General features: G+C 42.6%; 1 protein-coding gene and 1 pseudogene across 1 annotated transcript; both read left to right on the plus strand.

The window, feature by feature from the left end:
- Positions 1–5,823: 5,823 nt before the first annotated feature.
- Pkp2 (plakophilin 2) lies at positions 5,824–65,382 on the plus strand. Its single transcript, XM_075970730.1, has 13 exons — positions 5,824–6,139; positions 16,443–16,555; positions 16,907–17,478; positions 22,435–22,570; positions 28,438–28,645; positions 33,988–34,165; positions 49,715–49,832; positions 50,836–51,000; positions 52,066–52,239; positions 57,100–57,253; positions 60,703–60,892; positions 62,262–62,349; positions 64,842–65,382. The coding sequence occupies exons 1-13, from the start codon at positions 5,917–5,919 to the stop codon at positions 64,908–64,910; spliced, it is 2,388 nt and encodes a 795-aa protein (XP_075826845.1). The 5' UTR covers positions 5,824–5,916; the 3' UTR covers positions 64,911–65,382.
- A 754-nt stretch (positions 65,383–66,136) lies between these two features.
- On the plus strand, positions 66,137–112,396 carry LOC142845506 (vomeronasal type-2 receptor 116-like; annotated as a pseudogene).
- Positions 112,397–144,179: the final 31,783 nt, after the last annotated feature.

Below are 144,179 nucleotides of genomic sequence, written 5' to 3' on the forward strand. Positions count from 1 at the left end.
AAATTAACAAGCTGCCTTCAGGAGAGAGGTTCCACTGGGTCTACTATTTATGGAACAATACTAGTTATCTCTGTGCTTGTATTACTGGAGTTGCTAAGGTCAGAGCCTGACAGCCCTAACAAAACAGACTCGACTACTCATCCTCAATATGTCAAGTCAAAGAAAGGGGAAGTGGAGAAATTCTATTCACACACTAAGGCCACACTGAGAAGACCCAGTGGCCCCACCTGACATGAGACTGAGTTTCAAACACAAGGCAGGAGAAGAGGCAAAGTAACCAAGCAGTCAGGGCCAAGGGGTGTTCATGCCCATCCCTGAATGAGGCAGGACAAACTTTCAGAACGACGTGAAATCTTTTTCCAGCAGACAAGTGTCTCCTGTGCCCAGCATCAGGTTTTGGCCTTTTCATTCCCAATATAGACTCTTGGTGGGGGTGGGGAATTCCAATTTCTTTGGTCATTATCTTTTTTTTTCTTTAATAATCTGATAGCCAAAGGGAGCCTCACGAGTGCCTTGGAATATATTGACATCTGAAAGCATGGTTGTTAGGTTAGAGAGAACAAACGTAAATCATGATTTCAAACACATTGACTTCTCCATTCAGCTTCTGGTCATCAGGCCAAGGATCTGACACCCTCGCTGCAGTAACTGTGGTCAGCTGTCCAGAAAAAAGTTATTTGAACTCACATATTCTGCTTATACAAGCCTGTGAGTCATGACTGGAGAAACTATTTGAAGTCTAAAAAGATGATAAGTGTATGTCTGCAATCCAGTACTGCGGGAAGCAGAAACAGCGCAATCAACCCCCAGGACTCGCTGACCAGCCGGTCCACTCAGGGGGGTTCCAGGTACAGTGAGAGAGCATGTCCTAAACAATAAAGTGGAATGGATTAAGAAAGACCCCTCATGATGAACTCTGACCTCCACATACACATGCATACAATGAACACTTGCACACACATGTGCACACAGGAACATATATACACATACACACCCACATAAACGATATATTTAGTTTTCAAATAACTTTCTGAATTTTTAAATATACCCTAATTTTCCACAAAAGAATTTGCATATGGTTAACAAAAATAATTATTAATTAATAAAATCTTAAATTTATTAAATAAATAATAAACATCACTTTGAGGAAACCTAACTATATAATTGGAAACAGTGACAGATAAGTACTTCATGTAGATACTGTGTGTGTCAATCATGGGCTTGGAATGTAGTTTAGCTGACAGCCTGTTTAAGGTAGTGGGTTGGTCCTCAGTACCACAGTCCTTCCTGGCTACACAGCTAGTTTAAAATGAACTTGGATTAAACAGCCTGTCTTTTGTTTGTTTGTTTGTTTGTTTTAGAAAAATGAATATAGTAAGTAAATCAGGTGTAAGTCAAATTAAAATGGAAGTGAAAACTCAAGAGTTCCTGGATTCTTATCGCAGGATCACAGCAAAAGGGACTCGTCCTAATTCGGTTTCTATTGCTGCAATAAAAGCAACTTGGGGAGGAAAGGGTTTATTTTATCTCACAGGAAGTCGGGACGTGAACTCAGGCAGGAACCCTGAGGTAGGAACTGGAGCAAAACCTATGGCAGAAAGCTGCTTACTGGCTTGCTCAGCCTGCTTTCTTATCCTACTTAGGAGCAACTGCCCAGGGACAGCACCACCCACAGTGGTCTGGGCCCTCCCACAAGGACTGATCAAGAAAATTGCTTGCAGACAATCTGACAGAGGCATTTCCTCAACTGAGGTTCTCCTTCCTAGGTAACTCTAGCTTGTGTCAAGTTGACAAAAACCAGCACAGGACAGGAATGGACCTGATTATCGGGCTATCCATCACATTTCGCTTTAACATTCTGGGAATTACTTCTTAAAAATTATATCTTGTTGAAAATAAAGAGAAAAAGAGAAATTTTCGAAAGTGAACCTTCACACTAAAAGGTAGCTGATCATAGAACAGCCAGGTACCATAAAGGGTGCCTAGCATTTGGTTTCCATGTTTCAATTTGCTGGGAAGAAGCTGCCTTCAACAGTTATCTCAGCACTTGGTCATAATTTAGGAAGTCAATGGACTTTTTTTTTCCCCAGAAAATAGGGCCAGGCCTGCACTTTGCTAGGATATAGACATATCTACAATACAGTTGGGCTCACTGTGCCCGAGTCTGAAAACTTCCTCTCCCTGTCTTTAAGCTAGTGTTCCTACAGTGGGTTTTCCCTTCTAAAGCTGCTCTCAGAAAGAAGCCTGTGTGCTTGTCTTAATTTCAAGGAGACAGTTTTCCTGAATCCCTGAGTTCTGTGAGCTCAAACTTAAAAACTTTACCTTGATTTACTTTATTTTTTTAGCCTTTAAGAGCTAATGAGTTGCACTGATATTTATGTGACTTTACGTAGCAAGTTACTACAAGAGTTTGAAAACAACCAATGACCTTAACGATTTTGTGTGCTCGATACGTAAAGCACTGCGTGCACTCTTGCTTGACCCATTCGTTCCATGTAGACCTGCTTCTGTGGGTTTTTTTTTTGAACTTGTGTTCTAGTCAGGAAGCAATTAACAAGGAAAACATAAAGGACCTCTGTCTCAGTCACTGTTCTGTTGCTGTGAGGAGACACTGTGAGCAAGGCACCTTGTAAAGAAAGCATTTAATTGGGGGTTTGCTTACAGTTTCAGAAGGTTAGTCCATCATCATCATGGCAGGGGGCATGCCAACAGGTAGGCAGGCATGGCTCTGGAGAAGCGGATCACATCTGATCCACAAGTTGCAGACAGAGAGAGAGAGAGAGAGAGAGAGAGAGAGAGAGAGAGAGAGAGAGAGAGAGCATGGCTCTGGAGAAGCGGATCACATCTGATCCACAAGTTGCAGAGAGAGAGAGAGAGAGAGAGAGAGAGAGAGAGAGAGAGAGAGAGAGAGAGAGCATGGCTCTGGAGAAGCGGATCACATCTGATCCACAAGTTGCAGACAGAGAGAGAGAGAGAGAGAGAGAGAGAGAGAGAGAGAGAGAGAGAGAGCATGGCTCTGGAGAAGCGGATCACATCTGATCCACAAGTTGCAGACAGAGAAAGAGAGAGAGAGAGAGAGAGAGAGAGAGAGAGAGAGAGAGAGAGAGAGAGAGAAAGAGAGAGAGCATGGCTCTGGAGAAGCGGATCACATCTGATCCACAAGTTGCAGACAGAGAAAGAGAGAGAGAGAGAGAGAGAGAGAGAGAGAGAGAGAGAGAGAGAGAGAGAGCATGGCTCTGGAGAAGCGGATCACATCTGATCCACAAGTTGCAGAGAGAGAGAGAGAGAGAGAGAGAGAGAGAGAGAGAGAGAGAGAGAGAGAGCATGGCTCTGGAGAAGCGGATCACATCTGATCCACAAGTTGCAGACAGAGAGAGAGAGAGAGAGAGAGAGAGAGAGAGAGAGAGAGAGAGAGCATGGCTCTGGAGAAGCGGATCACATCTGATCCACAAGTTGCAGACAGAGAAAGAGAGAGAGAGAGAGAGAGAGAGAGAGAGAGAGAGAGAGAGAGAGAGAGAGAAAGAGAGAGAGCATGGCTCTGGAGAAGCGGATCACATCTGATCCACAAGTTGCAGACAGAGAAAGAGAGAGAGAGAGAGAGAGAGAGAGAGAGAGAGAGAGAGAGAGAGAGAGAGCATGGCTCTGGAGAAGCGGATCACATCTGATCCACAAGTTACAGACAGAGAAAGAGAGAGAGAGAGAGAGAGAGAGAGAGAGAGAGAGAGAGAGAGAGAGAGAGATATGGCTAGGTGTAGGCTTTTGAAACCCCAAAGCCCACGCCCAGGGACACATCTCCTTTGTTAAGTCCACATCTCCTAAATCTTCCCAAATAGTTCCACTAACCTGACCAGATAATTGGAGACATTTTGGTTCAAATCACCAGAACACATGATGAAGATAAGAGCTATGGGGAAAATATGCAGAAAAGAGGAATGGTGAATGGTGTGTGTGTGTGTGTGTGTGTGTGTGTGTACGTATGCATGCATGCACACACATACACACACACACACACACACACACACACACGAGTGCATAGTCATGCACATACCGAGGCTCATGCATGAGTGTTTATGAAAGCTGTACACTTAAGTAAGATACTGATCTATGACAGAGCTTTGTAGAAAGTCAGAGAATCCAGAATGAACTTCAAAGGGCCATTGAACATTTCCTCTGTACATTCTTGGTGTAGGGATTTCAGCAACACTATGTGTAGGTACATTTGTCATTCTGGTTTGCAGACAGGAGAACTGAGGTGTGAAAATCTACATACCATGGCTCATGGCACAGCACTTGCAAAGGTTAGGCTAGCATTGAATGCTATATCCTTCACTTACAAACTATCACCTTTCTCTTATCAAGTCATCTGGTTACCAATAAAGATGTCCTCATTTACTGGAGCGTACATAATAGGGGTCCAACAATTACAATAGCACTTTTCAAAAGTGATACAGAAGGAAACAGAAAAGTGAAGTTACATTTCCTAAGATAAATGAGAGAAATGACATGCCAGTCCCCAGCTGAAGAGGGCTCTTCTAAGTCGCACTTCTCCAGGTACAAAAGTCAGGGAATGCGCCCACTGGCCCTGTAGGAGAGTCATCTTTTAAAGCAAAAGACCTGGGACTTTCAGGAGGAGCTAGGAGGAAGGAGCAGAAGAGAGGTGGGTTTAAAAGAGGCAGGCGATGGGATTGACTGCTGTAATTTAACCTTTATAATCTCCAAACTCATTCTTGACTTCTTTGCTTTCGGTAAAATCCAGCATCACGATTGCACATTTGCACCGAACTTTTACAGGAGTCGTTTACCTGAAGACTGGCCTGATTGTTTCCAAGACCCGCTGTCCCCATAGCTCCCACTTCCCCTGTCCCGTGTGCATGACCTTCGACCACGAGGCCTGTGGGAAAAGGGTGACTAGTCCAGGATTCCCTCTTCACTCCCTTGACGTCAAACAGGAAGCCGCATACCTGTACCTGAATCGTAAGGTTAGGAACCCGGGGAGGAGAGCGACTGTGTTCTCTAGCGTTCCAACAAAGATACAAACTCAAGCAACCAAAGGGAAGACCTCGCTCAGTGTCAAACACCCATGGTGTTCTTTTCCTCTCCCAAGCCTAAGTACCAGTATTGGAGGAATGGCGTCGGTTGTTAACAACTTTAAGGTCAAGGACCCTTCTGTTGCGCGTAGCTCTTTAAGTTCTCACTCCTCAACTGCATTTGAAGCATAATTAATAGCATGATAAACTCAAGTTGTGGAAGATTTACTGTCAGAGGCCTCTTCCCTGAGTTCCCCTACAAAGAGCCTGTCATAAAGAGCACTTACTCAACGTTAGAAGGGCTATTAAAAAGCATATTAAAAGTCATCTCCTCGCTGAGCCTCTTATTGGAGTTTCTCTGTGTGGGCATGTTCCTTAGAAAGGAAGTGGGTGGACAAGCGCGCACTGGGTACAATTTGTGTATTTGCAAGAGCGAGCCGAGGCTTTCACTGAGGAAGAACATATGTTTCCGGGACTCCATCTGTGCGAAAAAGCGCGTCGTACTGGAGTTGCACTAAGGATAAAATAAGACTTTTTGACGACTTTTCTTTTATACACCTTTCATCGTCAGTGAGCATTTGGATCCGAGTGACTGAGCCTAATTAACTGGACGTGCTACTAGCGCCACGAGGCGAGGTTCCCAGCTGCACCTGTCCTGAGGGCAGCTCCTCCCACAATCCCTCGCGAGCCGAGCGCTGAGTACGTGGGACCTCGGAGGACGTGCTCGCCCCGGGCTGAGTGCGCCTGCTTTGCCGGAGCCACGCCCCTGTCCCCTGCGGGCCCGGGTCCGGGGCGGGGCGGGGCGGGGCTTGCGGCGGGTCCCCCACGCCTCTGGGGCTCTGGCGGCGGCAGGTCCTGGCAGTCGCTCGCCGGTCACCTCGCCGACGCGATGGCGGTCCCGGGCTCCCTGGCCGAGTGTGGCTACATCCGGACGGTGCTGGGCCAGCAGATCCTGGGACACCTGGACAGCTCCAGCCTGGCCCTGCCCTCCGAGGCCAGGCTGAGGCTGGTGGGCAGCAGCGGCCGCGGCGACACGGCGGCCCGGAGCCAGCGGATCCAGGAGCAGGTGCAGCAGACCCTAGCCCGCCGGGGCAGGAGCTCGGTGGTCAGCGGTGAGTCGAGCCCCACCCGCGACGCGCGCCCCGCGGCTCCCGTCCGCTTGCTCACCTACCTGTTGATCCCCGTCCCTTTCAGGACCCGCCGCGCCTCCTGGCAGGCCGCTCGTCTCCGCGGAAACAAACGCTCTTTCTCCTTCAGGTCTACCGTATTCGTGTGTTAATCACCCCGTTGGCTGTTACTGAATTCAGTCCGTTTCCCCCTTCGCCGCCCGATCCTGATCCGTGCCCCCGGGTTCCGAAAGCACTTGGAAATTGTATGCAGACTTTTGGTGTGCGCGATTGTTCTTCTGTAAGGCAGCTCCTTTTGGCTTTTATTTAGGTGTTTTAGAGTTCACGACTCTTCATAAATATTTTTAGAAAGAAACCTTGAAAGCCCTGCGGCTGCTACATCCCCTAAATTGAGGCTGGGCTACCTCACCCAGGTACTTGAAAGCGCTCCACTTAGTATCTGCCGCGCTTGGTCTGGGACGTGAACAAATTGGGCAAGTCGACTTTGGGCCTGGGAACAACCCCAATTCCCTGCCAGAGGATATGAAGGAGGAAGGAGACTTTGGCCGGGCTAAAGGCAGCCGCGCCTGCCCACCTCACACCCACATACCAGCACGGGCACCAACAGATGCGTGGGCGCGTGGGTACAGGACTGCTCTCACCGGAAAAAAAAAATCAAACTCTAGTGCACAGATTAGTTGACAGAAGTGCGGTTGATCAGAAAGATCATCACAAGCTCTAGAGAATGTGCTTCCTATTAGGAGTAATAATACTCACGCGCCAGCCAGTGGATTTCAGACAGCAGAGTCTGGGAGGCTGTACTCTTTTCAGTTTGTCTAAAGGTTAAGGTGGTTGATGTTTGCATACTTGAAAAGTAAAGAGGTGTTTAATGATTGTAAGTTCATGTAACTGAGTGCCTGTAATGCCCCTAATTAGGCTATGTGGTTTGCATTTTATATTATCTTTTTTAAATGAACTAGTTTTTTTGTTTTGTTTTCGCCTTTCTATTATTATTATTATTATTTTGAGATGCAATCTCAAACTTCCTGACTTTGCCTCCCATTTTAGGATTACAGGCAAGAACTACCTGGGGTTCTTTTTTTTTTTTTTAAATCCAAGTTTGGAGATAAGGAAACTAAGTAAATAAATAACACTCGGATTCCAGATAGAAAGTGGCAGAGCTGGTATTTAAACACCAAAACCTGGAGTTTTAAGCTGATCCTTGGATATGGCATTGTTTTGCTTACTAACATAAAATGAGATTATTCGGATCCCACGCTTCCTTGTGACTCCTTCCCATTTTCTTCTAAATAAAACTGAGGAAGTTCTGAGAGGATGAGAAGGGTCACCTAAGAAAGAACTGCTTTAGTCCCTGGGGAGAAGACCCAAAATTTAGGGTTAGGAGTCTGGCTAGAGATTTTAGGATAGTGAGGCCAGTATTTGGCTAGGTGTATCATTGCATACTGTAGTCTGAATGCCCTCATACCCAATGCTAGACTGGACTAAAGCAGCCTCCTCTGTTCAGGGAACACAGTGCATATTAAAGATCTGTTCTTGTCCTAGAGTAGCAAGGCCAGAAGAGCCAGCAGGCATCAACTAGTCAAAAATGGCGGGGTCCGTGTGGAGCTGAAGGCAGCAGGAGCAGAGTTTGCTAAGCACCTATCATGACAGACTGTTGTCTACAAGCTCATGTATCCGTTTCCTTATATCCTTAGATGGCATTGAGAGGTAAATGAGACAGATATGGCGATTCATGTCAAGTGTGAGGTGTGTGTCCATCAACAGTTGTAGGATGTTTGGTCCAGGCACCACAAACTGCTCTCTCCAAACCATACAGGAGCTGTTTGGTGAATTCAGCCCATGCCACTGAATGTGTTTATTTTTGCAAGGCATTGTTCGGGTGCTGAGTTAAACACACACAGGAATGCAGCTCTGAATCAAAAGCAATAAGCACACCCAGGGACTAGCAAGGGTGTTAACTTCTCCAAGTTGAAGATAATTTTGCAAATCTCTTCGGAGGAATTGTGATATCCTATACCGAAACTGGGATTTTTTGAATCTCAAAAATTCATTACGAGTGTGCATGGGAGGTAGTTGGAGATATGCCACTCTAGAATAGAGGAGCACAAATATTTCATGGAGTTGATATGGTAGAGCAAAAGGCACAGCTTTGGTGCCTCTGCTCCAGTGAGTGGCTCTTCCAACTAAGGAATAAAGCCCTTGAACTATTTTTGATTACAAGGGCAGCTCTTTGGCAGCCTACACAGAAAAGCAGCTTAGGCGCGGGTAAGGGACCCCTGCTTTGAGAAGAAGTCGGCTTCAAGGAGCCAGCATCCATGTGCTGTGGAGCAGCAGTACGAGGGGATTCTCGTGTTTAATGACAGCACTTTGGAAGGGTTTGGGAGTCTGGGTAGCTGCACTGTTTTTATAGTTCCTTCTATTTGCATCCTGACTCTATGCTGAAACACAAGCCATGGCTGAACAGGGCTGATCTGGGAAAAGTGACCCTGTTGCTACTGCTCTTAGCTCCAGTGCTCAGGAGAATTCTGGATTGTTGACATACCAGGAAGGATGAGGCAGCAGATAGTCTGGCGAAAGAGATGAGATAAACGTAGCAGATTTTAGTTAATACCTTGTAAGGCTCTTTAAGCTTCCGTCTCTTTCTTACAAGCGGCTGTTTTTCCACTGTGAACCACTCACCGACTTTTGGCATAATTTCAAACTCCGGGATATTTAGAAGTCAGTTTTATCAGCCTAGGTGGGGCCAGGTTCAAAGGTAGGTGGCTGCATTATAAAATAGCCATATATTGTATCAAATTTTAAAAAGTCAAAATAGAAATATTTAAGATTGGCAAAGAGAAATGTATTACACTGTAAAATACTATTTTAACTTATTACCTTGCTATTCTCTCTCGAGTGCCTAAATAGAAAGACACTTTCATTTTAAATTGTGGTGTGTAATGCTTAGAACACACAGTGAACAGTATTCCAATTCATCTTTTAAAATCCACCATAAAAACGTCCCCCATCGTGTCTGCTTCTATGATTTCCTGGTGCAGCTACTTTGAGTACTGGCGATTAGTGTGGGTTCTGGAGAAAGAAAGACAAATTCATTCTGGATGTCAAACAGTGCAGTTAACAAAAGCTAAGTGTGGGGGCTCATGCTTGTGATCCCAGCACTCAGGAAGTTGAGGCAGGAGGATTTCTGTGAGTTCAACGCCAACCTGGGCTATATAGCATAAAACCGTGTTCCTAAAACAAAGGCAGTAGTGGGAGCTGTCACAAAGAGAGATTATTTCGTAACTGTCATAGATAGCTGCCAATAATAGACTTGCCCTTTCACAGAGGGAAATAAAAGCTCTTAATGATTTTTTAAACTGGAGTCGAAATTCAATTTTAATGTAAAATCAATGGTAAACTGTCTGAAGATAAAATAGCAGAAAGTGTTACACTGTAAGAATCCTTTGCTAGAGGGCATTGCATGAGTGACTCATCGAGAGGGAGGATTGGTCAGTTACTAGGTAGAAGGACGCAGGAATGGGGAAAAGCCCTGGCAGGGCTGTGGTCTTGCTCTTCTGAGTGTTATTCACACCCAGGCTGTAGTGACGTCCATGTTAGCCTCAGGAGCCCATGGGACACTTTTTCATTCACGCCTAGCAGATCTGGTACAGGAAAACATTTTTATGTAAGGGTTTCTGTATTCTTTAGGTTTTTTTGTTTGTTTGTTTGTTTTTACAAACTTGTTATATTCTGTTAAATAAAACAGAATACCAACAACATGGTGGTCATAAAGAATGATTCACCCCTAGAATGGGAAGAACGTATCCTTTCGTAGGTAAAATGCTGAGCTGGAAATTGGTAAAAAATGCTTTAGAACGGGTGGAACTGTAAGAATGGACCGAGTCTGATTATAACAACGCACTGCTCTTTAGAGCAGGAATTACCTTAAAAGAAAGCATTTGCTGCAGTCATAGTCACCCTGGGCCAGCTGCGCTGTAGTCATGGGAACCGAAGGCCAATCAACTGAGTATTCCAGCTATTGGTGACTCGTTGACTCCTCTTACAGTTTCCTTTTGGATATCGTCTTAGTTGGGGTTTCTATTGCTGTGAAGAGACACCATGACTGCGGCAACTCATAAAGAAAAACATTTAATGGGACGTGTTTACAGTTTCAGAGGTTTAGTTCATATCATCGTGCGGGGCATGGAGGCATGTGGGCAGGCATGGTGCTGGAGAAGGAGCTAAGAGTTCTACACCTTGCTCCTCAGGAGCAGAAGCAACTGTGCCACACTGGGTGTAGCTTGAACGCAATGAGACCTCAAAGCACACCTCCACAGTGGCACACTTCCTACAACAAGGCCACACCTACTCCAACAAGGCCACACCTCCTAATAGTGCCATTCCCTGTGGGCCAGGCACTCAAACATAAAAGTCTACGAGGGCAATTCCTATTCAAACTACCCCAGATATCAACTTTAAAACTTTTTTCTCATATATTAAAATATGGCTTATTTTATCTTCAGGTGGTTCAACATTAATATTGATATGGAACTTAATAACAAATCATGGGACTCAAAGCCCAGACTTGACTAATGTGACCTACAGTGAGAGAGTTTGTTTCCAGCTCAGATGATCTTGAAAATAGCCCAATTATTTAATTCTGAGATAAATGCAGAACTCTACTTTGTGTGTGTATCCAAATGTATTTACACATGTCCCATGTTCCTTCTTGGGAAGGAAAAACTAAATAGCATCAGCAAGATTGGATATAGACCACAAATTCAGAGACTTTTTAATCTTTGTATCTGAGTAACCTCTTCCTTTAACTGACTAAATTAAGATTAGGCAGTGTATAAAGTCCTTTTATAATAGAACATAAATCTACTGTATGCCTTTAAATCTACTGTATGGGTATGGGACTAGAAATTACAAATTTAAGTGTTTAAAGATCTGATTGGCAGCTTAGCATGTAGGCCTTAATAGAAATGTTTAGAAACATCTACACATTTAAAACACAGGTCACCATTACTATCAAAGGAAAGCACATACTTACTGCCATACCTTTAAGTATAATAATGTTAGTTGGCCTGAGTAATTATAACCAAATTCTATAATTTTATTATTCTCAGAATTTCAAAGAAAATGCATTGCTCCCTAGAAGCTTACTGATCACTTCCTTGAGTCCTGAATCTCACACGTGTGCATTATATGGAGCTGTGGACTGAGTATCACATTGATTTACTGACTCCTGTAAGATTTTTTTTAAGTTTTTTTTTTTTTAATGTGTATGAACATTTTGCCTGCATGAAAATCTGCACCATGTGGATAGGTGCAGTGCCCGTGGAGGCCAGAAGGGGCCGTCAGGTTCTCTGAGACTGAGGTTAAAGTTGTGAACTACCATGAGGCTGCTGATAACCAAACTTGGGTCCTCAGAAAGGCCAGCCATCTGAGCCATCTCTTCAGCCCCAGATTGCCTTTTTTTTCTAAGATTTTTTAAAAAAACTTTTTAAAAGATTTATTTATTTTTATGTGCTTTGGTGCTTGTCTGCATGTATGTCAGTGTGAGGGTGTCGGATCCCTGGAACTTGACTTGCTGACAGTTGTAAGCTGCCATGCGGATGCTGGGAATTGAACCCAGCTCCTCTGGAAGAGCAACCAATGCTCTTAACTGCTGAGCCATCGCTCCAACCCCCAGGTTACCAGTTTTTAAATAGAAGGATAGAAACTAATAAGTATTTTTCTTGATAGGTAAAATGATTTTATCATAGAGAACCAAAAGACCACAGGTGAATGTACAAGTCATACAAATAAGAATAAATGTATATTACCCAAATATAGAATCAACCTCAACAGGATGTCAGTCAGATTCCTGATCACTCAGCACGAGCCTTGTATGTTTTTGTAGAGAGCAGCTTCCCATCTTCACCACACACCCAGAAATGGAGGAGGAGCGGTGTTGGGCACCTGCCGTCCACCTAGGACAAGGACATGTGTGACCACTGACCTCACAGTTTTGGCTTCACTGTGGTGAAGCATGGGACAGATGTCAGCCTGCAGGAGTGCGTGCTGACCTTGTCTGTGTAGGTAGGCTATTTTGGATGTCTGAGCGGAATAACTCATGAGCATTTAACTTGTCACGGGCTGCTGCGGGCCTGTTAGAAGTGCAGTATGAGATACGATTCTTTATGTCAAGAAGGAAAAGTCCACTTTGAGATAAGGACCCCTGGCTGCTCAAATCTGGCCTCACTATTTCCCAGGCAGCTACCAAGTGTCGGTTGTTTCTTAAATACCTTGGGTCGCACTGCTATCTCCGGGAGAAGAATCTGTGTTCTGCGCGGCATTCCAAGTTCTCTGATGTGGGGCCTGTAACTTCTCACCCTTCATTCCTGTCACCACCACCCCACCCCTCACCAAACACACACACAGTTATCTTTTGACTCCTCCCCTTCCCAGCTCCCTCCTCCCCTTTCTCTTTGCCTGGGTAACTCAGTCCAGTTGTGTCGCTTTGTCTGTGGCCTTCCCCAGTCCTCTCTTCTACCGCACAGAGGAGATGGATATTTTGAGTGCTAGTTAAAGAATTTGATAATTGTGAATCATAGGTTTCAGCAAAGGATACACATAAAAATGCAAATTTTCTGCGGAAATGCATTTGTCATCTAAGGAATATTTTAAGAAGGAAGAGCAGTTAGGCTCAGTAGGGAAAGGCTGTTGGCCCTAACCAATGAAAAGCTAAGAGGTATAATGGCTTGGGATTCCTTATTTAAATCATACTGAGGAATTCTAATTGTTTGTTTTTCCACCTGAAGGTTTCAGTGGACTCTTGCCATTTTGCACAAGCTAGCCTCTAACCCCTGAACTGGAAGAGACACCCTTGCTCACGTCCTGCTTGTCTGGAACTGTTGGGACAGTGGCTACATTGCTACAGGGATGTAGCCAGCTCTGCAATAAAAAAAAGAAATGCTTGTGTGTCTTTGTTTTCAGTCTTTTGTGCTAGCTGACCATGAACTCACTCTGTGTAGACAGACAGGCCTCAAACTCACAGCTCTGCCTGTCTTTGTCTCTGTCACCAAGTACTGTGATTACTGGTTCGAGTCACCATGCCCAATACCTAAGAGAATTCAGGCAGTTCATTAAAGGCCTTCCATCTTCAGACTGATATCTCAACCGTGATTCTTTTTTTTTCGTTTGAAGTGAGATTTTTCTGGATGAGCCAGAATGAGCTATAAATTCTTAACTCAAACAGTCCTCCCAGTTTACCCTGCAGACACATGCCGTCATGCCCAAGTCATACCATCTCTATGTGGAGTCTAAAGAATAATGCAGCTATGATAGACAGCTAAGATCCCAAATGAATCCTCCCAGCTGTGGTTCCAAAAAGCACCAGAGAAAATGACTTCAGATGGTAGGGGTGGCAGATAGAAATGGCGATGCCATTGGCTAACAAATCAATAACTTATTTGTTGTTCTTAGTTCTTTGCTTGAAGATAAAATTAAGTTGCTGTAGTTTTGTCACGTATTTGGGTGGTGTTTTGAGGCAGAGTCTCATATATTGTTCTGACTATCTTAAAGTCATTACTTCAAATGCTCTTCTACCTCAGCCTTCTGAGTAGCAGGGTGCATGTTCTGCCATACCCAGCTCTAAGTTACTTTGTAAACAAAACAAAACAGTAAATCTGGTGTGATTGTTTGAATGAGAATGGCCCCCTTAAGTTAATATTTGAATGCCCTAGTTGTTTGAAGTGTTTGGGGGAAGGGTAGGGAGGTGTAGCCTACTGGAGGAGATGTGTCACTGGGGGTGGACTTTGAGGTTTTCAATATCCCACACCTGGCCAGTCTTCCCCCCTTTCTGCCTCCATCTTACAGTTAAGATGAGAACTCTCAGCTACTGCTCCAGTGCCTGCCTGCCTGCGTCCATGCTTTCCACCATGATGGTCATGGGCTCATTGTCTGAATCTAAGCAAGCCTCCAATTAAATGCCTTTTTCCGTAAGCTGTTTTGGTCATGGTGTCTGTCTCATCATAGCAATAGAATCTGATATCTTCTCCATCAGCTAATTAATAATTATTTGGCCATCACGGCCTCTATAGGAAGTTTCTGTTTGGATATAGGAGGAATATAGGCTTTCTCTATTGTATCTCCCTCAGACCCTTAAGGCTCAAAGCCTTGGTGTTTCCCTGCGTCTGTACTGCTGGTCTCTGATCCTGGGTCAGCAGGCCCTGTCTCCTGGTAGTCTGCAGTGTGGACTGGACCAGGGAATGAGGGGAAAGGCAGGAGTGCAGAGCTAAGGATAATTGTAAGGATAGACCAGGCCCTTGAGAGTTGAGTCCTTAAGCCTCTCCTAACTTGAAGAAATTTCTTTCCTTCATTGTTAGTCCAGATTCTAAAAGCTAAAACTTAAGGAACCTCTGCGTCGTCAGTAAGGGGGCAGAGACACCGCTCCACATGGTCTCCCTCGGCAGCCTGAGAATGGGTTAGGGACCTTGATACCAGGCAAACTAGTGTTTGTGGCTTGAACCTAAAAAAAGAAATTCATGGATACCAGATGTGAAGTAAAGTTAGAGATTTTATTTAAAAAAGAAAAGGTTTCAACCCTGGCCTGGGAATTAGGGCTAAGAGAGAAAGCGAGGTGCTCGGACATAACAGCCGCCTAAGCATAGAGATAGGAAGCGAGCCACACCCAAGCACAGGTCAGGCTCCTCAAGGGACAGTCACAGCTGTGTGGCTGTAGCCATCTGCCATTCCTGTGGCTCTCTGAAGTTATTATCTCAAAAAGTTGCTGAGAAACCTTTTACCCACTCCACCCCACCCTTTTCTCCTTTTCTAATTGACCTGAGTGGCTGGCTCCAGAGATTCCCTGGATAGATCTGATAAGATAAAGCCAGAAGCCAGCAGGACCGCCCGAGAGGCTTAAGCCACATCCTTTCCCTGCTAGTGACGTTTCCAGAGAGGCTTTTTACAAGTGCTGGTTGTGCTGGAGTCCTTGCTCCTTCGCTGGCAAGAGGCTTCAGTGAATCCCTGAGCAAGAAGCTGGTCACCCTGTCCTGTCTTGCTGCATGACCCTCGCCAGGCCTCATGGAAAATGCAGGCTTCCTAGAATCAGGATTTCTGGCTAACCAATACTTCAGCGTCTTGAAAACGATACTTACAAGTCTGCAGATGTCCCCCTCAGGAGAAATGCTTGGCATCAGGAAATAGACGCAAGTGTGTAATTCAAATGGATTCACACTGTTTGGCTTTCTGGTAACCTGTGACTGTATTATTAGTCTCTTGAAAGTGTAACATTTGAACACGTTGTTAGGCAGTGTGGTGATCATTTCCGTCACATAAAAGGGACTGCTGTGTTCTGTTGTCCTCAGCAGCTCCCTGGAGGATCTGAAATCTCAGGACAGTTGAGTGTCTTTCTTCTTCACGTAAAAGAATGCTGTGTGACAAAAATAAAAAATAGAAAAAGACATTACTAAGATTTTAGAAGTCTTTTTTTTCTTTGAGAGATTACAAAACAGCTACCAAGAAAAGGCCAAAGAGACAGAAGAGGGACACAGTACTGTCTTCGCCCCACATTCCTCAGAGATGAGGAAGACACGCATCACTGAGCACAGAGCCTGGCTTGCCCTGAAGTGTCTGTGGGCTACTTGGCTAGTGTCCTGACTCCACAGGCACAGTCATTGCAGAAGAGACTGACTACCTTGCCAACACCTTATCCTGCCCTTAGACTGGTTGGTACGTGTTTGTTCTCTTTGACTACACTGACCCCACCGCCTGTTTACACAGGCTCCCTTATCTAGTAGCGCTTGAATGTATTCATTGCCTGTGCCTTCGGAGCAGCAAAGAATTCCTGAGCTCCTACTCTGGGAGCAGAACTACCGCTGGCCTTTGAAACCCAGCTTTCTAGTACTGAGCTGAGTATCTGAGCCAAACAGCGATTTACAGAAATTGTCCGCATTGCAACAGTGTTGGATTTTCGTGAAACTCTCTGATTTATACTGGTTTGGACTTTCCACGGTTTTCTTGTTTAGTATGGGGTTTTTGTTTGTTTGGTTGGCTTTTATAGTTTGCTTGATTTCATTTCGGCTGTCCCTACTCAGAAAGAGAGAGATCAGGACTTCAGCATTGCAAGCCTGCACTTCCTGGCACTTGGAAACACCCAACAAATGTTTTGATAACCTTTGATCATTTGTCATTTCCAAATGACAACTTTCAACCAGCATTTAGAAACACCTGATATAAACTTAGATGCTTGTCATGCATTCAGTAATTGTCGATTGGTACATTTATATTCTAAATTATCTTCATATCGTCTTCATTTCAGGGAATCTTCACCGAACCAGCAGTGTCCCTGAGTATGTCTACAAACTGCACTTGGTTGAGAATGACTTTGTTGGAAGGCGATCACCTGTCACCAGGGACTATGACATGCTAAAGGTGGGGACACCAGAGGACGTAACTGATTAAGATTGTCAGGAACACCATTTCAGACTTTGTGGGCTTGTTTTTTTTTTGGTCGGGGAGGGTTATTTTCTAAAGTGCTCCATCTCATTTCCCAGATTTTGAGAAAAGTTGTGTTAACATTATGGAAAACTGGGACTTTAAAGTTTAAAAGTTTAGATGATATTAAATCCTAAGTACAAATAAATATGACTCAAGACAACCCAAAGGAACTGACTTATTATTCAAAGGGACTGACTTCCGTCTTATTCAAGAAAATCAACTTGTTAAATTGTAATTCCAAGATCAGTTATTACACTTAACTTAAATTTTATTTCTCTCCTACAGTCTGGAATGAGTGCTACTTATGGAAGTCGCTGGGGGAGAGGAACAGCACAATACAGTTCCCAGAAGTCAGTGGAGGAGAGGTCCTGGAGGCAACCTCTGAGGAGACTTGAGATTTCCCCAAATAGCAGCCCGGAAAGGACTCGCTATGCCCACAGTGAATACCAGTTTGCCTGGCGGAGCCAGGGCCAGGTGCCCGGTGGGCGCCTTACCCTGCCACGCTATGCACGCTCAGAGATCCTGAGCCTTCGCCAGGCGGGCACCGTCCGCAGGCCACCCGTGAGCGGGTCGTTCAGCGATGCTGTCTTCGACAATGGTCCACTCAACCCCACGATGCCTCCCCATCCACCAGGCACCAGCCACAGCGCAGGTAGCCTGCTGGAAGAGACCGTGCGCGTGACCCAGGCTCGGCCTCTGGGCGCACAAAGCAGAGCCGCCCGCTCTTCCTGGCCCCGAAGCTCAGTCCGCAGCACCCTGCAGGACCCAGGGAGGTTGCTGCCTACTGCGGGCCAGGCAGCTGTGGGCAGCGGGGATGCGCACCGGGAGAGGAGCACCTTCACTGATGTCCAGCTCGGGTGAGCCTCCCGAACCCGCCTCACGTTTTACATCGTGTTTATGCATTAACTTGGTACCCCCAGCCTTCAGCTTTCTGCTAACGTCCAGTCCATCCTTCTGTTCTCAGCACCCTGAGGGCAAGGCAGGTCCACAGCAGGCACTGTAAAGACGTGTCGTGAAAGAAGAGTGAGATGTAATAACTAATTTTGCTATTTGGATCTTTGTGGCTAAATTCTACAGTCACTAGCCTTGGCTGTGTCAGGAAATTGTCTTAATGGTCAGTGTAGTGTAGTAAAATATTTAATTATATGTCAAAGGATAATTGCTTCCTGAGATTCTCAAGTTCCGGAGACTGGGAGGTAACTCTGATTTCTGAAGGGAAGTTTTGCTTCCTCTGGGAAGGAGAAGAAGGCATTCCTCTGACTGGGAAGCCAACGATGGCACAGCCCTCCGCTCTGGTGCACTCCTGCTCCATCCAGAGCTCCTGGCTGAGCCCAGAGACACTCGCCCACATCAGCACACGGGTCTTCCACCCTTACGCCATTGTTCCGCATTTCACCCTGGCCAGGCCCTTTCCAGCTCTCCCTTCTTATGCCCGCCAAGTATTTTGAATATGGACATATGTGGGGCATCCTCTGGACTACCTAGAAACAGCTAGAAATCCACACTTGGATGCACAGTACACTTGGATGTACTATGGGTTTGTCTTCCCGGAAGAATGGAAGGGTGCCAGTCAGGTGGTGGCTGGTGCAGCTGGGCAGTCTGGGGCTAGAGGAGGCACTCACCACCTGTCCACGGCAGACTAGTGAGAAAGGTTTTATAAAAATCACCAAGTGAAAAACTCTATGTGGAGTTTTTTAAAAATGGGATTTCTATACTTCTTAGAATTGAATAATTCAGCAAGTGACTCTTAGACACTTCCCATGCACGCTGCACTGCTGTAAAGCCCAGAGAGAGAAAAAACAAACGGCTTGGATGAGTGTTCAGGAGAGGGGCAGAGAAATCAGCAGGGTGTGCTGTAAGCAACAGCTCTGTGCCAAATGTTTCCCAGAATGCAGAGCAGTGCACCCTGGGACCAGGTAAGGGAGACTAGGCAGAGAGTGGATCTCCGGCAAATCACCCGCCAAGTTTGAGAGCAGAGAACAGGTCACGCTGACTGTCCTCCACATCGTGTTTATTCTAATTATTATTTTAACAATAGGAAATCATATGTCCTCATCTTTAACATATAGAGGAGAAGTCTGTAGAAAGGAAGTAGGTCCCAAAGGACCCTGTGTCTTGTACCTTTTTAACCCAAGACAAACTGTGCATAGCAAGAGGAAGAGGCTCTGGGTAGGTAGTGAGCCGAGGAGCAGAGACCAGGAGCTGTCTCAGAAAGCTAGCAGAAGAGAGGTGTCATTTTAATCCTCTGTGTGGCTGTTTCAGCCTGGTCCCTAGTCTCCTGTGCTACGGTGTCTTTCTCCAGGGAAGTTCTGTGGCCTGATTTAAGTGGAACAGGAAGGTCCAAGGCTCCTTCCTTACCTACTGTTTCCAAATGCCCTTCAGCCTGACATAGTAACCGAAAATGCTTACAATAAGGTGACATATTCTGAACTTCAAAGAGTTTGCTGTTCTTATTTATACCTCTATCTCCTTATTTTAATTAATAATTTATGACAAATCATTAGTTGTTCTTTTGTTATGTAATGACAACCAGATTGTTTGCCATCTTCCTTGTCCCTACTTTTATTTCCGTTGAGCACGCCATGCAGACAGACAGCAGTTAGGGCTGCTGAGGATTCACGCCTCCCCATCTCCTTCCCACCTGCTTCTTCCTATTTTACTTCCTGGTTGAAGGCTTGCTTTACTGCTTCAGCTTAGACTATTGCTGTGCTCTCGGAAGTGTCCGTCTCTGACCTTTGCTCTAATAGGAATGAGTCATGTTTCACAGCAGCGTTCTTGCCACACCTTGGGCAGCCGGGTGATTTTTCCCCTTCTTTTGAAAACACTTGCAGCAGCTTGATGCCTTCAGAGATGTAACCGTATGCTATGTCAGGAGAGCCAGACTGGGGCAAACTGGGGCAGGAATGTAAGTTGGACATTCCACACGCAGAAAATGAGCGGGTACTTTCTAAAGTGACTCTTAGTCTGACCAATAGCATTTTATGTTCTTACTGCTGTGTTTGTTATTTTCTATCTGTGTGTTGCCATGGAAGCCATGGAAGCATGCTATCGTCAAGCTCTCACCTCAGCCGATGACACCGAGAGTCATAACTGAAGCTGAAGGACTCACTTTTTGAGTTCCTGGTTTAGAAGACAGGAGCCAGGGAACAGCTGTTCTTTCTGATCTCCCACCTAGCTCCCTACCCATCGATCAGGTCACATTCTGTGGGCCTCCAGAAGTGTCATTTGGTAGCCCAACTGGCCTGGAACTTCTGCTCCTTCTGCCTCTACCTCTCAAGGACTGGGGATTATAGTTTGTGCTATCACACTGGTAATGGGGATTGAACACAGGGCTGTGTGCATGGCAGGCTGAACCCTAGCTCTGGCCTGCCCTCCCCCTTTTCTTAAACTGATTATAATTGTCTCCTGAAGTATATTTTCAAATATGAGGTCATTATATAATTCTCAATATAGAGGCCAGCAGTGTTCTGCTTTTCTTTAAATACCTTTATACTCATGATATACCACTCAGCTAGACATAAACAGCAGCCAGAACTTTATACTTTGAGGTGGCATATTCTGAACTTCTATGTATAAAAATATATTACAGAAAATATATTACATTGCTTCACCTCTGCACACTCACCTCTACACAGACACCACTCGCAGTGGACACCTCGTGACCTGCCCCACACTGCTCACCGTGGTCACTGCCTCATCTCTGCACACCCCCAGCACACAGGGACACTGCTCACCATGGTCACTGCCTCACCTCTGCACACCCCAGCACACAGGGACACTGCTCACTGTGGTCACTGCCTCACCTCTGCACACCGTACCACACAGGGACACTGCTCACCGTGGTCACTGCCTCACCTCTGCACACCCCCAGCACACAGGGACACTGCTCACTGTGGTCACTGCCTCACCTCTGCACACCGTACCACACAGGGACACTGCTCACCGTGGTCACTGCCTCACCTCTGCACACCCCTACCACACAGGGACACTGCTCACCGTGGTCACTGCCTCACCTCTGCACACCCCAGCACACAGGGACACTGCTCACCATGGTCACTGCCTCACCTCTGCACACCCCAGCACACAGGGACACTGCTCACCATGGTCACTGCCTCACCTCTGCACACCCCCAGCACACAGGGACACTGCTCACCATGGTCACTGCCTCACCTCTGCACACCCCTACCACACAGGGACACTGCTCACCGTGGTCACTGCCTCACCTCTGCACACCCCCAGCACACAGGGACACTGCTCACCGTGGTCACTGCCTCACCTCTGCACACCCCAGCACACAGGGACACTGCTCACCATGGTCACTGCCTCACCTCTGCACACCCCAGCACACAGGGACACTGCTCACCATGGTCACTGCCTCACCTCTGCACACCCCTACCACACAGGGACACTGCTCACCGTGGTCACTGCCTCACCTCTGCACACCCCCAGCACACAGGGACACTGCTCACCGTGGTCACTGCCTCACCTCTGCACACCCCAGCACACAGGGACACTGCTCACCATGGTCACTGCCTCACCTCTGCACACCCCCAGCACACAGGGACACTGCTCACCATGGTCACTGCCTCACCTCTGCACACCCCCAGCACACAGGGACACTGCTCACCGTGGTCACTGCCTCACCTCTGCACACCCCCAGCACACAAGGACACTGCTCACCATGGTCACTGCCTCACCTCTGCACACCCCCAGCACACAGGGACACTGCTCACCATGGTCACTGCCTCACCTCTGCACACCCCCAGCACACAGGGACACTGCTCACCATGGTCACTGCCTCACCTCTGCACACCCCTACCACACAGGGACACTGCTCACCGTGGTCACTGCCTCACCTCTGCACATCCCCAGCACACAGGGACACTGCTCACCGTGGTCACTGCCTCACCTCTGCACACCCCTACCACACAGGGACACTGCTCACCGTGGTCACTGCCTCACCTCTGCACACCCCCAGCACACAGGGACACTGCTCACCGTGGTCACTGCCTCACCTCTGAACACCCCCAGCACACAGGGACACTGCTCACCATGGTCACTGCCTCACCTCTGCACACCCCTACCACACAGGGACACTGCTCACCATGGTCACTGCCTCACCTCTGCACACCCCCAGCACACAGGGACACTGCTCACTGTGGTCACTGCCTCACCTCTGCACACCCCTACCACACAGGGACACTGCTCACCGTAGTCACTGCCTCACCTCTGCACTGAACTTATAAACTAGCAGATGTTAGAAAACAACCTCCCGGGATGTCTTTGGTGTTTGTTTTACTTGGAACGAATTAGATGCAGCCATGTCCCTCTTAGCCTGTCTTCCCAGCAGGAATTAAAAGGAGAGCAAAGTGTTGCTCTGTGAGTCAGTCGGGGTTGCTGTTTCAGAAGTCATGTCTTCAATAAAGGAGCCTCTCTCTGCCCAACGACATGACGTCACCTCACATGCCATTAATAAAGGAGAGATTGCACATCAAGCCCCAGATAACTCTGTTATCGTGGCGGAGAGAAGGAGACCAGGACATTTTTTTGTATAACTATCATCCTATTTATCTTAGAGAGTTGCATCTCTTTGTCTCTCTCTTCTGCAACATCCCAGAGACCAGTCTAAGGAGAAGTAGAGAAATTCCGCCACTAGTTCCTGATACCCTCTGCTTTCCAGTGCTGACGTTTCTTAGGCGAAGGAGAAGTTAGAGTGCAGATGTTGCAGCTGTTGCTGATTCTAGTTAAGTCACTTCTGGACACTCAAGAGGGCACGGTTAGCTTTCTCACCAAGTCTGCGGCTCTTTGTTTAGGAATGCAGACGTGGAGATGACCTTGGAGAGAGCTGTGAATATGCTCGACGCAGACCGCGTACCACTGCCCAGGATTTCTGCCGCAGCCACGTTTATACAGCATGAGAGCTTCCAAAAGTCCGAAGCCCGGAAAAGAGTGAGTATCCGCTACGCCCCGTGTCAAATCCAGCAAGCCGTCGGCGGTGTGTTGATCCTGCACACCAAAGCCAGTACTGTGCTTCTAATGCACACGCAGCCCAACACTGCACAAGTCAGGAGTGCTGGCACACACTTTAATCCTAGCACTTAGGGCAAAGACAGGAAGATCAGAAACCAAGCTCATTCTTGCCGACATAGGGAATTTAGGGAGATCGTAAGCTGTACTGATCTATGAGTACAGGAAAATGTCATTAGGACTCAATTTTGTTGCTGTGTTCCTTTAGCAGAATAGTAGTTTTTGATTTTCCCCTAGGTCCCTGGCCTATCTAGTCTCAGGTTCTTGGCCTTAAATCAAATCAGGTCTTGGTTGGTTACCCCCACAAGCTTTGGCCCACTATCATGCCAGCATATAATGTAGATCGCAGGGTTTGTGGCTGGGGTGAAGGCTCTAGGTAGGTACCCTGACATCCCCGTGTTTAGTGAGGTGTGTAGGTGTTGTCCTCAGCGATAGGGCCTCACTGTCAGTTTGTGGAGAGCGGTAAATATGCATTTCCATAGCCTGGGTTGTTAGAGCATTCTCGCGGGATCCCTTTGGCCAGGAACGCTGTGCTGAATAGTTTTATGTCAGTTGACACAGCTACAGTCATTGAGAGGAGGGGACCTCAGTTGAGAAAATGGCTTCATAGGATCAGGTTGTAGGCAAGCCTGTAGGGCATTTTCTTAATTACTGATAGATGTCAGTGGGCCCAGCCTTCTGTGGGTGGTACCATAGTCCTGGGTTATGGTGGTACCATAGGAAAGCAGGCTGAGCAAACTATAGTAAGCAAGTCAGTAAGCAGCACCCCTCCTTGGCCTCTGAATCAGCTCCTGCCTCCAGTTCCTGTCCTGCTTGAGTTCTTGCCCTCCCCAAATTTGATTGTGAACTGTTATATGGAACTGTGGGTGAAATAAGCCCTTTCTTCCCCAACTTGCTTTTGTTTGTGGAGCTTCATCACAGCAATAGTAAACCTTGCTAAGACAAATACAATGAGATGTAACCCACTCTTGGCACTGGAAGCTTCATGTGGTGATGAGCAATGTCCAGTTGGAGCTCTGTCTCCCTGTTATTTGGCAGTTTCATTTAGGATGACTTTATGTCTATATTTTAGGAAGCTTCTACTTGTTAGGTTTTCATACGACCCCTAGAATGGCACTTAGTTTTAGCTTTCCCTCTCCATATTCTCTTTCTCCCCCTCTTCCCTCCCCTATCCTATTTGATCCTCCTGTTCCAGTACCCACCCACACCCATCCTTCCATATCCTATTTCCTACTCCTAGGGAGATCCATCCTGACCCCTAGTCCCTTAATCTATACGTAACCTCTGTGGTTATAGGAATTACAGCCTGCTTATTGAAGAATTAACAGCCAGCACCCACATATAAGTGATATTAATATATATTTGGGAGCTGGCTGGCAGGACAGAGAAAGACTCATTGCAATATATATGTAGTACAAATCTTTTCCCATTTGGTAGCCTGCCATTTGTTCAAATGAGAGTGTCCATTGCTTTACAGAAGCTTTTCTGTGCGTCATGAGTTCCTATTTGTTAATTGTTGTGCTTAGTACCTGTGCTGATGGTGTTCTGTGCAGAAAGTCTTTTCCTGTGCCGTGCGTTCAAGACTATTCCTCAATTTCTCTTCTATCCAATTCAGTGTATGTGGTCTTAAGTTGAGATCTTTGATCCGTTTGGAGTTGAATTGTGTGCAGGGTGATCAGTATTGATCTATGTGGAGCCTTCCGTGTGCAGCCATCCGGTTTGACCAGCACTAGTTTTTGAAGATGGTGTCTTTTTTCCCAGGGTGTATCTATGGCTTCTTTATCAAACATCAGGTGTCCATAGGTATGTGGGCTTATTTTTGGGTCTTCAGTACAATTGAGTGCATCAACATGTCTGTTTCTTTGCCAGTATCATGCTGTTTTTATCACTGTAACTCTGCAGTAAAATTTGAGATTGGGCATGTGATAATTCCAGCAGTTCTTTCATTTTTCAGAATTATTTTAGCCAACCTGGCCTTTTTGTGTTTCCACATGAAGCTGAAAATTGTCCTTTTAAGTTCTATGAAAAAATGCTTTGGAATTATGAGGGGGATTTCAATGAATCTTTACACTGCTTTTGGTAGCATGACCATTTTTACTATATAAAGTCTACTGGTCCATGAGCATGGGAGATCTTTCCATTTTCTGAAGTCTTTTTCAGTTTCTTTCTTCAGTGTCTTAAAATATTTATCATACAAGACTTTTCTCTTGCTTGGTTAGAGTTACCCTCAAGATATTTATATTCTTAAGGTTATTATGGAAGGTGTTTCCTGATTTCTTTCTCATTATGTTTGTTATTGTTATATGGGAGGAGAGCTACTGAATTTTGTGTGTTAATTTTGTATCCAGCTACTTTGCCCAAAGTGTTTATCAGCTGTAGGAGTTTCCCAGTGGAATTTTTAGGGGCACTTCTGTATACTATCATTATCTGAAAATAAAATACTTTAATTTCTTCCTTTCTACTTTATATCACCTTGATCTCCTTCAGTTCTTTTATGGCGCTAGCAATAAAACTAGAACTTCAAGTACTATACTGACAAGGTATGGAGAGAGTGCACAAACTTGTTTTGTTCCTGATTTTAGTGGAAATTCTTCAAGTTTCTCACTACTTACATTGATGATAACTATGGGCTTTTTATAAATTGCCTTTATTATGTTTAGCTATGGCCCTTGTATCCCTAATCTATCCAGGACTTTCATCATGAAGGAGTGTTTCATTTTTTTCTTATGCCTTTTTTGCACCTAATGAGATGGTCATTTTTTTCTTTGTTTATATCGTGGGTTACATTTATCAATTTATGATCTTTTTTATGTGTTCTTAGATTCGGTTTGCAAATATTTTATTGAGAATTTTTGTGCCTGTATTCATAAGGGAAATCGCTCTGTAATTATCTTTTTTTTTTTGAGTCTTTATGTGGTTGAGTAATCAGAGTAACTGTGGACTCATAAAATGAATTGGGCAATGTCCATTCTGTAGAGTTTTGTAGAATTCTTTGTATATTCTTTATATTTTGTAGACTAATTAGAGAAGTATTGGCTTTAATTCTTCCTTGAAAGTTTGGTAGAATTCTTTACTAAAACCATCTGGCCCTGGGATTGTTTGTTTTGTTTGTTTGTTTGTTTGTTTTGGTTGGAAAACTTTTTATTACTGCTTTATTTCACTGGGAGGTATAGAACTGTTAAAATTGCTTATCTGATATTACTGTAACTTTGGTAAGTGATATAAATCAGGAAAACTGTCCATTTCTATTTGATTTTTCTGTTAGGAGTACAGGCCTTTAACGTATGTCCTTGGATCTCTGGTTTCCTCCCTGTCTGTTGTCTCCAACTTTGTTAACTTGGATCTTCTCTCTCTGCCTTTTAGTTAGTTTGGCTAAGGGTTTGTCAATCTCAATTGATTTTCTCAAAAAACCAGTCCTTTGTTTCATTGATCCTCTGTATTTTGTTTGTTTGTTCCTATTTTATTGATTTCAGTCCTCCTGAGTTTATTTCTTGCCCTCCACTCCTTTTGTCTGTTATTTGTAGAGTTTTGCTTACTAATATGAGAACTCTCCATTTTTTTATGTAGGCACTTAGTGCTATGAACTTTCCTCTTAAATTAGAACTGCTTTTATTTTGTCCCATAAGTTTGGGTATGTTTTATATGCATTTTCATGCAATTCTTAAAATGTTTCTAATTTTTTTCTTAATTTCTACCTTGACCTATTTTCTTTCAGTATTGAGGTATTCAGTTTTAATGAGTTTGTATTCTTTCTGTTGTTGTTGATATCCAGCTTAAATCTGTGCTGGTCAGATTTGACGCAGGGTGTTATTTCAACTTTTTTCTTTTTTTTTTCTTTCTTTCTTTCTTTCTTTCTTTCTTTCTTTCTTTCTTTTTTTTTTTTTGTATGTGTACGTGGTCAGTTTTGGAGAAAGTTCCATGAAGTGCTGAGAAGAAGGTATATTTATTCTTTTATGTTTGGGTGAACTGTTCTGTAAATATCTATTAGGTCCATTTGGTTTATAAAGTCAGCTAGCTCCAGCATTTCTGTTTAGGTTTTGTCTGAATGACGTGTGTATTGGCGAGAGTGGGGTATTGAACTCTTCCACTATCAACGTGTGATTAAAACTTTAGTGATGTTTGTTTTACACTTGAGTGCCCTTGTGTTTGAGACAAAGACGCTAAGAAGGACCATGACATCTTGGTGGATTGTTGTGGGAGAACTGGCCGTTCAGGTACCTGTGTGCCTCATATGATAGCAGTACCCAGGGTCAGTCATAAAAGCTGGCTTCCTAAGAGCATCTACATTGGGATGATGCAAATGAGCACGATCTGCACTAAACCCCGTGGCCAATTTGAACATTTAACAGTCAGATGTAAATGGAGGCAGTGATGAGGACACTGTCGGACCACAAGCCGGCCGTCCAGATGACGCGTCTGCCTTTTGATTTCTCTTACAGTATTTGCAGCCTAAAATACCAAATCACTGCTCCAGTTGACATTGTTCACTGTGCAGCTTTTTTCATCTGCCATGACCTACGAATCTAATTCATTTATTTCCATTTTACCTTTATTGTTCTTGGTTTTGTTTTGTTTTGAGACTGGGTCTCATTTTGTAGCTTGCTAGCCTTCTGCTTCCACTAGTGAGGCACAGGTGTTCCAGGTGTGCTGTAGTGCACTAAGGTGTGCACTAGTGAGGCACACGTGTTCCAGGTGTGCTGTAGTGCACTAAGGTGTGCACTAGTGAGGCACACGTGTTCCAGGTGTGCTGTAGTGCACTAAGGTGTGCACTAGTGAGGCACACGTGTTCCAGGTGTGCTGTAGTGCACTAAGGTGTGCACTAGTGAGGCACACGTGTTCCAGGTGTGCTGTAGTGCACTAAGGTGTGCACTAGTGAGGCACACGTGTTCCAGGTGTGCTGTAGTGCACTAAGGTGTGCACTAGTGAGGCACACGTGTTCCAGGTGTGCTGTAGTGCACTAAGGTGTGCACTAGTGAGGCACACGTGTTCCAGGTGTGCTGTAGTGCACTAAGGTGTGCACTAGTGAGGCACAGGTGTTCCAGGTGTGCTGTAGTGCACTAAGGTGTGCACTAGTGAGGCACACGTGTTCCAGGTGTGCTGTAGTGCACTAAGGTGTGCACTAGTGAGGCACACGTGTTCCGGGTACACGCTGTAGTGCACTAAGGTGTGCACTAGCGTACTCAGCTGTGTGGTCTGTTTTGCTCTTCCCTTCCTAGCTGTGGCTCTCTTCTTGGTAGCCAGCATGTTCCTCTTTGCATGTATAGGTAGAAGAAATGTTTTTAAATAACACATTAAAGGTTATAAAATTTTTACTTAAAATTCTCATGTAGCTTATGTCATTCTTTTAATTTCTCTAAGCAGTTGATGGTAACTTAGGTTTGGAGGTAGGTTTTAAGGCTGCTAACATTGCAGTAATAAAAGCATTTTTTCTACTATTGATGGTAATTCCTATTCATTTTCATCAAGTATAAAACTTTATTCAGGAAAAATGTACTCATGTAATTTGTGAAATTTTGCATTCTTTCATCCAACTTTCCTCATCTCCAGATCTGAGGTTATCCTGTGTTTATTGCTTTTCTCTCTACTTAGCCCTTTACCCATCCTTTGTTACTTAACCATTCTTCTTCAAGCTCGCTGACAGATTATCCTATCGGACAGGTACGATACAAGTCTCATATTGGGCTACATATAGTTGTTGACTAATAAGAATTAGAATTAGCGAACATCTGTCCCTAAGATATTGAATGTCGAAATTCCTAAGAGGGATATATCCATTTATTCATCCCTAGGTTAATCAGCTCCGAGGCATCCCTAAGCTGCTGCAGCTGCTCAAAGTCCAGAATGAAGATGTCCAGCGGGCTGTGTGTGGGGCCTTGAGGAACTTGGTTTTTGAAGACAATGACAACAAGTTGGAGGTAGCTGAGCTGAATGGAGTACCTCGCCTACTCCAGGTGCTGAAGCAAACCAGAGACTTGGAGACAAAAAAGCAAATAACAGGTATTTCCTGCTGGCCAGTAAGAGCCCAGAAAGGCAGTGCCCAGCCAGGTGCTTTCTGTCGTGTGTTTTTCTTAGGTTTCCCATAGCACGTGATGAATAGGGTCATTGATCCACGCTACTGTGGCCTATATCCAGAACCAGAGCTCCTTTCTTCTGTATGAAGCTTTTGCTTAATATTTTCATTAGAAACTCTGTACACCTATGACTAAATGTTTTTAAAGCAGTTGACGAGATTGACTGTGTAGAAATTCTACTCAACTTCACTCCTCAGCAGCTCTGGTTTGAGAATGAGTGGGGATGGGATGTTAACCCCAGGTTTCTCAAACTTTCTAAAGGAAAATGAGAAGCATGTCCACCCAGTGTTTATGCAACAATCTGCTTTCTGGATCTGTGAGAGGAGTGCCATGGAGAGGTACAGAAATGTTCACTGTTCTAATTGCTCAAAATGCAAAGAGCCATTTTTCCTGTCTTCCTCTTATCTGCACTCTGCTTACTGCAGCCTTCATAACCCAAGAGATTTTGAAAGGTAGTTATCACCTAGAAGATTTTAGATTTTGAGCTGTTGTGAGGCATTAAACCTCAGTTATTCTGTCAAAGATTCTGTGGCTCAAAGAATGAAGTTATCAAAAGGTTTTAAGAATTAATAATAATAGTTACCAGTGTTCTGGCAAATCCTTCTTTTTATCTTACTATCAGGGCTTGAACCTACACCCTGTTCATGCTTGACAAGTTTGCGGCTAGACAAATCTCTTCATTTTTTTCTATAAAATTTTACCAATATATCCTACTTAAAATTTTCTATTTTTCTATTTTGGTTTTTTTAACTCTGCTGGGCCTTTGTCCACGCTGAGCTAGGGATACCTAGCTCTTACTTTGATTTATTAGCAGTATAGACTGTATGAAGGGTGGCACCAAGCTGCCCTGCAGTCGACATGCAGCGTGTCCCCTACAGGATGCCTCTCACATCCGTCACCTCCATGAAAATATCTGCAGAACGCAGCAGTGATGCTTTTGTTCAGCCCGCATTCAGAGCACACCTTCAATGTTGGGCACTGTGCCTGGAACTGGGGAACTGTTTGATTTCTCCATCTACTCAACTAGAGCAGAGACTCTGTGTGCTAAAAGACCAAACTTTCCTTTCAGAACCCAGCATTTCTTCAGGCAGCAATGAACTTTAGGAAAATCAAGCATATTCTCTTCATGGTCAGAGAAGACTCTTGGGAGGAGGCTGTCTCATTGTGGACCTTTAAAGGGAAGTAAGGGTCTTAGTGGAGTTTTGAAGGAGAATGACAGTTATTCTTGGCAAAGTGGCCGTGACTAGGAAAGGAGGAGGTGGGAGCAGCTCCTGGTCACATAAAGGAAACCTGAAAATCAGTGATTGGGTTAGGAAACATAGTAGCAGGGAAAACTGGACAAGGAAAATAATCCATTAAACCATCCTTTTCTTGTGCAGATGGAAGAAGGCTAAAGTCACAGCGCATTCTGTGATGCTGGTGCTATAGAAACCATCCAGGCATTAGAGGGTACCTGCGCGGCTAATGGTGCAGTGCAGGCCAGACCTCCCTACAGGAGGGCATTTAATTAAGTATTAATTGAACTGCACTTTGGCGTTTGATACAGATTGTTCTAAATTATTTCCTTTGGCTCTAGAACTAAAAAAGTGCTTTCTAGGCCTCAGGAAGAAACTGTTGCTCTAACATAGACACAGCTACATAGTTAAACCTGGATGTGAGTCTTCCCTTTATTGGCCCTGCTCTCATTAGGTCATTGGTTTCCTAGTGACAGAATTTTGGGGGTTTTAAGGATGCATGTTGTTTCTGTAGGTGTGACAGGTAGCCCTGCCTGGGCCTTAAATGTTTGCCTCATTCTTATCAGTGTTAGGATTATAAGCAAGTGCCATCAGATCCAGCAAGAAATGTTCCTTTTTTCCTTCCTTCCTTCCTTCCTTCCTTCCTTCCTTCCTTCCTTCCTTCCTTCCTTCCTTCCTTCCTCCTCCCTTCCTCCCTTCCTCCCTCCCCCCTCCCTTCCTCCCTCCCCCCCCCCTCCCTCCCTCTCTTCCTTTCTTCTTTTTGTTTTTGTTTTGTTTCCCAAGACAAGGTTTCTCTGTGTAGCCCTGGCTGTCCTGGAACTCACTTTATAGACCAGACTGGCCTTGAATCAGAGATTTCCCTGCCTCTGCCTCCAGAGTACTGAAATTAAAGGTGTGCACCACCACAGCCCAGCTAGAAAAATTTTCTTAGTTATCTACACAAAAGAATGGCTCCCTCCCAAAGGAAGCTTTCTCTGACATGTCCTGGGACCCAGATTTATGTTACTCAAATGCTCCAACGTGGTAATGATTTCATGGAACTTTGATAATAACAGAACAATACGCCATATATGAAGCTATTAATTAAATACATTGGTGCAAACATCAGGTCGGTAGGTTAAAGCTAAGTAAAGAAATCTGTGGAAATCTTAGATACTATCTGATGGCATTTTAGTCTTTTGAGTTGGTAGAAGCTGGGGTCTATTTGTATACTCCAGAAGGATTTTAACTAAGCCTCTGGGGTTTTAGGCCATCTGCAATAGTTAATAACAGGCTATTATAGGGACTAAAGATTACTCGAGATAATTTGGCTCCCAACTCACCACCATCATTGAAATCTTAATCATTCTCATAGAATGTTTAATATAGATGTGCGCCCCCAGGAACTTACATTGAGAACATGAATTCCTGTAATCCATTTTGAGATTCTGGTGCAGTAAATCTGGAATGTGGCCCAGATTCAGGTCTGTCCTCTTTACAAACTTCCAGTCTAACAATAACCAAGGGGTAAAAATCCTTCTTAACATTTCAGGAAGAAGTGAGCTAATTTTTTACCGACCCCAGTTCTAAAGCTGGATGTTTTAAGTGGGTCTTTCTGGTTTCTACAGAGTGGTCCCCCAAAATTTCTCTCCTTAAATTTTCAGCTGGTGATTCTGGCTTTGCCTCCTGTACCCACAGAGGGTGTTCATCCATTTAATTCAGCCTTTCTTCAGTGACTGCAGCAAGCATCCCTGTGTATAATGGCCCGAACATCTTTAAGCTTTGTGCTAAGTACTTACCCTGTTTTTAGTTGATTGCTGAGTTTGTGTGAGCATGTCCGGACGGGTATGTGCATAACTGTATCTCCAAAGAACACTTTTCTCTGGTGTCATGTCATCCAGAAATTTGGTGGCCATGACCTAGTGATGCATTATCCTACATTAATTTTTTAATTACACCAAGACTTCCTAAATTATATATGTCTGTAGAAATAATGTAGCATGTCAAGCTAGAAAGAATATATATTGACTGTTAAAGGAAAATTCCGTTCCCTTGTTGAAAGTAATCCTCTTTGGTTTTTATGTAAGATGAGTGCTTTGTGTGGTTCTTTGTAGGAAGAGGAAGCTTCATTGTGTGTGAGATTTTCAAGCCACTGGCAGGCAGAGAAGCTTGTTGATTTGTTTGCTTATTTTGAACTCAAGGAAGTCCGGTTCATCTGCGCTCCCCCGCCACCCCGCCCTTCTCTCTCACTTTCTCTCCTCTTTTCTTTCGTAGCTTAGTAACCAAAACTCAACGTCAGGCCTGCCTTTACGTTGTCTCCAACTACCTTCTGAGTTTTATTCTCTCTGTCCCCCTTCCAGGGCCTCTTAAGATGAAGTGAGAGGGACGGAGCCATTGTATTGCAGCACCCACGGCTGAGACACTGCTCCCGACTAACCCCACATACTAGTTTGATCAGGAAAAGACTTCCTGCAGTCCAGAAATCCTGTTCTCAGCAGACATCAGTCCTACAGTGACCATTTCTAATGGAAGCTATGTGTAGGCTGCGTGAAAATCTGGTTGCTGTTTCAAAGATTAGCTATTTTACACAACCAAAGGAAACTGTTTAAGCCTGAAACCTTAGGCCTAATGTATTTTAATTGATTGGATACATCATATCAAATAATTATAAAGCTTTAACTACATAGACCATTAATTCAGTCATTAAAATCAAAGGAGATGGTACTACCTACCATAAAGTAAATACCCTGTCTATCTGTGCTTTCCGTGCAGTGCATTTAAGAAGTAGGAATTACTGGGAGGATGGAGGAGGATAAGATAGGAAAGGAAGAATCACCCTTCTCTTTTCGGGCCTCCCTGTGCCTTTTCCTGGATGGTAGTGAGTTGGAGCAAACTGTTGGGTAACAAAAGAGCGATACAGTGTTACACATGGGCAGAACCATTGTCACAGCAAACAGTGGAGTTCCCCCACGGAGAAGTATTTGGGTATCAGAGCTACATTTTTTAAAATCTTACTTGTATATGTGATTTTCTGTTGTCTTTCAGCACCAAGTCCCAGTTTCTATGTGTAAATGCGCTGAATAACCTGGTATTTTATTATTTTAATTTTTTTCTGGTTGACTAGCCAACCTTTCCCTTCAGTAATAGCATCGAGGGGAAAGTGAAAATCGCAGTTGACCGTAACCTGTGGAGAGATACGATGCTGTGCTCTTTGTCTCCCACTGCTGAGCTCTAAAAGACGTATAAAGGGCGTTTAGCAAAGGGCACAGATCCCATCCCTGAGAGCAGTCGCAGGCATTACCTGGAGTGTTGATCAGCTACCGCAGTGGAATAGAACATTCTGCAGGTACTCCTTCCCTGAATGGGGCAGAAAATAGTGGGTCAAGTTCACAGATAGAGAGGAGCAGCTGTTAGGAACATTGCTTGACCCCCTCTGTTTCATGGAAAGAAAAAAATTCTTTAAACCATTGATATAGTAGTTACAGGACAGCTGTTTCTCAGCTCCATGTTGTGAACCCAGAGTATGTTATCACAGTGAGGTCAGCTTGGTGGTAGGCTCTGTAAAATAAATAGCAATAAAAGCTTCAGTATGCATTGGTTACTTTTCTTATATGGCAAACAAAAGTAACTTAAGGGAGTTTATTTGGGCTCAGAGCGTCAAGAGGTATAGTCCATCGTGATGGGAATGGAGTCATGGAGCTGCTTCTTCACATGGTGGAAAACACAGAGCAAGGAAGGAGCAAGAGATAATAATCCACTAATGACCTGCCCCAGTGACCTACTTCCTCCAGCCAGCCTCCCGAAATGGGAGGTGAGCTTCAAAACATGATCCTGTGGGGATGTTTCAAATTCACACTATTCCATTAGCACTCCTGGTTAATTTGAACCTGCATGATTTTGCATATTTCACGATAATCATCTTAGGAATCCATTTCTGTTAGCATCCAAACAGGTCAATACCCTGCTCCCTGCATTAAGTACCCATTCATAGTCCTGAAGCTGGCGGCCTGGTCTTGAGTGTTGAGCAATGTTCTCATTGTTGCTGTTTTTCTAGGTCTGCTCTGGAACTTGTCCTCTAACGACAAGCTCAAGCATCTCATGATAACAGAAGCCTTGCTCACCCTGACAGAGAGTGTCGTCATCCCCTTCTCGGGGTGGCCCGAAGGAGACTACCCCAAAGCAAATGGCTTGCTGGATTTTGATATATTCTACAATGTCACTGGATGCCTAAGGTAATACCACCCCCACCCACCCAGGTCGAAGGTATAATCAAATTAGGCACCCAAAGAGAAATAAAAAAATGTATGCTATTTTGGATCCTTTCTGTAATTACATAGTTCTGACAGACTCTGCTTAGGTGGTAACTGGGGAAATTTAGTATGATATTTCTGTCTAGTTAATCACTAATATTTATCTGTCTTAGTCAGGTTACCACTGCTGGGATGAAACACCATGACCAAAAGCAAGATGGGGAGGAAAGGTTTTTTTTTGGCTTACACTTCCACATCATTATTTATCATAGAAGGCAATCAAGGCAGGAACCTGGAGGCGGGAGCTGGTGCAGAGGCTATGGAAGGGCTGCTTACTGGGTTGCTCAACCTGCTTTCTTATAGAACCCAGGACCACCATCCCAGGGATGGCACCACTCACAGTGGACTGGGTCCTCCCCCATCAATCACTAATTAAGAAAATGCCCTCCAGGCTTGTCTACAGCCTGATCCTATGGAGGCATTTTCTCAATTGAGGCTCCCTCAACCAGTGACTCTAGCTTGCTAAGCTGACATAAAACCTGCCAATACAGTATCAAATATTACTTTTATTTAAAGCATTGTGTTCACTACGGGGGATTATACAAAGAATTAATAATAATTTCTCTCAATCTGCTTGAATGAAATAGTAAAATGAGGCACAGTGACAAAGAGTCGTCATAACATTTGAACAGAATGCGTACACAAATGAAATGTGTAGAGGACGGGGCAGTGATGAGTTCTCACAAGAGCCAAGGGCTGGGGCTCAGGGGAGAGTCTCGCTTAGCATGCACAGTCCCTTAGGCTGCAGGAACCCTAGGCGTGTGGAAATCATCAAACAGAGGCTGGGAACATCGTCTAAGGACAGGTTGCAGTCACTGGGAGTGATAGGAAGGAACTAGTTTTTCTTTTCTGTCAGCAAAATTAGCTGGTGTCCCATGTGAAACCCACTGAGTCAGAAATGGATTAAAGATGAAAGATACAGCAGTAGCAGGAAAGTTACATTGAGAAGATGTTACTAGACTAGCAGTGGTGAAATCCAAATCAGCAAAGGGAGACAAACGAGTACTGAGCTAGCAGGTGACTATTGACGTGTCGTTCAACTGAGGGACATTATGCTGTAGTTACAAACCAGCCCCAATAAGAGTGTTCCCATGGAGAAAGTGATAGCTGTACACCCTGCACCCCATGTCTGTAGCTGCTTCACCCTGTACCCCATGTCTGTAGCTGCTGCACCCTGCACCCCATGTCTGTAGCTGCTGTACCCCACACCCCATGTCTGTAGCTGCTGCACCCTGCACCCCATGTCTGTAGCTGCTGTACCCCACACCCCATGTCTGTAGCTGCTGCACCCTGCACCCCATGTCTGTAGCTGCTGTACCCCACACCCCATGTCTGTAGCTGCTGTACCCCACACCCCATGTCTGTAGCTGCTGCAGATGATTACTTGCATACTTGGTTTGTAGAAGTTGGTTATTTAACATCAAAAAATAAATAGGTAGTATGGCCATATTTCTCCTTAAGCATCCTTTTTCAAAAAAGAAACAGATAATTTTTAAAAAGGTATTATGAAACCTCAGTGTTCCTCTCCCTAACTATTTAAAGGAGAAACCCTCTTAAAGCCATGTCCCCTTAAAGCCTTTTAAAATTTTTGATATAATATTTTAATATAAAAATATATATTTTATATAAAATATTTTTATAATTTTTATAATATTTCTACCCTTTCTCTAAATACTCCTCCTTGTCCTTTTTCAAATTAATGGCCTCTTTTTTAATACTTGTCATTGCATATGTATATGCATGTTTCTACCAACCCACTCTGTCTGTATAATGTTACTTTAAGTATGTTTCCAGGGCTTACGGGTGTTGGGTTATCAGTTGGGTATGCTCTTCCCTGGAAGAATGTTTTTCCTGCTCCCAACATGTCTTAGTTGCTTGTAGTTCTTTCTGTGTGGTTAAAGCCTTTGAACTTCCTTGATGGCATGTCTGTTGTTGTCCTTGTTCAGCTCATGTTTAGACAGACACGTTGATGAGAATTTATGGGTGTAGCTTCTGTTATTACTAGAAACACAATCTCAGAACAAACTCCCTGATCCTCTGGCTCTTACAATCTTTCCTCACCCTATTCCACAATGTTCCCTGACCTTTAGATGCTGGAGTGTTTTATTAACACATCCATTGGTACTGAGATCATGACTATATCTCAGTTGGTTGCAGTTTTCTGTAGTGGTCTCCATCTGTTGCAAAGAGAGTTTCCTTCATGAGGAGTGAAGACTACAGCTGTCTGTGGGTGGAAGGACAAATGTTGCTAGATTGTTGTTAAGGACTGTGCTGCTTTAGTAAAGTGGTGGTTGTAGGTTCTTCCCAAGACCCATGACTGCACTAGCCCTGGGTAATGGGCTGGGTTGCCAGTAGCAGGCACGTTTTCCCTCTTGTTGACCAGACTTAAGTCTAGTTAGAGAGCTGTTGGTTAATACCAAGGTGTGTGTGCCTCTACTGCTGCTGTGGGGTTGTTGTGCCATGCTGTCATTGATGTGGTTCATGGGCATCATAGCTGGGTAGGACTTTTGGCTGCCTCCCTCCTTTAGAAGGGTTTATAGTGCTTTCTGGCACCATGAAAGCTAATTGTCAAAGAGCAGGCATGCAGGTAAATTCAAGCTCAGGGGTCTCTGTGCCGTTTCTGAAGGCCATAATGTTTTCAGCATAATGTTTCACAGTGGCAATCAAGGGCCATGGCAGTAGGCCATATGTTTTGGGAGTCTCTTGAACAACCATGACTATCAGCTAAAAGGAGGACTTCTCATGTCTTGTATTAGGAGTTTTATTAGGTGGTATTTTGCTCTAAGAGGGAGCATTGGCAGCCCAGAAGAGAAAGTTCATTAAAATTAATGTGCATACGTAAATATATGTACAGAATTCCATGTATTTTAGGTTTTCCCTTTTTGCTGTTTATTTTTGAGATTGTATTTTAATCATATTTCTGCCTTCCGTTTTATCCCTCCAGACCCTAACATACCCTTTGCCCCCGCTTTCAAATTCATGGCCTCTTTTTTCACCAGTTGTTATTACATGCATATGTGTGTGCATGCATGTGTGTGTATACAAATATATTCCTAAATATAACCTGTTACTTGTATGTATGTTATCATGGATGATCATTAGGCACTGGACAGCCAATTGGTATGCTGTTCCATGGAGGAATGTCACCTCTCCCGCTCCTGGCTTTCCTCAGTTCCCATAGGTCTTTGTGTAGGATTGAGGCCTCACGGGCTTTCTCCCATGCAGTTTGGGTGGCCATGCTGGTAAGATTTTTATGGGTATAGCTATAAATCTGGTATAACTAGAATCTCACACAAAGTCACTGATCCTCTGGTTGTACAACCTTTCTGCCTCCTGTTCTACAGTGTCCCTTGAACCTTAGATGTGGGAGTGTTTTGTAGTGGTAACCATTGGGCTGGACTCCACAACTCACATGTTGGTTGTGGTTTTCTGTAGTCATCTCCATCTGTTACAAGAAGTTTCCCTAACGAGGGGTGAAGACTACACTTACCTGTGAGCATAAGGGCAGATGTTTATGCACTGATAGTAGGCATTGTGCTGGGTTAGTAAATTAGTGGTTGTAGATTCTCCAATAACCACCACTTCACTGGCACTGAGTAGTTAGCTAGGGTTCCAGTTCCAGGCATGGTCTTTCTCTTGTTGAGCGGGTCTTAAGTCCAACTAGAGACCATTGGTTACTGCCAGGGTATGTGTGCCACTACTGCATCCAAAGGGTTTTCTTGTCATGCTGGTCATTGGTGTGGTTCATGGGCATCACAGCTGATTAGGACTTTTTGTAGCCCCTCTCTTCCGAAAGTACATGGTACTTTCTGGTACCATGAAAGCCAGTCCTCAGGGAAGGTTCATTCAGATCATCCAGTTCAGGGGTCTCTGGACCCTGTTTCTAAAGTGCGTGATGTCTTTAGCCATAGATAGGGACTTACCTTCTACCACAACGGGGGTAGTGAAGGGCAACAATAGGCTGTATGCAGGAGCGTCTCTCAGGCAGCCTTGGTCAACTCAAGGGGGATTCTCATGTCTTCTGTTGGAGATTTTGTTAGGTGGTCTTTGATTCTTGAAGAAAAAGTTATCAGCTCAGATGAGAAAAGTTCATTAAAACTTTTTATGTGTATTTATACCCTGAATTACATGTTATAGACCTTTGTTTTACGGTAAGTAGTTAATAGTATGATTCCTGTGTCTCTTTCGGCCATCCATACTGATATTTTACCTCCCTCCTTTCAGACCGATTGTAGCTCACTATTCTCCTTCCCGCTCCCCACTCACCCTCTTTAAAGACCCTCTTTACTGTTTTCCTGTTCATATCGTCCTCCCGCTGGTCTCTCTACTGCATCCTAACACCCCTTCCTGCCCATGGTCCCGTTTTACATTCCCAGTTTCTGCAACTATTCTAGACTATGTACTACATCTGAAAACTGGATCTGGGAGCCCGCAGTGACAGAAAACATGTGAACATTTTCCTTTCTGGGTCTGGGCTACCTCATCTGATCTTCTCTGGTTTCATCTCTTTACCTGCAAAGTTGCAGATCTCATTTCCTTTACATCTGAGTAGTACTCCAGTGTGTATGTGTGCTACCTTTTCAGTGCCCCTTCATAGCCGGAGGACATCTAGGTCATTTCCAGTGCAGTTGCGAATAGCATCACAGTGAGTAAATACTTGTCTGTGGGGTAGGATATCCATATGCCAAGGCGTGTTTATAGCTGCCGCAGTGGTAGGTTCAGCTCTGGGATAACTCCTGCGCTGGTTTCTGTAGTGTCTGCACCAGTCTGTGATCCCACCAGTGCGGAATGAGGGCCCCTTCCCCACATCCCCTGCAGCGTGTGTTATCAGCTGTTTCCTCGTCTTTGCCATCGTCACTGTACGTCTTCTCTGCTCAAATTCGCTGTGAATCCATCTTGCCCTGGACTTCTTCTCTTGTTTTCTTTGGAAGGCTTTTTATTACTGTTTCAATTTCCTCCATTTTTATGTGTCTGTCTGGGTTGTTGACTTCTTGGTTTAATTTTGGTAGATTGGCTGAACCTAGATATTTGTCTTTTTTTGGTGATTGTTTTAATATTTCCCTGTTCATTTCTAACTGTGTTAATTTTGGTCACCTCTCTCTTTCATTAGTTGGGGCCTGTCAATCTTGTCTGTCTTCAAGAACCAGCTCTTACAGTCCTTATTTTTGTGTGTGTTGTTTTCTTTATTTCAACTTCATGAGTTTCTGCACTACTTTTTATTGTTCCTTGCTATTGACTGTGATGGCTCTTCTTCTTAAACTGTTAAAAGACAGAGACAGCAAGAGCGCTTCCACATCACTCCTAAAGAAACCAGTGTCACTGTGATGCCCAAACCAGGAAAAACACAGCAGCAACCAAACAGGAGATTCCAGGACAATGTCCCTGAGGAGCACAGTCTGGAAAAGACTCAACAAAACATTTGTAAAAGGAGTATTCGACATACATACATCAAAACTATTATATATTATAACAAGTTGTCCTGGATATGGTCTGATCTAAAATGTTTTTCCAGCTTTCTGAGTTGTATCATTAAGCCATTTTTTAGCCCTTTCTGAAATTTTTTAAACTTTTATTGAGTCTGTATGAATTTCACATCATGCACCCCAAGCCCACTCATCTCCCTATCCCTCTGTATCCACTCTCTGTCTTTGTCACACCCTCCCAAAAGAAAACAAAAAAATTAAAAGAAAATTTAAAAAAATCTTGCCTTGGAAGCTGTGGTGTGTCATGGTGTGTCACACAGTGTAACCTTTTACCCAAACAGCTTTACTTACAAATGCTCACTGCAATGGCCACTGGATTGGTTCAAGGCCTCTGGCTTCTGCTACACTGTCATACTGGATCTTCACTGGGAATCCTCCCAGATACCTTGTTATTGCTCTGTGTCATGGAGATCATGCAGCTTTGTTCTGCAGGACTGGTCCCTTTCATGTGCAGGTCATAGATGGGGTAGATGTTGGGGTGGACTAATTCAAAACCCTGGATCTGGGCCTGGATGGTAGCTGAGTTGATCAGCCCACCCGCTTTCCTGCACCTGAACCACCAGGGCCAGCTCTCCTGCTTTGCCCTGGTGAGGGACTGGGCCAGTTTATTCAAGTGCTGAAGCCAAAGTATGGGGGAACTGATAAGAGGAAAGAAGCTAACTTGAGAAAGACAGCTTGTCCAGCCTTCTTTGGGCCTCCTTTATTCTTGTTCTTACCTAACTCTGTTTTTATTCTTTGAGTACCGTTTCTAGATAGCTGTTTAGATTTCTGAAATTCCCAAGGGGAGAGGGATCTAGTTTTGTCCAAGAGGATGTGTAGATGAAGTAATAAAGACATTGTATCTGGAAGAAGGTATATGACATCTCTCACTGTAATTAGTTTGTTCAGTATTGCTTTGGGTTATCTCTGTTCTTTCATGCGTTTATATACATTTTTAGATTGTTTTTTCTACATGAATTTTGAGTGGAATTGTATTGAAATTGCAGACTACCATTAATAGGATGGCCATTTTTATGTTATTGATTCTTCCAGTCCTTAAGAATGAAAAGTCTTCCACAGTCCATTCATTTCTTCAGCGTTTAAAGTTTCCATTGTAGGGCTCTTTTGTTCCTTGGGTGGGTTTATCCTGGTTGTCATTTTAGTGGTTACCATGAATGTGATTGTTTTTCTGATTTCTTTGTCTGTATGTTTGTCGTTGGCACATGAGAGAGGTAAAGCTTCTGTGTATTGATTTTTGTACCCTGCCACTTGACTGACAAAGTTTATAATCGCTAAGAATTTTTTGGTTCCGTCTTCAGAGTCTTGCACCATCTACAAGCAAGATTACCTTGTTTTTTTGTTCCTTTTTCTGTCTCTTTATTTTTTTCACATACTGCTCAGGCTGAGACATCAAGCACTGTAATAAATAGAAGTGGAGAGAGGGAATATCCTGTTTCATTCCTGATATTATTGGGAACACTTGTAGTTTTTCTCTATTTAATGTGGAGTTTGCTATAAGTTTATTGTATATATTTATATAATGTTGATGTATGCTCTCGCCATTCCTAGCCTCTCCATGGCTTTTATCGAGAGGGAATGTTTGATTTTTGTCAAAAGCCTTTTCTGTTTCTATTGAAATGATTATGATCATTTTCTTTGAGTCTGTTTATGTGACGATTTCCATTTCTTGATTGATGACAAACCATCTCTGCATCTCTAAAATAAAGCCAACCTGTTCGCGATGAAGGATCTTTAGGATGTGATATCAGATTCAGTTTGCAAGTATTTTGTTGAGAATTTTTGTATCTGTCTTTGTTCATCAGGAGATTGCTGATAATCTGTGTCTGTGCTTTGTGTCTTTATCTGGTTTTGAATGAGGGTAAAATGCTGGGTTTATAAAAAGAGCTCAGGGACCTTCCTTTTCCATTTCATGGATTAATCTATGTTATATATTTAGATCTTATATATTGTACTTTATGTAAGTAGTGATTGTATTAGTTCTCTGAAGTTCCTTAGTTGGGAGACTATTTCTGCTTCAGTCACTTTGCTGGTTGTGGAAATAGTAAGTTATTTATTTCGTCTTGGTTTAATTTTGGCATGTCATATGAATCTAGAAATTCATCCATGTCTTAATTTTCCCAATTTAGTTAGATGAAATTCTTTCATTTTAATTTTATTTTAGTGTCTTAGTGTTTTGTCTGTACATGCTTATGCACCATGTGAGCCCCTGGTGCCACAGAGACCAGAAGAGGACATTAGATCTTTTTTACAGCTAATGTCCACTTACGAGTGAGCACACACCATGTCTGTCTATCACCGTGCCTCCAGGGCCTGTTACAGACCCCGCCCTCAGGGTGCCAAGCAGCAGACCCCTCCCCTGGAGTTGCCTTAGTCCACCGTGAGTGGGCTCTACCGGAAGGACATTGCTCCACCCTGAAAACCCCGTTTATTGTGTATCTCAGTGTCTGTGCTACTGACATTCTATTCAGGAAGTTGTCTCCTATGCTAATGTGTTCAAGGCTACTTCCAGCTTTCTCTTCTTTAAGGTTCAGTGTACCTGGATTTATGTTGAAGTCTTTGATCCATTTGGACTTGAGTTTTGTACAGGGCGATAGATATGGATCTATTTGCATTTCTCTACATGCCAACATCCAGTTATGCCAAATATTTGTTGAAGATACTTTCTTTTTTCCATTGTGTAATTTTAACTTCTTTATCAAAAATCAGGTGTCCATAGGTGTGTGGATTTATTTAGGGGTCTTTGATTTGATTCCATTGGTCCACAAGTCTGTTTTTATGCCAATACCATGCTGGTTTTATTATTATAGCTGTATAATAGAGTTTGAGATCAGGGATAGTGATATCTCCAGAAGTTCCTTTATTATACAAGATTGTTTTTAGCTATTCTGTTTTTTTCCCCCCATATGAAGTTGAATAGTGTTCTCTCAAGGTCTGTAAAGAACTGTGTTTGAATTTTGATGGGGATCGCATTGAATTTGTAGATTGCTTTTGGTAAGACGGCCATTTTTACTATGTTAATCCTACTGATCCATGAGCATGGGAGATCTTTCCATCTTCTGATAGCTTCTCCATTTCTTTCTTCAAAGACTTGAAGTTCTTGTCATACAGGTATTTTACTTTCTTTGTTAGGACTACTTCAAGATGTTTTATATTATTTGTGGCTACTGTAAAGAGTGTTGTTTCCATGATTTCTTTCTCAATCTGTTACTATCTGTGTATAGGAGGGCAACTGATTTTTTTGAGTTAATCTTGTATCCAGCCACTTTGATGAAGGTGCTGTAGAATTTTGGGGGTCACTTATGTATACTATCATATCATCTGCAGGTAGCGAAAGTTTGACTTCTTCCTTTCCCTTGACCTCCTTTTGTTGTCCTATTGCTCTAGCTAGAACTTCTGGTACTATATTGAATAGATATGGAGAGAGTATGGACATGAAATAGATATGGAATAGATATGGACAGCCTTGTCTTTTTCCTGGTTTTCGTAGAATTGCTTTGAGTTTCTCTCCATTTAATTGGACGTTGGTTGTTGGCTAGCAGTTGCTTTTATTATACTTAGGTATGTTCCTTGCATCCCTGGTCTCTCCAAGACTTTTATCATGAAGGGGAGTTGGATTTTGTCAAAGGCTTCTTCAGCAATCTACAGAGATTATCATGTGGTTTCTTTTCTTTCGGTTTGTTTATAAGATGGATTACATTGGCATCTCTGGATGAAGTCCACTTGATCATAGTGAATGATCTTTTTTATGTGTTCTTGGAAATATTTTATTGAGTTTTTTTGCATCAATGTTCATGAAGGAAATTGTTCTGTAATTTTTTTCATTGCTAAGTCTTTGTGTGATTTTGGGTATCAGGGTGACAAGCCTCATAAAAGGAATTTAACAGAATTCTGTCTGTTTCTATTGTGTGGAACAGTTTGAGGAGTTTTGGTATTAGTTGTCTTTTAAAATTCTGGTAGAATTTTGTGTTAAAACCATCTGGCCCTGAGATTTTCCTTCCTTCCTTCCTTCCTTCCTTCCTTCCTTCCTTCCTTCCTTCCTTCCTTCCTTCCTTCCTTCCTTCCTTTTTTAATTAGGGAACTTTTAATGACAGCTTCTATTTCCTTAGGGATTATAGGTCTATTTAAATTGTTTATCTGATCTGATCTTGATTTAATTTTGGTATGTGGTACCTATCAAGAAATCTGCCCATTTCTTGTAGATTTTCCAATATGTTGAGTACAGGTTTTTGAAGTATGACCCAATGATTCTCTGGATTTCCTCAGTGTCTGTTGTTATGTCGTTATGTCCCCTTTTGGTTTTTGATTTTATTAATTTGGATGTTATTCTCTCTCTCTCTCTCTCTCTCTCTCTCTCTCTCTCTCTCTCTCTCTCTCTCTCTCCCTTTTAGTTAGTTTGGATGAGGGTTTGTCTATCTTATTGATTTTCTAAAAAAAAACCCAACTCATTGTTTTATTGATTCTTTGTATCTCTTTGTTGCTAGTTTATTGATTCCAGACCTCAGTTTAATTATTTCCTGTCATCTACTCCTCTTGGGTGTGTTTGCTTCTTTTTGTTCTAGAGCTTTCAGGTGTGCTGTTAAATTGCTAGTGTGAGATTTCTCCAAATTCGTTATGCAGACACATAGTGCTGTGAATGTTCCTATTAGTATTGATTTCGCTGTGTCTCATAAGTTTGGGTATGTTGTACATTCATTTTCATTGAATTGTAGGAAGTCTTTAATTTCTTTGTTCTTCCTTGACCCAGTGGTAATTCAGTTGAGAGTTGCTCAGTTTCCATGAGTTTGTAAACTTTCTGTCATTTGTGTTGTTGTTAAACTCAAACTTTATCTCCTGGTGATTCGATAAGATACAGAGGGTTATTCCATTTTTTTAAATATCTGTTGAGATTTGCTTTGTGACCAAGCATGTGGTCAGTTTTAGAGAATGTTACATGAGGTGCAGAGAAGAAGGTACATGGTCTGTGTTTGCGTGAAATGTTCTGTAAATGGCTGTTAGGTCCATTTGATTATGACATCTGTTAACCCCTTATTTCTCTGTTAAGTTTCTGTCTGGCAGACCTGTCCAGTGGTGAGAGTGGGATATTGAAGTCTCTCACTATTATGTGTGGGGCTCGATCTGTGATTTAAGTTTCTGTAATATTTCTCTTACAAATGTGGGTGCCCTTGTATTTGGGGCATAGATGTTCAGAATTCAGACTTCATCTTGATGGATTTTTCCTTTGATGAGTATGAAATGTTCTCTTCCATCCCTTTCTTTCTCTTACTCCGTCTGTCTGTAAAGACACTACTGTAGTAGGGGTATTTGGCTCAGCTCAGTGAGTAGTAGCCATTTTTGGTGATTTTTATAACTATCATCAAAAGAATTATTTTCTTGTTCTCTGAAGCAAAAGTAATTTTAAAGTTTATGCTACTTCTTTAGGACCGTTTATTTCTATTTTTTTGTTTAATGGAGGGTTGTTTTATTTTACTTCCTTTCATGGCTACAGAGAATTGGACCTAGAACTTCATAGATGCTAGGCAGGTTCCCCACTTAATGTCCCATAGTGGTTTATTGTCTACTTGACATTCTTTTGAAAACTGTTCATATCATTACTTGTTGATTGATTAGCAGCTTTACTTCTTTGGTTTTTAACTTCTGAGGTCCTTTATATGTTCAAGAATTAACCCCTTGTTTGAGGTATAGCTGGACATTTTTTTCCCTCTTTCTGCAGCCTGTTTGTTGTTTCTTTTTCTGTACAGAAACTTTTTAATTTCGTGTAGTTTCATTTGTCAGTTCTTGGGACTGTTTCCTATGCTATTGGAATTCTAGTCCCATTCTTTAGTCTACTGTATGAATGGTGATTCCATCGTGACACCATTAATCCTAACGGAGACATGCCAGTCTTCCTTTTAATTCTAGCAAGGGCCAAGGTACTTTGTGCTCCCTTTTCCTTTGACACTCAGGAATGTGAGAGGTAAACAGTCTTGGAGAGAGTCCAGAACAGCAGATTTGCTCCCAGACAAGGAATCTGAAACATTTGAAAACTCTGAAGTCTGAGACCTCTTCAGAGGTGCATAGAGGTCAGAATCAATCCCCTGACCCCAGTAAAAGCTGTGCGGGGGGAGGGGGAGGGCATGCAGGAGCCTGGGTCATTTCTTTGCTGCGGACACCACGTTGGGCCTAGTGGACTGAGCCTTGCATGAACTCTCTCTTCCTTGCTGTTCACTTGTTACTGGGGGCTGGCTCAGAAGCTCAGTCTTACTTTGCAATAGGATGGTTATTTTAGTATACTTAGTTTGTGCTTCTGCAGTATTTTCCATGTTAAGTCTCCATTGGGGTACATACAGGAAAGAATAATAAGTATTTCTCAGGATTCAGGAGGCATATCGTAAAAGGATATATTCTAATTCTGTTTCTTACAAACTTTAAAGATTAACTGTTGAAAAATGCTTTCAGATAAATGTCATTCTACGTAAATTATTGGTTTTTGTCAGAGCAGTGTAATAGTAAATTACTTTCTGTCTAGTGATTTCTGTCCACAGGTGAAGTGGGATAGTCTCCCCTTGTTTATATTTTTGGATAGCTGAGTGAGATGGGAAATAGTTTTGATATGCAAGGTCAGTTCTGCGCATCAGGGTTCCATACACTTCCTGTCAGCAAAGGTATCAGCTGCCAGAGCCCCTGATAAGGCCTATTTTAAGCCAGCAGTGTCTGGACAATAAAGACTAAAGATAACAGTTACTGCGGTGAGGCTGGCAGCAGCGCCCCCCCCCCCCCCCCCCGCATTACCGTCTGGACCAGAATAAACACTCTGAAGTCACTCAAAGCTAAGTCCTCTTTGCAAGCTACACAGGAGATCCAGCGAGTGAGCAAGGCTGACCTTTGAAGTGTCAGGGTGACTTTAAAGGGTCGTCTCTCTCATCCAGAGGTTGGAAAAGATCAGAAGCTTTGAAACCTAAAGAACATTTTCTTGTGGTTGGGGACATACGATATTTGCTAAACAAAGTGCAGGAAGAGTGGATGTTGGATGAAGTTTTCTCTCTCCTGCACCACTCTGCAGAGAATAAAAAACCAGTTCTATAGGACTGGAGAGATGGCTCAGCAGTTAGCAGCGCTGGATGCTCTTATAGAGGACCCAGGTTCAATTCCCAGCAGCCACACATCTCACAGTCATCTGTATAGCCAGTCTCGGGAGATCTGATTCCCTCTGCTGACCCCCACAGACACTGCACGGATATGGTGTACAGACCCATACATATAGAATAAAACGGAAGGAAACTGTCCTCCTTCCTGACCCCCACAGACACTGCACGGACACCGTGTACAGACCCATACATATAGAATAAAACGGAAGGAAACTGTCCTCCTTCCTGACCCCCACAGACACTGCATGGACACCGTGTACAGACCCATACATACAGAATAAAACGGAAGGGAACTGTCCTCCTTCCTGACCCCCACAGACACTACACGGACACGGTGTACAGACCCATACATATAGAATAAAACGGAAGGGAACTGTCCTCCTTCCTGACCCCCACAGACACTGCATGGACACCGTGTACAGACCCATACATATAGAATAAAACGGAAGGAAACTGTCCTCCTTCCTGACCCCCACAGACACTGCACGGATATGGTGTACAGACCTATACATATAGAATAAAACGGAAGGAAACTGTCCTCCTTCCTGACCCCCACAGACACTGCACGGACACGGTGTACAGACCCATACATATAGAATAAAACGGAAGGGAACTGTCCTCCTTCCTGACCCCCACAGACACTGCACGGACACGGTGTACAGACCCATACATATAGAATAAAACGGAAGGAAACTGTCCTCCTTCCTGACGTTACCACTCATTTGGTGTCAGCAGGAAAAGTAGCTTAAACTCGTTTTGGCTTCTTCATGTGAGAAATTGGGAGGGAGAAAAGAATGTGTTTCACTTCCTGTGGAGCTGATGCATCTTCCCAGGTGTCCACTCCGCACGGAAGAGTCACTGCAGAACTGTCTCATTGCTTCCAAAGCCAGTGTTTGTTCTCAACAGATGGACAGCGGACAAATTAAAAAAGTTAGGCTAAAGGAGACATGGGAATCCACGAGGACCGGGCTCTCTTTTGACCTTAGCAGTGGAAAAGAACAGTGGTTGACTCTGGTGACCTTCCTGGTCTGAAACATGCCGCAGGAGTCGATATGAAGGGTTAAAATGATCAGCGTGCTTCTTAGCAGACTGCAGGCCTGGCGACGGCCAGAGCAGACAGAGACCCATGGTGCCAGTGTAAATGACCATTTAAGAAAATGCTCTCGTCAACGTGATTTTTGTTTCCAGTTAACAAACCCATTAGTTATCTTTTTAAAAATGTCTTCATTACTGGGAGGGATGTGCGTGTGATGGTCAGAGGACAGCTTGGCCACTCAGTTCTCTCTGCCCTGTGTGTACCAGTTATAAACTCAGCTCCCAGGCTTGGAGCAAGCTCCTCTACTTCTAAGCTGTCTTGCCAGCCTTTGTTGTCTTGTCTTGTAATTGACAAAGTAACAACAAAAGTCAAGGTAGTGAAGTGTTTGAAGAATCACAGTCACTGAAGGAATTTTATTAAGACACATTTTTCACTGTGTCAGTTCCACAGCCTTTAAATTGTTAGTGCTGTCTTCTCTCCACTGTGAAGCCGAATTGCAGAAGTAAAGCAGCCAAGCATTGGTTGCACAGAGGCCAGCCTATCGCCGGGACCCCATGGAACTGTAATATGTCCACTCATGTCCTTTAGTTCTTGATGTAATGCTGGGCACATTGGCTCCTTTGAAAGCAGTATTTGGGGTCAGAAAAGTATTCTGAAGTCACTTAATGCAGTTATATTTTTAAATAGAGAAAATAAGACCCCACGAGTTCTTGAACTGTTAGTCTAACAGTGACACTGCCTGAGACATATAAAGAAAAACTCCTGAATATATTTTTGATATTTTACTTGTCCATAAACAGACACGACATAGTTTACAATATTTCTTTTTAATTAAAGTTGGCAAAAGGAATAGGGGACAGTTCTCAAATTCTAAAATCTAACTTTTTTTTTAGTATTCTCTTTATTGTATGTATACGCCTGACTGAGTTTATATGTACCATGTGCATGCAGGAGCTGAACCTGGTGCCATCTTTACAGCCCCTTTCTGAACCTGGCTCCTCCGAGCCATCTCTACAGCCTGTTTTCTTGTTGACAGATGTGTTAACATTTTTCAGGGGAAAATTTTTTTGAGTGGCTAATGATTAAAAGAAAAACTCAATGCAAAGAAATATAGAAGCAATAATGCCAGCATATAAATATGACCTGAATCTGCAAGTACTTTGCTTTACCGTGTTTGATGAGCTGCATTTCTATATAAGGAAGCAGCTTCTATTGTGCTCATGGCTTTAGCAAAATTAGAAAAGATTAAACAGAAAGATGTTCATAGGTCAGGCGTCACAGACCCTGGGAAGTGCACGTTCTCTACAGCTCTTTGCCTTCTGGAGGAGAGGACTGGCATGTTTAGAGTATCAGGCTTAATATTTATCACTAACAGTTTGTATAAAAACCTCCAAGACTCCAGCAACAGAGTCCAGCACACTTTTGCAGATAAGAAATGCGAAGCCAGACAACTTCAGGTTATTTAGAGTGAAGTCGTGGAGCCAGCTGGGACTCGGACACACAACTTCTTGCTGTGTCCAGTGTGCTGTATTCCTTTAATTACAAACATTTGCCTCAAATCTGTTTCTCAGAAATATGGACAAGATTAACATGGGATGAAGCAAGCTCTCACATTTCTGCTTTTTTGCCAGGTTCCAAACACCTAGAAGAAGTCTTAAATGAAGCTTTGAAACTCAGGCCTATTGGGTTCCTAGCACAGGCCTTGTACGGGCCTTTGGGATGCGTAGCACGCATCTCACACAGACTTTGGGGATTCATAGTACATGTCTCACACAGGCCTTCAGGATAGAGAAAATGTATCTTAACAGTTTCTTGTTGTTCTTGAAAGAAACATGAGCTCAGCTGGCCCTGATGGGAGGAAGACAATGAGAAGATGTGATGGGCTCATTGACTCGTTGGTCCATTATGTCAGAGGAACCATTGCAGACTACCAGCCGGACGATAAGGTAACTCGAGAGTTAAACATCCTCACGCCAGACTACCCACTAGGACTTACTAAGATGCTTCAAACTGGTAAAAATTTTTGCTTGATGTAGTTTTGATTTGCTTTCCAAGCCCAAGGCTTTCATTACATGCTTAGATACTTAAATTTCTATCTAGCCTTAGGCTCAGAGTTTTTCCAGACCCAAATTTCCAACACACGTTTTAACATCTCAGTGTGGATGTTCGTCAAATACTACATGTTCAGCAATAAACCCTTAAATTCATTTCTTCCATCACCCAATCTTGCTGTTTTCTTTCTGATAGTCAGCATATCCGGGGCTGGAGATTGTAGGTTAGGGAGAAGCACTGGCTGGACATGTATAGTATCGTCACTGAGTGAGTGACTGGCGAAGAGATGAGTGAGTGAATTCTCATTATCTTTCAAAAGACCTCAGGCTGCTCCTCCCCCCGCCCACCCTCTGTGCACACGCAGTACACCGTCTGTCACTTCTCCAGCGCCCCATCTGCTGCTTTCATTTGCGTGTCCCTACACTAGCTGTAATAGTGTCCTCCTGATAGGTCACTGTAAGCAGCGTCATGACTATCCTCCGTATTAGTGTGGCTACTAATTTATGTACGGGAAGTTTGAATTTGTTCTGGACATATGATGTTTAGACATACTCTAAGGGGCTAGAACTACAGCTCACTGGTAGAGCATTTGACCACTGGAGAAGAGCCCTGGGTTCAGCCTCCAGTTATGTTAAAAAAGGGTTGGGTTGGGGGAGGCTACTCGTTATTTTAAGAAACTTGGATTCTGTATTTTAAAAGTACTCGTGACCATTCGTTCATGGTCTCCCATTAGCCGTCCCAGATGTCCTAGGTACTCCTGCGTACCTATTGTCCAAGCATACTAAACTGCATACAATAAGGCTTTTGAGAGCTGAAGCCTAAATAGCCTTGTGGTAGACAAGGCATCCGAGAGGGGTGTCACTATGACTGTGAGCAGGAGTCACGTTCTTCCCGCAGGCCACAGAGAACTGTGTGTGCATTCTTCATAACCTCTCCTACCAGCTGGAGACAGAGCTCCCAGAGAAGTATTCCCAGAGTATCTATGTGCAGAACCGGAATATCCAGACCAACAGTAACAAGAGTACCGGCTGCTTTGGCACTCGAAGTAGGAAAGTAAAAGAGGTATGTCAGGGATCCTTTGAGAGGCAGCCGGGATGAAGGGAAAATGGGGGTGGGGAGACGCTCACTCCTGGTCCCACGTCAGTCCTCCCTTGAGGCTCTACCAATAAAGAAACTTCGTTAGTTTTCCTGTATTAATTCGGTGACTGGGTAAAGAGGATAAAATTCAGTCCCCACTAATCTGACTCCAGATTTGTGCCGTTAATGATTCAACCTTGCTGTCCTGTGTCCTTTGTGGGCCGTGATACAGTCATTGTTTAAGCATTACCAGAAGTGTTGGGGTTTTCATTGTGCATCCTAAAAATAAACTGTGAACACTTTAAAAGCAAATTTCCTAGAAAAGATAACATATCTCTTTCAGAACTGACATAAAAGTGAAAGAATGTATTCTTAGTGTTAGTGTATTCTTGAATTTGGAAAATGGCTGGTAAATTTAGATCCTTGATACTATTCCAAACAATTCCATAAGCCTTTGAGGGAACCAGACCTGTTCCCTGATCTTCAAAGTGATGGGCTGATGCGAGAGGTACAGATTGTCTTTATTACAACTCAAAAGGACTCAAAGGGAAATACAGATTCACGGATATAGGACAAGATGAAAACACAGTGAGTCCAGCCACAGTGTCCCACTGCTTTGCCCCAGGGAGACGTGAACAACCGTACTAGCTTGCTTATGCTCTGACCTCCCAAGAGAGCGAGAGAGACCTCTCCTCTCCCTAATAAGAGATCATATCGGCACACAAAAGCCACACCCTAAGGCTGGGACCACAAAAGCTATTGATGGAAATGAATTCCCACACCAGTGGTGACCATTTAGAATCTAGGTTAGATGCAGCTGGAGACAGTTTCAGAAGCACCTGTGTTTAATTCCTGTGATGTGAAGTGTAAAGTCAGAGAGTGTGAGAGTCCCTTAGAAAGGCAGAATCACTGTGAGCTAAAAGTTAAGTAACTGAAAATCGTATATCCTCTTTCCTGATTTGCTAGTCTTTCTAGACAGTATTTCTGGTCTGTTGGTGTGGGGCAGGGTCCTAGGCATCACTTGAAGTGCATTTACTCTTGTGTGCTTAGCAATACCAAGACGTGCCAATGCCCGAGGAGAAGAGCAGCCCCCGGGGCATGGAGTGGCTGTGGCATTCCATTGTGATAAGGATGTATTTGTCCTTAATTGCCAAGAGTGCCCGAAATTATACCCAAGAGGCCTCATTAGGAGCGCTCCAGAATCTCACAGCAGGAGGTGGCCCGGTAAGTCTTGTGACAGCTTTTCTACTTTTTAAAATGAGGGCATTGTAGACAGATCTACCTTAGGTGCAGAGGTGAAGCAATCAGGTAGGAGCAAGGTTTCCTCATTCCAGCCAAGATAGTTCTCAGAAACCACCAAGGTTTCAGCCTCAGTTTCTGGAAAGCCGCGTCAGACTGCAGTTACAAAAGCAACGCCTTGGCTTTTATTTTGTTTACTCCTTCTGCCATTATGGTCCTCAGAATTCTGCCTCAAATGAGTTGAAAAAAACACAGAGGGAAAGGAAGGAATTTCTCATATGGAACTCAGATGTCTGGGTGGGTCTGTCTTCTTCCATGATTCGTCTTGACTGCCTGCCTCCACCTCTGGATTCTGTTCCTGTGAGCCGTATGGTAGTGAAGACAGCTGGAAATGACAGCAGGTTTACATTTAACAGCCCGTTGTCCTCACAAATATTGCTATTAAGAACTCAGCGAAGGTGTCTCATTGGCCCATTTGGCCTGGTCTGGGTAAAGTGCCCAGGGTACAGGTTTGTGCTGGCAGGGGTCACTTGCCTTTTGCACTACCTGCAAAGGATGTGTGCCCTCACAGAAAGTCTGTTCACACCAGAAGAAGTGGTGTATTCTTCTTTTTCCCGCAAGAGGGCGCCAGAGCTCAGGACGGATGGCCGTGAACCACTGTGTGGGTGCCAGGAATCGAACTCTGGACCTCAGGAAGGGAGGGAGGGAGGGAGGAAGGGCAATCAGGCCACAAGCGCTCATAACCACTGAGCTATCTCTCCAGACAGTTTGAAGTAATGTATTCTTTGTCGGTAAATCAGTGGTGCCCACACCAGCACGGGATTTGAAACGGCATCTGCACACCTGTGTCTTAGAAGTCCATCCACAGGCAGAGCTCATCCTCTTTCCAGAGACTTACTTTTATCATCAGAGTCAAAGCATATGGCAGAAGGCTATTACCTGTGCCATATATGTGTGCCTGCTATGTTTCTATATTCTATTTTAAATCATTGTTAGAACTAAGTTTATATTTACCTAGATGATGAAGTAATCGCTCCAGAATGGTTCATTACACAGCCGGTCTTTGTGTGTGTGTGTGTGTGTGTGTGTGTGTGTGTGTGTGTGCATTTAGCTACATAGCTGAACACTCTTGGAGGGAACAGAAACATTTGAGAAAATGTATCTGTGTGCAGTATAAGTGTCTTCACATAGAAACCACCTCACCATTACAATGCGGCGAAGAGTACCAACCATTGTTTATTTGATTTGTCAGAAGTATGCTTGTGAACAAAGAGAAAGGAGGAACTCCATTGTTTCCAACAAGAGAAACTAATAGTCATTTTTACTAGCTAACTGGGGACTAGTGGTAAAGGAGAGAAGCCATGTGAGGCGGACAGCATGAGCCACACTAAGGTGTGGGAACGTCATTCTGAAGGCAGCAGATCAGCACTAGCTGCTTACAGCTGATGGGATTTTGGAAGAAACTTTATTCCAGATCTGCCGTTAGTATTTAAAATCAGCAAGATTTTTTTGTTTTGTTTTGTTTTCATGTACATTGATGTTTTTCATGCAATGCTTTTCCTGCATATATGTCTGTATGTCAAGTGTGTCAGATCCCCTGGAACTGGAGTTAGAGACAATTGTGAGCCACCATGTGGGTGCTGGGAATTGAACCTGGGTCCTCTGAAAGAAAAGACAGAGCTATATTCCTCCAGCCCCTTACTTGCATCTCTCTCTCTCTCTCTCTCTCTCTCTCTCTCTCTCTCTCTCTCTCTCTCTCTCTCTCTCAGATTTCTTACATACCCCTGGCTGTTCTGGAACTCACTGTGTAGACCAGGCTGGCCTTGAACTCACAGAAATTTACCTACATCTGTCTCCCAGGCACTGTGCCCAGCTGTGTGCCGCCACCACCCGGCCCAAAATCACCAAGTTTATCAGTACCATTTGAGGCTGAACGAATGAGATCACAGAAATGCTAATCTGAAAATGTACTATTTATTCTAGCAATATTCTAGCAATATAACAAATCTAAAAAAATCAGAAAAGGCAAAAAGCTAAATGGACCGAACAGTAGAGCGCTGGTGGGTGGTGAAGCTGAACTAGGATGCGACGACAGCGTTGTTGGGTGTAGACACGCGTTTATGTGATAGCTGGGCCACTCCAGCGTTAGTTCAGATGCTAGCAGGAGACAATTAGTAATGCGAAGGTTAGGAATTAAGGGTGGGGAAAAGGGACTAATCGTGGAGATAAATGTGATAGAAAATAGAGAACAAGAAAAAAAGGTTTCAGAGCTCCATGGCCACACAGGACAATGTTCTTCTGGTTCCTTGTCACAGCAAGACTAAGTAGTTAATGTATGGAAAGAATTGAAGCTGGAAGCCTAGGAGGTGTGAAGTGGTTAGTTTGCTTAGCAGCATGGATAGGAAGTAGGAGGCTGGCAGCCAGTCTTCGAGGCTGTCAGATAAAATATACATGTAGATGGCATATGGGGAGAGAGGAATGCCCATCTCTTCTCTTCACCCAAGGTCCTGAATTGTACCCAAGAAACAGCTTCCTTTCTGGATATCTCTGGGGAAGAAACCTTCTTAGAGGAGAAGAGTTGATGGAAGATCAGTAGTTGCTACAAAGTATTTGAAGTAGTAATAATTAGCTTCCTTTAGCCATGGAGACTTTGACACTCAAGTAAAGTGATGTACAGTTTCCTGAGGAATATTAAATATAAACACAAAAACAGTTTTAGAGATCCCATATTCCTTTTAGTTCTATATTAAAACCCTCAATTCTAGAAAATAGAATTGAGAAAATGAAGAATGCAGGTGGTGGTAGGAGGCAATTTTTATATGAGACAGAAAAGATAAGCATCCTAAAGAATGGATAAGAATCACAAGAATTGTTGTCATGATAGCCTCATACTAACTTCAAATGGAAGTTTAATATAAAGTCACAGACACAAGCTAAGGCTACAGAACTAGAAAGGGCTAGAAAAAGCCAGGTCAGCATTTAGATCCTGAGTAAGATTTTCCTAGACCTGACCCAGCGGTAGTCTCAGATACACAGACTGAGGTAATCCACGCCAGTGCTCAGGAGGCAGACAGATCTCAGTGAGTTCAGGGGAAGCCTGGTCTTCTTAGCAAGTTCAGTGAAAGCAGATTACATGGTAAGAAAGCATAATCCAGCTAGCAGTGTTTGCCCTTTCAAACACCTAATATCTACCTGACAGTGTACATATGAACTCACAGGGAGTGAGACAGCACACAGAAGACCTGCATAAGCTCAAGCCAGAGAAACCCCAGTGGTGGGGCTGGGGAGACACACGTAGAGTCCCTCCTCTAGCTGAAGAGCTGTGGGGTTTGGTAGCTGCTGAGAAAGAGAACATCAGTTTTCTTTAGTGTGAAGATCCCTGATGAGTCGGCCATACTCCAGGGCAGACCCACACCTAATAGTAGCTGAGCAGCACCAACTGAAGTTGAGTTTCTTTCCTTCTTTTTTCTTTTTCTTTTTAAAGGCAAATAAGAGATAGTTGATTCTGGAGCCATTATGAGTGGCCATGGCCTGGAAACACAGATTTAGGTTACCCCAAATTCCATGTTCCAGCATGGACGCAGGTTCATGAAGGTTTTTAGTTCTACAGAGCAAAGAATTGTAAGCCGAGGCAACTTTAAGTACACTGGTGGGTGCCGCGGAGAGGCCGTACATCCAGATGGGCTCTTAAAAGAAGACAGTTCAAAGTTGCGTGGGGAGGGAGAAGGAGAGGATCAGGAAAGAGTTAGGAGAGAAAGATACATATGGCAAACACATTATATTTTTGAAACCCTCAAAGAACTAATGAAAATGCTTCTTAAAAATCCCACTTCTCTTTTTGTAATGAATTGGTTTTGTAGTTTAGAAATAAATAAGTTTGTTGAAATATGTTAGTTACCAAAGCTTGAACCAGAAGAAACAGGACTGGTAACTAAGCATCAGCTACTAAATGAAGCCAAGTGCTAACAGAGGAGCTGTGTTTTCTCACCTCAGTTAGCAGTCTAGGAAAACAAAGACTCTGGGTCTCTGTATAAGCGGCTAGCAGCCATGTGACCAAATTGACCAAACCCACAAAGATGAGCTTGTATTAGGTGAATAGTTCAAGAAAATAGAAAAAAAGTGCTGTCTAGTTAAGTTTATATTACTCAACCCGTGATTTTAAAAGTTCAGCCCAAGAGGACTGGGAGTTGCACTTCCTTGCAAGCACAGGGATCTCAGTTTGACTGCCCTACACTGACATAAAAAGCCGACATGTCCACCTGGGGGTAATGAAGACATGTGAATCCCAAGAGCTTGCCAGCCAGCCTAGCAGAAACAGCAGAATTCAAGCTCACTGAAACCCTGGCTCAAGGGAAGAAAGTGGAGGACAGTGGAAGGCACGGGATGTCCTCTCCATCCTCCACAACACGTGCAGGGTGTGGCCATACACACGTTAAAACTTTAGGTGTAATACAAAGTAAAGTCAGATCTATGTGCTTATAAACACAGATGTACAAAAATAATGAGTAACCTTTTTGTTGTTGTTGTTTTTTGAGACACGGTTTCTCTGTGTAACAGCCCTGATTGTCCTAGAACTCACTCTGTAGACCAGGCTGGCCTCGAACTTACAGAGATCTGCCTGCGTCTGCCTCCCGAGTGCCAGGATTAAAGGTGTGTGCCACCACTGCCCAGCTGAAAAAAATTTTTACTTAGCAATTATATTGAAAATGTCAAAGAATTTAAAGAAAATATACGTAAAGTCCTTTCACTAGAGTTCTAGCTTTTATGTCCCTCAACCTCTGGAATCTGCAGAGAACTTCTCCGATGGCGAATGTGATAGCATTTACAGGATCTGTCTCACAACAGATGCCCACATCAGTAGCTCGGATGGTTGTCCAGAAGGAAAATGGCCTTCAGCACACCCGGAAGATGTTGCACGTGGGTGATCCCAGTGTGAAAAAGACTGCCGTCTCCCTGCTGAGGAATTTGTCACGGAATCTTTCTCTGCAGAATGAAATTGGTGAGTCGAAGGCCGCGCGTCATAGGTGCTCAGTGAACTTCCAGGTGCAGGGGGCCGGTGATGAGCAGCCCTGCCTTTGCTGCACGGGAGGGCAAGTTCCCTCCTCCCATCCAGCCTTTCCTTCATTGTTTTGGTGACTTGCAGAAGAGAAATCTTGGACCACACTCGATCTGCATGCCACCTCTCACCCACTGGCTGTTCCATTCGGGGGTCTGTCTCATCTGCATGTGTGTCATCAATATAATTACAGTTGCATAATTACAACTTTAAAATTGTAAATTGGTCTAGATTCAACGTGTAATTTATGCAATAGAACCCATCTTGATTCTGAGTTTTAATAGCCAAGAATAAGTAAAAATTCATTTCAATATATGTTGTGTTTTTAAATGAGATTTTTTTTAGCCAGATATTTATTTCATTATTTGTCTGTCTATCTATCTATCTATCTATCTATCTATCTATCTATCTATCTATCTATCTCTATCTATATCGAGAATGAATATATTGTGGATATAGGTTTAGATGCCTTCCCATAGTAGAATTGTAGAATGTATTTTATTGATGCCTGTACTTTCCTAAGACAACTAAATATGATAGACCCCTTTCATTGCTGCTCTTCCTCAGCCTTGACCGTGTGTGTTTCCTTAGCCTGGGTCTATGAAGGGATCTCCTGGTTGGTGATGAAAAGGATGTGGCACCGAGCTCAGCAGGTGGCTGGGGCCTTCCTGTTATTTGGTCAGAATTATTTCCATATTGTCCACATAAGTTGTGAAAGAAATACCCATGTTCCCAAGGTCTTTTAGTCTGGGGTTTAATCTTCTGATAACTTGCCTGTGGCCACAATTAATGGGCATAAACTCCTGGTCTCACCCAGAACAACCTGTGGAGGAAGGTGCTGTTGCTTCCGGTGTTAGAAGTTAGAGACATCTATCAGGGAGGGGCCTACTGTATGCACCCTGCAGTCAGGATGTCTGCAGAGTCTGCTGTGGGTTGTCCAGGTGTCTTAAGTTCCCCTCATTTTAACTAAACCAGAAGCTTGGTATTTTTTTTTTATTGAGAAAAGGAAAAAAAAGTATCAGCCGAAGCTTGATATTTTTAAAGTGTATTTTAGTTAATTAAACATATTTCTATAAGATAGTTAGGCTTTTGTGATTTTTTTCTAACATATATAACTCTATCCAAAATATCTTTGTGGAAATGTTTTTCAACTTTTAAGGTAATGTCTGTATTGCCAGAAACAAAATTTCTGGATTGAAGAGTATGAAATTTTAAAATGCTTGACATTTTTACTCTGTGGAAGAATTTTCAGCACACTGAGTTTTCAGTACACTGAGAGCGGGCACTGGGTTTTCAGTACACTGAGAACGGGCACTGGGTTCAGTACACTGAGAGCGGGCACTGGGTTTTCAGTACACTGAGAGCGGGCACTGGGTTCAGTACACTGAGAGCGGGCACTGGGTTCAGTACACTGAGAGCGGGCATTGGTTTTCAGTACACTGAGAGCGGGCATTGGTTTTCAGTACACTGAGAGCGGGCATTGGTTTTCAGTACACTGAGAGCGGGCATTGGTTTTCAGTACACTGAGAGCGGGCATTGGTTTTCAGTACACTGAGAGCGGGCACTGGGTTTTCAGTACACTGAGAGCGGGCACTGGGTTTTCAGTACACTGAGAGCGGGCACTGGGTTTTCAGTACACTGAGAGCGGGCATTGGTTTTCAGTACACTGAGAGCGGGCATTGGTTTTCAGTACACTGAGAGCGGGCACTGGGTTTTCAGTACACTGAGAGCGGGCACTGGGTTTTCAGTACACTGAGAGCGGGCACTGGGTTTTCAGTACACTGAGAGCGGGCACTGGGTTCAGTACACTGAGAGCGGGCACTGGGTTTTCAGTACACTGAGAGCGGGCACTGAGTTTTCAGTACACTGAGAGCGGGCACTGGGTTTTCAGTACACTGAGAGCGGGCACTGGGTTTTCAGTACACTGAGAGCGGGCACTGAGTTTTCAGTACACTGAGAGCGGGCACTGGGTTCAGTACACTGAGAGCGGGCACTGGGTTTTCAGTACACTGAGAGCGGGCACTGGGTTTTCAGTACACTAGCGGGCACTGGGTTTTCAGTACACTAGCGGGCACTGGGTTTTCAGTACACTGAGAGCGGGCACTGGGTTTTCAGTACACTGAGAGCGGGCACTGGGTTTTCAGTACACTGAGAGCGGGCACTGGGTTTTCAGTACACTGAGAGCGGGCACTGGGTTTTCAGTACACTAGCGGGCACTGGGTTTTCAGTACACTAGCGGGCACTGGGTTTTCAGTACACTGAGAGCGGGCACTGGGTTTTCAGTACACTGAGAGCGGGCACTGGGTTTTCAGTACACTGAGAGCGGGCACTGGGTTTTCAGTACACTGAGAGCGGGCACTGGGTTTTCAGTACACTGAGAGCGGGCACTGGGTTTTCAGTACACTGAGAGCGGGCACTGGGTTTTCAGTACACTGAGAGCGGGCACTGAGTTTTCAGTACACTGAGAGCGGGCACTGAGTTTTCAGTACACTGAGAGCGGGCACTGGGTTTTCAGTACACTGAGAGCGGGCACTGGGTTTTCAGTACACTGAGAGCGGGCACTGAGTTTTCAGTACACTGAGAGCGGGCACTGGGTTTTCAGTACACTGAGAGCGGGCACTGGGTTTTCAGTACACTGAGAGCGGGCACTGGGTTTTCAGTACACTGAGAGCGGGCACTGGGTTCAGTACACTGAGAGCGGGCTTTAGGTTTTCAGTACACTGAGAGCGGGCACTGGGTTTTCAGTACACTGAGAGCGGGCTTTAGGTTTTCAGTACACTGAGAGCGGGCACTGGGTTTTCAGTACACTGAGAGCGGGCTTTAGGTTTTCAGTACACTGAGAGCGGGCACTGGGTTTTCAGTACACTGAGAGCGGGCACTGGGTTTTCAGTACACTGAGAGCGGGCACTGGGTTCAGTACACTGAGAGCGGGCACTGGGTTTTCAGTACACTGAGAGCGGGCACTGGGTTCAGTACACTGAGAGCGGGCACTGGGTTTTCAGTACACTGAGAGCAGGCACTGGGTTTTCAGTACACTGAGAGCGGGCTTTAGGTTTTCAGTACACTCAAAGCAGGGCATTAGGTTTTCAGATTCATATGTCAACCAACGGCCTGTGACTCCAGCACTTGGGGGTGGGAGAGGCAGAGCCTAGGAGTCACTGGCCAGCCAGTGCCCTAAAACCAAACCCTGGTTCAGTCAGCCACCCTGTCTCAAAGTGATAGGCGGAAAGGAAATAAGGAAGACAGCTGACAACCTGCTTGACTTTCATGTACGTGTGCAGGAGGCACACATACCAAACACTCCTGTGTGTGTAACACACACGTTCACACACACACATCCTCCTAAAAGAAAAATCCTTCTAACTAAGCATTGTTTTTCCTTCAATTTGTAGCCAAAGAAACTCTACCAGATTTGGTTTCCATAATTCCCGACACAGTCCCAAGTACTGACCTTCTCATCGAAACTACAGCCTCTGCCTGCTACACACTGAACAATTTAGTGCAGAATAGTTACCAGAATGCACGAGACCTCCTCAACACCGGAGGCCTGCAGAAAATTATGACCATCAGCGCAGGAGAAGGGTAAGTCCCCTAGTTCCTGTCCCCGTTTCCCGCCACCACGACTGTATCAATGCCCTAGCTGCCGTTACCTTTCTGAGTCCTTTGAGCAGCAAGGCCACAGGCAGCATCCAGATCTGGGCCCTCATTCTCTTCTAGAAAATCCAGTCAGACAGGCGCCATCGTTTCTCTTACTTGTGGATTCTGGTGTTTCCTGATGTAATTAGTTAGCTTCCCAGAGCAGTGGCTGTGATTGAAGAATTGTAGACTATAGGCAAAATGGCATTTTACCATATTCTATCTTTAAAAAGAAAAGTGCCAAACAGCGTAAAGATAAATGTTATGAATATAAAAACTCTTTGTCACTAAAGAACTTTATAGAGTTTTGAATGTAAGGGACCTGCAACTTAAATGAATTTACTTCTTCCAAATGACCCTGAATGTCCCTAGGGTACTAAGAACTCCACAGGAGGCTAGTGGGACTCTCCTTCAGGCAAAGCTAGTGTGGAAGAGAAGCTGAGGCGAAGCCCAACATTTGTATACATTGTAGCTTTCTGTTATATATATATATATATATATTAATGTGCTTTAGTATCTTTCCATGAGTGTCGGGTCCTCTGGAACTGGAATTACAGACAGTCAAGAGCCATCATGCAGTTCTAGGAATTGAACCCCGGGCCCTCTGGAAAAGCAGTCAGTGGTCTTAGCTCCTGAGCCATCTCTCCAACCCTGCTATCTGTGTTCTTGATTGCATGTTAATAGACCTTTGTGCCAAGGGAAATAAATCCATATTCTTTGTTTATGAAAGAAAATACAGCTGTATGTTAGTAGGTAATAGATGATAATGAAATCTGAAAGAAAACTGACATCTAGCCAGAAATGGGAAGTTGAGGGCACATTTAGAACTGGAGCATCAGAAGCCAGTGCGGTGTCAAATGTAGTGGGGAACTGGACTGGGACAGTAAGTTCTCTGTCGACCCTGTTCTAAAGACACAATGAACAAGACTGTATTTTATTAACCTGGAAAATTTTGTTTGCCCCCCATTGGGAGGGTCCTTTTGTCTCAGAGGCACGCACACATCTTCGCTTGTTTTTCTGCATTGGACTCTGTAAATATGTACCATAAAAATACAAATGAAAGGTGCTGTAAGTAAACTGAAGGATTTAAAACACGTATAAGCCTCGTGGGGTTTTCTCCATAAATTACTTATTTACCAGCGCTACCCTTATGATTTATAAAAGAGCCTCTTAAGTGAACTCTGGCTTTCGAAGCTCATCCTCTGTGTGTGACAAGTGGCAACTGCTGAAGCCGCACCAATGGCGACTTGAGGAATGAGAAGGGAATGGCCAAACTCCGTTTCTCACTAACCCACACGCATCTCTCTCTTTCCAGCTATGCCCCCAACAAGGCCAGCAAAGCAGCTTCTGTCCTTCTGTACTCTCTGTGGACACATACAGAACTCCATAATGCCTACAAGAAGGTAAGAGCACTGCCCAGTTAAAACGTGACACTCGACCTGGCCCTCAGCCAGGTGATCAGAAATCACCAGACAGCTGCACTTTCTTCTTTGTATTTAAATAGGTTGGCTATTATGGTTGTCATTGTTGTTTTGATTTGTTTTTTGAAAATTTCATACATGGGCACTGCATTGTCCCTCCCAAATTCAGGTTCTCTTCTTTAAGTACCATTGTTACATGTATATACACATATGCATGAGTACATACATAAATACATATGTGTACACATATACATGTAACCTACTGAGTCCACTTAGCTTTGCTTGTATCCAAGGTTGACCTCATGCAATTGGACAACCTATGTAGGAGTTTATCACTGGGAGCGATTGAGTCTCCCTCTCACAGCAGCCTTTAGCCTGTAGCTCTTCATCAGGAGAGGGGTGATGTGGGGTCACCCCTGTCCACACTGATGCGTCAGCTGGTGGCGCCATTTTGCTGGTCTTGTTCAATCATATTATTGAAAGTCCATGGATCCATTTTCCCTGCCATATCTAGGGAATATGATCTATCAGCCGTGTTGTGGGCCTCTGGATCTTAAAATCTTTCCCTTCCATGGTTTTCCCTGAGCCTTAGACCCAGGGCTGCATTCCAGATATATCAGTTGCGGTTAGGTACTGCACAGTCCCACTGTGGATCTCTGTAATAGTCTCTGTATGCTGCAGAATAAAACTTGGACGAGGAGTGGACTCTACACTTACCTGTGGCTCTAAGGAAAAGTCTTTGTAATGCAGCTAGAAATGATATTAGAATCAGGCAGTAGTATGCTGTCCTCTTGGGGAAATGACCTCTCCACAGCCTACAAAACCAGATATGACATCAGTCCTATGGGCGACCCTTAAGTCCAATTAGACAATTATTGATCATTTCCAAAATAAAGTGCCACTCTGGCAGCATTGTGGCTGTCTTGACAGGCCCGTCGTTGTGGCCCACAAACCTCACAGCTGGTTAGAGCTACTGACTGCTCCTCTCTTGGCCACTTCCACAGCACCTTCCCCTCTGTGAGCACCTCCTTAGGAAGGAGGATCCAGTCAGCTCCAGCTCCATTCCTCCAAGTCCTGAGTCCCAAAGTGCATGGCGTCTTCAGCAATAGGGATTTACCTTTACGTTCTGTGGGCAACACAGGAAACGTTAACAACTTATATTGCTGTGGAAGTCTTTTGAACTCCTCTGACCAACAAATCAAGAGGATGCTTCACATGCATGGTACCAGGGGTTTGTTAGGTACTCCACATGGCATAACTTCTTTAAACTATGTATCTATGAATACACATAGATATTACAGATAATTTTAGGAAACATAAAATGAGTTCCTATGTCTTTTCAAACATCTTTAGTGTTATTTATCCTTCCTCCTCCACTTTTTCTCCACATCGCCCTCCCCCTTTCCAGTGAAAGTGCCCCAGTTGTTTCTGTTTTCACCTTTATGTCACCCCTGTCTTGTCATTCCCACTCAAGAGCTTCCCCTCACCCCACCCCACCTTCCCCTTACTCTCTCTGCCCCACCTTCCCCTCTCCCCCCAGCCCCACCTTCCCCTCACCCCCACTCCACCTTCCCCTTACTCTCTCTGCCCCACCTTCCCCTCTCCCCCCAGCCCCACCTTCCCCTCACCCCCACTCCACCGTCCCCTTATTCCCTGGCACTACCTTGGTCTAGTGTTATATTCCTGATTCTGCAGGTTATTTACTTGCATGTGGAGATTAAGGGCTGGGGGCCACAAAGTCAGAGAACATGGGGCTTGTCTTTAGAGGCTGCACGCCTCACTCAGTAGAGTGTTTTAGTTTCTTCTGTTTACCTGCAGATTTTATGACTTTATTTCTGCAGCTGAATAGAGTTCCATTGTGTACATGTACTGCATTTGTATCAGCCATTCATCAGTTGAAGGGCATTTGGGTTGTTTGAAAACATATTCCACCAGCCTTAGCAGTTAGGGAGTGAAAATCAAAACTGCTCTCGGATTTCCCCTTGCCGTAGTCGGAAGGGCTAAGATGGAGCCTTGGCAGTTAGGGAGTGAGAATCAGAACTGCCCTCAGACTTCCCCTTGCTGTAGTCGGAAGGGCTAAGATGGAGCCTTGGCAGTTAGGGAGTGAGAATCAAAACTGCTCTCGGATTTCCCCTTGCCGTAGTCGGAAGGGCTAAGATGGAGAGTACAAATGGGGGGCGGGTGAGGCTGTGGGGAAGGCGGTGCCTCCTTCACGGCTGGGAGTGCAAGCTGTTGCAGCGCTCTGAAACCAGTGTGGAGCATCCTGAAGCTAAACAAATCTACACCACTCCTTGACATACACCAAGGAGTTGACACCCTGCTTCCCAGACATGCTCAGCATGCTCATTGCTGCTTACGTCACAGCTGCCGGGAAATGGAGCCAACCTAAATGTTCTTCCGCTGATGAACGGATGAGACGTTTTCTTATGCGAGGATGTAGTAGCCTTTTACATTTCTGTCTGCTTCTTCCAAAGGCTCAGTTTAAGAAGACAGACTTTGTCAACAGCCGGACCACCAAAGCCTACCACTCCCTTAAAGACTGACAAAGGTGGAAATAAATTTGGAAGTTCCAGCTTCAGGGTTCCCCACTATAACCCCCCCCCCCCCAAAGAAAACACCTATTTTTCTACTAACTGACCCAAGAAACCTCAGAAAGCATGCTTTGTTTATATTCTTTTGTATTTCTATCCCCAAAGTCTAGAAAATGAATAATCACGATATAATTTGTTTAGGCATCCTTAAGACTTCCACAAGGTCTGTTGTGCCCTGTAGAGCTCACGGACAACATCGTCCACACTTACAGTACATGTGAATACATGTGGGTAACAGCCAAGGAGCACCTGAGGAAAGACCTGTGTGGCTAGACTTTAAAGTGTGGTTGACATTTCTGTCCTTTGTCTGGGCTTCCTTCTTGTCCCTCGTCTGCATGTGACTCCATTATTGAACCACAGGCGTGTGTTCACCATACTGAACAGGACAGAGATGACAAGAATAAAGCTTTGGTGACAAGTCGTTTGTGATTGTTTTCCACCCTTTTGGGTAGCTCTGCTTTATCTTTATCTTTCAATTTAAATGGATATAAGAAATGTAGATTCCAGAGCTGCATGGCGCTAAGACAGGGGGGTTGAGACGTGTCATAGCAAGTCTGTGGCTGTAGAGGCTCGCCCACCGGGCGCCACTGCGACGAGCAAGCGTGTGGTGGAGAAATGGGAGAGAAGAGAAACGGAGCGACTCATGTGCTGTGGAGAGAGGTGGGACTGGAGACGCTGTTGTGGTGAGGAACAGGCTGGTGAGAGCGGCCTGCACTGCCACCTGGAGCCAAGTGATGTCTGGACCTCTGTTGCTTCCGAGGTGGCTCCATGGTAGCCAGGGAGCTGTGTTGATGTCTGTGGTCCCTATTACCACCAAAGGCCATGAGGATGCCTGTGGTCTGGACTGCCACCCAAAGCCATGCTGATGTCCAAGGGCCATGCTGAGCTGGCCCTGCCCCTGAGAGAGTTTGTCCTGCCCTCACAGGAGAGTTGGGCCTGCCCCTTCCTGACTGCTGCCTGCAGGGAAGCTGACCCTGCACCTCACCTCGCCTGAGTGGGGGTTCCCAGTGGAGGCCTGGGCTGATCAACTCAGCTACCACCCAGGCCCACCCCAACGTCTCCCCCATCTGTGACTACTGGAGTTCATGAAGGGACTGGTCCTGTAGAGCTATAGCCACAGGGTCTCCATGACCGCAACAGCATGGTATCCAAGAGGAGTCTGGGGGGAGGGGTCCAGTATGGATGGTCTAGCAGAAGCCAGAGGCCTTGAACCAGACCAACAACACGTTGCAGTGAACGTTATACAAGCAAAGCCGTTGGGCACGAGGACCTACTGCACAGCACACCGCGGCTCCCCTTACCACTGCGGCGAATACATTTATGAAGGACAGGTGGGCAAGGAGGAGGGGCAAAGTGCGGCTTTTTTATTATTTTTTTTATTTTTTCCTTTCTTTTTTGGAGGGAAGGCTACAAGGGTGGAGGGTGGACAAGAAAGGACTGAGAAATGAATGGGATCGGGCGCATGATATGAAATTCTCAAAGAATAAAAAGTGATCTTTAAAAAAGTCTGGCCATGTATAAAGCATTGGTTCTGAAATTCCATGTTCTCCCTAAGCATTGTATAAATGGAGTTTTCACTTCAAGAAATCATGTCTGTGTGATGTCACCACTGGGTGTTGATCTCTTGGCCCAGTGTGGTCTGGACTTTGCTGCCCACTGCAAAGGACAAGAATCCTTTGTTCTTTGGCAAGGTTCCTAGGGGAGCCAGCTAAGACAGCTGGTTTGAATGAATCACAGCGTCAACGTTGTCCAGCTTTGACAGTGTGATCCAGGGCCGCTGCAGCTCATGCTTTCTCCCTGATACAAGACAGGAGAGCCCTCGAGAAGGGGCCGGAAGCCATTGTAGCCGAAACTGGGAAGTACCAGTACCAGCCTTCGGCAGCTGAGGGATAGCTAGGGAAGGGCACTTGTGGGAAAGGCAGTTTTAACTAGACGGTAATTAAGCCGTTCCCATTAGTCCTCCACTACAATTCTGCTCTTTATGGATCCTTTGAAGTCTGACATCATTTGCATAAGAAAGAGAAAAAAAATAATCCTTCAGCTACTTTGGTGGGAAAAAAAATGAAGAGAAAGTAAATTCCCATTTTTATTTAAATGTTTGTTTAATTCTGGATTGTTTTGGAACTTAAAAAGTGTTTAACTTTAAAAGTTTTAGTGTAGGTGATTAGCCCAGGTTGAGAGGTTTAATTTTTTTCTTAAAAACTAAATCTTTCACCAAAGGTCTAACAATAAGCATTTAGGGCTCGTGTATTTCTCCAAATAAGTGATAGAAGTTTAAAAGTTTCTGTGGATTTCTGTGTTTGCTTCTGGTGTCTTTATCTTAAGATGTTAATATCCGGTTATATTAAATACAAAAAGAATGGAATCGGCATTGCCTAAAGTTATTTATATTTATTTCCAAATTAAAGTCCTAAACTTTTTACCAAGAATAGTTTCCTATCGTGACCAAAGTATATAAAAATTGGAAGACACACAATTGTGTTCACTATTGTTAGACTTTATGTATATATAATGTGTCTGAGTCTATGAGAACTTAGCTGGCTTGATCCTCCTCTCTCGCTTTGTTCCTCTGTTCACAGACAGCCCCGACTTTACTCTTTGACGGCTCAGCTAGGGAGGCCCTTGTATAGATGAGTATCAGTTTTGACCAATGGTCTGTACCTAAGGCTGTTGTTTCCTGGCTGTGCCTCTCGCCCCACGAGCCCTCCCTCCCTTCGCATCAGTTTGTGCTATGAGGTTTAAAGCCGCTCCACGTCTGGGAATACTGAATGGTTTTCTAGACTGGGAGGTTCCTGGCTTGGGGCTGCATTGCAGGAGCAAGTGACTGGTAATCCCCTGTTTACCTTGAAAAGGTTATCTACAAAATAAACGGGATTAACATGCCAAAGGGAAAAAATAGCCAGGGCAGACAAACTAATACCAGATAAGTCACCCTCTAAGACGTAAGTCCTTAGAAGAAAACAAAAAATTAAAATTATGTGTGTGTATGTATATAAAGCTTTTATATATATTACATATATACAGTAGGTTGTGAGATTTCTGCTTACCAAAGATATAACAAACTTTCACACTGTAGTGAGGATGAGCCTCAGGATTAGGGGACAATTCAGAAGACACCCAATCAAGTTTTTGGAGTATCTTCTTGCATCAAAAAAGACTTGATCCTAATGGCAACAGAAAACATTCATTCAGCTAGTGCCCAGTATAACCCCATCTTAAGACTCATGTGGTATAAAGATCCTTGTTGGGGGAGGACGAACAAAAGGAGGAACCACTTTTCAAAATGCAGTTCTGCTTTAAGGTTAACAATTTAGTTTGCGGTGGTCCTGACATCTCTGATGAAGGCCTGCGTGAGGGAATATCTCCTTAGGATGAGTGTGTTCTGAAGCAAGAAAGAATGCCACCTGTTAGTGTCACACCCAGCAGACTGTGCCTGGGAGACTCTCCTGGAGAATCCAGCTGTTTGAGCTGAGGCAGGTGCCGTTTTCCATTCCCAGCAACCACATGGTGGCTCATAACCATCTGTAGTGAGATCTGGTGTCGTCTTGAGTCGTCCACATCAACTTAGAGCCTGAAACCCAATGTGGACAAGTTCAACAGAACCGCCATGTACGGGCTGCCCACGCATACTTCAGCATTGCCAAGGCATAGATTTCATCTTCGTTCTGCAGAGTAGGCAGCCAGACTTCAGTGCTAGGCTGTGCCAGCGAGACCTGCAGATACTCAGTGGCATCCTTGTCTCCTCAGGCTTTTCTTTAAAAAAATTATGCATGGGAAAATCCGAAGCAGAGATAATCACATTCCTAGAGTCAGAGCAAAGCTGCAGAGGGCCTATCTGAAGCAAAGGGCTTGGCCCCCCTCCAGGATTCTCCCCAGACCAAAGAGAAAGCTCACACGTCTGCATCTGTGCAATGTCAGCTTCTCTCCTTAGGAACCTATGGCTGCAGTCTGACCCGACAGCCAGAGGTCTCATGCCAGCCATCCAACCTGGCCTCACACTGTGTCATTTCTCTGTGGAAAGTTTCTTAATCTCACCGAGGTTCAGATTTCTTTATCTGTATAATGGGTTCTGAGGAAGTGTGTCGGTTAATAAAGCCGGGCCCACGGTGTGTCCTAAAGACTGCAGGGGTAAGTGTGTCAGTTGATAACGCCGGGCCCACGGTGTGTCCTAAAGACTGCAGGGGTAAGTGTGTCAGTTGGTAACGCCGTGCCCACGGTGTGTCCTAAAGACTGCAGGGGTAAGTGTGTCAGTTGGTAACGCCGTGCCCACGGTGTGTCTTACAGGCAAAGCTGCGCAGCTTCCCGCTGCGGAAAGCTCCTCTTTAATCCACCTCTTTAATTCTCAGCCTCCCCTCACACACTCCTGCACACTCGCAATCCTGCGCTCCCCCACACAGCATCCTAAACTCACACAACACACTCCTTCACAACTATGCAATTACACACATGTGCGCTTACTGAAACACACTCTTACACTCTTGAGCTAACTCTCGTGCGCTCACACTCTGGTGTCCTACACATTCCTGTAACTAATTTGTGTCCTGTCTTGTACTCCTGCGCTCACACGTCCTTTCCAGACCAGGCAGGCATGGAGGAACAGATAAGGCTGGCAGGTAGTTTGCAATACGGTGTCTCAGAGCATGAGTCCTGTGTGGTTGCTTGCCGTATAGAAATAGCCTGTACTTATGTTTGGGAAAGGAAGAGTTAGCCAGAGATCAAAAGGTTCTTGGATCAAGTGTGGTGACCCTTTTATCCCAGCGTTCCAAAGGCAGAGGCAGGTGGATTTCTGTAAGTTCAAGTCCAGTTTGGCTACATAGTGACTTCTAATTCAGCCAGGGCTATATCCTTGCCTTAAAAAAAGACAAACCTGCTGTTTCAAGCCTTCTCCAAGCTCCAGTGAAGGCATCATGACATCCCTAAAGAAGCACAGTGTTGTGCATGTGGCAAATCTATGGCTCAGAATCAGTGAGGTCGTGTATAGCTCTTGAGGCTGTCATTTTTTGCACACAGAGCAACACGGGTCTAAGCCTTGGGCAAAAGGACAAAAGATTCAGCCTAGTCTAGTTTATCAGGCTAAAACCTCAGTAGTGAGTCATCCTTGGAGTTCATTCTAAGCAGAAAATTCAAAATTGACAATTATAGTAAACGGAGAACCATTCTCTAAACATTTTCTTCATGTGGAGTAGCAACCTGACGGCAGGTGGATAGCTCAGAAGGCAGGTGGATAGCTCAGAAGGCAGGTGGATAGCTCAGAAGGTAGTTATTAGCCAGGGGAGCATGTGGAGGCAGCAGCAGACATTCCTGCTGCCTGGACAGACTCCCTCGTAAATCTAACATCAATGAGTAGCTCAAGTCTCAGAAGCCTGGGCTCTGCCTGCGAGCTGTTACCACACAGTATACCTGGCAGGAAATGAAAAGCATGTCCAAATATCACAACCCCACACGGATGCTCTCCACAGCCACCGGCAGCAGCCCTGGATGCGCTGGAGGGGCCCTTTAATTCCAGCTTTCAGGGTCGTGGGTTGCACCGAAGGCCTCCTGCAGCTGACCGGTGAGTATACTCTGAGAACATGTCCATAGGCCTTACGAGAAGGACTTCACCATGCTGGTTTCTACAGTGCCCTCTGCTTCACCCAAGAACCAGAAGTTTGCGGCTGTGGCTGTGGAGGTGCAGAGTTCTAGGGCGCATGTGCTGCCTCCAGTGTGACCGGAAGTTACATGGTACGTTCACCAGGCTCCTTAGGAACCGCAGGAAGGAAGTTGGTGGAGAATAAATGAAGTTTAGGGTTGCTGAGGAAGAAATTTTTTAAAAAATATTTATTTATTTATTATGTATACAATATTCTGTCTGTATGTCTGCAGGCCAGAAGAGGGCACCAGAAGTCATTACAGATGGTTGTGAGCCACCATGTGGTTGCCAGGAATTGAACTCAGGGCCTTTGGAAAAGAAGGCAATGCTCTTAACCACTGAGCCATCTCTCCAGCCCGAAGGAAATGTTTTTGCTAGTGTTTGTTTGTGGACAACCCAAACTTACGCTGGTCCTTAGGCCAGTCATCATTGTCAAAGGACTGTAGGAGGCAGCTCCAAGGGTTACAAATGCCTTTAAGTCCTGGTCTGTCAATAATTCTATCAACTGGGCAAGATGACCCTGGGAAACAGCCGTTCAAAAGGAACATTGTGGGTGGCGGCCTTTAATCCCAGCACTCAGAGGCAGGCAAATCTCTGAGTTCAAGGCCAGTCTGATTTCCAGGTCAGCCAAGGTTACACAGAGAAACCCTATCTTAAAACTCCCCCCCACACACACCCCAAAAAAGGAAGGAAAGAAAGAATTCTGCCCAGGTGACCAGACTTGCAGTTTCCTGTCTTTGTTTAAATTCTCAAAGTGTAACCTAGGGGTGGGCCCTAAAAGAGGGGTAGGGTGGTAGCAAATGTGAACATATGATCTTAAGGCTGTACACCTGGTAAAGTTCTGTCTGTTCTGTTTGAGGCTGGATCCCTTTGTGTGTTAGCCAGAATTTGTTGTGTGCTATCACTGCAGAGCCTGTTCGTTATTAATATCTTAGTGTGGGCAGCGAGTTCTCCCTGGGAAGGTATTTTCATTCTATAACAAGTTCACAACTGTAACTTCAGATCCAGGGAAACACACGTGCACAGACAGACATGCAAGTGAAATGCCCACACACAGAAAACACATAGAATTAAAAAATTAAAAACTAAAAAAGCAAAGCAAACCAGCAAAAGTACCAACAAAAAAAAAAAGAGGAGGAAATGGATTATTTTTTACTTTTTTTTTGTTTGTTTTTCCAGATAAGGTTTCTCTGAGTAGCCCTGGCTGTCCTGGAACTCACTTTGTAGCCCAGGCTGGCCTCGAACTCACAGAGATCCGCCTTCCTCTACCTCCTGAGTGCTGGGATTAAAGACATGCACCACCACCACCTGACAGATTTTTTTTTCTTAACAAATTTTCTTTTTTCCTTTAATCTAAGTGGATTTTTGAAGTCCTGATTTTAAAAATAGATAAAATGTATTTTAGTGGCATGCTTTAACAGTTCTTCATAAAATCACTCATGAATGAAGCGACCCCATGGTCATTGCCTTGCGGCCCAGTGTAAAGTAGCCTCTGCCTCCTGCTCTGTCTTTGGCTTCACAGTTCAGCACTGATTTGCATTGGAGTAACAGGTGAAAACTGTGTCAGACTGCCAGGCTAGTTTCAGGCTGGGCTCTTTCACAGCCCCGGAGGTTGTATAGAGTGTGGTGACTCACACCTAGAATCCCAGCGTTCAGGAGATGGAGAAAGGAGGAAAGGGTAGCTGCCAGTTCTAGGCCTGCCCGATCTGCATAGCAAGTTCCAGGTTAACCAGGGTTAACTAGCAAGTTCCGGTCTTAGGAGAAAGTAAAACCCCAGTTCCTGATACAGCTCAGTGGTAGACTGCTTACAGCATGTATAGGACCCTGGCTTCCATCCTCAGCCCACTAAATAAACAAACCCAAGTTCCCCTCTCTTCCTGACAGGCCATCTTCAACTTGCTGTTATTTGTCCTTTGATCTCTTCTTGCTCACAGAACACTAAGCAGTAGCTCCCAGCATCCCGTTTTCAGAGAGCAGTGACAAAGAACTGGCTCGTAAGCACCCTCTCTTCTATCCCACTATTTTAATAAATAAAACTTTCCTAGATACTTCTATCAGGAAGGTTTACCCCCCTACTCTGTGTGTATGTGTGTGTGTGTGTGTGTGTGTGTGTGTGTGTGTCTTGTTTATTACCCAGCGCTACATATCTTTTTTATTATTGTGCTCTAGTGCTTAACATTATGATTTATGATGGCATGGGTGACCCTGGCAGGTTCCATTGTGGGTGGGAGAGGCCGCAGCAGGTGGGAGACAGATACTCCATGTGGAAAGAGCTTAGGTATAGAGTTTATTTAGTATTGGCTGGGTATAAGGTTTAAGGGTAAGGGGGTTATGGAGGGGAGAGAGAGAGAGAGACAGAGAAAGAGAAGAAAGGGGGAGGAGGAGAAGGCAGAGGCTGCCTCTTTAGAAAGAAGAACAGACAGGAAGAAGAGGAAGAGAGGAGGCGGGAGATCAGTTTACCTCAGCGGAAAGGGGGAGATGGGTGGGCGGAGCTTGTCTCTTAAAGGAACAGGGTACCTAGATGACTGGGCAGGACAGTATAATTATAACATTCCCTCAGCGTCTACAAATCAGCAGGAAGTAGTCTCAAGAACTCAACTCCCTTATTCTTTTATTCTGGCATGCCTAACTCCTTGCCTTTTTATTTTAAGAGAAAGATTGGAATGTTATAATTCTGTAAGCTGATCTCGCTCCTCCTCTCTTTCTCTTCCTCTCTCTGCCATTCTTCTAAAGAGGCAGCCTCTGCCTCTCCTCCTCCCCCTTTCCTCTCTGTCATCTCTCCCTCTCTCCCCCCTCCTCCATAGCCCCCTAACCCTTATACTTTATACCATCTAATATTAAATAAACTCTATACCCAAGCTCCCTTGCGTGGCGTTTCTGTCTGTCTCCCACCAGCCACGGCCTCTCCCACCTGCAGTGGGACCTGCCAGGGTCACCTGCACTGCCATAAATCATAACACTTAATAGCAAACCTAGGGCCCTTGACGTGCTGGACAGGCGCTCCTGCACTAAGCATACCCCCAGCTTGCACGTCCACTCTCAAGCCACTTCTTAGCATAAAGAAAGTAAAACCATAATTCCTGTAGGAGCCAGCATGATAAACTAAATAGAAACAGACCACCCAAAGGAAGTTCTTTACTTCCAACCATTTTCACCTGCCAGAGTAGGACTCAGCTATTGACAAGTTTAATGGAGGCCTGAGTCTTAGTAGTTTACCCTGAAGCAATATCTGGTTGCTGGAAGGACCATATACTGAAATTACCCAAGCACTACCCAAGAACTGACCATCCAGAGGAAATGCCTGACGTTCCAAGTTCCAACTGTTGCAGATGTTAAGTATTTTTCCGGACCACCAAACCTCTCCACACAATAAGCCAATCAGACCAAATTGGACCAAATTAGAAGACGCCCATGTTTAATGGACACCAGCGCTCCTGAGTGGCCTCTGTGAAAACACGGAGAGAGGGAAAGGAGAACAGAGTGACCACCGGAGAGGGGAAAGGGGAGACCACATGTTTATTCTGGGGGGGGGGAGATTTAAATAGCCTGTGGGAGTGGTCTTGACGTTCCCCGGGGAGGGGGTCACCGTTTGGCAGGCTTTCTTGGAGGTGGAGTCTGGACTGTGGCCACTCCCAGGGGAGATGGCTTGAAACGGAGTTTTCTGCCCACCATTCCAAAATGGATGCTGAGGGCTGGGGTGAAGGCCCCAACTAAACATTCCAGACTCTGTATAAAGCGGTGTTAGGGAGCTGAAGTGATGCTTCCAACCAAACATTCCAGACTCTTGGGATAAAGGGGCGCCGGCTCAAGTCTGGCTACTTCCTGCGGCCATGGGGTGATGTGGGAGAGGGGAGAGCTGGGAGTTGGTGGGCTCACGCTCAGCAAGAGGTGTGGCTGGAGCGGCATCCGGTATACTGCCATCTTGGAGATGTCAGGCATCTGTTCCTTGCGGGAGATGAAAAGGCAGGTGGCTAGGAGAAAAAATAGTTATTACCCGTCTTGTTTGTACTGACAAAGATGAGTGTGCCAGCACCAGGAGCAGATAGGCACTTTATTGTGGCATCTGGGAGTAGGTGCCCGCTTGAGCCTAGAGAGATGGTACCAGCATGGGTGTCCCAGAAGTTTGGCAGCTGAAGGGGTGGTGAAGATTACTATGTGAGGTCCTGTCCATCAAGGTTCGAGAGACCTAAGAACTAGTTTTTTTGAGGAGTACTCTGTCCCCTGGGGAGAGTGGGACAAGTTCAGGGGCATTTGGGTCCACTGGTGTGGGGGCAGGGAGATAGCTGTCAGCATGTGAAGAGAGAAGGGACCTCAGAAGGGAGAGGTAGAGTAGGTACCCTGCCAGTGGAGGAGTTTGGGCTGGGAGGTGGTGATTAAGGAGGAAGGGCCTGTCATAAAGGAGCTCAGAAGAGCTCAGACCCACAGAAGAATGTGGGGTGGCCCGGAGATGGGTAAGGGCAATGGGGAGAAGCGAGAGCCAAAATAACCTGAGTTCAATGGAGAGCTTGATTAGCTGTTGTTTAATGAGTCCATTGGCCCTCTCCACCTTTCCCGAGGATTGTGGATGGTAGGGGATGTGGAGGTTCCAGGAGATGTTGAGAGCTTCTGACACAAGCTCCATGACCCTGGAAGTGAAGGCTGGCCCATTGCCGATCTGGATGGTTTGTGGGACACCAAACCAAGGAATGATGTGGTCCAGGAGTACCTGAGCCACCACATCTGCTGTTTCCCTTGAGGCCGGAAATGCTTCTATCCACCCTATAAAAGTGTCCACAAGTGTTAGGAGATAATGGAGTCTTTTATAAGTAGGCATATGGGTGAAATCAACCTGCCAATCTTTGCCCGATTGGTGTCCACAAAGCTGGTGTAGAGACTGACGTGTAGAGAGTCCCCTATGGGGGCTTTTAGACAAGAGCTTGGCTATAAGGGGTCCGTTAACCCTGTGGGTTGGCCTGGGCACATGTCTGGCAGGAGGAGTGAACCTGTGAAATATGATCTCGGAGATGGGTGGGGTCAAAGAGGGACTCCAAGAAGTAGAATAAAACTTTGGGGCCTATGTGTAAGGTCTGGTGGATGTCTGAAATGATCAACAATGCCTGGTCTTGAGGAAGGATGAGGCAGTTATTAAATAGAACCATCCATCCTTTGTTTTTGTGTAGCCCCCCTTTTTATGAGCTCATCCCTCTCTTTTGGTTTGTAACAGGGCTGATAGGAGGGAGCTAAGAACAAAATATATTCTATGGAATCAGGGGAGCTTGAGGCCAGCCTCTGGGCCACTGAGTCAGCCTTGGCATTGCCTAAGGCCACTGGGTCCTTGGAGGATTGGTGTCCCTGATAGTGAATTATGGCTACTTCTGCAGGGAGCGAGAGGGCCTTCAAGAGATTGGCTATAAGGGGTTCATTAATTATGGGAGTGCCCTTGGTAGTAAGGAAGCCCCAATCCTTCCAGAGTGCAGAATAGCTTGGAGTGTTGCAGTCTGGTGCAGCCTCGTCTGTCGGGAGGACTCAGCTGTCTCTTCTCAGGCATTAAAAACTTTAAAGGCCGTTTTCACCAATTCCTGTATGGGGGTTTGGGGACCCTCCTCAGCCTTTTTAAAATTTTTTCTAGTATCTGGTCCTGACTGAGAAATGAAATGGGAAGCCAGCCTCCACTGGGGAGGCTGGGTCCAGTCTAGTATATTGAATCATGGTCTCTTGTAATTGGTTTAAAAAAAATGGCCAGGTTTTCATCAGCTAGCTGTGTGATCTCCCAGAGTTTGTCGAAGTTAATAACATTTTCCGTGACCATCTCCATACCCTGAAGGAGGCAGTGAACCATGATGTCCGGTCTCTGTTGGCCATTTTGGCCTGGTTGATAATCCCAGTATGGTTCTGTGGCTGGCATGGCCACTTCCCCCATAGGGACTGCACTGTCCACTAGGTGGGTCTGGTCTGCCTTCTGTCTAGCTGCTGCCTGAATTTCACTTTGCTCTTCAGGAGTGAGAGTAGAGGCCTGGATGACATAGAAATCATGCCAGGTTAAATCGTAGGCCTGGGATAGATAGTGAAACTCTTTAATATAAACAGAAGGATTAGCAGAGAAGGAACCCAACTGCTTTTCTATTTGAGAGAGGTCTGGAAGAGAGAAGGGAACATGGATTTTAATAATGCCATCAGCTCCTGCTACCTCCCAGAGAGGGCAGAGAAGGACAGGGGTGTGGTGAGACCTGGTAAGAGAGGAGACAGGAGAGGATTGGGAGAGGTTAGTCCAATGTGTAGAAGGGGTCCAAGAGGTGTGTTGTGGCGTGGAGGGGTAGTGAGAGGCAATAAGAAGAAGGGGAGGGGAGGAAGGGAAAGGAAGTTGGCCTTCAACCTTTTTTTGTTGTTGTTGAGGGAGGGAGTAGGAGCGGTGGGGAGGGATGGAATGTGGAGAATGTTGCTCCTCAGGAGGAGGCTGGGTGCTGTGGGACAATGGTCTTTTATCCTGTCACCTGTATTATTTTTTTAATAAAATGCTGATTGGCCAGTAACCAGGCAGAAAGTATAGGCAGGTGCCCATGCAGGAAGTAGAGACAAGGCAATGAGAATTCTGGGAAGAGGGAAGTTTCAGTCTGCAGTTGTGACCCAGATGCAGAGGAAGCAAGATGTGAGTGCCTTGCCAGATAAGGTACCAAGCCATGTAGCTAACACAGACAAGAATTATGGGGTAATATAAGAGTTACTAAGAAGCCTGAGATACTAGCCAATCAGTTTATAATTAATGTAGACCTCTGTGTGTTTCTTTGGGACTTAATGACTGTGGGAACCATGCAGGACAGAAACTTCAGTCAACAGTTGGGTAGTCTCAGGCTTCTTCCATAACCCACAAAATAAATACCTACTTTCTCTACATGGCATGCCTATCCATCTTGGTCTCTCACTCATCATGCGGCTCCCTGCCTGGGACCCAGCTGCCTTCATGGTCTGCCATGGTCTTGGGACCCACTGCCCACTGCCACCCCTCGGGGACCTGCAGCAAATGTTTTATTTTTACCATTACAACAATAATAATAATTCTGGCACTATCTTTGCTATGTGACTACCCATCTTCCCAAGTGGCCAGATGTAACTGGGACATGAGGGAGATTTAAGGTTGACAGCGGATATGGAATGTGTAAGTCAAGGCCTATATAAGCAGCAGGTAGTTTTTTGTTCAAGGCTGTTTCCCTTTAGTGCATTAGCTAGATGAGATGCATGTTATTAAAGAGTTCCTTTATTAATCTCTAAGTGTGCACATGCTTTCTCACTGGGAAGACATATTCAATGGCAGCAGAGACAACACTGCTTACTCTATTCTTGGCGTTCACCATGCCTCACCTTAAGCAACAATTACAGGATAGGAAATGAAACTCTAACAAAATGTTCTAAGAGGAAAGTCTGCTCCTGAATTTGGAGTCTGCAGTTTCCTTGCAGAGGCAGCAGGGGATGGGAGCAGGTTCACTGGGTAGGAAGAACTTGGGTTTGCGTTTAGACTCCCCAGAGCTATGTGATATGCTAATTTGGGGTGTTCATTTGACCTCATTGCTTCTGTGGTTGTGGAAAATGAGATGCTTCCAAACAGTGAGCATCTGATGTCTCCTCCCTTTCATGTATCTGGCTGCTATCGAGGGATCCCCAGGATTCACTTTCACAGCCTCACAGCCTCATGTTTCTCTTGGGCCCCTAGGGATCGTCTTAGAGAGGAAGTAATTTCCACAGTAGGAGAACAGGAAATACTAAGAGAAGAGGGCAAAGTTCCCGGATGAACTGGATCCCCTTTAGCCTTTCCTCTGGGCTCCAGATTTCAGGTACTTCTCTGCTCTATTTCTACATCCTAGAGCCGCAGTTCTTTTTTTTCTTTCTTTCTTTTCTTTCTTTCTTTTTCCTTCTGTCCTTCCTTCCTTCTTTCCTTTCGTTGTTTTCTTTTTTTGTGTGTGTGGCCTTGGCTGTCCTGGAACTAACTCTGTAGACCATGCTGACCGTGAACTCAGAGATCTGTCTATCTCTGCCTCCCCAGTGCTGAGATTAAAGGTGTGTACTGCCACCAAAAAGCAGTGGTTCTCAATGTTTCTAATGCTGTGACCCTTTAACACAGTTCCTCATGTTGTGGTGACCCCAACCATAAAGTTATTTCATTACTACTTCATAACTATAATTTTGCTACTGTTATGAACCAGAATGTAATATATTCTTATCTGATAAGTGATCCCTGTGAAAGGGTTGTTTGACCCCCCAGAAGGGTCATGACACACAGGTTGAGAACTACTGCCCTAGGATCTTTCCCCTGCTCCTGCACACACCGAGCCCATCAAAACTCATGGGAACTCAATCTAGGGACTCTTCCAGAGACATAAAGTGATGTTAGGATTACAGCAGGAATCAGTGTAGCTTTGGTATCCCAAGTGGAAACCCTGGATTTATCTTTCTACTAAAAATGAAAACAAAACAAAAAAACAAAACAAAACAAACAAAAAAAAAAAACTGGGGTTGGAGAGATGACTCAGCAGTTAAGAGTACCGGCTGCTCTTGCAGAGGACCTGAGTTTAGATCCCAGCACCTACATAGTTCAAGGTGATCTGCCACCCTCTTCTGGCTTCCATGAGTATTGCATGCACATGGTACACAGACACACATGCAGGCAACATTATATACATAATATAAATGGGGAAAATGCAGAACCAAGACAAATAATGGATTAGTTCTGCCAAGGCACGATGCGGCCACCACTGTCAGCCCCAGCAGGACTGGGCCAATACTATTGAGGACAGGCCTTGACAAAAAAAAATTCTTACCAGGGTAGGGGTATGGGAATTGAAGAAATATAAGTAAAGAATATGAAGGCGCATAAAAATAATAAGAAAGAAAACATAGAAAGTATTGGGAGGGCATTCCAGTGACTGAAATGCTTAAATTTGCTCACATTTATTGTTCCACAGCTTTTATACCCAACATAAAAGGTGCAGGGGGAGAAGGTAACAAAAGACTTTAACATGATACACAGTCAATGGCCTTATCACTCTGAGACATCAAATCCTTAACATTCTGTACTCTAGGGAGCTAAGGTGCTCTAAGTCAGGTACACAGAAGAGTACCCTTCTCTAGGTGAACTCATAGTTACGACAGAAGGAGCAGAAGTCCATTTGTGTACCCGGATCACCTGTCAGGGTGGCGTGGAGCTAATCTTTGTCTTCAGGGATGTAAAGTTTTCATTAGAGAAGTCTTTTGCCTCCCTGGTTAGGAACAAAGAGAAGCCCTCAATGTAAGTGTCCACAGCTACAGCCAACATCAGAAAAAGTGTCAAAATATGTACGGGGAGAAAAAGACAGCATCTTCAACAAATGGTGCTGGGAAAACTGGCTGCCCACATGGAGAAGAATGAAGTTAAACCTATATCTTTCACCTACATAAAAATCAACTCAAAATTTATTAAAGACCTCAATGTGAAACCGGAAGTACTGAAACTGTTAGAGGGAAAGGTGGGCCCTACAAGATGTAAGTTTATGGAGGGATTTTTCTGAACAGGACTCCATTTGCCCAGGAAACCAGATCAACAGTTGAAATGAATTGGGACCTCATAAAAATAAAAAGCAAAAGAAGCAATCAATCAAGTGAGAGGAAGTCATAGAATCCTTGTCAGCTATACATCTGATAGAGTATTAATATATAGAATATATAAAGAACTCAAGAAACAAAGAGTCAAGAAAATAAGCAACCAAATTTAAGGAAATGGGCTATGGATTTGAACAAAGAGCGCTCAAAAGAAGAAATAATAACAGGTATGAAATATCTCAAAACTTTTCAATCTATGGAAATATGGGTTAAAACTACTTTGAGATTTTCTTATACCAGTCAGAATAGCCAAGATAAAGAAAATAACTGCCCACAAATGCCAGCAAGGATATGGGGAAAAGAGACCCTTTATCCATTATTGGTTGATTTGCAAACATATGCATCCTTCATGGAGATCAGTGTGGAGAATTCCTAACAAGCTAAAAGTAGTTTGACTTTGGATTTCTATTGCTGCCGTGAAATACCATGACCAAAAAGGAGGTTGGGGAGGAAAGGGTTCATTTGTCTTCTATTTCTGTGTCATCAAGTTAGGGTTTCTATTGCTGAGATGAGACCACGACCAATTATCAAACTGGGGAAGAAAGGTTTACCTGGCTTATACACTCATCATTGTTCATCCCCGCAGGCACTCAGGGAAGGAACCTGGAGTCAGGAGCTGACCCAGAGGCCATGGAGGGGTGCTGCTTGCTGGCTTGTTTATCACGACTTGCTCAGGCTACTTCTTATGGAACGCAGGACCACCAGAGCCGGGGTATCCCTGCCTGCAGTGGGCTGGGCTGAGCCCTTCCCCATCAAGCACTAATTAAGAAAATGCACTACAGGCTTGCCTGCAGCCCAATCTTATGGAGGCGGTTTCTCAACTGTGGCTCCCTTCTCCGTGATGACTTTAGCTTCTGTCGAATAAAATTATCCAGCGCATAGATCTTCCAGAAGACCTAGCTACCCCACTTCTTGCCATATGCTCAAAAGACTCAGTGTATACTCTACAGACACTCTGCTCGGCCCATTCATTGCTGTTATATTCACAGTAGCTAGGAAACGTCCCTCAAGTGCTGAATGGATGGTAAAAATGCGGTACATATGCACAACAGAGTACTACTCAGCTGCAAAGAAAAGCAAAACCATGAAACCTGCAGGTAAACGTATGGATCTAGAAAACATCCAACAAGGTAACACAGACCCAGAAAGACAAATGATGTGTGTTCTCTCATGGGTGGTTCCTAGCTCTAAACCTTCAGATGTGAGTATATAACCCGGAGAAACCGCAAAAACCAGAAAAGTCAAATGGGACCATGGGGAGTGGGCGGAGAAAGATCTCTAGAGAAGGAATAGAGAACTCAAATGCTATGAAGGGGAAAATGAGAAAAATGAGGGGGTCCTTAGCATGTGAGAGGGAGGAAGGGTTCCCAGGGCCACCCCAAGCTGTTGACAGGTTCCAGAGAGGAGGCAAGGAGTCGGCAAGGGAGGAGTGAGTCAGGCCATGGTGGTTGGGAGAATCCTGCAGGCCAAAGTTGATGCAGTTATAACTCAATTTCCGGCATAATACAATATTTACGATCCAGGCAGTGGTGATGCATGCCTTTAATCCCAGCACTTGGGAGACAGAGGCAGGTGGATATCTGTGAGTTCGAGGCCAGCCTGGTCTACAAGAGCTAGTTCCAGGACAGGCACCAAAGCTACAGAGAAACCTTGTCTTGAAAAAAAAATACAATATTTACATTTTATATCTTTATAGAATTTATTTACATGTCTAATCCTGGCATTCTTTTTTTTTTGTCATTTGATACCACAGTGGTCCCGATACTTCATTCTTTTAACATCTTTCCACACCATTTGTTGAACATCAGCTATGTAGGGCAGAGGTAACTCAAGCCGATCTAACTGTGTCGCTGTATATGCTACATGACTGCCTACAGTAGAAAGAGACTTGTACTTTGTGAGTAAGTAGAGCGGAAGATGTTCAAGAATATCTCAGAGCCTCAGAGATCCCTGGCTTCTTTATGTGTGTCACAACTTCTGATGCATAAGAAAGACCTCCTAATAGGTTAGGATATCTTCCCTAAAGCACAGGAGGTAGTATGCTCAGCAATTTCCTGAGAGAAGGCATAAATGATTCAGAAGAAATTTCCCAATAATCCAATACTTCAAAGTTGTACCAATATTAAAAGCTCTCCCTCCCCCAAACACGCAACATGCAGAGATCAAAACCAAAAGTGAAAAAATTGCCATGGCAGAGATTCTGCAGCTCAGCTTCGTGGGATCTTCGTCAACAAGCTGTGCTGGCTTAGCGGTTTTCCAGTTCCCATCAGATATGGCTGTGTTAGGAGCCACTGTTGTCTTGCAGTTTCCTCCAAACTGAAACATTCTGCCCTGCAGAGGAGCTACTTAAGCCAGAAAGTAAACAACTCAAAACAGCTTTATGAAGCCAAAGTGACCAGATTCACTAGGCTCCTCCCTCCCAAGAGTAAGCAAAAAACAAAACAAAATAAAACAAAAAAACCCAACTGCTAAGAGTGAGCCACTCTAGGCAAGAGAAGCTGCAGAGAAGACTCGGTCCGGACCAGCTGGTCTCTTGGAAGGGACACTGTCCAAACGGTCAAGCTGCTCGCAGGCTATGCAGCCTGGTCCACGTTACCAGCTCTGTGAGCTGTCACTCATGCTGAGATGGTCTTAGGAAGTCTTCGAGTCATTTCTGCTCCTGTAAATAACCCTTCCTCCATATTCCTGCTCCACCGAGTTGGACTTTGGTGGGATCTGTACTCTGTGCAACAGTCATTGGTTCCCTGTCTGGGGTGACGTAGATTCTCCCAGGAGAACTTTGTCACACAAGAGCAGTTCAGAGGGAGATGAAAGGAGAAAGGATAAACAACACTAAGGATGTTTGAAAAAGTCATAGGGAAGCATAGTATTTTATGCTTACCTAAAAGTATATACGTATATTTCTGGGTGGTGGGAGGCAGAGGCAGGCGGATCTTGAGTTCGGGGCCAGCCTGGTCTACAGTGAGTTCCATGACAGCCAGGGCTACACAGAGAAACCCTATCTGGAAAAATGTGTGTGTGTGTGTGTGTGTGTGTGTGTGTGTGTGTGTGTGTGTGTGTACAAATGCAGTTTAAATGAAGCTATACCACACTATAACTTTTGTAGTGATAATGCTCCCCCTAAGAACAATAAACACAGTTAGAGGACTCAGTGTGGAACTACCTGGAAGTTTCCACATTGACAGTTAGTTCTCATAGCACCTGAAGGTGCTTTGTAAGCTTCCAGGGGAGAAAGTCAATAGTCAGTAGTCCAACCAATGCCTATGAATAACAATGATTGGAATGGCAAGATATCCCAAAGGGCGAAATACTGGCACTTAAATCCTGGGGGTAAACAATAGGTGTTTAAATCTGCAGTTTATGTCCCACACTTTGGTCAGGGAGAGACTGTAAGATGCGTCAGGAAGTTCTCTCAGTACCCAGCCTGGGAAGACTCTTTCACTCATAAATCTTGAGTTAATATGACAGATACTCTCCACCTCGGTGGCTTGAGAGGGCATGTTAACATTTTTATATTAGAAAGTCTGACTGTTGCACAAGTTTTCATTGGTCTTAATAATAAAAACCCGGAGTCAGATATCAGGGTAAATGCTAAAATATCAGAGAGATGGAGCAAGCCACAGCCAACTCTTACCTTGCTAACTCCTCAGCCAAAAAAGAAGGACCGAGTGCTGGTCTACTACTGCCTTATATTTCTTTCTTTCTTTCTCGGCCCAGCCATATCACTTCCTGTCTGTAAGTACGGACCTCTAGACCTCTATGGTTAATTAGTGGCTAGCTTTGCCCTCTGGTCTCCAGGCAAGCTGTATTTGTTAGAGTTCAAGTAAAATATCACCACATATGTATGACTTCATATTGTGGCTTACGCACGTCAATGCTGCTCCTCTTCATTCATACGTGCACCTACGTCAGCATTATGTGATGGACCTAGACTTAATGGAGACATTTTCAGATGATGAAAAATTAAAACCTTCTTTCTAGTATTAAAAGTTTATTTTAAAATCTTTTAGGAATAGATCTGACTCTGATCATGGTGATTTACGCCTATAATCCTAGCATTTGAGCAGCTGAGGCAGGAGGACTGATATAAATTTGGGGCCAGACTGTCCTACATAACAAATCGTCCCCATTCCCTGCCATTTCGTCTCTTACACACTGTGTTTCATAGAGGGACAAGAGAGCAGGTGCTACATGAGACACGACAGCGACAGCTGCAGTCTCCTGCTAGGAGATACTTCCTATCTACGGCCCACTATTGAAGTGAATCCTGATGAACTGAGTAATTTGTTCAAAACCTTAGGGAGTTTAAGAACTTAAATAGTCCTAGGAAATTATCAGCTGAAGCTGAGAAAGAATTGGCTTTGGTGGGAAAAAAAAATTATAGAATATGCATGTGGATCATGTGAATCCAAAGCTTAACTGTATTCTGATCATGTTACCTTCAAAGAATTCCCCCAAAGGAATTTGAGTGCAGAGGGAAGATATTACCTTAGAATTGATCTTTTTTTTCAACCACCTAAACAGAGTAAAAAAAAAAAATAACTTATGTGGAAAAGGTCTCTGAATTTATTCTAGAAGGAAAATTGAGACTTTGTCAGTTAAGGGAATAGACCCAGCAGAAATTACAGTACCTTTTGTCAATGATGAAATTGACAAATTATGGATAGAAAGTGAACATTGATAAAGAACATATAGTAATTTTGAGGGAGAAATTAACAACAATCATCCCAAAAGCAAGAGTATTCAATTTATAAAGAAAGCTAGTTGGATCATTCCTCACATTGTAAGGGAAACACCAATATCAGGAACCCATACATTCTATACTGTTGCAAATAAAACAGGGAAGGCAGGTTACAGATCAGAAAATTTAGGCCGATGGTGGTGGTGCACACCTTTTATTTCAGCACTTGGGCAGAAGAAGTAGAAGGATTTCCTTGAGTTTGAGGCCAACATGGTCTGCAAGAGGTAGTTCCAGGATAGGCTCCAAAGCTGCAGAGAAAACCTGTCTGAAAAACAAAACAAAAAAAAAATCAGAAAATTTAAATAGGGTGGATCAAAGACCTTATGATTCTTTCCAAAAGTCAGGAGTATATGATATTCTCAGGATTCTAAGAGATTTTAAAGACCCTCTCACCATAGTTACCAATTCACAATATGCTGAAAGAGTTGTTTTGTGGATTGAAATCATTGAGTTTATACCAGATGATACAGAATTGGCTTTATTAATCATTCAGTTACAAGATATAATCAGGAATAGGAATCATCCCAAATACAAAACACACCCAATCCCGTACAGGTTTGTCAGGTTCTTTAACAAAAGGAAATGGAGAAATAGATCAATTATTGAAAGGAAATACACTGAAATACTCAGAATTTCATAAAAAAACATCATGTCAATAGTAAAGATTTAAAAACACTTTTCCATCATATGCCAACTAATGCGCGAAACAATCCCATACCAGTTAGGATTTAAAGGGGCATTTATTTTGGGGGTAAAACTCACAAAACACCAACCATCAGCATAGTCGCTAGAGCAGGAGCCGGAACCAAGCACTGGAACCAAGAGAGCAAGCCGAGGCTTGCTGCTCTTTTTTAAAGGTAAATAGACCATGCCCCAGTGGGCTGGTATTTGAGCAGCTATTGGCTGAAGGAACGGAAGGGGCTCCCGCAGCACAGTGTGCTCATACTTCAGGGGCTATTGGCTGAAGGAGCCGAAGGTCCTCCCGCAGCAGCCAACAAGGCAAGGAAATATCCTACTTGTTTTTATACAACCAAATACCACTACCTGTAGAAAGTAAACCAAAGGATACTCAAAGGAATGAAATCTGGCAGATGGATGCGTTCCATTTTGTATAATTGTGAAAATTAAAATATGTACACTACATCAGTGATACCTAGTCAGTATTTCAATGGGCAATTGCTCTGAGTTTAGAGAAGGCTGATTCGGGATTCATACACTTTTTAGAAATTATGGCCATAATGGATATACCTGTACAAATTAAGGTGAACAATGCTCCAGAATGTATCTCTAAGAAAATTAAACAGCGTTTTGCTTATGATAATATGAAGCATGTTTCAGATATACCACACAATCTGATACGGCAAGCAGTTATTGAAAGATCAAGTTGAACTCTAAAGGATGTGTTAAATAAACCATAACCGGTAATAAAGACCCCCGGAAATAGATTGCACAATGCTTTATTAACTTTGAATTTTCTAAATGAGAGGAACAACCGCAGAGAGACATTGGATATAGAAAAACCTATGGAATTAAATCAGCCAGGATATTTTAAAGATGTGTTGACCTTAGAATGGAAACCGGGACATGGGGGTTGGTTTTGCTTTTTATTCTATAGGGGATGAAAATTTATGGATACTATCGAAATTGATAACTATTCAAAATGAACAAGAGAGATCTCTTAATTAGAAGAGATGATAATTCATCAAACAGCATGGCCATTTAATCTAAACTAACCTACAAAATTAACATGCGTTTTTTTAATTTGATCAGATGTAACTTGCCAAAAGGGAACCTCTCCAAAGTTAGGGTTGGGATAGGGTTTTCTTTTGTCTTTCCAGGAAAATAAAAACAATTGTTTTTAGGAATTTAAAGACCTTTGTACAAAAAGAAAATCCAAAGTAGAAGGGACTATTAGGAAAAATTACCAAGGAAAGGAATATTCTGACTTAATGCAATCTCTAAAGTCTCCAAAAAGAGGATGGGGTCCCATATCCACAATTCTACGAGGACTATTATAGCATCACTAAGCTGAAAAACACCACCTAAAGATTGACTTTGGACTAAAAACTGCTCAGAACAATGTCAAGGTAGTTAGTAGAGATGATCTAGCCTCACAGACTACTTTAGCTAAGACTGGAGAAAAGCCCTGCACTTTCCATTACACAGAGATTGGATAACAAATGATACAGCGACCTCTCCCAGGACTTGATAATTAACCCAAATTTTTCCTTTCAGGATCCACTAAAGATCCCATCACTCCCAGACAGTAGGAAGTAAATTTAAGAACACAACACCCATATTTCCAAAATGTAGGGTGGATGGATTTTGGTCTTCCATTGAATTATGAATATTGTCATTGTTTAGGCAGATTGGTTACAAGTTATTATTGGTTTATAATAGTCAGGAAAAAAGCTAAACAAAGGATATTAGATTCAGGGTTCTTGTTTTGGAAAAAAGGGAGATACAGATATGGTAGGCTGAAAGGGTAGATTATTGAATCTACTCTAAAATGACTTAAATTGTCCCAGAATTATTTAGCTGTAACAAATATTTCTTCAATATCAATAAATACTCAAGAGAATTCATTTGACTATAATAAATGTGACAAAACTTTCAGTAGGGCTTCATCTGTCATAATCAGAATGTCAGATGACAATTTGTGTTTATTCAAATTGGAAATCATCATAGCTACACCAGATGAGACTGAAAAGGCACAAACGGTAAAATCTGCCATTGTGCTTCAGACTTTACCCAACATCAAAGTATTGGACAGAAAATTTTTGTATGTGTAAATGTTCATATTTAGTTCTAGTCTTTCAGTGTAGATTAAATTAATTAGAAAAAGAGAGGGAGAGGGAGGGAGGGAAGGAAAGAGGGAGGGAGAGATGGAGAGAGAGAGAGAGAGAGAGAGAGAGAGAGAGAGAGAGAGAGAGAGAGAGAGAGGAGGGAAGGAGGGAGGAAGGAAGGAAGGAAGGAAGGAAAGGAAGGAAGGAAAGAAGGAAGGAAGGGAAGGGAAGGTGAAAAATGAACATGAAAGAAAATTATGATTATACATCTGACAAAGTTTATAATCCCAAAGAGTAAGTGTTCAGTGACTTGGCGACATATCCATATTTCCATGGTCTAGGACAGAGAAAAGGGATAGGCAGGAGCAGACAGTGATTACCTGGGACTGTGAGTGATGAGGAATTTTCTAGAAAGCTCCCAGAAAGTAGGATACCAGTATTTTAATGGTATTATAATATAGAGAGGTGACTTTGGGAGTAAAGTATTTGATTCACAACCATGAGAACCTGAGTGTGAATCTCTATCACATGAAATCTGGCCATGACAGGACATATCTTTAACCTCAGTTCTGGTAAAGCAGAGAGTCCCTCATAAGAAAGTCAGGCTAGCCAAAGCAGTGAGCTGCAGGTTCACTTAGAGACCTATGCTCAAAAGAAGGAAAAGTAAAGTGAAGATTGACAAGGTAGTTCCAATATTAGCCTTTTACCTCATGTGTACATGTATACAGATGTGATGAGCAAATTCTTTTTATCACTCTAGCTGATTCTACAAGTCTGTCATGATTTGACCCATGCTTTATAGTTCCTCCTCTTAATTCTGCTTCTACTTCTTTTCATTTTAGCTGACCATTGGGTCTTTTGATCCTAACCTGAATAATCATGATCAGTTTCCCAATCTCTATCAAATGGCCTCCAAGGACACATCTCTGGCCAGTGGCATTGTCTTATTGTTGAGTTATTTCCACTGGAATTGGGTGGGGTTGATTGTATCTGAAGGACAAAAAGGTGTTCAGATAATCTCAGACCTGAGGGCAGAAATGGACAGAAACAGATTATGGTATAGATTTTGTGGAGATGATCCCAGTAAGTGAGGTATCCTTTTTGGCACAGGAACAATTGAATCCTACACGGGTTCTGAAATCATCAGCAAATGTGATCATCACCTATGGGGACAGTGACTTTCTGAGAGGCTTCCTGTCTTATTTAAAGCAGACTTTAGTTACAGGGAAAGTGTGGATCATGAACGCAGAATGGAATGATATCAGCCATTCAAAGCATTTCATTTTGCAGTCATTGCATGGGAGCCTCATTTTCTCACATCACCACAAAGAACTCTCTGGTTTCAGAAATTTTACCCAAACACTTCACCCTTCCAAATACCCAGAAGATTTTTACCTTCAATGGTTCTGGTTCTACTTTTTTAACTGCTCATTTGCTGATGACTGTACTACAGTTGAGAACTGTGTGACTAATGTTTCCTTGCATGACTCACCTAACAACCATTTTGATAAGGTCATGACTGAGTATGCTTACAATACATACAATGCTGTGTATGCTGTGGCCCATGGCCTTCATGAGATGCTTCTTCATCAAGTCGAAGTAAAACCATTAAGAAAGGCAGAAGAATTGATGTTTTCATCCTGGCAGGTAATGTGTTTCCCATTGGGTTGCTCATAACATAAGCAATGTGATTTTTCTAAATGTCTTCATTAGGAGGCCACACTACTTTTCTTAGAATCTCTAAGAATACAAAATAAACTACTAGAAACACTGACAAAGGGGGGGGGTAAGTCAAGATTTATACAGAAATAATTAAAAGGAAGGAAGAAAATGTGTTCTAAATCCACATCAGTATTTTATGTTGCCAGATCAAAGATTTCTATATAAAAATACAGAATATGTGTAATCTTGCGAGTCCCATGGGATTCAGTTGAGGCTGTGGACATTTGCTGAGAGGCCAGAGCTGAGTGTGGAGGGTGGAGTGCCTAGGCACATGGAAGGAATCACAAAATGTGGAGAATGGAATCTGCAGAGAAAAGCTGGAGGAAGGAACCTTCTGAGAGTATTAATTTTAAGTATGTGGCGTCCCATCCATGGAGAAGAAGCTTTAAAAAAGGGAAATGACTGAGTTGACTAAAGAAGGGATACTTCACAGGACTATCACAACACGCAGCAAAGCCTGTGCAGACAGACTGGACAGTGGAGATGAATGAGGGTAGTAGAGTTCCCAGGCGTGTTACTTCACAACACGCCATAAAGTCCACAGAAGAAGGGAAGGGCGTGGCTGTCCCAGGGTAAGGTGCTCTATAAATAGAAGTTTTTATGTCTCGTTCCATCCTGCAGCCACTTTTAAGTAATCACTCAAAGGCTTGTATTATTTATAAACTTTTTGGCCTATAGGTCAGACTTATTACAACCAGCTCTTACATTTAAATTAACACATTTATTTTTTATTTTTATTGAGCTATATATTTTATCCACTCCTCTCCCCTGTCCCCTTCTACTTTCTCATATTATTCACATACTCCCAGTTACTTAGGAGATCTTGTCCTTTCCAACTCCCCCACGTAGATTAGATCCACGTATGTCTCTCTTAGGGTCCTGTTTGCTGTCTAGTTTCTCTGGACTTGTGAATTGTATATTGGATTTTCTTTGCTTTATGTCTAAAAGCCACTTATAAGTGAGAACATATTATATTTGTCTTTCTGGGTCTGGGTTACCACACTCAATATTTCGGTGAAGAATGTGGCTGCTTTTTGCCCTTGTCAAAAGAGTCTCCCTGAGGCTAAAGTGAAAAGTTGTGGATTAATATCCAGGTCTTTGATTAGTTTCCTTTGGTCAACATCTTTGTTTTTGTGCCAGTACCAAGCTGTTTTCATTACTATAGCTCTGTAATAGAGTTTGAAGTTGGGGATGGTAATGCCTCTGGAAATTCTTTTATTGTATGATTGTTTTGGCTATCCTGGGTTTTTTGTTTTTCCATATAAAGTTGATTATTGTTCTCTCAAGGTCTGTGAAGAATTTTGTTGGGATTTTGATAGGGATTGCATTGAATCTATAGATTGCTTTTGGTAGAATTGCCATTTTTACTATGTTAATCCTCCCAATCCAAGAGCATGGGAGATCCTTCCATTTTCTGGTATCCTCTTCAATTTCTTTCTTCAAAGACATAAAGTTCTTGTGAAATAGATCTTTCACTTCCTTGGTTAAAGTTACCCCAAGATACTTTATGCTATTTGTGGCTATTGTGAAAGGTGATGCTTCTCTGATTTCCCTGTCTGCTCCATTGTTCTTTGTGTATAGGAGGGGACTGATTTTTTTTGGAGTTGATCTTGTATTCTGCCACATTACTAAAGATGTTTATAAGCTGTAGGAGTTCTTTGGTAGAGTTTTTGGGGTCATCTATGTACTCTATCATATCATATGCAAATAATGAAAGTTTGACTTCTTCTTTCCAATTCGAATCCCCTTGATCTCCTTATGTTGTCTTATTGCTATTGCTAGAACTTCAAGCACTATATTAAAGAGGTATGGAGAGAGTGGACAGCCTTGTCTTGTTCCTGATTTTAGTGGAATGGCTTTGAGTTTCTCTCCATTTAATTTGATGTTAGCTGTTGACTTGCTGTGTATTGCTTTTATTATATTTAGGAATGAACCTTGTATCCCTAAGTCTTTGAGACCTTTATCATACAGGGTGTTGAATTTTGTCAAATGCTTATTCAGCATCTAATGAAATGATCATATGGTTTTTTTTCTTTCAGTTTATTTATATGATGGATTACATTGATAGATTTTCATATGTTGAACCAGCCCTTCCTCTCTAGGATGAAGCCTACTTGATCATAAAGTATAATATTTTTGATGTGTTCTTGGATTCGGTTTGCCAGTATTTTATTGAGAATTTTTGCATCGCTGTTCATGAGTGAGATTGGTATGTTTTCTCTTTCTTGGTTGAGTCTTTGCATGGTTTTGGTATCAGGGTAACTGTAGCTTCATAAAAGGAGTTTGGCAGTGACTCTTCTGTTTCTATTATATGAAACACATTAAGGAGTATAGGTATTAGCTTTTCTTGGAAGTTCTGGTAGAATTCAACGTTGAAACCATCTGGTTCTGGGCTTTCTTTGGAAGGAGGTTTTTGATAACAGCTTCTAATTCCTCACGACCTACAGGTCTATTTAAATTGTTCACCTGGTCTTGATTTAATTTTGATATATGGTACTTATCTAAAAAAATGTCAGTTTCTTTCACATTTTTCAATTTTGTGGCATACAGGCTTTTGTAGTAAGATCTAATGATTCTTCGAATTCTTCTGTGTCTGTGCTTAGTTCCCCCTTTTCATTTCTAATCTTGTTAATTTGCAGGATCTCTCTCTGCCTTTTGAGTAGTTTGGATAGGGGTTTGTCAATCTTGTTGATTTTCTCCAAGAAACAGCTTTTTGTTTCATTGATTCTTTGGATTGTTTTCTGTGTTTCTAAACTGAATGCTGGGAGAGAGGAGGTGGAGTGAGGAGAAGCTATGGAGCCAACCCTGGAAACAGACATGCTGGGACCTTGCCCATAGGCCATGAGTCTCGTGATTAAAATATAAAATAATGGTGAGTTCCCAAGAGATCAGCCCCAATGTCTCAGTGTGTGGGTGCACCCCTCAGGTCCTGACTTCCTTGCTCGTGTTCTCCCTCCTTCTGCTCCTCATTTGGACCATGGAAGCACAGTCCGGTGCTCCAATGTGGGTCTCTCTCTCTATCTCCTTCGATCACCAGATGAAGATTCTATGATGATATGCAAGATATTCGTCAGTATGACTATAGGGTAGGGCCACTTCAGGCTTCCTCTTCTCAACTGCCCTAGGAACTAGCTGGGGACATCTCCCTGGACACCTGGGAACCCCTCTAGTGTCAAGTCTCTTGCCAACTCTAAAATTGGCTCCCTTAATTAAGATATATACTTCCCTGCTCCCATATCTACCCTTCCTTTATCCCAACCATACCATTCCCCCAAGTTCTTCCCATCCTCCCCTTCTCACTTTTACTCTCCCCATCTCCCCTTTCCCCCATCCCACCCCATCCCCCATTCCCAGTTTTTGGCCAGCTGGACTGGGTCTTAAAAAGCATGGGATAAAACCGGACTCTCTGAACATGGCAGACAATGAGGGCTGCTGAGAAGCCAAGAACTATGGCACTGGGTTTTGATCCTACTGCATATACTGGCTTTGTGGGAGCCTAGGCTGTTTGGGTGCTTACCTTCCTAGACCTGGGGGGAGGGGGGAGGACCTTGGACTTCCCACAAGGCAGGGAACCCTGACTGCTCTTCTTGCTGGAGAGGGAGGGGGAAAAGAGCGGGGCAGGGGGAGAGAAATGGGAGGCAGAGGCGGGGAGGAAGCAGAAATTTTTAATAATAAAAAAAGTGAAAAATAAAAAATATATAAAATAATGGAAATGTGTTAAATTAAGATATAAAAGACATTTTTTCCTATTATGTATATAAAGTGTCCTTTTCCTTATCTTCTGATTGACTTTAGTTTGATAACTATTTTGTTAGATATTTGGATAGCTACACCCACTTACTTCTTAGGTCCATTTGATTGGAAAACCTTTTCCCACCCCTTTATTCTGAAGTAATATCTGTCTTTGAGCCTGAGGTGTATTTCTTGTATGTAGCAGAAGGTTGGATCCTGTTTTTGTATCCATTCTCTTAGGCTATATTTTTTAAAAAAAAATATGTGAATTGAGTCCATTGATATTAAGTGATATTAATGACCAGCAGTTGTTAATTTTGTTTATTTTTTAGGTAGTAGTGTTTGTGTGTATCCATTCTTTCAGTTATGCTGGTAGGAGGTTATCAGTTGCCTGTGTTTTTGTGAGTGCAGTTATCTTTCCTGGGTTGGGGTTCTTCTTTTAGTACTTTCTGTAGGGCTGGGTTTGTGGATACATATTGTTTAAATCTGTTTTTCTTATGGAATATCTTGTTTATTCCATCAATGGTGACTGAAAGATTTTCTGGGTATAGCAGTCTGGGCTTACATCCATGGTCTCTTTGTGTCTGTAGCACTTCTATCCAGGACTTCCTGGCTTTCATGATTTCTATCGAGAAATGAAGTATAATTCTGATAGGTTTACCTTGTTACTTGACCTTTTCCCTTGCAGCTCTTAATTTTTCTTTATACTGTATTTTTGTGTTTTGATTATTATATGGTGAAGGGACTATTTTTTTTAATCCAGTCTATTTGGCATTCTGTAAGCTTCTTGTACATTCATAAGGATGCCATTCTTTAGTTGGGTAAGTTTTTTTCTATGGTTTTGTTCAATATATTTTCTGTACCTTTGAGCTGGATTTCTTCTCTTTCTTCTACCCCTATTATTCTTAGGTTAGGTCTTTTCATGGTGTCCCAGATTTCCTGGATGTTTTGTGTTACAAGTTTGTTGTATTTAACAATTTCTTTGACCAATGAGTCTGTTTTCTTTATATATCTTCAGCACCTGAATTTTTTCTTCTATCTCTTGTATTCTGTTGGTTATACTTGTCTCTGTAGCTCCTGTTTGTTTACCCAGATTTTTGATATCCAGAATTCCCTCAGTTTGTGTGTTCTTTATTATCTCTATTTTTGTCTTCAAGTCTTGAACTGTTTGCTTTACTTGTTTGATTGTTTTTTTTTGGGGGGGGGTTTCTTTGAGGGATTTATTAATTTATTTCAATTTTTGTTTGTCTTTTCTTACATTTCTTTAAGGAGTTCTTTATTCCTCTTTAAAGGTCTCCATCATTTTAAAAAATTATATTTAAAGTCATTTTCTTCTGATTATTCTGGGTTTGGATGATTAAGTCTTCCTGTTGTGTCACTACTGTGTTGTGATGTTGCCATGTTGCTTTTTAGGTTGTTGGAGGAATTCTTGCATTGGCACCTATCCATCTCTTCCTTCAGTTGATGTAAGGAGTGTCTTTGCATCTTGATTGTATCCTTGCAGTGGCTGTCTGAGCATTTGGGAGTTTTTCTTAGTCTGTTTTCTTTTATCAATGTCATCTCAAAGAAGCTCTGAAGTCTCTGTAAGTCTGTTCTTGTGGTCTTCTCTCCTGTTTTACTCTCTTGGTGCTCTCTCTTGGTTCTCTCAGTGTTGTAGCAAGCTCTTGGTCCTCTTAGTATTGAAGCAAACTCTGAGCTCATAGGCAGGGTGTCTCTAGTAGCTTGGTGGGTCTAGTGGATGGGGTTGGGTTTTCAGGGAGTTTACTACAGGAAACTACCTGCTGGCTGGCTTGGAAAGGCTGGGGAGTTGAGGGAGGGGCCTGGAAATTTGTCCCACTGTGAGGTCCTAGGGAGTGGGTTGTCCCACCATGTGGCTGTTCACTAACCTCTCAAGTCCCCTCAGTATTGGAGTAAGCTGTGTTTCAGAGTTCCACTGTGGTTGCAGGAGGATTAGGGGGATTGGGGGCAGGGTAGGGTTAGTAGTTTGTAGGGGCCGCTGGCTGGGTTTCAGTTTTAGGGGTGCCTACCTACAAGAAACTCCATGCTGGCTGGCTAGAAAAGTCTGGGGAGTTGGTGGAGGGCCCAGGTATTTGTTCCACTGTTGAGGTCTTAGAGAGTGGGGTCACCAGCTGCATGGCTGTTGACTGACCTCTTATGATTGGAGCAATCTGTGTTCCTAATCATATTCTGCTATATTCATATATTGATGAATTATACAGTTGTCATCAGAGAGGCTTTCTTCATCTAGCAACTGATGGGAGCATAGGCTTTGATCCACAGCCAAACCCTGAGGAAGACAGGGAGGAAGGATTGTATGAGCCAGAGAGGTGGGAAAAAATCATGAGAACATGGCTTATAAAATAAACCAAGAAGGGCTTATGGGGGCTCACAGAGTCTGAAGTGGCAACCATGGAGCATTCATGAATCTGAGGTAGATCCTTTGCATATTTGTTATGGTTATTAGCTTTGTGCTCTTGTGAAATTCCTAACAGTGAAAGTTAGGGGTGTCTCTGACTCATTTGCCTGCTCTTGGGACCCTTTTCCTCCTACTGGACTATCTCCTCCAGCCCTGATATGAGGTTTTCTTCCTAGTCTTACTGCAATTTGTTAGGTCATATTCAGTGGATATCACAGGGAGGTCAGCTACTTGTTTGTTTGAAGGGAAATGGAGGAGGAGGATATCTGGCAGAAAAGGGAGGTAAGGGGAAGGAATTGGGAGAATTGAAGGCAGGGCAAACTGTGGTAGGGATGTAATGTATGAGAGAAGAATAAAATTTCAAAAATCACAAAAACACCTACCACAAAGAGAGAATTCAAATATGTTTTTATTTTCTCCAAGTATATATACCCTGCGTTATAATTCAGTGGTGATTTAGCTTTTTTTTCATTTATTTTCCCCCAAAGCCAAGGGTGATGATTTCTTAAAATCCTGCCTAATACCTTTACTTACTAAATATGATGGATGATGAATAATAAAAACTTCAATTTTATGTGGTTTCTGTTTCTATTCTATTTTCATCTCAAGGAGTTTATTTTTTCTTAGAAATACACACCAAATGATATTCATTTATATTTTATATCTCATAATTTTTCTTCAGGGATTTATTAAGTTATGTGTTCTCAAGATGCTTTTGTGTTTTTGTTTATTTGTTGTTTTTGTTTTGTTTGCTTTGATGTTTGTTATTATCCCTGGAGAGGTCATTATTTATTTAATGACAAAAAGAACAACTAAACTCAGAGAATTAGGCCCCAACTTGTTCAGAGATACTACTGTTCATTGTATTGAATTAAACTTATACATCCAGCTTGAATTTGATTTTCTTTTCCAAAGTTTTATATTTAATCAAACTAAAAACAGAAATTTTAAAAAGGATATAAAAGCTAGCCAATAGGAAGCTAGATTTAATAGACCAAGCCTTGATTTAATTAATACAGTTTCAGTGTGGTTATTTAGGGAGTCTGGGTGGCCAGGAAATGAACAAGTGGCCTCCTACTACAACTAAATTTTGTTAGACAAACTGACAATTGCCAGGTTTTCTTTCACTTACTTTTTATCTTGGTGCTTGTTATTGAGAGCTACTATCTATTAACAAGATTGTTATTTTCAAAAATATCATAATATATTAGCTATCCATAGGCTGCCATTTGCCCTACATTCTTGATACCTATGTTAAATTTACTTTATGCATCAAGAATTTAAATTATACAAAACTTTCCCAAACACTTCAGTTATTTGTCTTCACTCTGGTACCAACTTCATAAAATAATACATCATTTTTAGCTGCACCCTTTTCTAAAAGACAAGCAGTTTACTAATCATGCTGGAGAACAAGTGAATTTGAATGAGAAAATGAAACTGAATGCAGAGTATGACATTCTCAACTATTGGAACTTTCCAGAAGGTCTAGGACTTAAAGTAAAAGTTGGACAGTTTTCCCCATATGGTCCACTTGGTCAACAATTATCTTTATCTGAGGACATGATAGAATGGGCCACAGGAATTACAGAGGTGAGTTGGGTATAATTATAATACAATTAACTACACATAGTAAAACAAATCTTGATAAGGACCTCCTAACCAAAATCTATTTACAATGGACCTTCTTATAAAGAAAAGAGTAATTTCTTCTAATAAAGTCTCATTTCAGGGAAGAGTCCATTCCCAAGAATCTCAATGTTATTTTTGTAGAACTTTTATGTCATATTTCTTTGTTTGAAAACTTTCTATTTTATTGGTCTTTTGCTTTATGTGTGTTTGTTTCATTGGGGTTTTCTCTTTTCAGTTTTGTTTCCTTGTTTTGTAAACATAGAGAAAGAAAGGGCATAGAGTTGAACAAAGGGTGAGTTAGGGAGATCTAAGAGGAATTGAAGGAAGAAAGATACATGATCACAATATTTTCTGTGAATACGTCTTTTAATGTTTTATACTAAACTATATATATTTTAATCTTTTCTTTTGCCTTGCAGTTTTGTGATTTTATTTATTTATTTATTTATTTATTTATTTATTTATTTATTTATTTATTTATTAAGGATTTCTGCCTCCTCCCCGCAACCGCCTCCCATTTCCCTCCCCCTCCCCCAATCAAGTCACCCTCCCTCATCTGCTCTAAGAGCAATAAGGGTTCCCTGACCTGTGGGAAGCCCAAGGACCGCCCACCTCTATCCAGGTCTCCTAAGGTGAGCATCCAAACTGCCTAGGCTCCCCCAAAGCCAGTACGTGCAGTAGGATCAAAAACCCACTGCGATTGTTCCTGAGTTCTCAGTATTCCTCATTGTCCTCTATGTTCAGCTAGTCCGGATTTGTCCCATGCTTTTTCAGACCCAGGCCAGCTGGCCTTGGTGAGTTCCCGATAGAACATCCCCATTGTCTCAGTGAGTGGGTGCACCCCTCGCGGTCCTGAGTTCCTTGCTCGTGCTCCGTCTCCTTCTGCTCCTGATTTGGACCTTGAGATTTCTGTCCCGTGCTCCTCTGTCTCTGTCTCCTTTCATCGCCTGATGAAGGTTAATATTCATGAGGATGCCTATGTGTTTGTCTTTGGGTTCACCTTCTTACTTAGCTTCTCTAGGAACATGCATTATAAGCCCAATGTCCTTTATTTATGGCTAGAAACCAAATATGAGTGAGTACATCCCATGTTCCTCTTTTTGGGTCTGGCTTACCTCACTCAGGATAGTGTTTTCTATTTCCATCCATTTGTATGCAAAATTCAAGAAGTCCTTGTTTTTTACTGCTGAGTAATACTCTAATATGTATATATTCCATACTTTCTTCATCCATTCTTCCATTGAAGGGCATCTAGGTTGTTTCCAGGTTCTGGCTATTACAAACAATGCTGCCATGAACATAGTTGAGCATATACTTTTGTTGTATGATAGGGCCTCTCTTGGGTATATTCCCAAGAGTGGTATTGCTGGATCCAGGGGTAGGTTGATTCCGAATTTCCTGAGAAACCGAAACACTGCTTTCCAGAGTGGTTGCACAAGTTTGCATTCCCACCAGCAATGGGTGAGTGTCCCCCTTTCTCCACAACCTCTCCAGCAAAGGCTATCATTGGTGTTTTTTATTTTAGCCATTCTGACAGGTGTAAGATGGTATCTTAAAGTTGTCTTGATTTGCATTTCCCTGATCGCTAGGGAAGTTGAGCATGACCTTAAGTGTCTTTTGGCCATTTGAAGTTCTTCTGTTGAGAATTCTCTGTTCAGCTCAGTGCCCCATTTTATAATTGGATTGATTAGCCTTTTACGGTCTAGTTTCTTGATTTCTTTATATATTTTGGAGATCAGACCTTTGTCAGTTGCGGGGTTGGTGAAAATCTTCTCCCAGTAAGTGGGTTGCCTTTTTGTCTTAGTGACAGTGTCCTTTGCTTTACAGAAGCTTCTCAGCCTCAGGAGGTCCCATTTATTCAATGATGCCCTTAGTGTCTGTGCTGCTGGGGTTATACGTAGGAAGTGGTCTCCTGTGCCCATGTGTTGTAGAGTACTTCCCACTTTCTCTTCTATTAGGTTCACTGTGTTCGGACTGATATTGAGGTCTTTAATCCATTTGGACTTGAGTTTTGTGCATGGTGATAGATATGGATCTATTTTCATTCTTTTACAGATTGACATCCAGTTTTGCCAGCACAATTTGTTGAAAATGCTGTCTTTTTTCCATTGTATACTTTTAGCTCCTTTATCGAAAATCAGGTGCTCATAGGTTTGTGGGTTAAAGTCAGGGTCTTCTATTCGATTCCATTGGTCGACTTCTCTGTTTTTATGCCAATACCAGGCTGTTTTCAATACTGTAGCTCTATAATAGAGTTTGAAGTCAGGGATGGTAATGCCTCCAGACAATCCTTTATTGTATAAGATTGTTCTGGCTATCCTGGGTTTTTTGTTCCTCCATATAAAGTTGATTATTGTCTTCTCCAGATCTGTGAAGAATTTTGATGGGATTTTGATGGGGATTGCTTTGAATCTATAGATTGCTTTTGGTAGAATTGCCATTTTTACTATGTTGATCCTCCCAATCCAAGAGCAAGGGAGGTCCTTCCATTTTCTGGTGTCTTCTTCAATTTCTTTCTTCAAAGACTTATAGTTCTTGTCGAATAGGTCTTTCACTTCCTTGGTCAGGGTTACCCCTAGATATTTTATGCTATTTGTGGCAATCGTGAAAGGTGATGCTTCTCTGATTTCCCTCTCTGTTTCCTTATCCTTAGTGTAAAGGAAGGCTACTGATTTTTTGGAGTTGATCTTGTATCCTGCCACATTACTAAAGGTGTTTATCAGCTGTAGGAGTTCTTTGGTAGAATTTTTGGGGTCACTTATGTATACTATCATATCATCTGCAAATAACGAAAGCTTAACTTCTTCCTTTCCAATACAAATCCCCTTGATCTCCTTATGTTGTCTTATTGCTATTGCTAGAACTTCAAGCACTATATTGAAGAGGTATGGAGAGAGTGGACATCCTTGTCGTGTTCCTGATTTTAGTGGGATGGCTTTGAGTTTTTCTCCGTTCAATTTAATGTTAGCTGTTGGCTTGCTGTAAATAGCTTTTATTATATTTAGGTAGGATCCTTGTATCCCTATTCTCTCCAAGACCTTTATCATGAAGGGGTGTTGAACTTTGTCGAATGCTTTTTCAGTATCTAATGAAATGATCATATGATTTTTTTCTTTCAGTTTATTTATATGGTGGATTACATTGATAGATTTTCGTATGTTGAACCAGCCCTGCATCTCTGGGATGAAGCCTACTTGATCATAATGGATAATTTTTCTAATGTGTTCTTGGATTCGGTTTGCCAGTATTTTGTTGAGGATTTTTGCGTCGATGTTCATGAGTGAGATTGGCCTGTAATTCTCCTTCCTGGTTGAGTCTTTGTGTGGTTTTGGTATCAAAGTAACTGTAGCTTCATAGAAGGAGTTTGGTAATGTCCCTTCTGTTTCTATACTGTGGAATACATTAAGGAGTATAGGTATTAGGTCTTCTTGGAAGTTCTGGTAGAATTCTGCATTGAAACCATCTGGTCCTGGGCTTTTTTTGGTGGGGAGGTTTTTGATAACCTCTTCTAATTCTTCGCGACTAACAGGTCTGTTTAGACTGTTCACCTGGTCCTGGTTTAACTTTGGTATATGGTATTTATCTAAAAAAGTGTCCATTTCTTTTACATTTTCCAGTTTTGTGGCATACAGGCTTTTGTAGTAAGATCTAATGATTCTCTGAATTTCCTCTGTGTCTGTGGTTATGTCCCCCTTTTCATTTCTGATCTTATTTATTTGTGTGTTCTCTCTCTGTCGTTTAATTAGTTTGGATAGGGGTTTGTCGATCTTGTTGACTTTCTCCAAGAACCAGCTTTTTGTTTCATTGATTCTTTGGACTGTTTTCTGTGTTTCTATTTTGTTGATTTCAGCCCTCAGTTTTATTATTTCCAATCTTCTACTTCTCCTGGGCGCGTCTGCTTCTTTTTTTTCTAGAGCTTTCAGGTGTGTTGTTAAGTCCCCAATGTATGCATTTTCCGTTTTCTTTAAGTGGGCACTCAGTGCTATGAACTTTCCTCTTATCACTGCTTTCATTGTGTCCCATAGGTTTGAGTATGTTGTCTCTTTATTTTCATTAAATTCAAGGAAGACTTTAATTTCTTTCTTAATTTCTTCCTTGACCTAGGTGTGGTTCAGTAGTTGACAGTTCAGTTTCCATGAGTTTGTCGGCTTTCTGTGGGTAGCATTGTTGTTGCCTTCTAACTTTAATCCGTGGTGATCAGATAGGACACAGGTGGACACTGATATTTTTTTGTATCTGTGGAGGTTTCCTTTGTTACCAAGTATGTGGTCAATTTTTGAGAAGGTTCCATGAGCTGCAGAGAAGAAGGTATATTCTTTCCTATTTGGGTGGAATGTTCTATATATGTCTGTTAAGTCCATTTGCTTCATTACCTCCAATAATTCTCTTAATTCTCTATTAGGTTTCTGTCTGATTGACCTGTCCCTTGTAGAGAGAGGTGTGTTGAAGTCTCCTACTACTAGTGTGTGTGGTTTGATGTCTGCTTTGAGTTCTAATATTTCTTTTACATAAGTAGGTGCTTTTATATTGGGGGCGTAGATATTCAGAATTGAGACGTCATCCTGATGAATTGTTCCTGTTATGAGTATAAAGTGACCATCTCGGTCTCTTCTGATTGATTTTAGTTTGAAGTCAGTTTTGTTAGAAATTAATATGGCCACACCTGCTTTTTTCTTAGGACCATTTGCTTGAAACACCTTTTCCCAACCCTTTACTCTGAGTAGGTGCCTGTCTTTGTGGTTGAGATGTGTTTCTTGCAAACAGCAGAATGTTGGATCCTGTTTTCGTATCCAATCTTTTAGCCTGTGCCTTTTTATAGGTGAATTGAGCCCATTAATATTAAGTGATATTAATGACCAGTGGTTGTTTACTCCGGTTATTCTTATTGCTTTTGGTCGTAGAGATTGTGTGTCTCCCTTCTTTGAGATGTGCTGGTGAAGGGTCACTAGATGCCTGGGTTATTGTAGGCAGTGTTGGCAGTGTTGAATTCCTTGCGTTGTGATTTTCCTTCTATTACTTTCTGTAGGGCTGGATTTGTGGCTACGTATTGTTTAAATTTATTCTTATCCTGGAATGTCTTGATTTCTCCATTTATAGTGAACGAAAGCTTGGCTGGGTATAGTAGTCTGGGCTTGCATCCATGGTCTCTTAGCTTCTGCAGAACATCTATCCAGGACCTTCTGGCTTTCATAGTTTCCATAGAGAAGTCAGGTGTAAGTCTGATCGGTTTACCTTTATAAGTTACTTGCCCTTTTTCCTTTGCAGCTCTTAATATTCTTTCTTTAACCTGTATATTTTGTGTTTTGATTATTATATGGCGAGGAGATGTTTTTCTTTGATCCAGTCTGTTTGGTGTTCTGTATGCTTCTTGAATATTTAAGTGAATATCTTTCTTTAAGCTGGGAAAGTTTTCTTCCATAATTTTGTTGAATATATTTTCTGGGCCTTTGAGCTGTGACTCTTCTCCTTCATCAATACCTATTATTCTTAAGTTTGGTTTTTTTATTGTGTCCCATATTTCCTGAATGTTTTGTGTTGAGAATTTGTTGGTTTTGCTGTTTTCTTTGATCTGTTCGTTTATTTTCTCTATGGTGTCCTCAGCATCTGAGATTCTTTCTTCTATCTCTTGTATTCTATTGATTATGCTTGTTTCTGTAGACTCTGCTCGTTGACCTAGATTTTCCATATCCGGCTGGTCCTCAGTTTGTGTTTTCTTCCTTGCTTCCATTTCAGTTTTCAATTCTTGAACTGTTTCCATTACCTGTTTGATCGTTTTATCTTGGTTTCCCAGGGTATCATGTACATATTTACTCATTTCTTCAAACTTTTTGTTATACTTCTCATCCATTTCTATAAGGGCATTTTTTACATGTTGTTTAAGGGACTCTATTGCGTTCATAAAGTCAATTTTTTCCACTTCTTCTGTGTTAGATTGTTCAAATACTTCTGTTGTAAGATCCTTGGGTTCTGGTGTTTTCATGTTGTTTTTCAGATTATTGGGTGAGTTCTTGCCTTGGCGTCTGCCCATCTCCTCCTATTAATCCTATCTAATGGGTCTTTTAAAAACCGGATCAGGTTTCCCTGCTGGCCCAGGGCTCCGCTTACAAAATGCCCTCGCTCTGTTTCCTGGTTCCTGCCACAGGCCAAGAACCCTCTCACCCCTCCGAAGGGTCTTCCGGACAGGACCAGGCTCCCCGTTTGCCAGTGACCTGGCCAAACAAAGGCCTACCTCTTTGATTTGATTGTAGTAGGGCGATCTGCTCTCCTTATTGCCCGCCTGACCCTGCCGCTTGCGTCTGCTGCCGCGCTGGTTTCCCAAAGCCTCTTCCTGAATGCGGTGTCGCTCCGCCGCCGCGTCTGGGCGCCGCCGCTCCGCCGCGTCTGGGCGCCGCTGCTCCCGTTTTGTGATTTTTTATGTACTGATATTTTTAAGTTTTCTATATAAATTTAAAAAATATTACTGGATATTAAAAATATAAATATATGAAATAGTATATGTTGTTTTTTAGGACCCATATAAAATTAAGGATACTACTATTTCTGTGAAGAATGAAATAGGAATTTTAAATTGGTATTGCATTGATTCTGTAAATAGTTTTTGGTAGAATGGTCATTTCCACAATATTAATTCTATCAATCCTTGAGCATGGGATGTCCTAACATCTTTATGAGGAAATTCAATTACAATAACAAATACAGAGATTTGACAGAAATATTCATGTTAACTTGAAGTAGAAGACACTTTTGTATTTTCTTTTTTTCCTAACATGGTTCAGAGACAGCATCATTAGAGTACTGATTGGAGAAGATATACTTCGCAGATTTTAGAGCTAAGGGTGTCCATCATTCCTTCAATAGTAAATTGAGGAAGGAATTGGAGAAATGGAAATGGAGAGTAAAGTAGGAATAAGAAGCACAGTGCATGGTTTAGGGCCACGAATGATAGTCGAGGAAATATTTCATAGCGGTTCACCAAAGCAGCGGTAGGGGTGATTTCTGCTCGGGCAATGGTTTCCAGGATGCCAGGCAGGAATCTCAGCTTCAAGCTTCTCTGCCTCATTTCAGCTCCCATCTGCTCACCCAGTTTTTCTCCACCCATCAATCCACTATTGGCTTGCAAACGGGGTTATCATGTTCCAGCTGCTGTTTTCTAGTGTCCATGACCAACTGCCCCTCATTGACGGCTACTTTTGTCCTTGACCTGGTGCGAGCAAGATGGTGAAGCAGCACTAGCTTGACTGTTCCTTTGGAAACAAAAGCGTCATGTAGGCTTATTTTATTTTCCTTTAATTCTTTCTCTGCTAAAAGTAGAGTCTATTTGGTTTTAACTGTGACTCTTGTAACTCTTGTCTTTCACTGACTCTCACAGAGGCAGCTTTTAATCCATTATCATACCCAACAATCCCTTGAACCATGTATGTGCTTTTTAAACTCTATACTTCTAATTTAAGGAAGAGAATTTTTTATATACCATATGTAATGAGATCATGTTCATTTACCAATATGCACCTAAATGCTCACACATTTCATATGAAAATATGTACAACCTCTGTTGGGGGTTGTCATTACTGACAGATCTTTAGGTTGAATTTGGTGGTTTCTGGGACTTGTTTAGCTATTACTTTTGACTGATAAGGCACTATGGTGTGCTTTGTGACAGTAGAAGACATTCACCTCATGACAGCAACATTAGAGGTAGGATGAGTCCATTGTCTCAACACACCTTCCAATGGCAAGCCTCCAATCACTAACTTTCTCACCTTTTAAAAAACATTTTGTTTTTATTTTTTTTACTATTTATATGAATGTGAAGGAAGGGACTATCTTATCTGCATGTCAAGTGCAGGTGCCTATGGATGCCAAAAGAGGCTGTTGGATTCCCTGTAGCTGGAGTTACAGGCAATTTTGACCCATGCAATGTGAGTCTGAGAATCAAATTCATGACCTCTGCAAGAGCATCCCATGCTGTTAATACTGAACCATTTCTCCACCCCAATACTTCTCCACTTACAGGCTTCAGCATGTCTCAGCAGCATCATAGGCTGAAGGTCATCACTGTTAAGGCAGTGTGTATGTCCAAGCTACAGCAACATCCATCCAATTGGTTGTTTATGGATACAAAAACTATGTTCACTAATGTTCCAGTTCTATGAATAATGTGCTCAGTATAGTAGTAAGTGAAAATATGAATTATAACTTGCTCACTGATTTTCCTAAGACTCCCCAGTCTATCTGCAGTGAAAGTTGTAGTCCTGGATTCAGAAAATCCCTCCCAGAAGGAAATGTGGCTTGTTGTTTTGACTGCACTCTGTGTCCAGAGAATGAGATTTCCAATGAGACTAGTAAGTGTGTTTTATGGAAAAATTCTCCGCTTCTAATTAATAGCATTTTTATGAAGTGTCCCACATTTGTACTTCCAACTCTTTACACACTGAGCCATCTCCCTAGCCTAAGATATTAAGCAAAGTGTAGTGATATACACCTTTTACACTCAGGAGACAGAGGCAGACCAATATCTGTGAGGTTATAACCAATTACTCAGGAGGCTGAGACAGGAGGTTTATTGCAAGTTCAAGGCCATCCTAGGTATCAAAAGGGATCTCATTTCAAACAGAAGTCAGGGAAAGTTTTAAAAAATTTACAGTAACTCAAAAAAAAAGAATGGATAATGGGGCATGATATGGAATGTTAGCAGGAATCCAGTGAGAACCAGTTAACTTTCATTAATATATACTGTATTGTTAAGACAACTGATTTCTTCAATATTTAATTACTGATTAATACCTTTAAGTGTTCAAATGCATGAATATAAATGATGTGATTCTGAAGTCAATCACCTCTATAATGAAAACTTTTTAGAGACAGGGTCTCTCTTGTAGATGGAACAGCGGGCCACTTCCCGCCGCCCAGCTCCCAGTCACCAGCTAGCTTTACCCAAAATAATTACATGGAAACTGTATTCTTTTAAACACTGCTGGGCCCATTAATTCTAGCCTCTTATTGGCTAACTCATATATCTTGATTAACCCATTTTTATTAATTTGTGTAGCACCACGAGGTGGTGGCTTACTGGGAAGGATTTTAACCTGCGTCCATCTTGGAGAGGAGAGCTATAGTGTCTGCCTCATTGCCTTCTTCCCAGCATTCTGTTCTGTCTACTCTGCCTACCTAATTTTCTGTCCTATCAAAGGGCCAAGGCAGTTTCTTTATTAACCAATGAAGGTAACACATAGACAGACGACCCTCCTCCATCACTCTCTATGTAATCCTGGCTGTCCTGCAACTCACTATGTAGATCAAGCTGCCCCTAAATTTCTAAAGATCCACTGCCTCTGTCTTCCAAGTACCAGAACTAAAGAAAGACATATGCCACTTTGCCTGGCCTATAATGGTAAACTCTTTAAATTCACTTTTTAAATAAAAAGTGTAATCATCTTTCTGGGAATTAAACTAAGGTTGTGGGCTTGGTGGCAGGCACCTTTTTTTCAGCAAGCCACCTTGAAGGCTCTCTAATGTATTTTTTTAAAGTCTTTGATTAGTGGAGTTGGGCATTTAGCTCAATTGGTAGAGTGCTTGCCTAGGTTTCAACTCCAGCACTGTATATGCTGTATTTGGTGACACACACCTAATTCCAGCACTTGAGAGAAGGAGAAAAGAGGATCAGAAGACCAAGGTCATCCTCAGAAACATAGTAAACACAACAGACTATCTCAAAATAAAGTATTTTGTTAGTGTATATTTGGTGTAGATTATAATGGGTTTTATGAATATTTGTTCACATATAACATACAGTGTGACTATATTTACATCCACATCCTACCTTGTCCCCCTCCTTCCTTCTAGAAGTTCTTCTTCTGGCCAAGTAGTTCACCTCCATGTGTGTGTGTGTGTGCATGTAAAATCTAGACTGCAATAATGAATCATGCAATAATTGTCTTTGGAAACCTGGTTTATTTATTTCATTACATAAGATACAACCATACATAATTCTAGTTCTGGGGGATGTGATGCCCTCTGAAGACACCAACTATACACATGGTACAAGCAAAACCCCCATACATATAAAATAGATAAACCTAAAGAAAAATTAAATAATAATAAAACATAAAATGTATTTTTGTATAATTGTGTTATAAAGGGCACACAAGTCTAGCTCACTGCTCTATTGATCTGAGGAGACACTGTGATCACAACAACTCTTATAAAGAAAGCATTTTAGTTGGGGCCTGTTTACATTTTCAGAGGTTTACTCCATTATAACCATGGCAGGAAACATGGTAACACACCAGCAGACATGATGCAGGCAGAGTAGCTGAGGGCTCTACATCCGAATCTGCAGAAAGCAGGAAGAGAGCCACTGGGATTGGCTTTTGCTTTTGAAAGCTCACAATCCATCCCCAGTGACATACTTCCTCCAACAAAGCCATACCTACTCCACAAGGGCACTCCTCCTAATCTTTCTCAAGTAGTACTCCTCTCTGATGACTAAGCATTCAAGACTATGAGGTCATTCTTTTTCAAACCACCACATTCCATTCCCTGCCTTCCCATAGGGTTGGAGCCATATTATAATGTAAAATGCATTTAGTCTAATTTTAAAAGTCCCCATAATATCAACGTCTAGTGCGTTGGGGTCCCTGGGTAAGGGTCTCATGCAAATCAGGACACAGGGGATGCAAAGTGTGAACAACTGCATAATAAGCTTTATTTTGTATGGCCTTTTATGCAGACCAAAAAGCATTGCCTCAACTCTGAAACTCCCCCTTTACTCACGTACATGATCATGAGAAACTCTTACCTCTCCTTGCAAGATTCAATACCTCAATTAATAACAGTAATAAAAAGTACATAGAGAAGAAGTACATAGAAACAAGGCAAAAAGTATACAGAAGCAAAGCACTCCTTTGTAACTGGTAGAGCGTGAAGAACTGAGCTCAAAGGCCACTTCCTTATCCAGGGTACAGATTCTGACAGAACGTTTGAGAAATGGGCAGAAAAAGTTTGCTTTTATCTATGCTTGGTTTGCCAAGCAATTGTTTCCCAACTTTGTCTCATCTGTCCCAGGAGGAGCCTGAACTCTAAGCCAGTTCTGTGTCTCCACACCATAATCTATAACATTCTTAATACTGTTTACAAGCCCAAAGTTTACTCTCTTCTGAGACTCATGCAATCTCTTTAACTGTAACCCATGTAAAAATTAAAATAAAAAACAGGTCACATACTTCCAACATACAATCACACAGAATGTACATTACCATTTCAAAAGAGAGGAAAGGAAGCATACTGAGGAAATACTAGACCAAAGAAAGACCAAAAGTCAACAGAGTCAACTCTAAATTCTTCATCTCCATATCTGATGTCAAAACACTTTTCAGCACTCTAACTCCTTCCAGCTTTGTTAACTGCAACACACCTGTCTCTCTCTCTCTTTGGCTGATTCCACACCCAGTCTGCAACTTTCCTCGGCAGGTATCTTATAACTCTGGCATCTCCAACATCTTTGGGTCTCCAACAAATCTAGACTTCACCTTTACAACTTCATACAATGGCCTTTCTGGGCTTCCATGCATACCCCTGACACACACCTAATCTCACCAGCATTCCTTAGCTGTGGAGGGAGGTACCACACAAGGATATATCTCTTTCATATATCCTTGACTCTAAAAGTCAGAACCATGTATTCAAAGCTGACAAGTTCTACTATTTGCTAGGCCTGAACATGGCCCCTACTTCCATTACATTTGTACTAGTTTTCTGTTGTTATGGTTTCCTTCACTGCTTAAGCTTTTCTTTCATTTCTTTTCAAAAGTTGGAAGACTTTCTGGGTGGGGTCTTCCCGGGGTCACAACTCCCATTATGAATTTTAGCATGGGGCTTTCTTTAAATGTTTATCTCTGTGTTAGTTAGAGTCTCTATTGCTGTGAAGAGACATCATGACCATGGCAACTCTTATAAAAGAAAATACTTAACTGGTGCTGGCTCATTGTTCAGAGGCTTAGTCCACTGTCATCATGATGGGAAACATGGTAGCACACAGGCATACATAGTGCTACAGAGGTAGCTGAGTTCTACATCTGGATCTGCAGGCAGCAAGAAAAGAACTGAGTGAGACATACTGAGACCTCAGAGCCCACCCCCTAGTTACACACTTCTTCCAATCAAGCCATACCCATTCCAACAAGGCCAAACCTCCTAATAGGGACCTATGGACCTATGGAGGGGACATTTTTATTCAAACCACCTCCATCCCCTTGAGTACTATATTTAGCTTGTTTACACTTCATGGTGCACTTTTTTCCTCAAAGTGTACATATTGTACTTTTCCTTGTTCATCTTGCTCCTTTTTATTATAGATCTACGTAAGGGTGACCACTAATAACCATGTAACACAATCACTTTTAGGTGGTCTTGAAATCTCCTCTTCCAGTGTCATTAATCTAAAACTCTTCAATTTAACATCAGGCAGATTTTTTGGGCAAGAGCAGAAAATAGCCACATACTTCTACAAAATACAAGAAAAATTTCCAAGCTATTTATTAATATTCTCCTCTGAAACCTCTTGAGACAGGCCATCAAATCTACACTGCTCACATCACCACAGTCTTCCATGCTCCTATTAGGATGGCCCATTAAGCCCCACTTAAATCATCCAACCACTCTTCTAATCCTCCAACAAACATCATGGTCAGTCCTATCACAGAAAAAAAAAACACACTCCTGGTATCATCATCTGTCTTAGTCATTGTTCTAATGCTGTGAATCAACACCATAACCACAGCAGCTCTTATAAAAGAAACCATTTAATTAAGACTTGCTTATAGGCTCAGAAGTTTAGTCCATTATCATCATGGCTAGAAACAGGGCAGCATGAAGTTGGACATTGTGCTGGAAGCATAGCTGAGAGTTCAACATCTGGATCTGCAGGCAGTAGGAAGAGAACCACTTGGCCTGGCTTGGAATTTGAAACTTCAAAACCTACCCCCAGTGACACACTTCCTCCAACAAGATCACATGTCCTAATCCTTCCCAAGTAGTGCCACTCCCTGGCATCTAAGTATCCAAATGTTTGTGGCCTTTGAGGGTCATTATTACTCAAACCACCCCAATACACATGGCATGCATGTGGAAATTAGAAGACCACTGTAGGAGATCATCTGTAACTGCAACTCCAGGGGATCTTAGGCTATCTGTATCATTTGCACAAACCCACACACATGCACACATACACAAAACTAAAATTTTTAAATCTACTTAATAAAAATTAATCTTTAAAAACAATCCAATATCCAATATTTGAAGTTAATTCCTTCCGACAAATTTTATGATAACACCTTTAAACTCCTTTGTTTGTTGCCAGAAAAGGCCAGGGTATGCCCTAACTTGCCACGTAGCTGAGTCTGGCTTTGTACTCCTATTCCTCCTGATTCTACCTCCCAAATGCAAGAGCTACAGACATGTGGCAAACTGTTAAAATGCAATATTTACTTATTTAAAACACCTTCAGATAGAAGAAAAACAATCAGAGAAGTCAGTTCACTGGGTAGCTCCATTTGAACCCCATATCTGAGAATACCACTACAAAGAAAGGACTTGAGAAGACCCGTCTTACCTCACTAAACTTATTTTTCAAAATCAAGAGTGTGGTGTGTGTGTGTGCGTGTGTGTGTGTGTGTCCAGGAGTGTGGGTGTGCACGTGTCATGGTGCACAGATGGAATTGGAGTCAGTCATCACCCTCCCTCTGCCTGAGATCACGTTTCTTCACAGATGCATCAGCCAGGCCAGATGCCCCACGAGCTCCTGGAAAATATTGTCTAACTCTCATCTTATAGCAGGGGTGCACTGGGATTATAGAGGCTTGTGCTACAGCATCCAGCTTTTATGTGGACCCTGGGAATCCAAACTCAAATGATCAGGCTTAGGCAGCAAGCTGTTTATCCAGTGAATCAGCTCTCCCCAGCCCAGGAAATATTTTACATGAATGCAATATTGTGATCAAATTGAAGTTGGATATTGTAAGTAAGTATGTAAGTTTCTGAAAAGTGGAAAATAATAACATCAGAATATTCAAAACAACACACAATTGAATAAAGAGGAGAAACTGTAGCTTTGTTCATGTCACATTGCAGGAAATACACGGTAGTCACGTTATTCCCCATAAAGCATTCTTTCGTTTGGTGTCTGAAGTAACAAGGGATGTCTGTTAGGCTAAACTACTCAAGTGAGTGGTTAAAGAGGACAAAAGAAAACTAACCTGAAATAACAAATATACATGCTTTCACCAGATGCGGATCAGTGTGTGAAGTGTCTAGATCATCAATATGCCAACACAGACCGAAACCATTGCCTCCAGAAATCTACGACCTTCCTGGACTATGACGATCCCCTGGGGAGAGGGCTGTCATGCATAGCCTTGTACTTCTCTGCACTGTAGCTCTCGTTCTTGGGATCTTTCTGAAGCAGCAAGACACGCCCATCGTGAAGGCAAATAACCGCACTCTCAGCTACATCCTGCTCATCACCCTTAACTGCTGTTTTCTCTGCTCTTTTCTCTTCATTGGCCACCCCAACACAACCACTTGCATCCTGCAGCAGACCACATTTGGAGTGTTGTTCACTGTGGCTATTTCCACTGTCTTAGCCAAAACTATCACTGTGGTTCTGGCCTACAACCGATTCGGGTGGTTGTTGGTAACACGGGCACCTAACTTCATTGTTCCCATCTGCACCAGATTATCTTGTGTGGGGTCTGGCTGGGAAAATCTTCCCCCTTCATTGACCCAGATGCACACTCTGAACGTGAACACATTATCATCCTGTGCAACAAGGGCTCAGTCACTGCTTTCTACTGTGTGCTGGGATATCTGGGAGCTCTGGCCTTGGGAAGCTTCACTGTGGCTTTCCTGGCCAGAAACCTACCTGACACCTTCAATGAAGCCAAGTTCCTGACATTCAGCATGCTGGTGTTCTGCAGTGTCTGGGTCACCTTCCTCCCTGTCTACCACAGCACCAAAGGGAAGGTCATGGTGGCTGTGGAGGTCTTCTCCATCTTGGCATCCAGCGCAGGGCTCCTAGGTTGTATCTTTGCCCCCAAGTGCTACATCATTTTGTTCAGACCACAGATGAACTCTATTCAGGGTCTCAGGAACAAAATACATTATAGGTACAAGGCTTAATAAATTTAGTATTAACTTTCAAGTTAGCACATGAAGGAGATTTCATTATTACATTTTCATACATATATTTGTTCCTATTCATCTGTCTCACAAACTGATACTGCATCCCCTCTATTGACCTCTTCCTGTTTCTTCCTTATCTTAAAACAATCCTCATTTTTACACTCATGTCTGTGTGTTTCTTTACTCCCTGCCCCTTCCCACCTTCCATACTTCCACTCCTTTCTTGGAATCCTTCCACTTTAAGAATGAAGGAAGAGAAAGAGAGAGAGAGAGAGAGAGAGAGAGAGAGAGAGAGAGAGAGAGAGAGAGAGAGAGAATGCCAGCCCCCCTTGTGGTATTTATACTTATGACTATGGCTTAGGTGACCAAATAAACAGTTTCGGTTCCAAAATTTTTCTTTTAAATGTTATGGCTTTACTCTTATTTAAGGCTGAAGAAATGCCACTGTGAATATGCTTCATATTTACTTTATCCACTCACCTGCTTATGGATATCTGCATGCTTCTTTTATTACTAAAACTAAAGTACAGCAATAATTGTGGATGTCCAATTATCTCTGTAGATGCCTTCTGGGTCTATATATCTAGGAGTTGTATGATGGATTGAATGGTACTTCTCTTTGTAATTTTGTTACTAACTTCTACTCTGCTTTCTACAGTGGTACAAATATCCTACTAAACATGTAACAAAATTGATTAAGGAAAAAATGGGGTGTGGGATCAGCTTTCTAAGAAGACCTGTGAACTTGTGGTGCTGACTATCCCTATGATCTAAGCCGCTGCTGAAATTCACCACCACCACTTCTTCAAAATCCAGGAGAGACGTACAAACTTACACATGTGTGACTATAACCACAAAATATAAGAAACATAACAAAGAAAGACAACATAATTTTCTGAAAAAGTTCAACTGGTGAACTCAACATTCTGAAATAGGTAAATGATCAGAACTTTTCAGAAGTTTTCTTGAAAAAAAAAAAGATCAAAGACCTGAACGAGGATATCCATAGGCAGATTTATTCCATACATACCTTCAATACCTATAAAGAAAGTCATTAATACAGAGGAAAATGGCAGCAAGACAAAGGAAAACTATAACAGGAAGTACAGGCTGTTTGTTCTGGGTGCCCTGCTAGTTTGACCCCCAAAATAATCACACAGAAATTGTATTAATTAAATCACTGCCTGGCCCATTATCTCTAGCCTCTATTGGCTAACTCTTACATCTTAGTTTAACCCATTTCCATTAATCTGTATTACCATGAGGTCATGGCTTACCTGGAAAGATTTAACATGTCTGACTTGGTAGCTCCATGGCAGCTCTCTCTCTCTGCTTTCTTCCTCCCAGAATTCAGTTCTGTCTTCTCTGCCTACCTAAGTTCTGCCCTATCAGGCCAAGCAGTTTCTTTATTAATTAACCAATGAAAGCAACACACAAACAGAAGTACCTCATATACCAGAAAACAATCAGCAGCATGAGAGAAAACTTCAACAATGACACTGAGATGAGGAGGGACAACAAAAGTATTGAAAATGAAAAAATAAATTAAAAAAAGCAGAGTGGGAAGCATGAACAATGGACTCAAAGAAGCAAAAGAAAGACTTCCAGATGGAGAAGGATGAAAATATAATAATGCAGATACCAAGAATCGAAAAATAAAGGAGCATGACCACAATGTCCATGAGAGATCAAACCCAAGAACCCACAGGACTAGAAGGAGTAACATAAACCCAAATGGTGCAGGATATTCATTCAACAATATTACAGCAAAAAAAAACCAAGCCTAGAAACCATTCAGACATTCAAACACAAAACACATTTAGAACCCCAAACAGACATGACCAGAGAACAACCTTCCCATGACGTAGGACAGTCAAGATGTCAAAAATACATAGCAAAGAAACAATATTAAATGCTGTCAAGGAAAAAACACCAAATCACCTACAAAAGCAAATAACAGAGTAATATTAGCAAACTAAAAGCCAGAAAGTCATGAAACGGTATCTTTCAAGTCCCAAAAGCAGATTAATTGCCAGTCAGGACTACTATGCCAGGCAAGTGATCTTCTAAATTTGAGAAAAAAGAAGGACATTTCAAGGTAAACACAACTGAGGGAGTTCAGTAACACCACGCCAGCACTGCAAAGGACACTAAAAGAATACTATATGCAATGGAAGATATTTCAATCACTAATTCAGAGGAAAGAATAGATTTCATGTTCAGACAAGCTGAACAAAGGTGAGTTGGAAGGAGTCCATTATATCCAACAACATAAACCAGATATGAATGTGGGATGGCATAAAGAACAGACAATAACCCAACTGACAGGAAAAAACAGAAATTAATAGCTATTTCTCATCAATAATTTCTGTGTAATGGACTCAACTCACCAATAATGTTACAGACCAGATGGATGGATTAAAAATGTAAAAGGAAGCTGGGCGGTTGTGGTGCACGCCTTTAATTCCAGTACTCGGGAGGCAGAGGCAGGGGGATCTCTGTGAGTTCAAGACCAGCCTGGTCTACAAGAGCTAGTTCCAGGACAAGCTCCAAAACCACAGATAAACCCTGTCTCGAAAAACAAAAAAAAATGTAAAAGGAATATGGAGAATGGTGTAAAGTTACTGCTTGACAGGGGTTGGGAAGGAGGAAGTACAACTAAGAAGAACGTAGAGGACTGGGGGCTGTGAAATGACTCTATATGGTATTTCAGTGGTGAACACAGGTGGAAACCCACTGAAAGTAAGATACAAAATAGGAACCCTAGTTTGGTGTGACGATGAACACATGTATTTGTGGCATTTTGGAGACTGATGGGAGGGCAAGTTTAAGGGTAATCTGGGATACAGATAAAATCCTGAATTAAAAAAAGAATAAGATGGAAAATATGAACACTAATGTGAAGTGTAGACTTTGGGTGAGGATGTGTCATTGTGGATTATAACAAATACACCACTGTGATGGAGGATGTTGACAGTGGGAGAGGCTTACACTTGATAGGGAAAGGGGACAATGAAACCTCTGTGCCTTCCTCTCAGTGTTCTAGTAAACATCAAGCTCTAAAGAATCCTTATAAAATAAAAATAAAATCTATTCATATATTTAAGAAAAAATGAAATTCAACTCTATAGTGTCTCCAAGAAACACACCTCATTGATAAAATCAAAAGATAGAAGACATTCTATCAAGAGCATTAAACCAACCACACCAAATGTTGGAACTCCAACTTCATAAAATAAACATTAAATGGAAAAACAAGTCCTCATATGATATTAGTAGTGAATTCAATACCAAACTAGATAGGTCATCCAAACTAAGTCAACAAAGATGTGCCAGAGTTAAACTATGTCATAGATTAGATGGACTTAGCATATTCCTACAGAATATTCCATCCAATCAATATTAACCATTATATTTGGCTATATACATTCTTCTTAGCAGGGAATGATACCACCCAGAGTGGGCAGGTCTTCTCACTTCAATTAACCTAATCAAAATACTCCCTTACAGGTATGCCTAGAGGCCCATCTTTCAGTTGACTCTATAGCTCAACAAGCTGACAATGGAGGTTAACCATCACAACTAATCCCATTTTTAGAATCCAGCATTATTCTGTACTAAGGATATTAGTAAGGGCAGTATGTTTTTTAAAGTTTGTTGGTCCCATTTTTTGTTTTTACATTTACATAAAAAGTAATGGGTTTATTGCAGCATCTTCATACCCTGAGTATTCTTATTAAATCACTCATTACTCATCCTTTCCACATTTTGTATGCAATCTCCTTCTGGTTGATTCTCTTTTCCCTTCTGTTTCCATGTCATATGCATTACATTCTTCATCTCTTTTAAGATCATTTCCTTCTCTCTTATGATCCCTTATATTTTCATGACCTATAAACATATAAATGCAAACACATACATATACACAAATATTTATAATTTAAAATCTAAGTTTTTGCTTTTCTAGGTTGGTTCTCCTTCACAGGCTGGCTTCAAAATGCTGTAAAATAATCTTTTTGTACATAATATGTTTCACTATAATTGGTTTAAGAAAAAGTTGAATTTTCAGTACAGAGAAAATGCTAGGAAGAGGAATGGCAGAGTTGTGAGGAAACACCAGGGATGCACAATAAGCAGCACAAAGTAAAGGTAACCAAGCCACAATAATGAACATTCATTAAAAGATATGGGTTAATTTAAGTTATAAGAACTAATTAAAATAAACACGTCTAAGCTATCAGCCAAGATTTCATAATTAATAAGAAGTCTCCGTGCCATGATATGGGAACTGGCTGGTAGGACAGAGGAAGATTTGCAGCATATGGCACCCAATGTGGGGCCATGTATATCTACATAAGGCCGGAAATAACTTTCCAGAGAGAGAGAATAAGAGAGATAGAGAGAGAAAGAGAGAGAACTTGCAAACATGATCTCCTGGAAGCCATGGTCTCTCAGATAGGCTCAGCACTAGTGGTTTACAGAGGCATGCCTCTTTTAAGAGGCTCTGCTACTAAGCACTTGAATGGGGTCCAAGTAGAGCATCAGGCAGCGCTCTACTTGGAGGCATGAGACTAGGTAGAAATGCTTGCAGCAGCGTGGACCCAGAAACTTGCCAATGTTGGGACAGTAAACATGGCTATGGTCAGTACCTCCACAATTAGGCTAGAATCTCATAAAACTAAGTAGGTGGAGCTAGCTACCAGCACACCATGAGTGAAGCTACATTCTAAGATTTTTCTCCTGAAGACAAAAAAGGTTACATATAGGCATTAAACAAGTTCAGATGGAAAATAACCTCTAAACAAGATGCAGTGTCTTTAAAAATGTTTGTAGACATAAGGAAAAAATGGTATAGACACTTATAAAAAATAAGTAATTTAAAAATAATAGAGAAAATTCTTTAAAGAAAGAATAAGTCACATAGAGATATGAAATATGCAGGGAGTCTAATCCTATATTATTATTATTGTTACTGTGCAGTCTAAATTTTTTATTGCTTATAAGCAAATGACAGCTGCTGCAAGACAGGACCATGAAAGGAATTTCTGAAATAAACAAGTCTGGAAACTTTAAGAATGCCTTAACTCTAAAATTAAAATCAAAAAAGTCTTGCTTTGGGGAAGAGGTTATGATTTTGTTTCTACAGAAAACAAAAGGCTATGGATTTGCTTAAGTTTGATAGATGTCAAATTTGATAGGTGAAGACCCGCTGAAAGTCTGCTTACAGATTTAAAGAAATAAACTTAAAATAACTACAAGATAGTTAACGTATATTTTACGTGCTTGAACAAACAATGAAGACACATCTTTGGCAGGTTTATATACAAGACACAGCCCATCCTTGTGTTAATACAGTTATGTATGTTACCTTACAAAGTTTGTGTTTTTAAAGCAAGGGGATAAGACACCAATGAAAATGAATGATCCAGGTGATCCAACCTCTCAGAGTGCCTCTGTTGCAATTTGCTCAGAATTCTGCATCCAGAACAGCCTCAAGGCTGATGGCTGAGATGGTCCAGCCTCACAGACTATTCTAACCAGGATTTGACCATTATCCTATTTTCTCATTCCCCAAAGATGCCATTACCTACAGGCAACAAAAATCAGTTTGGAGAACACAATGCCTACATTCCTAAGAGGTGGAGTGGGTGTTTTTGGTCATTTGTTGGGCTATGGATATTTGTCATCACTTGGAGGGTTACAAATTGTTACTGGTTTTAGTCATAGAGGAAGTTAAATGAAGGAGATTAGATTCAAGTATCTCTTTCTGAAGGGAAAAGGGGAAGTATAATATAAAAATGATGGGATAAAAGAGTGCATTATTGAGTTTTCTTTTAAACTACCACTGCCTCAAATATTTTACATTGGTATAAATTTCTGTATATTGATATAAATTTAAGGCTATTTTTGTTTTACTGAATTAAGTTTCCATTATTGTTTGGGGTATTGTTCTTATACAGCTTATTAAATGTAATGTATAACTAAGAAATGCAGATTAGTAGTCATCTATAATAATCAAACTTGTAGTCATATTGGGTATATTTTCAAGGTTAAGCCTATACATTTAGATAGATGGTTTTCAAACACTTCAAAGATTTACAGAATATTGCATTTAAGATTGAATAACTTGAGGCTTTTCAGGATAGTGAGACATGTCTGCTCCTAGCAGCACCAACTTACTTAAGAAAATATACTGGGCATTGAAGAAATCCTTTCTGGAGTTTCATTTCATTGTGGCAAGGTTAGCCACTGGGCTAAGAAACTGTTCTTGCCTTGACTCCTGACAGTATGCTGTAAATACTGCATAAGCAGGTCACAAAGGAAAAAGACTGCCAAACTTTGCCAATATAAAGGAGGACAGTCCTTAAAAGTTCCTGCTACATAGAAAAGTCTGTCAGATATTCTGGGGCTGTAGGGTAAAGATAGATGCCCCAACATTGAAGAGGATCTTGAGTGACTGTCCAGACAGCCAGAAGTCTCGAATTCTATAGGTCTGAAAGCAGCTTGCACTGCACTTCCTGTTTACTAAGATTCTAGTATATCCTGCTGGGGTCTTTGATGGAATTGAAGAATAGTTCAGTTTTCCTTAGTTATAATAGAAGATAAATTAGTACAAAACTTTAAACTCATCAAGAGAGGATAGATAAGAAGTACTTTCTCTAAATTTGCCAAATACAAAAGAACTGGACGTTTTAAATATAATTCTTATAGGATAATTGTTCTTCCTGTATAGAGTTTTATTTTTTAAAAGTTAATACCTTGCTTTTCTATTTCGATAATACCTGATAACTGTTCTTATTGTATATAGCTTTACTATGTTAGAGTTAATTTTTTTTCCTTTTTATTTAGATGAAAAGGGGGAAATGCTGTAAAATAGTCTTTTATGTACTTTTAATATGTGTCGCTGATTTGTTTGATAAAAAGATGAATGGTCAATAACTAGTTAGAACTTTCAGGACAGTGAGAATGCTAGGGAGAAGAAGAGCAGAGTTGAGAGGAGACACCATTGATGCAAAGCAAGCAGCATGGGCTTCACAAAGTATAGGTAATTACCATGTAAAGAAATGTAGATTAAAAGATATGGTTAATTTAAGTTATAATAACTAGGTAGAACAAATCTAAGCTATTTGCCTAGCTTTCATAATTAATAAGAAGTCTCTTTGTCAATATCTGAGAGCTTAGTGGCTGTTCAGATAAAGACTCACAACATCAAACCTATGATCCCTCAAATTCTGTTGAAGCTGTTTCTCTCTTCAACATACCTCTTTCTTCCTTCTCAAATGCCCCTGCCTACCCTTTTCCAGGTTTTTCATCCATACACAGCCTATGTTTTCTCTTTCTCCTTTTCTTTTCCTTATTCTTCCTTTCATCTCTTTCCCTTATCCCCTTTCCTTTCCTTTTGTTGCCTTGTCTTCCTGCCTCTTTCACAAATCTCTATGTAATCTTGCTTGTTACTTGACTTTTATTCCCAATGAATTGTTATTTTTTCAACAGAAGCTATATATCTCCTGCTTTCTCCCCTATCTTGGAAGAAGACAAAATACACATTTCATCTCTCCATCTTGCTCTACACCCAGAACTGGCCCTCATTCTTCACCCATTTTCCCATCTTTTTTTAAAGTTGTTTCTTTTCTTTTTTAACTTTTATTTATTACGTTATAAATAATACCAATCAGATTTCCACTTCCTCCCCTTCTTCCCCTTCCCTCCCGCTCCCCCACACACCTTTCTCCCCACCCCCACCCCCAGTTCTAAGAGAGGGCAAGGTACTCTGCCCTGTGGGAAGTCCAAGGCCCTCCCCCCTACATCCAGGCTTAGGAAGGTATGCATCCATATAGAATAGGATCCCAAAAAGCCAGTACATGCAGTACAGACAAATCCTAGTGCCATTATCATTGGCTTCTCAGTCTGTCCCAATTGTCAACCACATTCAGAGGGTCCAGTTTGATCCCATGCTCGTTCAGTCCCAGTCTAGCTGGAGTTGGTGAGCTCCCATTAGCTGAGGCACACTGTCTCAGTGGGTGGTGCAGCCTCTCTTGGTCCTGACTTCCTTTCTCATATTCTCCCTCCTTCCAATCTCCAACTGGACCTTGGGAGTTCAGTCCAGTGCTCCGATGTAGGTCTCTGTCTCTATCTCCATCCATTGGCGAATGAAGGTTCTATGGTGATATTCAAGACAAGCCCAGTTTAGGCACCCTCACCTCCACTGCCCAGGGTCCTAGCTGGAGTCATCCCTGCAGACTTCTGGGAACCCCTCCAGAGCCAAGCTTCTTGCCAAAGTCAAAATGGCTCCCTCAATTAAGATTATCAAAACTACAAATATATGTGTTATAACCTTTTGTGAAATTGTTCTTTTCATTTATGCTACTTACTTAGGATTCAGTGAGCACACAGACAACGTCCTGGACAGATACAGCTCAGTGGAAACCATCCTACTGCTTCCAGCCTCTCCCCCAGGTCTTCAGCCTTAGGCACTTACTGAAAATGAAGTAGAGAAATAAGCACCAGGCAGCCTGAGAATTTTCTGTGAATGAAGTGAAGGGAGGCCCCAGGCAGGGTTATATAGAGGGTGCACCATCTTCTCCTCCCCCACTGCACTGCTAGTCAAGTCCCGCTCTTCACCAGGACAGCCCTGGCCTGGGAATGTAGAAGGGGGAGCTACCAATGGGAAAACTCAACTTACCTAGTTTGTAAAAAACAACATAGAAGGACCCAGGTGGACTGTCACCTCTTCCCTGTGGGAACTCATCTTCCCAGCCACATCTGTCTGAGTTCTCTGCATAATCCCAGTCTCATCCACAGGAGCAAACTACAGCTAAAGAGTCTGTGTTCAGCAAAAGGATGACGCTGTGTCAGGCACCCAGTGATCTCCACCGCTTTGGGAAGTTCGTGGGAGCCTCTGCACCTATTCTGTGCCTTGGGAGCCTCCATAGAGGACAAGGTGCTGTTGTACAAATTAAGCATGCATAGAAAAGTGCTCTGAGCACATGAATTAAACCAGACGTATGATTTCCAGCATGCTGGGAAAACAAGTTCACCCACAAGGCAAGCAGCACTGATCGCACTCAAATATAGCAAAACACACTTGAACTTTGTCAGTCCTGTGTTTTGAGATGAAACAAGGCCCTCAGCCCTTACAGGATGTAAATTGATGATGTGAGTGACAGCTAATGCATCATACAAAAACACTAACTGTGAACTTGCATCTTCATGATATCCTTAAAATGAGAAGGGAATGGACAGAAACCAGAAACCTAACAACATACCATACTGTTTTCACAAACTGAAAAGACAACAGACAGGGACAAGTGTGTCTGCACCATTGCCAGCAGCAGAAAATGTAAGTTCAAGCTTGTACAAGGCAGGTACAAAAATTATTTCTCCATATGTTCTATAAGAACCATGAAGGTTCCAAATAAAAATAACGGAAGAACTATTTCAAAATATGATCATACATACATATATGATCATATATACATAAAAATCTAAATAAATTATTGTGTTTACATGTATAAGTTATTATTAATTCATATTAAATTATATTCAAACTTTCTGTGGTGGTCTCCTTTCTCTCTTTATCTGTCTTCCTAAGTGGTGAATATAAAGATAAATAGAACCATACACATAGAGATAAAATAACCAAATACTAGGAATGGGTCCTTGGAAATCGAAAATTAACTAAAATTAATTATGTAAATATAAAAACAATACACAGGCAGTTTAATTGGATTTTGTATCACAGAGTGCAGATTCTAAATTAAATTTATCTCTAGCTAAAATTCATCAACTGACCAAATACTAGGGACTTAATTAATTCTTACCCTAAATAAAAGTTATACCTTTGTAACTACCATTAATACCCTGCCCATGATATTAGAAAGATGGTTTAATATCTGTTAGAAATGAAATATGTATTTCTACTCTTGTCCTACAGATCTTATCATGTCATGCCCCATGTCATACCCTGCCTCCATGCTGACCCTGGCCTGAAGTCTAGCCCAGCTTGTTGAGTTCACAGTCATAATCCTGCCCTCACCACAATCTTCAAAGTGGAACCAGAATACCATACCCCACACCCCAGGACAGTCTGAAGAGCCCAGCTCCTGCCCCAGCTTGCTGTGTCCACATCAGACACACAAACAACAAAAAGTACACATAATTCAGTCTCTTCACAAAAACACAAACAATATGAAAGGTCAAAACAGGATGTCTCTGCCCACAAACCCACCTGTCCTCTAGAAATGGTCTCCAGTGAGAATTATGTAGTTAAAACCCCAGGACAGAGATCTTTCAAAGTACTATCATACACTAAATCATATTAATAAATAAATTTTTAGAAGACACAAATAAAGAGAATTAAAGAGAATAATGCTTGACTGATATCCAGGAAAACACAAATGTAAGGCTGAATGAAATAAAAAAGCAATCCATGACTTGAAAACCAAACAGTGAAGAGAGCTAAGTCTGAAATGAAGATGGAATTGAAAACTCAATATCCCAGTAACAGAACTCCAGGAAACACCTTACAAGTACAGGATAGAATATCATGTTACAAAGTAGAGGAATTAGGCAACACAAGTAAATATGAAAAAATTCAAATACTAGAAAGAAGTATGCAGGAATTTTTAGACGTTATGAAAATATAAAATACTTAAATTATAAGCATTGCTAAGGGAGTAGTCCAGGTCAATGGCATAGACCAGATCAAAAAAAATATGGAAGAAAACTTCCCCTAATTAAAGAAAGACATGCCCATACACAGAATACCAAATAGACAAGATGAAAATAAATAAGAAACTCCCCGAGTTCTACTATATGCATAACACTAAATATACATAACATAAAAAGAGTATTGAAAACTACAGAAGGAAAAAACACAAGCCACAAGTAAAGAAAACGCTCATCAGAAAACCAGCTGATTTCTCAAATAAATCTTTGGAAGACAGAAGAGCCTGAAGCAGTGTACTTCAAATTGTAAAACACACTGCCAACCTAGATTCCTATACCCAGCAAAACTACCTACCATAGTTGATGTCAATAGGAGACACTTCTATGATACAAAAGATTAAATAAATTTATGTGCAACAAGCCAGCCCTGTAGAGAATGCTGGAAGCAAAAATTTGGTGTAAGAGAGAAATAAATATAGGCAAGAGACTGTGGAAAGAAAACAAAGCTAAAACTATAGAAATACAAACAGTCTAGGCACACAAACTACAACAAAATGCCTGAAATCAGCACACAATTTTCAATAATAGCTTTAAATATTAGTGGCCTTGAATTCTTACTCAAAAGACATAGATTAGTTGAATGGATTAAGAAACAAAATATATCATTTTGTTGCCTAAAAGAAACTCAGATCTAAGGGAAAACATCTTCTCAAAGTGAAAGGATGAAAAAATATTCCAAGCAAATAGGACCTGGAAGAAATCAGCATTGCTATCCTCATATCTGAGAAAAAATATTTCAAACTAGAATAAATGAAAGGAGATAAAGTTGGACAGTACATGCCAATCAAGAAAATAATCAAGAAAACATTTTGTACTTTTTAATTAAAAACTATCTTTTTTCATTTTACATACCAAAACCAGTTCCCACTCCCTCCCTTCCTACCATACCCTTCTCTTTCCCACACCCCACCCCATGCACTGCTCAGAGAGAGTAAGGCACATTAATTTGAGGAAAGACCAAGGTCCTCCCTACTATATCGAGACTGAGCAAGGTATTCCTCCAAAGAGAACAGGTTCTAAAAAGCCAGTACAAACAGTAGGGATAAATCCTGCTGACAGTGTCAGTGCCCCCCCCCCCCAGGTCTGACAAAGCCATACAACTGTCACCCACATTCTAAGGTCCTAGTTGGTTCTATGCTGGTTCCTTCCCTGTCCTGCCAGAGTTGGTGAGCTCCTATAGCTCAGGTAAACTTTCAGTGGGTATCCCCACCATGGTCTGGACCTCTTTGCTCATATTCTCACTCTTTCCACTGTTTGACTGGACTTCGGGAGCTCAGCCCAGTGCTCAGTTGTGGCTCTCTGACACTGCTTCCATCAGTTGCTGGATTAAGGTTTTATGGTGACATTTAAGATAATTATCAATCTGACTACAGGGCAAGGCTAGTTCAGGCATTCCCCAATACTGCTTAGGGTCTTAGCTATCTTTTGGATTCCTGGGAATTTCCCTAGTGCCAGCTTTCTTGCCTGTCCCGTAATGGCTCCATCAATCAAGATATCTCTTTCCTTGCTCTCCCTCCCTGTCCTTTCCCCATCTCAACCATTTTGTTTCTTCATATTCTCCTTCTTGCTCCCCTTCTTTCTTCCTCCCCCCCCTTGTGCCCTCCCTTCTCCTTCACTACCACATTCCCAATTTTCTCAAGAGACCTTGTCTATTTCTCCTTCCCAGGGTGATCTATGTATGTTTCTTTAAGGTTTACCTTGTTACATAACCTCTCTGGGCCATGGACTATAGGCTGGTTATCTTACATCTTATATCCACTTATGAGGTAGTACACACCATGATTACCTTGAATAAAGTCTGTGTTACCTCACTCAGGATTTTTTTTCTAGTTCAATCCATTTGCATGCAAATTTCCAGATGTCATTTTTTTTACCACTGCGTAATAATCCTCACGAGGATTCAACTGTCTCTTACCTCTAATCAGTGAAATTGACCACCCCCCCCCCCGTGAAGAGGCAGGGATACCACAATAAGAAAAGAAGACCCTATGGAGCTTTAATTTCCTAGCTTAATTATCCAGTTAACAACCCTAATGGGCCAAAGAAAAAGAAGTAAGCCAGTAATTTCGGTTGGGGTGACCTCGGAGAATAAAACAACCTCCGAATGATTTTAACTAAGACCTACAAGTCAAAGTACTAAAAATCCAATTGACCCAATTTATTTGATCAACGGACCAAGTTACCCTAGGGATAACAGCGCAATCCTATTCAAGAGTCCATATCGACAATTAGGGTTTACGACCTCGATGTTGGATCCCAATGGTGCAGGAGCTACGTGATCTGAGTTCAGACCAGAGTAATCCAGGTCGGTTTCTATCTATTAACTATTTCTCCCAGTACGAAAGGACAAAAGAAATGAGGCCTCCTTAATATAAGCGCCTTCAAACTAATATATGAAATTATCTCAATTTAGTAAGTTTGTTTAACAACACCCTAGACAAGGGTTTTATTAGGGTGGCAGAGCCAGGAAATTGCATAAGATTTAAAACCTTGTCCCCAGAGGTTCAAATCCTCTCCCTAATAGTGTATTTCGTCGATATCCTATACTCCTAGTTCCAATACTGATTGCCATAGCATTCCTTACCCTAGTCGAACGAAAAATCCTAGGTTATATACAACTACGAAAAGGCGTAAACATTGTAGGACCCTACGGAATTCTTCAACCATTTGCAGACGCTATAAAATTATTCATTAAAGAACCCCTACGGCCCCTAGCTACTTCTACAACCCTATTCATTACCGCCCCAACATTATCTCTATCACTGGCCTTAAGCCTATGAATCCCTCTCCCCATACCACATCCCCTAGTTAACCTAAACCTAGGGATCCTATTTATTTTAGCCACATCAAGCCTTTCAGTATACTCCATCCTATGATCAGGCTGAGCATCTAACTCCAAATACTCAATATTCGGGGCCCTCCGAGCAGTTGCACAAACAATTTCATACGAAGTAACAATAGCAATTATTCTCTTGTCTGTCCTCTTAATAAATGGGTCCTTCTCAATCCAATCCCTTATCTATACACAAGAACCATTATGACTCCTAGTCCCAGCCTGACCATTGGCCATCATATGATTTATCTCAACTCTAGCAGAAACAAACCAAGCCCCATCCGACTTAACAAAAGGAGAGTCAGAACTAGTTTCGGGATTCAACGTAGAGTATGCCGCTGGACCTTTCACCCTATTTTTCATAGCCGAATACATAAATATTATCCTAATGAATGCCCTTTCAACAACTGTATTTTTGGGCCCATTCCATGATTTTACCAATCCAGAACTCTACACCATAAACTTCATATTAAAAACCCTAATATTAACAGCCTTTTTCCTATGAATCCGAGCCTCCTACCCACGATTCCGATACGACCAACTAATGCACCTTCTATGAAAAAACTTCCTACCCTTAACTCTAGCTTTCTGCATATGACATATCTCCACCCCAATTTTCATAGCAAGCATTCCACCCTACACCTAGAAATATGTCTGAAAAAAGAGTTACTTTGATAGAGTAAATCATAGAGGTTTAAACCCTCTTATTTCTAGAACAATAGGAATTGAACCTATACTTGAGAATCCAAAATTCTCCATGCTACCCATTACACCCCGTTCTAAAAGTAAGGTCAGCTAATAAAGCTATCGGGCCCATACCCCGAAAATGTTGGTTTAAACCCTTCCCGTACTAATTAATCCAATCACACTTACAATTCTCTACTTAACCATCATAACAGAGCTAGTAATTACCATATTGAGCTCCAATCTATTTGTTATATGAATTGGTCTAGAGATAAACTTGCCAACCCTTATTCCACTCATAATCAACAACCCCAACCCCCACTCCACGAAGCAGCAACTAAATATTTCCTCACACAAGCAACCGCCTCAATAATCCTCCTCCTCTCCATCCTTATAAACTTCAAACAACTAGGACTATGGACATTCCAACCAGAAACCAACAACACCATCATGACAATAACTTTTATCTCCCTAGCAATCAAGCTAGGCTTAGCCCCCTTTCACTCGTGACTTCCAGAAGTTACACAAGGTATCAAACTTAACGTAGGACTTATTCTTCTTACACGACAAAAAATGGCCCCACTATCCATCCTGTTCCAATGCTATGAACTGATTAACCCCAATCTACTGATCTTATCAGCGATTATTTCAGTATTAATTGGAGCGTGAAATGGACTTAACCAAACACAAACACGAAAAATCCTAGCTTACTCATCCATCGCCCACATAGGCTGAATAGTCTCAATTTTACCGTACAACCCATCACTAACAACCCTAAATTTCCTAATCTACATCATTATAACTATCCCCATATTTCTTATCTTCCACGCCCACTCATTTACATCAATCACTTCCATGTCACTTATATGAAATAAAATACCAATAGCTCTACCTATAATCTCATTAATTTTATTATCAACAGGAGGACAGCCACCACTCACAGGATTTTTACCTAAATGAGCTATTATCACTGAACTCATAAAAAATAATAACTTATCTTTAGCCACATTAATAGCAATAACCGCCCTAATCAAGCTATTCTTTTACACACGACTAATTTATTCAACCTCACTAACCACCTTCCCAAGCAATAACAACTCCAAAATATACATTCACCAAGACCATACAAAAAGCAACAACATGCTATCACCAATAATAATCATTAGCACACTGATACTTCCCCTGTCTCCCTTACTTCTATAGCAGAAGTTTAGGATAGTTAGTCCAGGAGCCTTCAAAGCCCTAAGCAAACCCACAAAGTTTAACTTCTGATAAGGACTGCAAGACTACATCTTACATCTAATGAGTGCAAATCAATTGCTTTAATTAAGCTAAATCCTCTACTAGATTGATAGGACTTAAACCTATAAACTTTTAGTTAACAGCTAAACATCCTAATCTGGCTTCGATCTACTTCTCCAGCCTATCAGAAAGGGGGTCGGGAGAAACCTTAGTAGAGTCAGTTCTCCACACCTTCGAATTTGCAATTCGATGTGATTATCACCTTAAGGCTTGGTAAAAAGAGGCTTTGTCCTCTGTGCTTAGATTTACAGTCTAATGCTTTGCTCAGCCATTTTACCTATGTTCATTAACCGCTGACTATTCTCTACCAATCATAAAGACATCGGGACCCTATACCTACTATTTGGGGCCTGAGCAGGGATAGTAGGGACAGCCCTTAGCATCCTAATTCGAGCAGAGCTTGGTCAAACAGGCGCCCTATTAGGCGATGACCAAATCTATAACGTAATCGTCACAGCCCACGCGTTCGTAATAATTTTCTTCATAGTTATACCGATGATAATTGGTGGCTTCGGCAACTGACTTGTCCCACTTATAATCGGAGCACCAGATATAGCATTCCCCCGAATAAATAATATGTTTCTGACTTTTACCCCCATCATTCCTCCTCCTTTTGGTTGAGGGGCTTCGAGGCATTTTCCATGTTCTGGCTATTATAAATAATGCTGATGTGAACATAGATGAACAAATGTCCTTGTAGTATGTTTGAGCATGTATCTTTGGATATATGCCCAAGAGTGGTAAGGCCCTGTTCTCTGAGTGCTTCCCTGAGGCTGCTATTGTCAGGAAGATGGAGACCAAAGCCACACTTATTCCAGTACCTGTGGAATGGAGGAATGATGAAGAGGTGGGAAGGAGTCAGACAGAAGGACCACCGACTGCTTGGACCACTCTGTTATCCAGCAGTGTGATCCCAATGGTAGAGCCAACTAAGGTCCCTGGAAGTTGAATTGGTCTGCAGACTCTGGGAGGAAACCCACAGACAGGCTGATCCATTCAGAGCCAAGCCAGCCTGTGGTTCTTCACCCCTCCCCCATCCATGCCACCCTCCACCGGAAGCAGTCCACACACCTCTAACGTCCAGTTCCTGATGTAGACAGGAATATGGTCAGGGAATCCTTGCCAGTGGCTGCTCAGCACACATGGCCGTCAGCATCTGGAAGACATGGAGCGGAGCCACATCAGATTCAGCAAGCCCACCATAATCCTGGGGAAACAAAGGCCATGCTTAGAGAAACCTGGGAGCCTCAGGCCAGACCAGCTCCGTGCCGAGCTGAAATCCCAAACAGAGACGCAGGAGTTTTCAGAACAGCAGATGGGGGCCAGATGGGTCCTGAAGCAGGCTTATCTGGAAAGAGTGTGAGCTCAAACCCTGACCCTCGCCTTCTCGAACACATCGGGGTCGAAGACAGCACCAGCAGCCAGTGCAGCCTCGCACAGCTCCTCTGTTCCCAGCACCTTCTTCGGCCAAAGGGCCAGCTTCTGCAGTGTCCAGACAGAGTCAAACCTCACAGACTGCCACAGTTCCTGCAGCCTGAAAAAAGGTGAGGGATGGGCCCAAGCTGCACAGCGCCGCCTACCGTCCACCTGTTTCCAACCAGGGTCCCTGCGGGTCCCACACAGACAGCTCCACCGTCAGGGCGGGGTCCAGAAGGACGTTTTATGGTTGATCAATTGACTGGTACTGAGCCTTAGTGTGCACAGGGCAGTGTGATAGGCCTCGGGATTGTGTGGTGAAAGCGGCACTCGAGAGAACCGTGCCTTGCATACTGGGTTCTTTGTAAATGCCTGTTGGGTGAGGGGTTTCAGGATTGCATGTAATTATCTCTTCTGCCTGCCGAGGGTCACTAAACAACTTTTGCTTTTATGCGCAGACACATTCCTTGGCCCTGGGATACATAAATTTAGGCCTAAAGGGGAGCTGACCTCATCATTGCACGCATGTGCCATTGTGGCCAACTGCTCTTGGTTCCCATACTTAGTGGGGTTTGAATTGCACATGAGCATTTCCCTGGCTGGAGAGACAGTTTTTTCCCACTAGGTGGGGCGCTGGGGGGTGACACACATGATGACAGAGTTTGATGATGTCATTCCCAGGTAGTCTGGCTGACTGTGTAGTGGCACCTGTTTGTGCAGATGGGTGGACACACAATGATCAGAGATGAACTCAGCAAGTCCCTTTGGCTTCTGTGATGAGAATGGTAAATGGCTGACCTGCCACCTTGAGACAAGCATCACTGCCTCCCGTGCAGAGTGGACCTGAGGATGTAGTCCAGGAGTGCCCATGCAGAAGGTAAAGAACCAGGAGGGGCATTTTAGATTTGTGCAGAGGAACTCTGAGAGATGATTTGTTCCGTAATGCTTTGTTTGGGCATTTTTAGCCTTGCAGGTCCTTTGCTTGTGTTTTCATGGGTTTTGTGTGTGTCTCTTTGTGTGTGTTTTTATGCTTTGTTTTTATTGTTGGTTTGTTTTGTTTAATTTTGGTTAGATTTTTTTCCAGTATGACTCTTTGTGTGTGTGTGTATGAGAGAGAGAGAAAGAGAGAGAGAGAGAGAGAGAGAGAGAGAGAGAGAGAGAGAGAGAGAGAGAGAGCGAGCCTTGGATTGAATAGGTAGGTAAATGGAGAGGATCAGGGGGGAGATGAGAGAGGAGAAACCAGGATAGGATTATAGTGTATAAAAATTATCTTCAGTAAAAATAGATATGTGGGATAAATAGTCTCCATATTTAGAAAACATTGTCCATTGCTGAGAGTTTAGAGCATCTATTCAGTACTCAGCCTGTCTTCTTTATTCCCTGCACTGGGCACAGAAACCCTGGTTCTGCTGGTGATCATTGCTTCTCACCACCTACACTTTGTGAACCTCTGGCCAGTCACCAGAATCCAGACCTCAGGACTAAACCCTGGGGTGGATTTGCAGTCCTGGCACTCTAGGCTGCAGACATGGCTTTCCATGTTGAATGTGGCATCTGTCACAAATGAGGATCATGGTGACAGGAAGCTGCTGGTGACTGTGAAGAGCCAGTGCTGGCCATGGGGAATGAGTTTGGCTCCAGGAACAGACATTACAGGATGCATGTGCATCTGGTCCAGCACCTGCTTCCCAGGGCCAAACATCCAGATACTTGCTTGCAGAATTCCATAACATTTCCTCAGGATTTGTGCAGAGCTATGGTCATGATGTACCTGTAGGTCCTGTCTCTTCATTTCTCATGGGGCTGATGGGCTTGCATGGATGGAGGTGGTGGCAGCTTCTGGATCCAACTCCTATTGCTCAAACCCCCAATACTACTAACAGGAGGTGAATCCCAATGCTGTGCAGCCCTATCCTAGCATAAGAGCTGTTATCTCTATGAGATCAGCTGTGACTGTTTGTAAGAGTGAATCTCCTCAGCCCGCAGATGGCTCTAACCCTTCATAGAAGTAAGGGCAAGGTAGGGTCATGGGACCTCCCAGGAGTCCATCTGCCTGGCCATTTGCATACAATTCTGCCCTAAGAACACATGGCCTGGACTCCAGGAGATACCAGGGAGAGACTGAATGAACTAAGGGAGGTTAATTGAGTGTTCTAAAGACACACTTAGACACTCAAACATTTACACACTTTTTCAAATACATTAACATGCCCACAGATAATCATGCACACACACACACACACACACACACAATTTGGGAGTTAGCTAGTTCTTTGTCAAGATGTCATAAGGGAGAACACTTGGGAATGGGAAATACCTTAGTCATATTGGCCTGTGGCCAAACCTGTAGTCCATTTTCTCATTGATGATTAATGCCAGAGTGCCCAGATGACTATGGGTGGTGCCAAACCTGGACAGTTGGTCCTGGATGGAATAATAGAGCAGGCTGAACAAGCCATGGGAAACAGCCAGTAAGCAGTTCTTCTCCATGGCCTATGAAACAGTTCCTGCCTCTGTGTTCCTGCCTTGAGTCCATCCCCTGACTTCCCCAGATAATGGAGCATAACCTACAAGCTAAAGTAAACCCTTTCCTCCACAAGTTGATTTTGGTCATGGATTTTATCCCGGGGATGGAGACCTTAGCTAAGGCTCACATTTTTCCACATTCTTTCAGCCTTAGAACACACTGTTCTACTCTCATAGGCTCACATAACTTACACTGTCATATACTCTCAATTATTCCCATTTTTCAAGGAATTATGTTCTCACAATATTGACTGCTCACACCCTTTCACACATAAATGAACATACTGTCTTGTTCGTGCCTGTAAGAGTATGATTTGGTGTACATGGGTTTTGTAGTAATAAGGAGCGGCGGCTGGGCTGCGTCCCCAACGCCCCAGCCACCAGCCCCGCCGCCTGCCCAGCTAGCTTATGCCCCGAAAAAATTACACAGACACTGTATTCATTTAAACACTGCTTTGGCCCATTCCTATCTAGCCTCTTCTAGGCTAATTCTCACATATTAATTTAGCCCATTTCTAATCATCTGTGTAGCACCCCTAGGTGCGCTTACAGGGAAGATTCTAGCCTAAGTCCATCCTGGGTCGGAGCGTCATCACGTGCATCGGCCTGGGAGCTGGACATGGCGTCTCTCCTGCGTCTGCTCCGGAGAGGAGAGCTGTGGAGTCTGACCTCACTTCCTCTTCCTCCCGGCATTCTGTTCTGTTTGCTCCTCCCACCTAAGGGTGGGCCTATCCAATGGGCCTAGCAGTTTCTTTATTGCTTAGCCAATGAAATCAACAGATTGATATGACACTCCCACATCACTTCCCCTTTTTCTGTTTAAACAAAAAAAAAACGAAGGCTTTAACCTTAACATAGCAAAATTACATATAACAAAACAGTTATCAAGTAAAAATTACAATAATCTTTATCATAACTAAGGAAAACTATAACTATAACTAACTATTCTTAACTCCATCAAAGACTCCAGAAAGATACAATACTACCTAAGCAAACAAGAAAAAAGCAACTTTTAAAACTCTAGAAATGACAGAGACATCTCGCTGCCTGGACAGTCACCCAAAGTTCCTCTGTACCGTTGGGGCATCCATCTTCAGCCTGCAGGCCCATGGTATCCAGCAGACATTTCCATAAAGCAGGAAAATTCAAAGTCAGTTCAGTCACTATCTGTTGTGTCCTGCAGAATGTCTCGCAGACTCTTTCATGAATCAGGAACCCCAAAAGATCATCTCACCTTAGGCAAGTTCAGCAATCCTCTCTCTGCGGGTTCTCTTTGTCCAGTTTATGCAATAGTCCAGGCAACAGCAGTTTCTTGCCCAAATGGCTATCAAACTCCATAAGGATCCTCTTTGATGCCCATCTTCCTCTTGAAGTAGATTGGTGCTGCCAGGAGCAGAGTGTCTCATTGTCATGAAAAGTCCTCAGTGATTAAAACATTTAATGTCCTATTCTGTAATCTTTGAAAGACATGAAGAATGTCTATCTAAAATATATCTCTATATATCTAGAAAATCTAACATGACTACAAGCTTGACTATTACTGATGATTATCCACTAATCTATATTTCTTAATTATACATTACATTTTTAAATGAACTACACAGTCACAATATCTTAATCAATAGCAGAAATATGCATATACATATAACAAAATTGACCTTAAAATCCATACTAATGCAAATTATTCATACCTATATCATTTCCCCCTTTAAATGTAAAAGAATATTTATAAACAATATTTTGGGAACATGGGCACAGTTTTTTCTCTCCAAACTGCTTCCTGCTGAATGGGGGCGTCGTTAATTAGGTCTTTCATGGTATAACCTGTGTGCTAGTTTTATCTCAGTTGGCAGTTGAGCAAAGCAATTTTCTGAAGATGTTCACAGCAAACCTTCAGGAGGACGTGGTCCATCATACCAAATCGGGATAAATGCAATCCACAAGGTCTCATCCTCTGTGAAAACAAAAGCAGAATCTCTTTTCCAAAGTATCATATCCTTAGATCCAAATTCTAAAATCATACCCTCATGATATCCATTCTGGTTCCACTTGGCAGCCCATATAATGAAATGTCTGTCTGTACTTAGCTCCTTTACAGTCAAAAATTTTAAAGAAAACACAATGTACATAATCCAGACTCTCTGTGAATTTTCCATTTTTACGTAGCTTATTTTTCTTTATTTCTTTTAATCTCTTAACTATCTGTACTCTGTCTCTTTAAAGACTTTACCTTTTTTTTAACATTAACTTTATTTACTATATTCTTTTTCTTCTCTCTCCCAAGCCTACGTACATCCATCCAACAGTGTGACTCATTTAGTGGTCTGAATCTGTCCTATTGTGAATCTGCAATTTTTTACTATCCAGGAGCACTTTTGATTTGCGCCTTTAAATCACTAGGCGCTTAAGAATCTAAGCTGTGACATTCCTAAGTTAACTTTCTGCTTTTTGAGCATATATCTTTGAACTCTCAGAGACCCACCTGTCTCTGCCTCCCAGGCATTGGGATTAAAGGCGTACACTACTACACCTTGAACTCACAGAGATCTGTTTGTCTCTGCCTTCTAGGCACTGGGATTAAAGGCGTGTGCTACCACACCTTGAAGTCACAGAGGTTTACTTTAAGAATTTTAACTTTTAGTCTGCATATATTTTTAACACACTTTAAACCATTCAGAAATTTTCTCTGTCTTTGAATCTCTCTTTACTGTATATCTCTCTTTTTCTGACCACATGAGTCTTTAATTTACCAAGCAATATCAGTAGGACTAAAGGCGTGGCTTTGCCAGCTAGATCCAGTCCATTCCTTAGCTTTCCAGCCTCATGGCTGAGGTATTGGCTGCAAGGTCCCTGCCAGCCAGCGAGCTACAACAGACAACACTCAAGTCCTCTCTCTGTAGCCGGCCCTCCTGCCTCAAACAGTCAGAGTTTGCCCTGGCAGGATGGCCCAGAAAGCCGGCATATTAAAACAACACAGGTTTGTTCCTGCTGCTGAGTCAGGAAAATTTCAAAATGGAGGACGTACCATTTTGTGCTAGCTCTGGGGCCACCAGGTAGGAGGGCCACTCAGCACTTTAATTCTGAGACTGAGCGTACAGCACAGAAATTCTTTTCATCCAAGTTACCTCCAAATCTGACACGCAGAGCACTACACAGTCCGAAAACACGTCTCTGTATGGCAGCAGGAATCCACCATGCTCTTCCGCCTGCCTAAGCCTGATTCTGCCTTCTGCCCAGGAGCAGGCGGGGAGCTCTGAGTCACCGTCACGATCTCAGTGCACTCTCCTTCTGATCCCAAGCGGGAACACAAACATAAAGCCAGAGTTTGCACTGGTGGCACAGCCCCAGGAAGCCACGCTTTGAAATGACACAGCGTTTTTTTCTGCTGCTGTTGCTGAATCAGGAAATCTCTCTACAGCACACCACCAACAAACAGCAAAAATCTGTGTTAAACTCTCTCTCCCTTATTTTAAAGCCTTCTCAGGTTTTTTAAGTGGGTTTAGTTAGCCACACGTCTGGGCGCCAGGGTTTGAGTGTAGGGTTGTGGTTTCTGGGTATGTGCTTGAAAGTATAATAGAGTGGTGTGTGCCTTTAATCATTTGACACAGAAATGACTACAGACATATAACATTGCCATGTATACACACAACCACACGGTCATACCTTTACACGTTCTTCATACGTTATTGCACATACTTACATACTCTGTGCTAGTTAGTTTTGTCAACTTAATGCAAACCTAGACATTAACTGAGAAAAAGAAATCTCAATGGAGGAGCTGTCTCTGTCAGTTTGGACTGTGGACACATCTGTGAGGCATTTTCTTAGTTACTGTCAGGAAAGGAGGGACCAACCCACTGTGCACGGTGCTGTTCTTAGGCACATGGGCCTGGTCTATGTAAGAAAGGTAGCTGAGCACACCAGGAGAAGCGAGCCAGAGGAAGCAAGCCAGTGATCTCCTTTACTCCATGGTTTCTGCTTCCAGGTCCTGTTTTGTGTTCCTCCCTTGGCTTCCCTCACTGGTGGAATAACCTGTGAGCTGAAACAAACACTTCCTTTCCATGTTGCTTTGGTTATGATGTCTATCACCGCAACAAAATATGAATGAGTCACGATGCTACTTACTTGCACACTACAAAACACACACTCAATATACGTGCTGCCACTGCCACTCGTGAGAACTCAGCCACACATGCATACTCTTCTCTCAAGCAGTCAAACATTCATACTTCATTCTGGCTCACAAACACACATTCTTTGATGGGGTCACAAACTCCTTACATTTTGCACAGCTACTGCACTGACAGTTTCACTCAGCCTACTAACGCACTTGTCCATAGTACACTGTCACTTCTATGCACTATTTCACTCACACACACACAGGCACATGTGTGCGCACACACACACCATTCCATTATACCTCCAAGCACATACCAAGAGAAACACCATTCTATACTCAAATCCTTGTACATCAAGTCATACTCCTATTATAGGCATGAAAAATACACACATCATGACACTCAAATGTACTATTGTACTTACCCACACTCATGCTTATACAAATATAGTCTTACACTGTCTTAAAATCATGGTCTCATTATTTCAACATTAAATAGAAATATCAGGAATCGATCACATATTACAAAGGCAATCTATCAGTCTCTCTGTCCCATAATCTTTCTTTCTTTGTTTTTCCTTTTACCCTATCTTTCTCTCTGCTTTCTTGGTTGGATGCTAGCTGTACATAGGTTACACAGTGCCTTTAAAGGCTCAAAGTCAGACTTGAGCAGACTTCAGCTTCAGAAGCAGGATATAGAATGAAAACATAGTCTGCAGTGAAAAGGGAAGAATAAAAATCGAACCTCAGTGGAGCTAGGAAAACAGCCTGGGGGTAAGATCAGAGTTACAGACTTGACTCCAGCTGCAAAAGAAAGAAAACAGGACAAGGTCCAATGAAGGACTAGCCAGACAGATGGACATCAGGTTCTACAAGTGGAAATACAAGAAAATGGCAGTGGATTAAGCTATATCAATGAGAGGGATCACCCACGCTGAAATTCTAGGGACAGTCATGAGTTCTCCATCTATCAATCCTTGAAAAATACGCAGGGTTACGAACCTGAAGTTTTGTATGAAATCTGTTAGATGATAATTTTATGATCTTCCTTCAATTTAGACAGTTTGTGTCCATGCAGAGCAGAGAGGCAGATCATGTCCAATGCCTGGAGAAACCCATATTGGTCATTTGAATGTAATTGGCCCCTACAAGCTCACATGGAGTGGCACTATTGGAAGGTGTGGCTTTCTTAGAGAAGGCATGACCTTTTTGGACAAATTATGTCACTGTTGGGTAGGCTTTGAGGTTTCATATATGCCCATACTACACCCAGTGTCTCAGTTTGCTTCCTGCTGCCTTCTGATCAAGATGTAGCTCTCAACATGTCTGCATACACTCTACCAAGTGCCCTGCCATGTTGATAATTAACTGAACCTCTGAGCTATGAGCAGACACCTCAATTAAATGCTTTCTTTTATAAGAGTTTCCATGGTCATGGCATCTCTTCACAGCAATAGAAAATCCTAACTAAGACAGAAGTTGGTACCATGAACTGAGGTATTGCTCTAATAGGGCTGACCATGTTTCTGTTTGGAGTAATGTGGGCTTTGGTCCTTTGGGTTAAGAAAGCAATAGAATACTTTAAGCACTCTTTAATGGGCCATAGTTGTAAGAGCATGGAAGACAGTGGTGCTATGAGTTATTTGAACTGTCAGGGACTGGCCTGAGAGGATTCAGAAAAGTTTAGAATGATGCCTAGAGATTGTTCTTTTGATATTTTGGTAAAGAATGCAGCTGCATTTTACCATTGTCTGAAGCATCTGCCTGAGTCTAAAGTCAAGAGATTGAATTAATTCCAATGGCAGAAGAAATCCCAAAACTTCTTAGTACAGACTCGGTCCTGTGAATGTGAGAGTTAACACTAATGAAGATTTATAGTAAAAAGGAGCAGGCTGAGGAGGGAAAATTATAAAATGTAAAATTTGAAGGGAAAAGGAACACAGAAAGGGGAATGGAACTACGTCCTGTGTTCAATGAGATAAACAGATTAAAAATGAAACAAAGGATGTGGTGATCAAGGGAAGATTCCACCCAGCTAAGTTTCCAACTTGTGAAAGGGAACTGAAGAGAAGCTTAGTGCTTCCGAGCACTCTGAAGGCAGAGGCTGGCAGATCTCTCATTTTGAGGCTGGTCTGTTCTACAGAGTAAGTTCAGGACAGCAAAGTATACGGAATGAAAGTAACCATTAGAAAAAAAGTTGGTGAAGATGTAATTAATAAGGGGGTGGTAGGTTCCAGGCCCAGCAAGCAGCAGAACTTGGCAGTTTGGTCACGTGGTTCTTGGTCGAGAAGTAAAGTCAGAAAGAAGAGTTATGAAGTGAATCTACTGAGTCCGGCACGTGTCAAGAGTGTCCATGATGAAGGCAAAGATAGGTCATTGGGTAAAGCAGCAAAGTTGAAGCCTGGACAGCCTTGGAGACTCCAAGATGTTAGAGATGTCAGAGCTGTAGGATATCTGCTGAGGAGAGCTGCTAACAGTGAGTGGAAACAGCCCAGAAAAAAAGAAGTATGGTATAGTCAACTAAACTGAACGGAATTGAAGATCTGAAGAAAGTTTTGACCTCAGACATGGAGATGTATAGAGTTTAGAAGTTCTCCACAGGGTTTGATCTTGTTTTAGTTCAGTATTTCCTCACTATGCTTGCTCACTTACCTATGTTTTGGAATGGTAATGTATGTACTGTGCCATTATTTATTGGAATTGGTGATCTGCTTTTTTATTTTGATTTTACTGGGGATTACAGTTAAGAGATTGCATGAATTGCCGAGCAGTAGTGATGCAAGCCTTTAACCCCAGCACTTGGGAGGCAGGGGCAGGCAAATCTCTATGAGTATGAGGGCAGCCTGGTATACAAGAGCTAGTTCCAGAACAGCTAGGGCTGTTACACTCACACACACACACACACACACACACACACACACACACACACACACAGAGAGAGAGAGAGAGAGAGAGAGAGAGAGAGAGAGAGAGAGAGAGAGAGAGAATATCTCAGAAGGAACTTTAGACTTTAAACATTATGGAGACTGTGATAAACTGTGGGGACTTTTGAAATTAGAGAAAATCCATGTAATATTATGGTGTTGTCATAAGCTTTTGGGGACCAGGGATCGGAATGTGGTGGTAATAAGCTCATAAGTGTGGTACTATTCCGAGGTATAGTTCTGTTAGAATAGGTATGACCTTGTTGGAGAAAGTATTTCACTGTGGGTGTGAGTATGTGGTCTTCCATATGCACATGCCATGCCCAATTGCTAGGTCTACTTCTTGTTTCCTTGTAATCAAGACATAGACAGCACCGTGCCTGCCTGCCTGCTTCCAAGTGAATCACCATGATGATAATGGTCTGAAGCTCTGAACTGTAACCTGCTACCTCAAAAAGATGATTTCCTTTACAAGAGTTGCTGTGGTCATGGTGTCTCTTCACAGCAGTAGAAATACAAAAGAAAACACTACCTAACAAAGTAAGCAGATTGTAAGTCAAATAAATAAAGGATTGAGTTCATTCCTTCTGTTGAGTAAGCAGGAGACAAAACAGAATTACAAAGAGAAAAAGCAGATAACTTTCTACACTTCGTCTCTTGAGAGGTTCGTCCTGACTTCATTTTTGTCAAAATAACAAGAAATCAATTTCCAAAGTGTAGTGATGATGGAAACAAAGAATTTAATCAGAGGGCAAGGATGGCATGGCTCCATCACATGACACTAGAAATAAAACTTTTTGTGTAGAGTTGGTGTAGGAGTTCCTTCTGTTTGTGTGTTGCTTTCATTGGCTAATGAATAAAGAAAACTGCTTTGGCCTGATAGGGCAGAACTTAGGTAGGCAGAGAACACAGAACTGAATTCTGGGAGGAAAAAAGCAGAGTAAGAGAGAAGCCATGGTTCCTCCAACTGAGACAGATGCCGCCGGTTAGCATCTTTATGGTAAGCCACTGCCACATGGAGATATACAGATTAATAAAAATTGATTAAATCAAAATGTGAGAGGTAGCCAATAAGAGGCTAGAGATAATGGGTTGAGCAATGATTTAATTAATACCATTTCTGTGTGATTATTTCAGGCCTAAACTAGCCAGGTAGCTGTGATGAACAAGTGCCCCCCTTACAAGATATAGTACTCTGAAATGACTAAACTTTCTCATTAATATTGTGACAATCAATCACTATTTTATGAGATCTATGGATTCTGATGGGAAATCAGATCAGGGTTGTAGCACTAATAATAAAAACCTAGAGACAGAAATTGGGGTTCAACCTGAAAAGCAGAAAAGCAGGCAACTCACTAAAGAAGTCTTACCTCTACCAAGGCTTGGCAGCCACAGACTAAGCAGACTAAGCCTCTCTCTCCTCTCACTTTTATGACCTATACTACTGGGATTAAATATGTGACTCCCTAGTACTCGGATTAAAGGTGTGAGGCACTCTGTCTCTGTCTCCTTTCATGGCCTGATGAAGGTAATATTCAGAGACAGAGACCCACATTGGAGCACCGGACAGAAATCTCAAAGTCCAAATCAGGAACAGAAGGAGAGAGAGCACGAGCAAGGAACTCAGGACCATGAGGGGTACACCCACACACTGAGACAATAGGGATGTTCTATCGGAAACTCACCAAGGCCACCTGGCCTGGGTCTGAAAAAGCATGGGATAAAACCAAACTTGCTGAACATAGCAGACAATGAGGACTACTGAGAACTCAAGAACAATGGCAATGGGTTTTTGATCCTACTGCACGTACTGGCTTTGTGGGAGCCTAGGCAGTTTGGATGCTCACCTTACTAAACCTGGATGGAGGTGGGTGGTCCTTGGACTTCCCACAGGTCAGGGAACCCTGATTGCTCTTTGAGCTGATGAGGGAGGGGGACTTGATCGGGGAAGGGGGAGGGAAATGGGAGGCAGTGGCGGGGAGGAGGCAGAAATCCTTAATAAATAAATAAAAAAAAAGGTGTGAGGCACCACTACCTGGAATTGCTTGTGCCTTGGTCTTGTGTAGTCCAGGGTAGCATTGAACTCTCAGAGATGTTTAGTCCTCTGAATCCCTAATCCTGAGGTTGTGGGGGAGATGTGTTCCAACATTATTTGAACTTTAGTGGTTTAGCTATGCCTCTGGTCCTCAGGCAAGATTTATTTATTAAAATATAAAAATATACCTTTGTATTGGTTCTTATGATACAATTATAATGAAGCTTCATCCTCTGAGGCCCACAGAGGTTCCTCACATGGCCTTCGTTGCATTGGAAGAATCTTATTACAGCATCTCAGGGACCACATCTTTTAAATATATCAGTCTAAGTTGAAAGCAAAAGGAATTGAATACTATTGAGTACAGAGATGATGAGGATTGAAAAAACCAAATGTTGATACAGAATTAAAGGTCACAATTCTCGGAGGAATCCCATCTGGACGGGTGAGTGTGTGCTATCCAGGGGCGGACTGTCCCGGAAGAGAGCACAACCCCCCCCTGCTCCTTCTGCAGGGCTGTCTTTTTTTCGCACGACCCAGCCCCCCCAGCACCCCTCCCCAACCCTGCCCTGCTGTATGCTAGGACCAGTGCTCAAGAACAGTTTTAAGTTCCTACACTAAGGCTACCACCCAGAGCGGTGAGTGCCTGCCTACCTGGCAGGCCTCAGGGTCACCTGTAAGGGAGACTGGGCACCTTCAGCTCCTGCGCCAGGCTTCCTGTGCGCTCCTGGATACCGCGCCCCCCCTTGCTCTACTCATCCTTTTGGCCCTGGATCATTGGGCTACCGGCAGCCCTGTTTAGTTGCTAAGGAATCCCATCTGGACGGGAACGGTTCCTGCTTCTACACTGAAGAGATATACCCAGAGAGTCAATCACAGCAAAGACTGGACCAAGACACCAGGCCCCTCCTGGCTCCATTTGAAGGAAGAGATGGGAAGGCGCCAATGCAAGAATTCCTCCAACAACCTGAAAGGCAACATGACACCACCAGAACCCAGGGATCTCGAAATAAGAAAAATTGTACACCCTACTCCTGAAGAAATAGAAGAAATCGACTCAAAAGTGAACTATATGAAAATAATAGAGGACCTTAAACAGGAGGTGAAAAACTGCCATAAACAATTAGACATTACAAACAAAAAGGTAGAGGAAATTAATAAATCGCTCAAAGACACGCAAGAAAACCAAGAGAAACAAGAAAAAGCAATCAAACAGGTTAGGGAAGCGGTTCAAGACTTGAAGAATGAGATGGAAGCAATGAAGAAAGCACAAACCGAGGGAAGAATGGAAATGGAAAATCTGGGTAAATGAACAGAAACTACAGAGACAAGTACTAACAACAGATTACAAGAGATAGAAGAGAGAATGTCAGACACTGAAGATACCATAGAGAAAATAAACACACTGATCAAAAAAACAGCAAAACCAACAAATTCTCATCACAAAACATTCAGGAAATCTGGGACACAATAAAAAGAGCAAACCTAAGAATAATTGGAGTAGAAGAAGGAGAAGAAGTGCAGCTCAACGGTACAGAAAATATACTTAATAAAATTATAGAAGAAAACTTCCCCAACCTGAAGAAAGATGTACCTATGAAGGTTCAATAAGCATACAGAACACCAAATAGGCTGCATCAAAAAAAAAAAAAAACATCCCCTCGCCATATAATAATCAAAACACAAAATATACAGAATAAAGAAAGAATATTAAGAGCCGCAAAGGAAAAAGGCCAAGTTATTTATAAAGGTAAACCTATCAGACTTACACCTGACTTCTCTATGGAAACCATGAAAGCCAGAAGGTCCTGGATAGATGTACTGCAAAAACTAAGAGATCATGGATACAAGCCCAGACTACTATATGCAGCCAAGCTTTCATTCACTATAAATGGAGAAAACAAAATTTTCCAGGATAAAAACAAATTTAAACAATACGTAGCCACAAATCCAGCCTTACAGAAAATAATAGAAGGAAAATCACTAACCAAGGAGTCCAACAATGCCCACAATAACTCAGTCATCTAGAGACCTTTCACCAGCGCAACTCAAAGAGGGAAACACACAAACCCTACTGCTAAAAAAGTGATGGGAGTTAACAGCCACTGGTCATTAATATCACTTACTGTTAATGGGCTCAATTCACCTATAAAAAGGCACAGGCTAAGAGATTGGATACGAAAACAGGATCCAACATTCTGCTGTTTACAAGAAACACACCTCAACCACAAAGACAGGCACCTACTTAGAGTAAAGGGCTGGGAAAAGGCTTATCAAGCAAATGGACCTAAGAAACAAGCAGGTGTGGCCATACTAATTTCTAACAAAGTTGACTTCAAACTTAAATCAATCAGAAGAGATGGAGAGGGACATTTTATACTCATAACAGGAACAATTCATCAGGATGAAGTCTCAATCCTGAATATCTACGCCCCTAATATAAAAGCGCCCATGTACATAAAAGAAACATTACTAAAACTCAAGGCAGCCATCAAACCACACTCACTAATAGTAGGACACTTCAACACTCCTCTCTCACCAATGGACAGGTCAATCAAACAGAAACCTAACAGAGAAATTAGAGAATTAATGGAGGTAATGAAGCAAATGGACTTAACAGACATCTATAGATTATTCCACCCAAATAGGAAAGAATATACCTTCTTCTCTGCAGCTCATGGAACCTTCTCGAAAATTGACCACATACTAGGTAGCTAAATTACACAGTTACAAAAAAATATTAGTAAGCACCTGTGTCTTATCAGATCACCATGAATTAAAGTTAGAATTCAACAATAATGCTACCCCCAGAAAGCCTACAAAGTCATGGAAACTGAACAGTCAACTACTGAACCATACCTGGATTAAGGAAGAAATAAAGAAAGAAATAAAAGTCTTCCTTGAATTCAATGAAAATAAAGAAACAACCTACTCAAACTTATGGGACACTATGAAATCAGTGCTAAGAGGAAAGTTCATCGCACTAAGTGCCCACTTAAAGAAAACAGGGAAAGCACATATTGGAGACTTAACAGCCCACCTGAAAACCCTAGAAAAAAAAGAAGCAGACTCACCTAGGAGGAGTAGAAGACTGGAAATAATCAAACTGAGGGCGTAAATCAACAAAATAGAAACACAGAAAACAATCCAAAGAATCAATGAAACAAAAAGCTGGTTCCTGGAGAAAATCAACAAGATTGATAAACCCCTAT

This window comes from Microtus pennsylvanicus, chromosome 1, assembly GCF_037038515.1.
Source record: "Microtus pennsylvanicus isolate mMicPen1 chromosome 1, mMicPen1.hap1, whole genome shotgun sequence".
Taxonomy (NCBI): domain Eukaryota; kingdom Metazoa; phylum Chordata; class Mammalia; order Rodentia; family Cricetidae; genus Microtus; species Microtus pennsylvanicus.

Coding starts and splice junctions, on each gene's coding strand:
- Pkp2 (XM_075970730.1), top strand. CDS start 5,917: ATGGCGGTCCCGGGCTCCCTGGCCGAGTGTGGCTACATCCGGACGGTG. Junction 16,556..16,906: donor GGGACTATGACATGCTAAAG/GTGGGGACACCA, acceptor TCTCTCCTACAG/TCTGGAATGAGTGCTACTTA. Junction 17,479..22,434: donor TTCACTGATGTCCAGCTCGG/GTGAGCCTCCCG, acceptor CTCTTTGTTTAG/GAATGCAGACGTGGAGATGA.